The sequence below is a fragment of the Aythya fuligula genome, chromosome 7 (genome assembly GCF_009819795.1).
Source record: "Aythya fuligula isolate bAytFul2 chromosome 7, bAytFul2.pri, whole genome shotgun sequence".
NCBI lineage: Eukaryota > Metazoa > Chordata > Aves > Anseriformes > Anatidae > Aythya > Aythya fuligula.
Window position 1 is genome coordinate 31,431,570 of NC_045565.1, and position 144,179 is coordinate 31,575,748.

Sequence of the window (144,179 nt, forward strand, 5' to 3'; positions counted from 1 at the left end):
AAGACCAAAGGGACAGCCCATACCTTAAGGCATCGTGCTGAACAATAAATATGGGACAGGGCTGGGGGCCACTGCTCAAGGACTGTCTGTGGATCAGTCAGTGGGTGGTGAGCAATTACATTGTGCACCACTTGCTTTGTATATTCTTTTTTCATTATCATTGTCATTATTTTCCCTTCCTTTTCTGTCCTATTGGACTGCTTTCTTTCTCAGCCCACAAGTGTTTAGCCTTTATTTTTTAATTCTCTTCTCCATCCCTCTTGGGTGGGGAGAATGAGTGAGCAGCTGTGTGGTGCTTAGCTGTCTGCTGAGATAAACCAAAGCACTGGATTTCTGGTCATCCTTGTGTGCCTCTTCCAATCCTCAAATTTGTACATTTTCTGTTCTGATAGCTGACCACAGGGTTAATTAGAAACTTGGCCAAAATCAAGTCTGTCTCCTGCAGAATCCCATTCTCATTAGCAAATAGTCTGTGATATGAAGATTTCATAACAAAGTAGAAAAATAATATACTGAATTTGGGAAGAGTTATTCTGTCAATATTTGGCTGGTATGACAAGATTTCAAAGTTAAAAAAAAAAAAAAAAAAATGAAAAGTGAATTATCCTTCATTGTTTCAGCTTCAGTTCAATTCCATAAATCATTTGCAAAGAGACACCTGGGTCCATCCCATCACCTGGATTTCTGATCCGAGTGACAATTAAAAAATAAATCCTCAAGGTAATTTAAAAGCTGGTTAGAATATACCGGAGTTTTCCCAGATGATGACTGAAATAAATGCAGTGGAGAAGCTGCTCACCAGAAAAATTCTAACAGCTGGGTATATCTTGCTTTTGAATATATATCAGCCCTATTGGCCTTTGCCAGATAGACTGCAAAGGGTAAGCAGAGGCTGTTTTAAAATGTGCTTGTTTCCACTGGCAACCAATGGAACAAAAAGATAATCGATTCAAGAGATGAAAAGAGGGAGAGAAAAGTCAAGCAACAAAATGTAATAATTCTCATCAACTGCTATGAATTGACTGTTTCATAGCTTAATTTTGGCAAGGTCTGTGATTTTTTCATATTTTCATCAGAAGGGATCTTATTTCCAAGCAAAGGCACAAAACTTAAATCTAGATTCCAATCTTTTCATTTGGATGCTGATTTCAGAGTGGGGCCACTTTTAACTTAATTTCCCCCTTAATTGCAAATAATCAAAATAACTTTTTCAGTCTAAAATGTCATCTGCATTTCTTGTTAATAAATCTTGATACATGAATCATCTGTATTTTTATGCTTTTGCCAAAAGGACATAAAAACATTATACCCAAATTGGAAACTCCATGAAGCCAGATGACATTTGCAAAGAACGCCTTGTCAGAATAGTTTTCCACCTAACCTTTAATAAGTTTATTTTCCATATATTCATTACTGTCAATAGTAGAACATTGTGTCCCAGAATAAAATATTTATGGCCTTTCTATGTCTTTGTTGCCTAGGTCTCCTGGTTCAAAGAACTATTCAGAGGCTTTTAAACTGTTCACCATGTCATTCCTGTCAAGTAGTACTTTTGTGGGCTATCTGTCCTTTTTCTGGGGAAGTTTTTCCTTGAAACCTAAAGAGTTTTCTAAAACGCATTTAGTAAAGTATTTATTAATACACGTATTTGTAGTACTATTGCATTTCTTAATAATAGTGTGATTTCAAGTGGCTTGAAATGGCACCACAGGCTATATCCATCTTACAGAGCTTATGTTCCTGAGGCTTGATTTGATTTTTTTTTTCTTTCTCAATAGCTCTAAATATTTGTGTGCCTTATTCAGAATCCTCAGCTTCCAGTCCAGCCAGCACCTAAGCCTTTTTTTCTCCCCTGAGTGCTGCTTTCCTGTTTATATTTCTCCATCCAGTATGTACCTTATGTTCTTTGTGAATTTTGGCTATTCATTACTGAATAGTTTTGTGTGCATTGGTACCTTGTGGTATCTGCAATGTGTCCTGACACCCCCATGTCACAGCCTTGGCCACCCTGCCCTTACAGAAGCAGGTAGAGGCTTTGGAAAGAGGTATTTCTCCTGCAGTTATTTCATCATCATTGCCCAGGGAGTATGTTAACAGGAACCTGAGTAGAAAGCAAGATTCTTGAACATACCTCCTGCTTTTGTTTTACTCACTTTCCTCTAATTTTGCCTGTTCTTTTCCTAAGTTTTATTATTTCTATTTCCTTCCACGGTTCCTTTTAAGCTGATTCCCAGATGTACATTTCATGTATAGTCTAACAGCATATTCTTTTTATCTCTCAGGGGAAAGAACACGAAGCAAACAAGAGCAGAAAACACCTGCTCTTTGATGAGAAAAAAGCCTGTGTGATGTTTTCCAAGCCGCCACCTTGTTATGAGATTTCACTACCTGGGAATTTGACATGATAGCCTAAAGTGAGAATAGGATGTATGTTGCCAACCCACACTGTTCTCAGGGCCTGTAAACCAGTTCCAGTTTCTCTTTGAAACAGATCTGTTGTTTTAAGTGTTTGTCAATATTCATAGCCTTTTCTCGGGAGTTGCACAATTTCTCAAATTTAATGAGGAGGCTGAAAAGTTGGTAAACAAGTTGAGGAAGGTATAAGATAATAGGGAAAAGGTCAGACAGAATAAAGATTGCACTGCATCAAGGACCAGCATGTAGAAATCCTTTGTGATTTATTCAGTACACAATGAACCACTCTAGATTTCTGCACTCTCAGAGCAGACAGCAATTCTCCACAGGACTGAAGGTGAGAGGTGACACTGGTACACGTGAAAGGCAGGTCAGGAAAACATTAATTATATTGCAAAGTACTGGTAAAAAAACATCTTTTAAAACATTCATTGCTGGTAAGAGAGAAAGAACAGGAGATCAAAGTTCAAGGAGATTTTAATTACTGTTGTGTTCACTGTGTTCTATCAAATACATGCTAACAAGAAACTTGTTTCATCACATTAGAGAATGGCCACAGCCATGCATGGGGACGGAAAAAGGAGCAAAAGAATTATACCCATCAGCATAGCCTCAGAAAGTTTACTGCTCTTGAAGACCTAAAGTTAAACCAGGAGATAAACCATGTCAAAGAATTACTTAACAATCACAGCAAACCGATTTAATGTCTTTCTCTGACTGTATGACAAGCCTTAAAGATAGGCAGGAACAAAAACTATCACACATGCCAACTTTCAGTAGGACTTCTTGCTCTTGTATGAACAAACTAAAAAGCATGCTCTCTCTAGAGCAAAACATATTGACAAAAGTGCAAAATCCTTCTCAGACACATCCAGCAATACTCACTGTCAAAGATGCTCATCTTATATAGTAAGATTTCGAGGAGAAGGATCTTGCCCCATCCAGTACTTCTAGTGTGGACCTGGATAATAGATGAGAAAGGATGCCTATTAAAATGCATTCAACAACCATCTGGAGTTGGCTTCAGGCATGTTCAAGGGTAAGGCTGGAATACAAAAGGATCTTGTCAGACTGGAGAAGTGATCTGAGAAAAATAGCATGTGATATAAAAGTGGTAAACGTGAAGCATTATGCTGGAGAAGGGATAGCCTGCAGCATAGACATGGAGGGTAGAACTACACAGATCATGAAGACAGTCACTTCCAACACTTGACTACAGGAGAAAACCAGCTGGTGAATAGACAAGCTCCAGATAACTCACTCCTTACTTTACAATGTCATGCCACTGTATTTTGACAGAAATTCCCTAAGGAAGATATCCACTTGCCATGCCAGCCTTGGCCCCAGTGGTCCAATGCTGTAGAAAGCTCCTAGAAATGAGTGTGAAATCAGCCTCTCCTGTGGCTTACAGGTTCAGCCAGAGGAACCAAAAGCCTAATGTCCCACATCAAATGGCCTCCCTGGTGGTAAGGACATCATCCTATAAATGCTGTCTTTCCATTAATTCCTACCACCTGCCCTGTGATCACCAAGACAAGCAGTGCTACCTCAGACCCCTCAAAAGCAAGGTGCTGCTAATCAATCCCCTCCCAGTGTCCCAGAACCTGCACACAAGAACACACATTTCAATACAGGAAAGCCATTATTCTTCCCCAATTCTCCACACGTCAGAATTCAAGCCTTTCTTTCCTTTAAGGGTCTTGCTATTCCCAAAGCTAATCTACCAACAAAGAGCACACTTCAGGCAACAATTCAGATCTAAATGAATTATGGTTCCCTTTATCTGTCTTATTTTCATCTGATCCATTTTTCACTTTCTTATCTGTTATTCCAGTGGGCCATTGCTTGCTGTACATTCAGAAGCTGAAAGCATGCTTTTATTATCACAGATCAGAGTTAGTAAATCTTTTCAATCCTTAACCATCCCTTTTTTTCCATCCCCCCAACACCTACTCAACAATTCATCACACAATCTAAGAGTTTTTCACTTCTTTGTTTTCCTTACCAAGTGAAAAAATATCTCAGTTTAGAGGTTGTTTAAGTACTGAGAATTGAGATAAGGATTTTGTGTAGATTTTCTAATATATTCCATTCACCAGGGAAAGCAAGATGGAGATATCTCACGGCTTGGTTAAAACAGACCTACTGGCTATTTTTAAAAGATTTCAATACTTGTCCAAAGGAGTCCTGCAGGAAAATCCTCTATTTGACTCCAGTGACATACTGGGGTGCTCTGAGCAGACAGACACAAAGATGAGCCAGTTGTTTTATACTTGCAAAGTACCACTTGTGGAGAATCATCAATTTATGACTGAAACTGACCTTCAAAGGCTGGGCTGGCTCCATGATTCAGCATTTGTCCCTGTAAGGACTCTAAAGAGTCTCTTGATACACATGAGCTAGTGAGAAAATGCAAATATATAAACAACTAGTTGAAGAACCTTCCACTGGGAGCTTCCACTGAAATGTGATGGGTTGAAGGATGAATCAGATAAAAGAATCCATGATCAGATCACAAAAATTTCAATCTGGTAAACTATGATCTAATAGTTTCTTTTCAGTTTCTCCGACGTCCTTGCTGTACCAGTTTTACTACTCTGCTATGAAAAGTCCTTCAGTGCTAGCCTGTACATTTAGGTATTGATTTCCGAAGTAGAATATGCAATTCTCTTTTCTATATCATCACTTAATTTTTCCACTCTGAAGTGTCCTCAGGTTGGTAATTTCCTTTCAGGAACTACCTAAGAACTTTGTGATCAGCAAAGCTATGCCTCAGCTGCATCTTGCCCACCTCTCCAGAGCAGGCTGTGTGCCTGGGCAGGAGGCAGTCACCACCACCGGCTCTGTCCTGGAGCATGCCTGAGAAGTGGTGAGTGACACAAAGTGTGGTGAATATCTATCTCCTCTCCCAACCATAGTTAGAGATATTTCAGGACTGTTAGGTCACTGCAGTTTGAAGCAAACCAAACTAGTCTGAAGATGAAAATGTAAGTGTTAGAGCTTGGTTCTCAAGAGACAGAACCGAGTCATGCAAGTTCACATATCGGCACTATGCTGCTATACTTTCCAGCTATTTCCTGCTTTCTTCTCTAATACTTATTAATATTTCACTCTGTGAAAGAACAACTAATACTAATTTTATACGATTAAACTATTGATCAATAAGGGGCAACTGATTCATTCAATACTTGACTGCAGATTAGATAAAAACCATTGCTATGAGTCTATCCTAAAGAACAAAGCTAAAAGATAGAAGTAGATGTCTAGAGAAAGAGAAAAATCACAACACTTCTCTGACTTTTCCTCCTTCCCAGTCTCATTACAACAGAAATTACAAATGTTTTTATTATCCTGTCTTCAGCAGAAGAGCTTCTTGACAGTGAACAATAAAGTCATGTTCTTTTTATGAAATTCAGACAACTGTGAGAATAAAAATATATGATTGTAAAAGGGAAGAAAAAAACTTTTGGAGATTGATTGTTATATACTATATAAGCCTCAACAGATTGCTGTCTGAGTCACTAAGCCAAGATTTAGCAGATCAGGAGGCCAATCTCCACGAAGTATTTTATGGCTTTCTGTTTTGGAGCAACTGAAAACTATAAACCAGATTTGCTGTTGTTCTTGTGTTGGCATTCAACTATTCCTATTGCTAACTCTGCTAGATAACAGTTTCTCAAGGACTTGAAGTCACTGTGGCTTCTGTAAGCTCCTCTGATTGATTATTTAGATACTGTTTAAATTTTCATTAAAACAGTTAGGAGGGTATTTTCTTGAAAATTTTCATGATTTGGTCATTCTAAATACCATATCAAATAGAGTATCATACACTGGTCTGGAGATGAACTGTGTGACTGGAGGCAGTTAAGGATTTTCCATCTCAATCTTCAGGAGCATTGCTACACAACTATTCTTGGTCTTCTCTGCACTGTATAATATTTTCCCAAGACAGCAGTGTGCATATTGAAAGATAAATATGCCAGGGAATGTTTTAGAGTTATAATAATTTAACACAAGCTGTTTTCATTATCCTCTGATGAGAATTTTTAAAAAGTCAATTCTGAACATAATGAAAGACATTCTTTTCCTTCATGTCAGTGACTTTTAAAATGTATCTTGCAATGGTGTATAGAAACTTTTTTTTTTTTTAATGGCTTTTAAGTAAAGAGCCATGTATTGTGCAATATGATATTGCATTTCAGTAATTAATTATGTGCTGCCAAAGTTCAGCTATATAGCCTGTGGTTTTCCTGAAATGTTAGCAGTTGTTTCAGCTAGTCTTCATGGCTCTGTTTCAAAAACCATTGAAATGGATCACAATTTCTCCATTGATTTCAAGTGATCTTGACCCTAAATACTCAATGCTAAGGGCATTACTAAAACAAAACAAAACAAAAAGCTAAGACCAAGATTCTCATCTTATTCGCAGAAGAAGTGAGATCTCTGGAATATGACATTTATTAAAATGTCAGCATCCAAGCTCTGATTTTGCACATATTAAAAAAGTTAAGAACAGGAAAATCATGTCTACTAGACTTTAGTATCTGATTAGTGTGTATTAGAAGAACAGAAATAATTCTAGAATTCCAGATGTTACACAGAATATTCGTTTGTCTTCAAAAAGAACTTTTTTTTTTTTTTCTGTCAGTAGGCCCAAGTAGAATGTGCTATAACAAAACAAAACAGAAACAAAAAAAAAAAAAAAAAAAAAAAAAAACTGAAAACTGAACAGATCCATAACATCTAATGCTACAACACATGCTAAGGTACCTGTTGCTAAGGCTATAATATATGAACAGTCAGACAGAGCTCCATACATTCCTACTTTTGTGACCATGTATCAATGAATAGGTCATGCATTAAAGCATCTGAAAATTGGAGAAATTTAGCCAATATTAATCAATAGGAATTTTCCCTTCCATATGTGTTATCCACAGTATATCATGCACAGGTATCAAAAAGACAACCATACTTATCAGACTTAAATTCTTCATACAGCATGTGCTTTCTGTGCTTAGCCCTTTCATACATCTGTAAATTCTATGTGACTGGAGTCCAATAAAAAATTGTCTTCCACCTGTGTACTTTATGCAACATGTATTTCTTCCCTGGCACGTTCCACATGTAGGTCCATCCGATAGAACTTCCTGTAAAGCTGAATTGCCAAACATGAAATATTTCATGACCTCTTAGTAAATGTCCACCTCAAATATTCCTCAGGGAGTTTTGTAAAGCTGAGATATGGCCAGGACCTGAAGGCAAGGGAGTTTATTCAGGGCTTATTAATATCACTTTGCATGCTCTTAGATTTAGACATAAATGTTTAAACCAATCTTATACATATAGCAGGTTTTCTTGTTATTATTTTGGTGTGGTGACTGAAGCAAACTGTTAATATATGAAACCTTTTTAGGTCTACCACATAATGTAAAAATAGGATTTCCTCTCTGGCAGTCTTTTTATTAAATGCTCAGAGTAAACCATGGGCCCCAAAGGAATAATAAAACCAATTTCTCTGTGAGTGATCATTAGAATGCACTCTGGAATACCAGTTGGGCACTGACAATTATTTCAGCAGGCTATTCCCTTTTCTGCTTCAGATGTGCTGCACACTCACTCTCATTTCTGAGAAATTTCAATCCACTCCAATGAAATTTTATGCCATCTTCAGTGGCCAGAAGCACCAAAACAACCAGAGTAAAAAGAAATAAAAATCCTCTTGACTGAGACCTTCACATCAGATAGCACAAAGCAGGCAGCCAACTGTGTGTTGACCACGTACATGTCACTTATGTCTTTCTCAAGTTAATGTGGGACACACTGCTAAAACAATAAGCTTACTCTGTGTTATAATGTTCTTAAAAGGAATGGGTTTTAACTATAGATCATGGCTGGTCTTCATGAGGGATATCAGGGCATACAAACGGAGAAGACGCTGAACCTTCCCAGTTCTGAGTGACTGAGGCTGTGTGTCAGGAATGCTGCAAGGAAGTGATGTACCCTGCCATAACTCCTCTGAAGAGGCAAATCCCAACTGTTCAGGAATTGGATCCTTTTCTCTCTCCTATCTTCCTAAACTATGATGCAGCCCATGCAGGTATACAGAGCAGATGTCCCGAAGCAGCCACAGGGAAGGACACCCTTCTCCCAGAGGTGCTCATCAGCTTCACAGGTGGCCAAAAGTCCTTCCTGCCCACATTTGCATAATTGTTTTCATTTTCATTTTTCCACTAGGCCATGTGGCAGCGAGAGAGAAGGAGAGCCAGGACTGGTGGGGTGCTGTTACTGCCCACTGAATTCAGCTGGAGAGCAGCAAGTGTTGCTCCATCAGCACGTTGCCCTCATACAAGCAAAGATTGCAGCTCCGGTAATAGAGAATTTTCCTGTTTTACATCAGAGATCTTGGTTACTAAAAGAAAATCATTTGTTTCTAAGGACTGCAGATAACTTCCTAACAGCAGGCCAGAATGAGGTGATTTAAGCTAATCTCCTTTTCTTTGCACATAATCATTTCCTGCCTCACAGGACTGCAGACAGTAACATCTCAGAGCTGGCAAATGTGATTACCTAAGGGCTGTAAGATATAAGGATTAAAAAGCTAGTGCTATATGGCAGCAAGGGATCAATCCAGATGTCTAAACATAGGCTTCTAAGCATGTACGAGACATTTTAGAGCATTTAGGATATTCACATAAGGCTGGAAGATAGGATGCAAGACCAAGGATGTCCCACACCTTCTTGGAGCCACAGTTGGGTGTCAAGAAAGATACATGAAAGAGTATTAGATCCCTGTGTTTAGGCAACTAAATCAAGACTTAGTTGACACAATATGTAAAAAAATCTGCCTTATTATAAGAGACCCAAAAAAAACTGTTGTCAACAGGAAAATCATTAAATAGAAGCATTTATAGTCAGCATTTCCAGCAGTAAACTGGAAATATAAATTGACATAAGTGAGTGTCAATGACTGATGTGAAAAGGCCAGGCACACAACGTGTTCACAATCATATTGCAAATGGAGTTTATTCAAACTTATAAAAGAAAAAAGAAAAAAGAAAAAGTACAAGGAATTCTTATGTGTGTGAAATATATGCTGAATGCATCTTTTTCAAGCAGTGATAGGACCTATGACAGGAAACTAAAGCCAGACAAACTTATATGAAAGGAAAACAAAAAGAGTAAATTCATTGTAAATTCTCGAGTCTATTCCAAATGCTCAGCAGTCTCCATTCCTTCTGATCCTTTTAGCAAGTTGTGATGTGTCTTCCTGAAACATACACTTCAGCTCAAAACAAAAACTGTATTTCAGCTGAGCCCATCATGTTGGGTCCAGCATAGCATTCGCTACTGAAATTTAATGGCCCATGGCAAACTTAAGATCAAATGATCTCTTCTGGCTTTAAATACTGCATCATTGGGCACCAAGGGGGAGCAGTGTGAGGTATTATCACCTTTCACAGATTCTGGGATGGCTGAGTCAAATATGTCTCAAAAAACAGAGGCTGGGATTTGTCATCTTTAACTGCAGTTATCTAATCTTAGTAAGTTATCAAGTCTTCCTCTAATCAATGTAAGAAAGCTGATGATTCATTTCCAGCTGCAATAAGTGTAGGCACCCTTTGTGGCGGTGTTTTCTCTCTACGTCTCACTTTTCATAATGGGATCTTGCACTAAGATTAGACACCTACCTTCTATGTTGCTAAACTAGGTGCGATTTTTCAATTACTGCTGACCCAAATCATTCTCAGCTGTTTCATATCCAGCAGCTCCAGAAATACACATCCTCCTTACTTTCCTGTCATTCTGATAATGTTTCATTTACCAGAAACATTGTCCAGAGTGTCAGCACTTACCAAGTTTTACCCAACAGAACTTGCTAGTTCACAGGAGAGGTACATTTTCATATCATTGGCTTGAAACAGGAAAACTAAAATTCTAGTTTTTAAAAAATAATAGTAATAATAAAGCAAATCATAAGTACAATTCCCATTAAAAAGATAAAGAACAAACAGGAAAGATGCATGAATGAAGCAGGAAAGGCCCAAATACTTTTAAATAAAATTTTCTACGTATTTTAAATAAAATTTCTACCAAAATTCAGCATCAAAAATAAGTCACTCCTTCAACTTTTCACCACTCTTCATAGCATTAAATTTCATTCTAAATTGTACTCAGATTTTAGAGCTGCCATGGTTCAGTTTTGTAAAAACAAACACTCAAACAAGAAATGAACAATGATCTGGCATGAATGACAGTTAAGATACTGCAAGTCTTAGAGGATATGGTGTCAAATATTTAACAAATTCTGAAGTTGAGACACAAAGGACATCCACCAAAGCATTTTATTTCCCTTGCCTTCATTTGTTCATGCATTATTTTTTCAAACAGCCACTCACGAGTATCCAGACACCTAAAAATAAGTAAAGTGATCATCACAAACAGAGAAAAGCCAGACAAAAATGATCTCTGGACTTCTCTGGACCAGAAGATTGTGTGTTATTTTTGCTGTTCTTGGTTGTATTTCAGAAATGTAGAATCTCAAATGTTTTCACTTTTGTTTCTTTTCCCCAAACACTGAAGGAAAATAATGTCTAATCAAAATGTTCTCCAGGCATCTTTTAAACAGTCATTTCAAGAGAGAACAGAAATAGCTTAATTTAAAAAGTATATATTACTTTGTTTCTCTACGGGAATTGAACCTTGGCTTCTCAACACTTCCACTCTCCCCTCAGAAAAAGCAACTGCTTTACCTGGAACAACCCACAATCAAAGGAAGGTGATCATTGTGCTGATCCAGTCCCAGAGAAACAGGGAAAAAAATGAGAATAAGGGAAGAACATAAAAATTACCACACTTATATTATCATTAATCATTTAAAAAACTGAATTTTAAGAACACCAGAGCAGTTATTTTTGAGCTGAAGAAACCAAACCAACAGTCCTAATAACTGAAGGCGAATTCTGTCCCTGGAAATTAGGCTGTGGTGAACTACAGCAGAATGCACACCAGGAGCTCTCTCTTCTGCTAGATTTTCTCTTCCACCTCTTCCACCAGTTTTTCACAACACAAGGCAAAAACCTTAGAGCTGTCTCTTGTTTCACTTGAAATAGACTGCAAGATACCCTGGTTTGGAAAACCACTGCTGGATACTTTAAAGAAAGGCCAAACCCTTATTCAAATGAGCAACCTTGTGTAAAAGACATGCTAATTCACTTTTAATTGAAGTGTTGACATTAAATATAGAAGATGAATTACAATAATAGATATCAGAACAATCTAGTCCAAACTGCAGGATCCCTGCATTGTGATTAGCATGTACTGCTGTGTGACTCAGGAATTTACACACAGCTCATGAAGCTGTCTGCCTGTAAGGAATGCTAGTAGATAAATGAATCCTGCCTGGGAGAAAAACTTCATGCAGCTCATGTTTCATTCCCTTTTCTCTAACTTCTCTTCTATGGGAGTAAACTCTCCCTCATCTCACCTGCAATAGATAGGGTTGTTAAGAAGCACAGAACCATTGGCACTTGAGATGAATTCCCAGAGCAAAAGAGGAATTTAGAGAAAGGAAAAGCTCTTTTTCCTGTAGGAACAGCTGAGGAAAAAGAAGCTGACCACAAAATGAAGGGGACTCCTGGAGTTTGGGGAGAAGTCATGCAGACTGACATGCAGGTGATCTTTGATGACTTGGAGGCCTGTGACTTGCAGTCGAAAACGTTTCAGAATAATAAGTGCACTTGAGCAAGAAAAATACTTCATTTTATGGTTTTGTCTAAACCAGGGAAGGTTGGATTTTGAACACTTTGCAGAAAGCTCATGGGCTCAGTGCATCTACTGCCACAGATCTGTGATGAACATAGAGGGTTCAAGCTCTGAGACCAAGTGCTTCAGTTTCAGAGGTCTCTCCCAAGAGCAGGGTTAGTCCTTGTTTGGAAGGTGAAGGTCAGCTGGACCAGAAGATGCTGCTTACTGTAACAGGCATAAGATGCTACACCTGTGAGGAGGTGCTGCTGAAAGACTTGCAAACTATAAAAGACTGGTCTCAACTGTGCAGGGAGAATTGAACATCTATACTGTTATATCGAACTTCTGGATGAGAACTTCCCTCACTACTAATCTTACCCGTGCCTTTTACAAGAACATGGCCATGACTTTGAGAGCAGGAAGGACAGCCTGAAATTGGTTGTGCCTCCTGAATTGATTAAACTTCAAAGCACCTTAAAAAGTAACAAAGCAAAAAGTTTTAAAAATACATGGTATACACAACACCTGGGGTTTGGGGGATTGAATTGTCTCACCAGCACGCCTCGAAACAGATAAAACACACTGAGACTGTTAACCTCTATGTCTGCTGCTGGATGTGTTTAAACTGCAGTTGTGGATCAGGCAGTCAGTCAATCTGAGAGATCAAGGCTGCCAAGGGAACGACATAAATCTGTAAAATAATCCTTCTTGAGGTTAGAGTTTATCAATTTCAGGTTTGCCTGAACTAAGCCTAGCCTCTCGCATCGTCTGACAGCTCACTACAGACTGTGAAGCCTCAGAATACCAAGACCATAAATAACTCTTTCCAAAATCAATTGTAATCTACATATTTGAGCCAATCATGTACTCTCCCCCAAATTGGGAAAGGAAGGGATTAGCCATTCCTTATGCCAGGAGTTTGCCTTGCATTGAAGATGATAGCACAAGTCCAATAAATTATGTCTGGTGCAGCACCAGCCACATGGAAGTTCAGTGTCAACTGTATTGATATTCACTCAAGGGAGTAATTCATGTCAAAGTCCAGTGACCTGAGATGCAGAAAAAAAAAAAAAAAAAAAAAAAAAAAAAAAAAAAAAAAAGTTTGCCCTTCAGCTTGTGTATGCATTCATAACTCTTGCAGAAGTTTCCTTCTACATACTGGAGATGCATTTTAAGTTGACATTTGCAGCAGTTTCAACTTACTATGGTATATTGTAGCTAGGTTATTATAGCTTTTTGAATGGGGATATGGATGGATCATTAACAAAAACAGCACAAGCATAACCATTATGAGAGATCATTAGAAACCATCCAGGGTGGGCTAAGTACCTTTTACTGAAAGCAACAGCTTTCCAAAATAGCATTCCAGATTCTTCTGGGGGGAAGGCAAGGACTTATACAACAAACAGTTTTCTAATACCAACCTCAAGAGTCTGGGTTTGCTGTTGTTGTGCAATTGATTCCCAAACACTTCACTTAATATTTGTTCATGGGAAAAACATCATATTGCATTTTCCACCCTTAGGGTACCCATGCTGTCATCAAAATTTCATATATATATATATATATAAAACTCCCTCCTTCAAACATGAATTTCATAAAATCCTATCCCTGATGACCTGATGACACCAGTTTTTAGCAGTTTTTATTTTTTAACTAATTGCTCTATTCATGGCCTACAGCTGGTAGAATTGCAGCTTTGGGGGTAGGGGATGGGTTGGATCTATATTAAATATCAGCCAACATTCACTAGTATTCTATTTTATTTGAATTGACAGGGTAATTTATCTATTTCTACTTTAAAATCATACCTACCAGTCTTTGCCTACCTAATGCAGGATTTGGAGCTTGTTTGTTGCCTAAGTAAATCTTAGAAGCTCCAGGAGGTTTACAATCAAGCCCCCGCAGCACTGGGCATAGCTGAGGAACACTGCTTTATGCAGATGATTTCAGGCATCATTCTGATCTATTATATAATACAGTCTGGCAGGAGTGCAGAAATTAAATCAACAAGAAAAATCACTCAGACTTAAGTAGATTCTTAAAGTTAAGCCAATATATAAAAGATGTCATAGACGTGGACTTTTATGCACAATTTGAATCTTTTACATTGAAGAAACATTAAAAATCATTGGAACGCATTTATCTTTAGTGTTTTTATACACTGTAATAACTACAGATAAACAGCTATAATGACTGAGCAGTTTTATAACAACATCCAAACTACATAGGAGCAATATAATCAGATCAGATCAATATCTGCAGCTTCAGTTCTGCACTTTAGACCTCTCCCAGAACACAAACTTGAGCTTTAAGGGAGTGCATGTTTGTTTGGGACATCCTAGGAAATGATTTTCAGTATGCTGAAAATCCACATCTCACTATCATCTACACATCTACAGGGTGCACAATTCCTTGCAAAGGTTACCCTTTATTGTCTCTGCTAGTGCCCCCCACACATACACCAGTTTCCACTTGGCAATGGAGCCATCACCAAATTTAGAAGGGCAAGTCATGAAAAAAAGAGTAAGAAGCTGGAATACAAAAGTCTGCCATCTTCGGTGCCCCTTTCTCCAGTTTTTCATTCATTATATTCCTAATCCTGCTGCCCAAAGAAGAGAGACTACAAAAATAAATTATCAGTCAATATCTCTGTATGACTTCTGCAATAGCAAAGAGGCTACAGTCAGTAGGGGCTGCACCTCACCAGGTCCAAGATAAAGCTTACCAATGATTTTGTGGCCAGAGAGGGCTTGTGTTTCTGGAGATGAAGCTTCTTAGCTAAGAGCTGAAGCAGTGTCTTCTCACCATTGTTCACAATTCAGTTGTGTGAACAAGGACTTGGTTGCTGAGTTCTCTTTGCTTGATCCTTTAGCTGAACTCTCTTGGTCTCAGATTCCCTCCCACTATAAATCTCACCAAGCTCTCCCTCCCAGCAGGATAAAACCCCCGGGCTCCCAGCTTTCTAAATCCACCGTGCACATCAGGAGGAAAGCCTTTGAATTGGGCTTCTCTCAGTGCTGGTTCTGCAGTCAGCTCCACAAGAAATGTTCATGTAGCCTAGAACAAACTGAAAACCTGCTGAAAGCCAAAACAGATGAACAAATGAATTGGTTTGATTGCTATTTGATTTACAGCAGATTGTTTTGACACAAATAGTTAATCCCTCAGGCTACTTGTTACACCTTTTTAATGCTTTAGGAAAGGACTCCCAAAAGCACCTCAGTGGTTATCTCTAACAGGTCCATGGGCAGAATAAGTATAAACACTTCCAAAATCATCTAATAAAATACTATTGATGGGGAATTGTCTCTATTGAGAGCATGTATTATGACTTCTAGGGATATGTACTGAAATGGGAAGGGCAAGGGAGAATGGAATTGAAAGAAGATAATGAAGAATTATTGATTTCAAAAGCATATGAAATTGATTTTTATGTGTTCAGGATACAAAGAGCTATACAAATGCCAGAACAAAGCATGCACTTTCATTCTGCTGTGAATGGGATATGCTAAAGTTATAGACCATTAAATAAGCCCAAGAAGCACATTGAAACACCTAAAGGAACTGCTTAGAAACAGTTTGAGCACTTTCCTGTTAAATAATAACAATAATAGAAACCCTGCCATGTTTACAGCTCCCCAAATCATTCCTTACATATAACTAGTCTAACGTCATCATTTTCATTAAAAGCTCTAATCCTCCCAACAGGAACACGTCAAAGAAAATACAGCAGGGAATTCACTCCAACTTTATGAGAATGGAATGTTTTCCCCTGTAAAATGATAAACTGGTGGCATATTAAAGCTTGTTCGTGCATGTGTTCCATACTCAAAGATCCATAGCTCATCTTCAGCAATTGAATTTTATGGCAGATTCAGTTTACTAACAAGTAAAACAAAATGATGCCATGAAATATTTCCCCCTCGGAGAACATTTTTCTGAATTCTTTTTTTCTGAAAGTTTTTTCAACCGGAAATTTCCAAGAATTTTCCATCATTAAAAAAAAAAAAAAAAAAAAAAAAACTTCCACATTTATCAAAAAGTTTCAATTAATTTGAAATCTACTTTCAGATTACTTTCTGCTAGAAACTGTCGCATTTTGTCAAATTTGTGAGTTACCCATTAAAGAGAAAATCTGCTTTCCAACCTGTTCTATTAAGCAGCCCTTTTCTGCAGCATATAATTGAGTCCATACACCTACATTTTTCTTGTAAGTCCAAATTTGTCAGTTCAGTAACATAACAACTACTATGAGTATCAGTCATATCTGCTAGCTGGAGCACAGCCTTCTACAACATGTTGCACTATTTGTCAGACCTAAAGAACTCTCTTAACATCCACAAAATCTAGTTGGCATCTACATATTATTAAAAAATAATAATAAATTAAAAAAAAAAAAAAAAGATTAAAAGTCACACTGACACACATACAAGCAGAAGGACCATAAACCTCATCAGCTGTTAAATACATTGTCTTCCTAAGTGATTGGTAGCAGCCAACATTGACATTTTTGCCTTCCAAGAGAGATATTAATCAAAATAAATACTGAATAGTTGACCCAATACACTGATCACTTGCTGTTTGTAAGCAGCATTCATTGTCTTCCTTGTTCTATGCAAAGAGGACTGGAATATTTTTGGATGTTTTCATATATATATATAATATTCAAATTGAGCAGTCTAATCATCTTCCAGATATTGATATGTACCTAACAGGTCATAGATACAAGTCACTTGCATTTCTGAGCATCAGCAAGCCAAGAAGACTCTCAAGGGAAGTAATTAACACTCAGGAGCATCTCAGGTGGTAACAGCAGAGATCAGCAACTCTCGCTAAGAATGGTGATAATAGTAATAGCTTTGCAATAAACTTCTCTATCTGCAGAGAACAAAGGACAACCAGCAACATATAGTTTTGCTACTTTGAAAATAAGAACATGCAAACACTACTAATGTTGTGAGATGAGTTCTTTCACAAAACCACACAGAGGAGAATCAAAAAGGAAGCAGTCCTCACCTCTGAAGTGAAGCTTTCACATAGCAGAAAAGTCTAGTGGCATCACTGCCTCATTTTCTGTACTTCATCCCCAGACAGCTCCTTGAATTTGGGTTGGTCCAAGCTAAAACATTCTGTTGACACTTTCTGTTCATCTCCAGCCCCTAGATGCCTGTCCCTGTCCCATCAGGTGTCCTGGGCCACTAACAGGCTGAGACAGCCCAGCCATCTCAGCCGGTCATCCCTATGAGCTCTTTTGGCCAGCCCAAGAGAGGTGTCATCACTATCTGGCTGCCATCGCCAGAGGTCGGTGGACTGTCCCTGCTCCTCAGGGCCCCCACAAGTGTGTCATGCTGCAGAACTTCTGCTGGGAGACAACCAAAGGTTTAGGGCTCTCTTTCACTCATTTTACAGGAGAAATTCAGGACTTAGACTAACCAAGTGTAGGAACTGTGATTTCACGCCTCTCATAGCACTTTAGTTGAGCAGCCACAAGTCCTGTAATATCACAGCAGATCAAAAACATGCCTAAGACTGTCTCTGGCTTATCAGCATGAAGTTCCTGCGGAGCCCATGCATGCCGCAGCACTCTGTGTAAGAGTAAACACTGACTATTTTGAGAACAAAAGGAAGCTGATGGAGATGCTTATTTTCTCTCAATTAAGCAATAAGTTGTTCTTCTAGTTGCATTACATTTTGTTATGTACATTTTGTGCATGAGCACCGTCAGTAATTTGACTAATTTTTTGTGATAGAACCAAAGGGAGTTGCTGTGTTATTTTGTGCTGTTATCATTTTCCTCACAGGAATTAATCATATTCCTTTACAGACACCAAGACACATTTTTTGCTTGGTAGCATGCAGGAACTGCTGGTTTCTGAATGCTAAAAAGCAGAGAGCTGGCTGTGGAAGTATGTGGCTATGTAAATAAATATGGAGCTTTCCGTCTTTAAAGGACACTCAAGAGATGTGCATGGCACTCATAAAATATTTCAAGATGCGATAATTATCTGTTTTTCAGTTTGTTTACCTCAAGCTAAAAATCCACTAAGGTCTGCAAACCCTTTAAGTGAGGCTGAAATTAACTCAAATGACTGATTTGGTGTCATTTAGAAATACTTCTTTCTAAAATCACTAACAAATTCATAAGTATTAAAGAAAAATAAACGAAATGGAGTGTTGTTGTTTTATTTTTTTATTTTTTTCTTAAATCCCCAGAGCTCTCAAAGAGTTTGTATGAAATTTTCCACTGAATTTGTAAAAGCCAAATAACAGTGCACAAATGCAAATATCTTTCATTGAACAACAGGTAGCATTACCTGAAGCCAAGGCAGTGGTCACTCCATTGAGACTTCAGAGCACCCATCAGCCTGGATGTGAGCCTGACTTCTCCTGGAAACACTGGCATTGCTGCCCCCAAGGAAGGGGGACCAGCCCTCTAAAAATTAGCACAGCAGCAACAAACCTCTTCCCACAAATTTCTTAGTTTCGTTGTTTTGCAGTAAAACTGTTGAATAAAATATTTAAGGGAAAGATACTTGTACTTTATAATAATAATGGAAAATTAAGTATGATAACATTAATAATCAAATGCCACTACGTATGAGTAACAAATGAGCTTAGCATATAGCCTGGGATTTCTGAAGAAGACTATCACCCATAGGCATGCAGCTCTCCCATCTTTGATTAGCTTCCCTAGGGAGTTTAAAGTGGATAGATCAGTTTCTCAATCACATGGCTTTTAGTACACATGACTTTTTTTTTTTTTTTAAATAGAAATTAAACCTAAATGAAATGCAAACCAAAGTATGTTTATGGGATAAGCTAAAAGGTCTTTTTTTTTTCTTTTTTCCCCTCTTACAACCATATCCACAACTCCATCACTACCAGAAGTGCAAAGCTACCTTCCTTTATTGAGCAAGTACAAGGGGTGACTGCCAGAGTGGATCAGAACTGCTGTACTACAGAGGACATTCATTCTATAGAAAAAAAGAAAGAAAACAAAAAAAAAAAAAAAAAGAAAAAAAAATCAGCAAAATCTGATATGATTGCAAGCGATTCATTCACCTTCAGCACCCTGAATAGCTGCTTTCTCTCTGTTGAGGGAAAAGAGCATGGCAGGTAGAAGTACCACTTTGCTTTCTGATCTATCGGTCTTGCTTGATCCAGTGCTTATGGGGACTCCTAGAAGTGAAGTCTTTAACAGGAAACACTGTACAAGAAAATATCTATTTTTACCTTCATCCTTTTATAGACCAATACATTTTTATGGAAAGAGGAAAGAGAAATTATTGGAGATATCCATAGATTAGCCTTTTGATTTAGGAAGTCCAGATTTGGGGATTTGGGGAAGTAGCTAGGAAACACTTCAGCAGGACTGTCACACCTTTGTGTTCAGAGTGACCCTAGTAATAGAGAAGGTCATTGGATGCATCTGCCTGCAGTATGATGTTTCTTTTTTATGCCTTGTTGGTACAGACAGCACTCACTGACAGTAACACTCAGCCAGGAAAACCAATGTCTGAGCATTGGCAGGTGCAACAGAAGAGCTACTGAAGTTTGAAACCAGTGCCTCATCCAATCACTGGAGCCCCGAGAGAGCTCTGAATTTATGAGCTTCTGTTTTCATGAGTCTGTTAATTAAAATTAAGATCACATAGTTTGGAAATTGCTCTGTAATAAACAGATCAGGAGTTATTACATGGTATCTAATTTGCAGCTACATAATTGCCAAAATGGTGGAAGTTTAACGCTGACCAAAGGGAATGATTTCTCTTTGCAATCACGGTCTGTAAGGCACAACACACTGCTCCTCATCTCCTCTACCTCCAGCCAGAAGACAAATTTAAGCCCTGCAATAGTGTATGTTTTCAGAGCTGTGTGCACAGCACTGACACCACTTGAGGATCTGACCTTTACCATTTCATTCAGCAGGCTTCCCCACATCACAGCATGGTAATAAAGGATCCTGGTCAGGCCAATTTACAGCATTTGCTAAATCATTAACAGACAAAAACATCCTTAGGTCCAGGCTTAGCACTGCAAGCTCCTCTTTCTCCTATTAGTCAGAATTTTCTATAGTTAGGCTTTCCTCACATTTCACGGTATTTTTTTTTTTAATTTTAAAATTAATCCAGGGGGTGTAATGAAAATAATTGAATAGCATATGTCTTCATTCAGCCATGCCATTTGGTTGACAAGAAACAAACATTGATCTCTATAGAAAGTTCTCTGTGCCTCCTGCAACACAGAGACAGTAACTGAATAAATAGCCTTGACAACAATGTCCTTGGTGCATAGCAAGATGGGAATCCACAAATAGGACTGAGTATCACGGCGTATTGTTCAGAAGCTATTACAGAGTAAAAAATCAGAAGCAGAAACTCAGCAGACTCTCCTCAAATTAAGGGTGGACACCTAAACAATCCCAGCAAGTCTGCCAGGAAGCCAGCTTGTCACACGTGGCATCCCACTGCCTCTTTTCACTTTCACCTCAACTAGAGCTGCAGGTTCATTTAATTACCTAAGTGAATAACTTAATGATAAATTCTGCTCCATATCTGACAGCCGAGCAATTCAAGAGAATTTTAATAGGGAATAATAAACCAGACATTTTTTAAATTCACTTTGGTTCCATCCCATCTTTAATTAAGTCAGTTCTGGAAAGCTTCAAGTCATAAAGGTCACTGAAAGACATTGGCAAATGAATCAATTAGCATTAAAGTCTTTAAACAAACAAGCAAACAAACAAATAAACAGAAAAGGTCCAATTTTGACATACGTATTAAAGTAACCTTAAAGAAAATTGCATGTCTTTACCAAAATATCACTGTATATTGGTTTGAATGTAAAAAATACTTATGGTTAATTGCAAAATAAATACTTTTTTTTTTTTTTAATTGCACTTCCAATATATTTGCTTTAGCCAAAGTAAAATAATGTTACTCTCCAAACAATTATAAAATTTGATAAATAATGAATTTTGAAAATTGTGAGGTGAACTTTGGAAAATGGTTTGTCTCCAAATAAATCAAACTTGAGAGTTTTCTTTTCAAGCTGTCACTGAGACAATCAAACAAGAGCAGTCCACTTGGAGTCAGCCTACAAAATTGTTTGACTTGAAAGGTCATTTTAATCTGTTACTAACATTTGCTCTTGGATCAATTTTTAAATAAGGGAAGCTGTTTGGAAACAAAAAAATATCAAAGTTTCCAATAAAAAGACAGTCAGTGCTTCCAACTAAGGGACCAAGTAAGGAAGAGGTTATTTTTCCCCTCAGCTGAAGCAATTCACTAATGTTTCTCTGAAGTCACAGCTCTCATCCATTTTCTTGGATCGGTTCACTCTGTTGAAAACTTCACCCAGATCTAGCTGGAACACCTTTCAAGGAGTTTTCTCACCAGTTGTCTGTTTTTTTTTCCTTGAACACCATCCAAATTGAATGGACCAGATGTGTTTGGCTATAGATGTCCATTAAAATGCAACACACCTCTCATTTGATAATGGTACCCTGTGTTTGGCCAAGCATTGCCTGGGACATTCCCTGCAGCAGGGGTGAGGGAACTGAAGGCAGAAGGAAGAGCCAAGAGCCGCAGGGCTGTAACCTGCCCACAGCCCCCAGGCTTGTCTCCACCTTTGCAGCTCTAAGAAACCAGTGGAGTCTCCTGCAGCCCTTAATCAGGCTATAAATGCATTAGGCTGCCGACTGCTCGGGAGGTTGCTACAGAGATAGTCTAGCAGGGACACTGCTGCCTGTCAATACTTTATGTGATGACAAGCGCTTGTAAAAATAAATGCACATATTTGGAATGATTTTGCAAATACGTATGGAAAATATAGACTGCAACTGCTCTCATGGAATAGGACTGCACTTAACAAATATCTTCTGGAATTGTATTTTGGGTCTAAATGGATTAGTACAGAAATTTATTATCTTCTTAGTCCAGACTGGACAGACACGGAGCTGAGGTCCCTTGGGGAAATGAACTTGTCATCCCCAATCATCTCCTCAGCCAAGAACAAGACAGAGAGCAGGCCTCAGACCAAATGCAGCTGTATGGCTACCAAAGGACCAGTTTGTGCCTGAGTGCAGGCCTGACACTCCGCGGTGCTCCTCTCTGCCCATGAATCAGGCTTCCAGCAGCTCGACAAGCCCCAACCAGTTTCCTGCTGTCGTGAAAATTGACTCCATATCCACAAGCCTGGTGAAAATTTATTCTGTCCTTGTGGCACCCCGAGGTCGAAGAAGGTCATTTACAAATAGTGATGAAAAATATAAAAATTAAAGTAAACCTTGCACTGAATTTGCGTAAGTCTGGGGTCTGGGGATTTTCAGCTTGTTCCATGAAGAAAAGTTCCTTGTAAATTCCTGTTCAGACAAGATCCCTCATTGTCAGTGACGTCCAAAAGCTGCACAGGATTAAAAGCAGAATGGTAGCTGGAAAGCCGTGTTACTCATCAACATTCTCTGATGGTCTGGCTATTTCCAAATCACAAGCCTTATCTGCCTCCCCAGCAGAAGCCAGTCACAGCAAGCTGTGAGCTGTTCATCTGCCTCGTGTTGTACATCTGCCTTCCTCCCCTGAGTAGGGACATGCCAAGGTAGAGCAAGGAGGGTGTGCACAGGTCCACAGAGGAGGAATTCTTCCTTCTTGAGCTCCCCGCAGCTCAGTGCCACCATCAGATGCTCCCAGCACAGGCACAGCACCCACAGACAAGCACTGTGCTGGGGCAGCGTAAGATTGTCCACCTGCAGAGCAGAGGGAAAACCTTGGTGATTAATCATGCACCATTGCACAACCTAATTTGCATAGATTTGTCATGGCTGTAGGGTTAAATCAGGGAAAACAGCTCTTTGCATACAATGTTCCCCAGGCTGCGTGTGCAAGCAAGAATGAAGAGAGCACCCAGAGCAGACAAGCAATGGGACAAACCTCAGTCCTCACAGCCTCCACGTAAGACCCCGTCCAGGTTCCTCCATGGGCACATCTCGTGGGGTACGGAGAGTCAGCTGCTGGCTTCTCAGCCCAGGGTGCAGTTCATTGGAAATGCAGAAGGAATGAGGGACTGAAATGAGATGAAAAGCCAATGAATAAACCCACACAAGTGTTTCTCATTGTGAGATTCACAGAAATACCAAGTTTGTCTCCCTGCTTTCCCCAAAACTCTGAAAAAATCATTTCTGCTAAAAGCTGTGTCCTTTAGTGTGCTTGTTTTTAAATAAGACTAGTTTTCCCAGTGTTCACACATCCAGGCACGTGTTTGTGTAAAGTGCTTAACTTCCAAGTGAGCTATTTTTGCCAGATTTGTGAGCTTGGCCTGTCACCTTGGATGCAGGGAGCAGCACAGCACCCAGTGTCTCCCTGCTTGAGAACATCCCCCCTCGCATGTGAAGGGCACCAGTCAAATCCCCTGCCTGGATCTGACACCTCGGGAGCCCTCCAGTTCCTCCTGGCATCCCTTGCTGGCAAGAAGCATGTGATATTGATATTGGGCTGCTCTTTGATTTCTGAAGTGTGACATTCATTTGGCTCAAAGCGATGTTTTCACATTAACGGCAACTGAGTAGATTATCTGCCCAAGCACAAAGCCCAGCCTGATGGAAGGTGGGGGCTAGCTGGGACCCTGGCTGGCAGCGTGGTCGAATCCCCAGCCTGGCAAGCAGCACGCCTTGTGCATGCTCTCTGCAGCTCCTCCAGAGCTCACTGGAGTGGCCTGGGTTCGCTGCCAGAGCTAGGTGGTAGGAGGCAGAGATGCAGGCAGACACAGTCATTGCCCATCTGTTTTCCCCTTGTAGCTTATGCTGGATGCCTCAAAGGTAAACATAAGGCAAGCAGCCATCAGACTTGACATCCTTCCTTCTTCTCCTCGCCCTGACTGTCGCCGTTTGTCTCCCTGAGAATTACCCCCTCTCTTCAAGGAATCCCCTCTAAAATGGGAGTGAATAAATCCACTCCCACGGCAGAGCCAAGGACACGCTGGCTTTGGGCCTGTTCCCATCCCCTGCTGAAGCCACTGAGCCCAAACAGACAGAAACTCCTCAAGGCAGGAGACAGATCTTTGCCCAGGGCACAGGACTCTTCACATCTACTCCATTCCCAGCACAGCTGTCACACCATTACTGACTTCATTCCTAAAGCTATTCACTTAGAAGTCCATTTTACCCAAGCTGGACTTCACCAGCACCACCGTCCTGGTTGTGTGTGCCCACAGACTGAGCGCTGCCAACTTAGCTACCTGCACAACCCCTCGCCCCTCAGCACAGCCTTCATTCCCAGAGACAGCCAGCAGCAACAGGCTGAGATCACACTTGTCTCCTCCACCTTCAGACATCATCAGCATCAACATCAGTACCAGAGAAGTCATCTGAAAGCATCACCAGTCTGGTTCAGTACCTGTCTTGGACACCTCACCTGTGTGGCACAGCTCAACAGGCAGAGCAGTCAGGGTTACTAAAGGGATTTCACTACAAATCAAACCATGTACCTGTAGCTTGCCCTATGCTTTAAAGCTTGTGAAAGGAGTGTCACGGGATTTTTTTTTTTTTTCCACGAGAACAATTCCTTCTGGAGCTATCTTTATTCTCCAGGCTTTGTGGGCAGAACAAAAATCAGCCATGGGTGATTTCTGCCTGACCTGGCTTTAGCCCACTGCGACGAGAGGATCTTTTTTTAAGGGGTGCTTAAAAGCATGAGGGGCTGAAGTACAGAACGTATTTGGCAAAAGATTAATATTTCCAAAGATATGGAGAGGTTTGGCTACAGAGAACTCAGCACTTCTCAGCGGCTTGTTCCAGCAGTTTTTACCTTATAAAGAAACTGTTCCTAATTTCTCCAGCTTCCCCTCTCACCAGCCTCTCTTACCACTACTGTCGCTGCATAAAAGAGCCCTGTTAATACCAGGAATCATCTCCAGGATTCTGAAGGCACTGACACGCTCTAATCAAGTGTCCCTGTAGTATTTTCACTAGCTAAACAAGCATGCCTGCTCAGCTCTCCTACTTCCAGGCTGTTTTTGTGCCTGTGCTGATTTTCTGCTCTCTATTCTTCACTTTAAGCCCACAGATGGCACAACTGTCCCCACTGGCCTCAGCAGCCCCATGCACAGGCACCAAACCCCTGGCTCCCACGGCTGCTCAGCCACCCAGGCTGGCCCAGCTGGTTTGCCAATAGTTTGCTTCATGATTACCAAGGGGAATAGGAAAGACACTGTCAAAAAATAAGCCCTGTGTGAAAGATTCCCATTCATTTGAGCAGATTACACTTTGCAATTCGTACATCCTTATCACAATTTTAAAATAAAAATCATGTAGGAAATAAGTGTCATAAGCTTTTAAAACATGACACTGCCAAACTCTTTGCCTTCCACAGAGCAAGAAAGCATTTCCAGTTCTCCTGTTCCTTCACCCTTTCCCTTTTCTGGATACTCATCGGGGAAGAGGGAAGAACCTGCGTGATCCTGTTTATACACAATTACAATTTTTAAAAATTTTAAGGTTCCAAACTAAAATGCTAACTTCTAAAAGCTAAATATTTGCAGAAGTCAAAATACTCCCACTTATATAATACCATGCTTGCAAACCAAGCTGGACTGCAAGATGTGAGCTGTATTCTGACCATTAATGATGCAACTTTTAGGTAACAGACTTCTGATGGGCTGCCCATACATGCACAATTCTTTAGGTTTACATGGTGATTTTTTTTTTTTTTTAATTAAGCACGTCTCATCTTCAATAACTTTCAGAAGAATTATCAGACAAATACTACTGACAGTCAACAAGGATAATGTCTCAACCAGGACATGAGGACTGATAATGTCGAACACATAATGTAATTTTCTAAGGGCATTAAAGAGAACATTTAAGGTAATAAAACATACCCTTTTTGTAAAAAAAAAAAAAAAAAAAAAAAATTGCACAAATGACAATCAGTAACTGCCTTAATGACATCAGTAACTGCCTTAATCCATCTGACCAAAACTCCTGCAGTTATCAGTCATTACAAGTTCTCATTACCCTTTCCTCTTTCTGACCTGCCATGCCAAAAGCACCCCCACCACCAACATGCAAAATTCTCCTGTATTTGGAGCCTGACCAAGACCTGGGTAACAGAGCTGCCTATTTACCAGCCACAGAGCAAGATCATGCGTATTCATGGATGCTGAATCAGTCATCTCAGAGCACTTCCAGTGAAAAATTCAGCCCCACAGTTTATGTGCAATATAGTAAATGTTATTGTTTTCCACTTTAATAGATGCACAAAGACATGTGAAAGGTAAGAACATGCCATTCATATAGCAACAGATATATCTAAGGACTCCTGACCCCAGTTCATGGCTCAAACATCTTTGCTACTCTCCTGTGCAGGAAGAAATGTGTTACTTGGAGAGTTCTTGCAGTCAAATTGCTGGAAAACTGGAAAAGTTTAGGAGTATTTATTTTGGTGAACTGCATCTCTGAACAGTGTAACATGCCAGAATGCAAATATGCTTCTTCCAAGCAACAAGTGGATTATTTTACGAATTTAGGACCATGGTAAAGGTGTGGCTTGCAGCGTGTGTTGTTTGCAGAGCAAATAAAAAAGGATGCACACACTCAGGCACCAGTTCAGTGCCTTGCCTGGGACTCCAGGAGTCTCCCTCTGCATAGAAACTCTTTCAGATAAAACCAAACCCACAGATTTTCCTGAAGCACATCCTGGACAGCATCAGCTCATGCATGATTTTAAATGGTTTTACCTTGGCTGCAGCAACAAGCCCAAGGGCACGGATGAAGGTGTGACAACAGAGACCTGGAGGAAATTAATAAGTACAAAGGAACTGCACACAACACAAAATCTAAATATGAGAGAGACAATGGAAATGACCCATCCCAGACAGCCCGGAAGGTGAATTCCCACCATCAAAAGGCATCCTTAATCTCTTAAAGCATTAAGCAGATTCAGCAATCATTGCAACTCTCTAAGCATTTAAAGGTTAATTGCAACCAAGATCTTTCAACATACTGATGCTAGAGCATAAAGGTTTCAGGAAATGAAACAACCATATTTAAGGAGCTAATATCACAGATTCATGTCTCCCAGAGCTTTGTCCAGTGTCTAGCACTGACTCTTCTGTTTGTTTGTTTGTTTTGTTTTGTTTTGTTTTTTTATCTGAGACTCCAAACAATACAAGTAAATGTACTTTGCTGTCAGGCTGAAGGCTTGAAAATCCAACAGATCGTTTCTGCTGGGCCTAATTATTAAATCCAGAGCTAGATGTGGAAAATTGAACCCACATCTTTAAAATGCTTGCTTGGATGAATAATAGCACCCCAGATACACGTATTTGAATTTCCTTTCCTGTGGCTACATTTTTAAGTGTTTTTCTTTTACTTCCCCTGCAGACTATTCCGGACACAGTCCCGCAGTGACCCACAGAGGGGCACACTATTAAAAGCTAAGCTGTTAGGGCGTTGCTTCTTTCTAAGGCAGACAGGAGGCTGGTTTGGTCACTAGCGATAGACTTTATCACCCTGCACCCTTGTGTTTCCGTCTCGGGCTGGGTGCTGACGAAGTTCTCACCCAAGATTAAGATAACCAGGAAAGACGTAGAAAACTGGTTGTGACATGAGAAACCTCTGGATGTGATAGATAAGAGTGCAAGAACCTGACGAGCATTTCGTGGTTGAGTGGTCTAGTCTCTCTCCAATCAAGCAGCTTCCTTCAAACCCAAGAACATTTTATTACCAAAAGAGATGTCCAAAAGCAGACAGACAAAGCTATAAGATCCTAGACAAACACTCAGGACAATTTGGGCTAAGTGCCCAGTATTTTCCCCTTCTGTCTTTACACAAGTGCCAAGTAAGATCAGATCTTTGCTAATTCAAAATAGTAGAAAAAAAAATGTAAGTGAAGGAGAAACAAAGCAGCATTGCTATCCTATAAAACGTATAACTATTGGTTCAGCAACATGAGATCTCTGCTCTCTTTTCAAAAGGAAATGTGAAAGCAGAGCTGGTGTCATGCCAAGAACACCTTTATTTACAAAGCAAGTCAGGGAATAAGCTGGATTTCCTTAGGAATATTCACGGCTCAGAACCTCTCCTCTGACATCCAGCCTGCCAGTGCTTTAGGACTCCAGGTATTCAAAAGGCTCTAAAGCCTGGTTATCATGGTAACAGCTAAGTGCATTGTTCACATTTCACATTGTGGGGGAAGAAACTAAACAGACAAGACCTTTTGCATTACTGAATAGCTGAGAAACCAGCTCTTGCATCTGCCTCTTCAGACAGGGATTTCTACCTGCCTTGCACACTTTTGCATCACTGTTGTGTTCAGGGAGCAGATTAAGTGAAGGTACAAATGCACACTTGCAACATATTCCCATAACAGAAGCCAGATGGTCTCCTCCAGGTCTGGTAAGAGCCCAGACCTGCCATGCACACAGACCTCCCAAGTGGAACAAAACCCAAGTACTGCTTTTGTTGTTTCCTGCAAGGAGTTTTGGTCAATTTGTTGTCCCCAGGGGGGAAAATGTTTACTTAGTCTTGATGTCGTTTCTCATTAGCAAGGCTGCTAAGTGAAATATTGGGCCGTCCAACTTTAGATCCAGCAGGACCAGCTGCAAAGGGGAAGGCCAATAAACAGCCAGCAGGAAGAGTTCTCAGCCTCTAAAGATCACAAAGTTACGCAAAGGCAATGCCAATAACCATGTGGACTGATAAAAGTTGCAGAATCTCTAAATCTAGGAAGCAGCAATTACCTCTTACATTTAACATTTGATTCATCACTCCCATAACACAGAAAAGACATCATTCCTCCAATTAACATAGCAAGCAAAGAACTGGGGATTAATACCAAGTAGTTCAATGCTCTATTATCCTGTGCTAACAACCCTCCACAAGTCAGAATTGGCTCCAGGCACCTTGGGCACTCAAGAGCACTTCTTCAGAGCCACAGAGATATCAAGATCAAACCCAGGAAATTAGCTTTCATCTGTAACACAATAGCAATGCAAAAATTTATGACTGCAACTAAGCCTGTAAAATAAGCTCAGTTCCTTTTCACTAACGCTCGGAAAGTGATTAGGGCAGCATTATGGGGCAACGGGCTGGTGGAAGCCCCATCTGAGCTCACTTTTACTGGTGCAGGTGTTCACGCTGAGAAGGCAGAGCACTGAAATTTAAGGGTATCTAACTTAAAAGACAGCTGTGGTGAAATCAGCCCAAGTTCAAATGGAAGAGGACTGGGTTTTATGCTGCTGCTTGAAGAATGGGAGACATCTGGTGCACGTTCACTGAGCATCGCTGGGAATAGCGCTGCTTCTACCCACCAGGCAGAGCAGCAGGCTGCTTCGGCAGGGGGTGCTGGGAGGTAAATGGGAACAGCAGGGCGTAAAGAAGGATGTGGGAATGGCTCAACAGGACTGCTGTCATGTTAACATGACTTAGCCTCCACAGGGAAGTCACAGCCTCACACCAACACGCAGGAGGCCTGGCGGCTCAGGGGAACAGGAGGGCCCTGTGGTGCAGAGGCCCTGCCCCAGGCAGGGATGCATGCTTGCAGGTGTAGACAGAATTGATTCACGAAATGGAGCCCTTTCTCTGCACAGATCCATCCCTGGGGGCTCCCTGAGCTCAGCTGTGGGAGGCAATGGCCAACCATTGTTGGAGCTGGGGCCTATAAAGGCAGGCTTGTCTCTGCTGCCACAAACAGCACAGCTCCTTGGGCTAGCAAGGTGAGCTTAAAAGCTCATCTCCACAGGAAGATCAAGAAGACTTCAGATATCTTCCCGTTACAGAAACAAGAGTGAAAGCACCAGCCTGTGGCAGGGAGGAGAGATTCTCCTTCAGGAAAGTGCCCCTTCTCAGCTCAGCACCTTGGGCAGCACAGAACACAGGCAGTGCTAAGGTCACTTGGAAATTCAATTCTAAAAGAGATACTCCACAGTTAACATTTTCCAGCCTCGGGAGGACAGAATTGAGTTGTTTATTCAGAATGAAGCACATCTGGCTAATGTAAAGTTTGCTTGTAATTGGCCCCGATGAACAATAAAGTTGCAAACTCATTTCACCAGTGCCTGAACGTGCAGAAAGCAATCTGCCACGGGATGTTTTATAGGAAGCGCTGTGCTCCAGCATCATGCAGTCTGGTGCTGTGTGAATCACAGCCCATTTAACAGTGACATTGATGCTAGGCTGCTCCAGAGAAGGAAAGGCAGCTCTGCCCATTACATACCAGCCAACATCATTAGGGTCAATTACCCCATTAGTGCTGAAACAGACCACAGATTCCTTACATGTGAGCAGAGAGCTTCAATCCTCTCCAAGTATCACTTTCAACTAGCAATCACAAAACAGGCACATGGAGATATTCAGCTACTTACAAACAGCACTGAGCACCTAGCAGAATTAGGTCCTTAATTAGGATTTAATAAGCAGCTAATTGTAATGGCAGTGGTCTCATTAGCTTGATGCCTCATTACTGTGAACACAGATCAAGTTGAGAAAGCCAGTCAGCCTTGCAAGCCTCTCCAAACAATGCAACTGGGGTTGATTAAAGCAAGCACTGCTTTTGTGGCAGCTACTAATGAAAAGCAATTTCATAGCCAATGGGAAACTAACAGTAATTTGTGTCACTCTTTTTCAGAATGTCTTTAGTAAGAAGCATGGGACCAGGAAGTTTGTTAATACTAAATAAATGCCAAAAATGAAGAGGAAGAATTCATAGTCAGCACTGCAAAATCGGGAACACTGGACTGGAACGATGTTTGCACCAAAGACAGCACATGGAAATTACTAATGACAGTTAATTGTAAAACCTCTAAAGCAAACCAATGTATTTCTGAATCATGAAGAACTTAACAGTCTTTGGTTACCTGTTATGTCTATTTAAGCTGTAAGTTCCAGTATAAGTTCAGGTACTGCCCCACAGGAGCTGAAATCACGTTGAATTTTGACTGCAGTGTTCAACTTGCCTTTGATCAAACAAAAATGTCTGTTTAGTGATTCTCATCTGCCTCCATTTGTAGATGATCATAGCTACAGGTCCAAAATCAAGTTCTGCATTTATTAGGAATAGTATTTATTGCTATGTGTTTCATATATCTTTTTTCTTGTGATTCCAGAAATTTAGAGAAAAAGACAGAGTGCTCCTTCGTGAAAATTAACGATCAATTACTTATTTCTGAATGCAAATCAAGAAGGAGTAGCCTCTATGCTCTGCTGCTCACCTGCTTTCAATCAAGAACATGAAGTTTTCTAAGGCTAGGAGTTTGCAGCAAGCCATTCTACATCATCTTTGCACCACACAGAACCAATGTGACAGCTGGTAAAACAAATTCAAAAGACATGGCTCATTTAAAAATAAATATTCTGGTCTTGATCTCCATGTATCAAAGTTTCTGCAAGTCATATATGAAAAGTCTTGTACAGAAGGGAATTGAAACTTTTTGAAGTTGATAGTGATATGGAAAATTACCAATCTGTGTGCATGTGTTTGTGTGTTGAAAAGATGCCTGCAAAACAAATCTTTACCTAGAATGCCCTTCAGGTGAAAAATACAGAGATATACCTACCACAGAGAGCACACCATGCTGATACCATTGTGAATCACTTTACTCTGGCACAGGCAGCATTTGCAGCATAGCAGCAAGCAGCTACACCCCTTGTGGACCGTCACAGCTCTTGGTTAGCAACTGTTATGAAAAGAAACAATGCTCACAGCCACCAAAGCCAGAGAAATCCCTCAGAAGCCTGAGGATGTGATTTCTCAGTAGTTAAGAGGCATTACTTATTACGCTGTGATGTTGCCATTGCCTTTGTCCTGCACAGGTGCCAGTATCTGCAGGCAACAGGCTGAGGGAGAGGGAGGACAACCAGCAGAAAAACCCTTATCATTTTTTTTTTTTTTTTTTTTTCCTGGTCTGTTTCTTTATTGGTTTAGATCTCTGAACTTGCTCACCCTGAAATCAAAAAAAAAAACAAAAACAAAGCATCAATATCTTCACTTGGAGCATCAGTTGTGTGCTTACAGAGTCCATGGTGAACAAAGAGCACCACTCAAAGATGTTAACACACACAGAGAGGTTCTCAAGGATAGCCCAGCACCATTACAAGAGAGCAAACATGGATTTCACTCAGCCAGTTAATACAAAACAATAACAAAGAGCCACGATGCTAGGAAGTCCGGCTGCCTGCTATTGATTTTATACCACAAAAATCCAATGAGAAAGTCTTTGTGAAAGGCTCAGGCAGCCTTCAGAGAGCTTGTTTCACACCAAAGTGCTGTGGCAAGCACAAGATTTGGGGCTGACCCAGGGATTTCTCCCAGCAGGCTGTCCCTGAGAGCTGCTCTGCACCTGCCAGGCGGGCTGCAAGAAGAGCAGCGGGTGCCCTGGTGGGCCCCACTCTCAGCTCTCCTGTGCTTTATCCAGGAAAGTGCTCATTGTCAAGGAGCTGGGTGGGACAGGAGGTCAGTGGATGGTGCTTTTCTCCAGCTACAGAACAAGAGGCTACACTTGCCTGGCCCACGAGCTGACCAGGAACATGCAGCGTGCCCGTCAGGCAACCCCAGCCTCCTGTAGCCCCGTCCACATGTGGCAGCATTTTACCAGTGAAAATTACACCCGATCCTCCTCATCTCCAGTGCTGCACAGAAGGATGAAGCAGCTTATAGAGGCTTCATGCCTCCTGCTGTCAGTTTTGATCGCGTTGCTATGAAGCCTCCTGTAAGCAGCCAGCTCAGCTGGGCAGGAGTGAGGAGAGGAACGGAGGCAGGTCAGGATCTGTTCAGCTGGCAGTGGTTGTCACCTCTGCTTCCCTCCTTGAGGCAGAAACACAGAGAAAACAGGATCTGAGAAAGGCAATTCCAGTAACGGAACACGCTGCACTGAACGCAGCCAGCTGTGCTATGCAACCGCTCTCTGGAAGGAAAGAGCTACCTAATTACCAAAAGTGCCATTTCTAGAGACTGAGCAGCACCAGTCCCGGCTGTGTATGCTGCAGGATTTAGGAGCAATCTACATCAAAACGCTGCTGTGCGTCAGAGAGCGTACAGTCCAAACCAGACAATGTGGTGGACAGCAAGAAGGAGGACGTCAAAGGCAGACCAAGACTTTAAGCTTGAAAATTACTTAATGAGGCAAGGAGAGACAGGATTTATCATCATCTGTGCAGCATCATCTAAGGGGAAACAGAGCTGGGAGGGCTGAACTAGAGAGACAGACAGACAGGTGCCCTGATCTGTGAAATATCCAAAACAGAAATGAGAAAAAAGCAATAATGGCCTCTTCATGGGTGAGGAATGGAGGCTTAGCATGGCTATATGACATTTTTAAAGTTAAGTACCCCAGTACTTGGAAAAGCATCGAGAGTACTGGACAGAAGAGGGCTAAAAATATGTGATACCAAGCTCGGCAGCATTTCCATACCTGGCTGCTATTTCCAAAGTTGAAGCAGGTACTTAAGTGATCAGGTACAGCTGAAGTACAGCAAGAAGTGAAATACAAATTTCCAAAATCACTGGCATTCTCCCTCTCACCCCCCCCCTTACCTTGTACTGTAATTGCTTTCCAAAAATTACATTCAAATCTCCATAGTCAGTGCAGTTTCAACAGTACAGAGTGTGCAAAACTCTTAAATCCCCAGGCTCTCTCAATGGCCACAGAGATGGAGAACAGCAGGTAAGTAATCATTTCAAAAACAGGGTATTTGCCTTATTCTGGAAAGATTTGTGGACTTGTTGTGCAAGGGACTGTCACACTAGCAATCTGTGTGAGGAAAAGCAAAGCTAGATGTTTTTTAAACTTATAATTTTGTTGTAAATGTAAGTGCTGAATACTTTTTAAAATTGTTCATAAATTGCATTACTCTAGCATTAACATTAATTTTGATGTTAGTGACTACTTGTACTTTATGGAGCTCTAAGAAATACACCAAGCAAAATCTGATTTTAGCAAAGAAAAAGATCTTGCAACTGGAACAAAAAGTCTCTCTCCCTCATGCCAAAGCCATAAAATTATTTCTCAGAAGTCAGTGGGGATTTTCCCACAAAGGTATGCATTTCCTGATAGCGAAGGTAACAACCAGCATTAAATCTTGGTGGCTCACCAGGCCCACAAGCAATTTGTGTTAGTTAATTGTGTAACCACCCCCTACAACAGGCCCTCCAGCAGGAGCAGAGCCACGGGGGACATGCAGGGACCAGAGACATCTTCTAGCTGAGCCTGTGACTGCAGGAGCCCAGAGTCACTTTGAGGGGCAGGAAGCTGTGCCCACCCAATTAATAGCTTCAGTCATTTTAGGAACCTTGTCACCGTACCTGCAAAGATGGGGTGGGGAAGGGACAGGCGATGGTTATGTTCAGTCTTGGAATACCAACCACAGTAATTCAGCAGCATGAGGTAGGGCCTAAGAGCATAGAGGAGTAGGAGACCTGCGAAGAAGAAAGGAGCTTCAAGGCACAAGCTTCACCCTCTGGAGATGGGGTTCAGATGCCCACCTGCCAGCAGACGTCCTTCATGAGCCCGCTAAGTCAGGAGCGCCTGCTTCCCCCCAGGAGAAACTATCTATCACCTCCCAGGTTAAGGGATGTGTTGTGGAGAAAATTACCTGAAATGCTGAGAACTACAGGAAGATCTCAGGGACAAGAACCCATGTGAGAACACCTAACTATTTGTCACAAGCTGCATGGCCAAAGCCCTCCTGAGAGCTGCTCCAAGACCACAGCGCACAGTCAGGCGCCACACCTACACAGGACTTCCAAGCAGCACTGCTCTCCTTCCCCAAGCTCCATCACAGTTTATGAACACACAGAGCAGAAATTTGACAAGAGGGAAGACAACTGGGGTCAAAGTGACCTCAACCTCCCTTCTCACCTCCTGCTATAAAAGCAATATAGTCAGAAACACTACTGGTGCTTCCTTCCCCCCTCTATGCTTCCATTTTGCTACTGCCAGTCCCCAAGAGCTGTGCCATTTATTTGGGGCAAGACAAGATACTCGCTACAAGCTCCTGCTCTCTAAAGACAGCTTTGTGAAGCGGCTACTGAGAAAGCAGGCTCATATCTACGAAGGGTCACGTACCTTTGTCAGGATCCCCAGCCATACCTTCATCACCAGTTGTTCTCTCCCTTGGCAAAGGCAACCCAGTTCTGATGAAATCCTCATTAAAAGCTTCCTAAGTAGGAAAAACTATCTTCTACCTCCCATATTGCCAATATACATGTAGCTGCCGGCCTCTTCCCCTGTGTGCCCACGAGGTGCACACGCAGAGGGGCTGGAGGCAGGAATCTGCCAGCTGCTCGCCCTCGACCCCAGCCAGCTCTGGTGCCCCTGGGACATGTGTGGGGATGTGTGGTCTGAGGAAACGTCCAGCAGCCTGTGCTAAACCTGAACAGCACCTCATGAGGTTGCATGAGGGCTTCAGGCAAAGGGAGCCAAGCGATGCGACAGCCAATTCAGCCAGTCTGCCCCCATCACATGAAGCCTTTCCACTCGCTCCTCCACCAAAACTCAGAAAACATCCCTTAGGGAGCCCACAAACTCCTCAAGAGCCAGGCACATCTTCTCACTCACTTTGCTAACTTCCAGCCACCCCATTCACCTCCACACCATGGAGGTCAATCTTCCGTGTCCCCCCAACTACTCCACCTGACTGGCACAGCTGAAGGATGGAGACCGAGGAGATCTGTAACAGCCACAGCTGGAACAGAGCTCCATTTCCCCTACATTACACCCATTTTCAGTGACAAACTGAACTCAAGTCACCTCTGTTACCATTTCTTGCTAGTGATCTGCCATGAACTCTTTGAGGTCAACAACCTCAGCAGAGCCCAGTGTCTGGCCTAGCTTATTGTCTGACCAGTTTCTGTATGTCTGGGCCATTTGTTTAACCCACAGCCTCACACAACATCCCCATTTGGCTTGTGCGTAATTTAGGGAACAGATGAATGCCATTTCCGTTGTTGCCCAAGAGTGGATGTAGCCACGTGTCTGAGCGCTTGCTGAACAAACACCCCAGGTCAAAACCACACACAGCCTTCAGTATTTCGTAGAGAAACTCCTGCTGGTGTCAACGGAGGCAGAACTTCCATCGGTCTTCATAACACCAGCATCACCCATCTTGTGCCCTACCTTGTCTTTACAGCTGCTGCTTCACTTTGTGGTGTGGGTTTTGTTTGCAGCCCCATGATTTAAAAATCCTGAACTATATTTTCAGACAAGAAAAATGTTAGTTTGCAGTGAAACAACCCTCTAACACTGAAGTAACTGCTGGCACCACCCTATGGCTAGATACATGCAACCCCTTTTTGAGCACAGAGCTGTCCCCAAGGAACCCCTCTTACTATCACCTAGTTTGTAAGAGAACAGCCAATACTGCTACCAAAGGCAGATTACTGAAGGTTACTTTTTCATATCCTCAACTTCTAGGAATTCTCCACAAAATGGGAATAAGCCTTTCCGACAGCTCTGACTCAGAGTGATAGGCAGAAGTGACAGGTTTGGACAGCTTGAGAATAAAAGCAGAGAGAACACACCTGCAAACAGCATCAGCTTCATGCATACTGACAGAGACTATAAAAAGGTGAGAGCAGAAGAGAATTGTAAATCATAGGAGTGATGAGGAGTAAATCAGGAGTACTTGATTAGCGGCATATTAACACCTACAGAAGAACAGGCTAGAATTGCTGGTAGAAATTTTAAATATATTTAAATTAATTCCCCCATTCCTGAGGAAGCCATTATGTTGACACTGGTGGTACCTAATATTTCAATCTGTTTTGGAACATCAAGCTACCAGCATTTTAATCTTTTCTGCAACATGACTATTAAGGAAAATTAAAATGCAGCTCTGCTAAATGATTGCCAGTACATCATCCATGCAGAAGTGGGAGCAATAAGACCTAATTTGACAACTGCAACCTCACCCAGGGTAATTAACACAAGCAGGGTTATTAAGCCTAGAGGAATTCAGGTCATGCTATTTCTCTTCAGAAAAAGACAGAAACCTCCTATTTGCATCGTTGTCCTTCCTTAACTGAATATTCCCATCCTGTTGGAGTGGCCCACTTGTGAGCATGCTAGCCACACAGGGAGCCTAGCAGGGCAGTCAGGGGGATACAAAGGAATTCAGCTTCTGCAAATCAGGAGACTCTGGAGAGCTGAAATAGAGACTTGGCATTTAACTTTATGTGGAAAACTACAAGTTTCAATACAGACATTGCTTTGGAGAAGCTAAAGGATGCTGAAATTGTGCCTATGAAGGTACACACCTTTTGCAGAATCTTACTGTGCAATCAAAGACAAGATCTTCTGAACAAAGTGCTGCCTCCTCTTTGTTCATGACTTGTCATATTCCACATGATCTGGCAGTTTTATTGTTAGCTCTCTGTGATTCCAAAAAATGCTCAAAGATTAGTATCATTAGTATCAGTTCATTAGCCTTAATTTGACTGATATAAAACTGAAGTCAAAATGGCTCTATTAAAAGCAGCCAGATCTGCTTTTTTTCCCCTCTGTATAGGTAGCTCATGGAAGAAGTAAAGAGAATAATTTAATAATTGCTAAAGCATTTCCTTGTATATGACACAAGAGGAATTCGCCAGATTATACTAAGCTTGAAATAAGTCATTCTGAGGATGCACACACACCCAAAGCTAAATTAGCTCCAGTGGGAACTAACTTCACAAGCATTATCTTTCAGGATGCTTTTAAAAATCAATAAAGCTCTTGAAATACTTTAAATACAACCAAAGATTTGCTGCAAAGTAGCTAAATCTACTAGTGGAGGTTTGTTCAGTCCTGGGGATTGCTAAATGGAAACCTAAGCACCATTTGGTAGTACAAATAATAATGTCCTCTGTTGCCCAGTGCTCACCTCCAGCCTACTTACTTCACTTCAGTAAATCCAGGGACAAAGGATAATCTCTTGTTTCCCTGTCTGTTAGGCAAAGCAAGTTCTAACCCCAAAGGTTAGCTATGGGGCACATGCACACCCTTCATTACACCTTTAATTAAAAATGTAGCATCAGGGCCTTGGGTACCCCTGCTGTGATGGGATGCTCAGAGAAACCGTGCCAATCTCTCAGAGGTTTTGCAAATTTTGATTTTTTACAGAAGAGCCCAGAGATGACATGCTTTTGCAATCATGCCTCAAAGATGACTCCTGAAGTGTAGGTGAAAGTTTGTTCTGCAGCAACAATCGCAGATGTTAAACCTCAGCCACAGCAGACGAGTTGCTGCTGAACTGCTCTGCTCAGTCTGCTTCGCCCATTTTGGATCTTCAGAGGCAAGTAGATGCTTTGAAGATGAGTAGTTGTGCTGGCAAGCTGACAAGAGGACTTGGCAAACTGTAAGCTGCTTGCTGTCCTGTAATGGCAGATCCTGAAGTTGCAGAGGATCAGTTCGTCCAGCCTCAGAGGATTCACAGCAAAAAGTCAGTGCACTTTGCACTGCAGAAACACCTTGCTAAAAAAAATGAATATTCTCTTGCTAAAAGTTTTTCTTGTTTACTTTTACCCAAGAAAATCAACTTGGCAATTCCCATTTCATCAGCAGGATCAGAGTCAGATATCAAATTCCTGCCTGAAGTCGTCATCTGTGATGTCAAAGTTTGGACACTGTACCAGCAACACCTGTGTGCTAAAACAGGGCACTCTAAAGCGTGAATAATGATGGCTCATTTTGGTAGTTTATAGCATGGATATGTGCATTCACATGGCAATACAGTAGGGCAAATAATTCAGCAAGCCTGTGGCAAGTGAGAACATCTAATGGTGATTTCCACAAAGTGCTTGGTGACATTCCTCACAAAAAGCTCTCTTAAAGATATATATATATATATTATAATAATAATACAAAGCACCAATAAATAATGGATAAGCTTTTCGTTGTGAATAAACTGCCACTTGAAAGCTACAGAGTAGAAGCTGACAGCTCCCTCAGCAGAGAGGTGCCCAGCAGACCACCACAGTGCCTGGTGGACCGCGTCAACCGCTGTATTCACAAAAACCTGAAAAAGAGGTAAACAGTGAAAGTAGCTTCCAGGGGAGTAGAAAAGAGGGTGGCTACAAAGAGCTACAGGACATCATTACACCAAGCAACACAGTAAGTGACACAGCTTACTCAATGTTGCATCAAATGTCAACGTGATGCATTAGAAAAACACAATCCGAATTCTCCTCTCCCAAGAGGAGGTCCGAGTTACTGCTACCCACAAACGAGGTCTTTAGACTGGAACAAAAGCTCTAAAAAGCATCGGTTCCATATGTACTGGTTATCAAGATAAGGCAAATGTTATGCCAGAGAATTATAATAAAGAATTTTTATACCAAACCATGAATCGGGTGAGGGATTTATATCAACAGTTATGGGTGCAGTTTTTCAGTTCATGACACGTCCCCTGAGGGAGACATGGAGCACAAGCATGCAGGAAGGATTTTGTTTTAATTCATGGGTGTCTCGTTCCTGCATATCTGTATTTAATAAGTACAGTGCTCTCTGAAACAGAAGATTGGAGCCACAACCAGAAAGCATACAATCACTTGAACATGCTTGTAGAAGTTGTAACTGAGGGAACAAATAGGCTAATGAGTTTATTTATATTATAAGCAGATAATCACCAGGTATGATGCATCTCTGTACTTGGATGAAATTCTGCCTAGCGTTCACTGGAACAGACTAAAATGTGGTCAGCACAAAAGCACAGCTGAAGCTGTGGCCATTACCAGGATACAACAGTGAACCCCCTTGGGATGACGATGGATACACACTCTTTCCATTACATAATTTTAAGGGAACTTCAAGGGGACTGCAGGCATGCAGCAGTCAAAATCCTGTACCTTGAACAATGTGGGCTATGCAAGGAACTGGGAGCAGCAGGTGCCTACTCAAGACCAAACACAAAATTCATCTAAGAACCAAGCAGGCCTGTTTCCCTGCTGCTCTTGCACAGGTAGGGCAGGTCTTGCCTGTCAAGTTCTGCTCCCAGCTCCTTTGATGAGAAAGCTTCAAGTATCAGCAGGCCACGGCTGGCAACACAGAGAGCCAAAATGGAAATCTTAAAGTATTCACACTCTGTGCTATGTGGCACCTGCTCATGAAAGGTTTTGCTTTATCTTATCCATACAGGGAACCTAAGTCAGGCATCTTAAAAAATGGGCAATTTAACATCGCATGCCCTAACCTGCCTCATGTGTGAGGCACATGGCACTGCTCAGCTGTGTCTGCCACAGGAACAAGTCACCCTGAAGATAAGATGTGAATTTGCAGTACATCAGCTATTCCATGGGAATATCCCTGGAGATTCTTTTTGGGCATATGCTCACAGATAACTTACTTCAGAGTCACAAGGTGCTTCTATGGGACAGCAACATGGACCTAATCAGATGCACCACGTCACCTCATCAGCAGCAAGCTCATGGCTCTGCATACCTTGTATTTCAAAGAGGTGCTCTCGTCCTGACACAGGGTAACACCTTCTGCCCATCCCGGGATGGACATTTACGGATTGCTCTCTGTACAAAACCTTTCAGCTTGCTGACAGATGGCAGCCAACAAGTAACTTACCTGCTGCCCACAAGAGGAACTGGCGATAACCCAGGTCAGCTCGGAAAGTTTGTCTTAAGGAATGATTAGCTGAAACACAACTCTAAAGAGACAGTAAGTGCTTTTATTAAATTTGTTTTGATGCCATCATTAGGAGACTCAACTTTCCTGTTCTGTGCTAATTAGACCAGCCGGCAGAAGCCCAGAAAGAGGAACATCAATCAAGGGCATCTGGAGCACTGCAGGAACAGACAGACAGAGACTGCCAGAAGGGATTTCTGAGTGCTCATTGCCTATGAAGTTTTGGAATCCCCTTCAACCAGTCATTCAAGTTAGGTCAAGACACATGGATTTAATCCTTCCAGCCCCTCTAGCAAAGTGCAAAGTCAGGGAGCTTTCAGCTGAGGCCAAATCAGCAGGTCTGTCTCTAACACAGGAACACCAACCTCCTGCACCTCCTGACAGACGCTGAGACTTCCCCTCACACGTGATTCTGCTCCGCATCCAAAGGCAGCATATTTAACTACTAATAAAGAAGAATTGACATTCTCCAACCTTTTTCCTGTAACCACTGGTACAAAAATACCTTGTCAGGCTAGTATCACACCAACTTGTGGTATAAAAAGTAATGTCCTATTGGGCAACATACCTTCCTCTGTGCTGTAATTACTAAGAAAATGACACTTCCCAAAGCCTACCCTGGTACACGCCTTCCACAGCTGCCATTTTATCTGAAGCTTGAAAGGCTACTAAAAAGATCCTTTATCCAAGATGAAATCCAGAATTCAAACACTGCAGTGCTACAAGCACAGCACCCTCAATGCGACTGATTGTCCTGGACCAAGTTATGGTGGAGACCAGCAAGTGAGATCAGTGACAGACACCCAAAACCCATCCCTGGAGGAAAAAACCTTCTCTTCCAGCTAAAGACCCTTTCAAGAGAAAGCTATGGAAGGCAAGATCCCGGACTCTGCCTACAAAGCCTCTGCTACCTTACCTAGCGATAAAGATTCAGTAGGACTCAGCATTTCCTGTCACAAAAGGCATACTAGCTATGGGCTGGGATCAGAGATTGTGCTGAGGCTGTGTGACAGGACACGGCTACATGCTGTAGTGCTGGCCTGATCTGCGTGCATCTGCCTCCACAGCCACTCCACCCCCACTGCTTGCATGTGGCCAAAGGCAGAGCAGGGACGGCTGCGCCTCATGGCAGCGAGGCACCGTGTCCGCTCCTGCCTCTTCATGACACTGTTTTATTCATAAAAGCACTTTCTTAGCTTTTTCCACACTTAGAACAGTTCTGGAACATCATGGTTAAGATCTCAGAGAATCAGAATAGCCTGAGTTGGGAGGGACCCACAAGGATCATCGAGTCTAACTCCTGGCCCACCCAAAAATCAGACCACACGCCTGAGAGCATTGTCCAAATCCTTCTTGAACTCTGGCAGGCTCAGTGCCATGACCCCTGCCCTGGGGAGCCTGTCCCAGTGCCCAACCACCCTGTCAGTACAGAACCTTTTCCTGATACCCAGCATGAGCTGCCCCTGCTGCAGCTCCATGCCCTTCCCCCAGGTCCCATCACCATCACCCTTCCCTTGGGGTTGTCATCACAGACATGAAAAGCAGTGATCTGCCACTCAGAACTTGGCTCTGTGGTGTTTTTTTGTTGTTGTTTGGTTTGTGGGTTTTTTTTGTTCAGTTGGGTTTTGCTTGTAAACACACAGAAAGGAAATGATCATGTCAGAGAAAAATTAAAAGGCACGAATGGGACCGAGCAAAGAAGAGGAGTCAAACTTTTGCTTGAATGCAGTCAGTTCACAAACACTCAACTGCAGGAAGGCGTCAAGGAAATCCAACCGTAGAAGAGCTGAGCACTTATCTGCACGGACCATTCTTCATTGTTTGTGTCAAAGACCGTCTTGCCCATATCTTGGCAATATCCCTACCACCACAGCAGTCAGCAGCGTGAACTTAAGTACTACAGCCTTCAAAATCAACAACTGAAATTTGTCTAAAAATAGTTTAATGTAGCAAGTTTGGCTATAGAACCAGTGCAACATAAAGAGGACACCCATCATATAACCAACTTTACTGCTTAATCTTAACAGAGTAAGCTACAGATGCAATGGATTTACCACAAGTTATTTGGTTAAATTAAATACTGCAGTTAGGATCATGCTGTTCATAATTGTGGCTTTACAGTACCAATGCGTAAGTTGGCTGAGTTAGTTTTACTGTAAAATGCAAGTTTACAGAGAAACAAATAATTTAGTATAGTATGTTGTATTCCGTTTCATGCTCCGTCACAATGATAAAGTCTTAGACAAACAATATTTCAGCATTATGTGGATAATGCCAAAACATACAGAAAATTTAATGCCAGATTTACAACATAATACAGTGCTTAACAAACAGATTTCTTGTGTATGTTGGCCAAGTGAGAAGGCTACACAGGACTGAGAAGCATCCAAACGCTACTCGTAGTGCGTACGAAGTGAACATGCCGCCAGGAATGCTTTACCTTCTGAAGGAAGTGTTGTCCTAAAGTTTGTGTCCCGAGCATAACGCAACAAAATGAATGTAAAACCCTTGCCTCAGCCATGAAGCAAGAGCACTCACTGTATACTTTCAAACTTAACCCAGAAAAACACTTCAAAAAGAGGAAGAAGAGTTGTAATCTCTTGACAATGACGATAGAACTTGATTACTGTACTATGGGAACAGCCATGATGCTGTAAACAAACTTCAACCGAATTTGGTTAATGCATCTACTCTTAACCCAAGAACACTGTCATTTCAGCACAGACTGGTTTTTAAAGCTAAAGACACTACCAGAGGTTTTATTTTTGTTTAAAGCCAAAGCTGGTAAAAATCTGGAAGCCGGCAGATCATTTTTTGTTCCCTACTAGTTTTCATCAACTTCTCCACTGTGTACTGCAGGAAAATTTTTCAAAATACCTGTTTCTGTCTAATGCTACTTCAACTGAAGTAGCTGGTAGCAAAGTTGAAAGAGATGCTCTGAGCATTTGAAAATCCCTACTCAGAGTGGTTTGCTTTTTCTACTGTTAGGTACGGGGTCAGACTGCTGGCATTGCTCTTCAAGGAAAACAAGACACGTATTCATTTTTACTTTTAAAAGAAAAACTTCCTCAAAATTAAATCAGCTTTGCAAACATACAAAGAAATATATAGGTAAACCAGACTGGAATCGCAATCAGACTGTCAAATCACAACAATGTCCTTTTCCTTCTCTTTTTTTTTCCTCCAAATTAAATGTGTTGCCAGAGTAGTTGGTGTGAAACTGATGGAATTAAATTCATTTACACAAAGTCTGGTTACAAAGCAGAAAGAAAATGAAACTTCATCCCTGCCGCTTCTGGTTTTTTATTATTAATATTTTTCCTGCATTTTATAATGTAACACATGCAAGCATAAAGGGGTTTCTGGTGTCTGTGTTGTGTTTTTTCCCCCCATCAGGCTTAAGAGTTGTGCAAGACAAAACTGAATAAACTTTTGCTTCATTTCAGAAAGACTTTATATTAGCAACTTATTTCTTTTTCATAACTAAAAGATGATAAAAATAAATCCATACTAATAGAAAAACAGTCAAACTGCTCTTTCAAGTACATTTCTCCCCTCATAAAGGAATTGCATTAGCCATATACGGATTAAAACCCATGTCACAATCATTAGCATTCAGACCTTAGGTCCAGATCTCCCAGCACTGGACTCAGCTGGACTTGCAGCTGAGTTTACACAAGCCTGGAAGCAGGAGGCTGGTAGGTACACGTGCATGCATTACACCACTCTCGAATTCCCTGATTCTGACTACATCCACTATCACACTCCCATCGTGTCCCTGAAGCAAGAGAAGTGGCGCAGGAGCCACAAAGTGATCTTGGACAGATGGCATCATTCCCTGATCAGGTGCAAAGCTGGTTTCTGCTGACAGAGATGCACTTTGCAGACCTATTAGACTGGAGAATTTTGTCCACAATCCACCCTAAAAAAAAAATTAGCCTTGGCAGCTTATGTTTCTACATAACACAGCATAAAATACAATTTAGTATTTCCTTTAGTCTCGAATTCACATCTCAAACTGTTGCAATTATGGAAGCCAATGAAAAGTTAGAGAGGGGTTTTTACAAGAGTTGGTCCCAGCATTAGACACTAATACATATGAAAAATGAAAAGGGACAAACTTCCAAGCCACTATTAGTGATGGTAATAGGTTCAACTTTTCTTCCTTCCTTCTTAAATTCACCTCCTATCCATACAAGAGAAAAAGTGCAACTTTGCAGCATGTTTGTTCACATGAAGTTTTTCCTCAAGAACACATTTTGCAGTAACAAAGTATGGTCTATAAAGTTGCAAAGTGCACAAGCTGAAGGCACAGAGTACAAACACATAGGAAAACAGAGTTCAAAAGTAACAAATAAAGAAAAAAGAAAAACCTGGAATTTAAAACTCCCTGACAGAAGATACATTTATATGGGACCAACTCTTAAAAGGTGACAATTTTTACACTAATGAACAAATACTGCAAAATAATGAAACTTTATTCTTATTATTTAAGTAAAAGATCCAGAAAATACCTTGAAGTTTAAAAACTAATACACTGACGTGTTAACTAGTTTTAAGAATGTCCTTAATATTAAGAAAAGAGTGCAAAAAAGGTTCTTCCATTCTAACGCTTTTGGAAGCTGCTGATTTCGGCTGCCCATTCCCACTTTGAAAGGATTATTTTTCAAGGTGCGTTCCTCACAATAATCGCAGAGCATGAACTTGTTGAGAGACTAGACCAAGGAAACATGTCTTTCAAAGTCATCCCAATTATAGCAGCAACTGACATTTTATCATATAAAGAAGAAAGTCCAAAACTCTTCTTCGAGGCATAGTTCGTGTCAGAGCTTGAGTATCAGCAGTTGCCAAAGGAGGCTCCAGTTACCTCCTGTGCTCCTCCAGTGTCTGTTCTGGCTAGGAATAGAAGCTGACCCAGTATATTCACTATCTGTACCCCCTGGAGCTTGCACAAGTTGATGAGCCATCTGAAATAAAAAAAAAAGTTCAAGATATTCTCTCATTAAAAAAAACACCCTCTGTCCTTTGCCCCCTTACCCAAACAATCCTAAAAACAGCATTGCCTGCAAAACACCAACAGTGTAGCCTGAAGATGATATACCAAGCAAACAGCCATTCATTCATTTCAGGTTATAATAAGTATTCACAATAGAACCGTATGACATTTATGGCAGGAAATAAAGCAAACACACTCTGTTGAAAGGACAGGAAGAAACTTGGTGGAAAGTGTACAATAAAATGAACTGAAGTTAACAGCGCCAGAATAGATACTATTATCCAAACCTGAAGGCTATTTAAGGACAAGCAATCAAATGCTAGAGGCCACACAGCCAGCTAGCTGCATGCAGAGGTGCAGCCCCCAAGTTCTCACCATCCCCAGGAGCCCAGAGGTCTGCCCATACGCTCAAGCTGAGGGGGGGAGTGCAATACGCTGGAGGGCAGGGTTAGAAGCCACATTCAGTGCAGGTCTACATTGTTCTACTCCCAGTTTGTTCGGAAATACTGAACTTCACTGCACCCAGAACAGACCTCTGCAGAGCCACATCTGGCACACGTCCACAGAACATCCCTCGATTTCATCTTACCGCTCTGAGAATACGCCCGAGCACTGCATCTTTCTTGTTCCAGGTTTCCTTGAGATGCTTGACTCTGGGCAAGACTTTCCTCGACTGTCGGGCAAGACAGTCACAACCCTCACTGACGCCAAGAAATAAAGCCACAACTACCACTTCTAAAGTGCCTACAAAACCTATTATTCTAGCATAAAAGGAAACTAGATTTGTTATAGAGTACAAGCAGCACAGTTAAAAAGGAATACTTAGTAGAGAAACACACAGACAGACAAATATCCTCTCTTCTTGCTTATTGAAAAGAACTTTAACCAGAGCTGGTACAGTATCAGAGTAGAAGATTCATACTTACTGTAAGTTAACTCTTCTCCAGCTCTCTTGCGTGACTGGTCACCTCTAGGAAAGAGGAAGAAGAGAGAGACGTTCACTTGAAAAAAGGAAAATGGTAGCAAAATACTTCAGCACAACCATCAACTTCTCATGGACTTTTAGAAACAAAAAATAAACACGGTAGCAATAATACATCACTGCAGGATTCTCAATTTGCTGAGCAGGAGTACTAGATAATTTTATTTACTTAATTAGTAAAGTCTGAAAGTTCATCTTTGTAGAACGGTATTTTTACAAAATGAAGATGAGAAAGTGCCCATGCACACTGTGGTCTTGTCATGCATAAAGTTGTTTCCTTTAGTTCTATAAGGTTTGGTTGAGAAATTTGAATTATATTTAAAATTCTGCGTCTATCAGCCTAAAACAGTAAGATATGCCTGGAAACCCAGTAGTCTAAATAAGTCCAAGCTGACAGCATTCCCTCTCCAAGCAGAATATTTCAATAACCAGATTTGTATAAACACATGTTGACAGCATTCCTCCTGAAAACCCAGAGCAAAATTCCTATCCATTTCGGAAAAAAATTTTTATTCTTATGCACACAAACTCTTAAGGCTGGAAAATCTTGCTCCTTCACAAGTTTCTTATGACAACAGATACACTGTTGAAACTGTTGTATGAAGAAGAGAGGCTCCGATATATTTTCATCACAGTAGTTATAATTTCACGTTTATCTGCTGGAAACTGGTTGAAATTGGGGATTCTAATAATATGAAGTGTTTTTCCTCTAAAACCACTCTTAAGGTGATAGACCTGCTGTGTATGCCTTGATTAAGCTCTTTCACAGGAGAAATACCACTGGGAGACTGGCTTGCATTCCCATTTTTTGCAGCAATCGTTTATAATAGTGCTGATCAGCTGACTATTTCAACTAGAGCCTGACAGGCCATTAATGCTGAAGACACCTCACTGTGCTGTATTCCTCATGGTTATTGTTGTAGGAAATGCTGCAGCGAAGACATCACCATTTTTGACACAATTATGGAAGAGTGAATGATATTTCTTGCTAACCCAACAGAGTACAAAGGAGCGTGCCAAGTCTGTTAAAAAAGAAAAACAACCCTTTTATACATATGTACATATAAATCTATATGTAGAAATATAACCTTATCATTTATAACCTTTCAGAATTGTTCTGTATTTCTGAACATGGAGAGAGGCTTATTACATCCTGAAATACATTTCAAGGCAAAATGCATTTCAAATATCACTGCAAAATGCCACACAACAAATATATTAACTGTACACACTGTACTTTAACTCTTTGAATACCCTCCAGGCTTACAAGAATGCACCAACTCCCTGACATACAGAATATTGGGCAAAAACACATTCACCTCAGACTAAAAGCAGTCAGTTATTCCACTGCAATGTCGTATTTTGCATTGGTTATTTAGTAAATTGAAAGCAAGCCACACAGAAAGAGCAGTTGCACCACTAGGGTGGGCCAGTTTTCTAAACCTACAAGCCATATCAACGCTCTCCAGGTGGCCAATAACTGGAAGGTCACATAACTGCAGAAAGCCAAAAAGACAGGAACTCAGAAATCAGCCTGCAAACATGTCACACAGAAACCTTTACTTAGTTCTTCCCTGTATGACCATCCTCAAGCCTTAATATCTTCTTTGTCCCCCCCCGCTGTACATGACACAAGGCAGAAACAGTTTCCTATGGATTTGCAATGGTTCCAGTGCAAGAAAAGGTTGAAAATTAGAGAAAATTAAGTGTCCCTTTTTTGTTTTGTTCTGTGCATTATGTTTATTGTCAGCATTATATGTCTACTCAGTTTCAAACCATCTCCAACTTCTGCTTCCTGGGCCAAATGCAGTGCATTTCACAGCTCTTATGGCTTTGTTTTCAATATCTTATCTCTCGCACATCCATACAAAAACAACTTCTCTCAATAAAAAGCCAGCAAACAAAAGCAGTTTTCTGTCTTCTTCTTTATAAAGAGTGCAGCGATAACACTATTTTGGTCAGTAGCGCAGTTTAGAAGCTCACTGATTCACTACATTTTGAAGAGAGAGAGCCTGAGATGACCTTAGAGGAAAACTACACAAGAGTATGAAATCCAGGACTACATCTAACAGGAGACATACCACATCAGGTAGGCGTTCAAACTACAAGACCAGGTTCTCAGCGTTCCACAGGTAAAGTAAAGAAAGTTGTGTGGTTTTCACACAAAAATGAAACTACCAGGAACTGAGCATGATAGCTTTCCCAGCCTGATCTTGGTTTGTCAGACTAGTGCCAAAGCAGTACACAAACGTGGTAAATGTGCTCTGCTCTCACCAAGCCAGACTGATAAAAGAGCACACAGTAACTGGCAGAGCCCACGCTGAACAAGATAGGTAAGGAAAATTTTCTCCTATCTCTTAGTGTTTGTTCATTCCCCAATTTAAAGCTCAGTCAGAAGAGAAATTCTCATTTAAACTAAATACCTGGCCTGCATAAATAGCTATGAAGGTAGAATAAGAAATCATCAACTTAATAACATTCAGAAACATCGTAAAAAAGGCAGCTCAGAAAATAAACGGCCAACATAAAAGGCTGAATGAGACCATGACCATGCATTAGAAATGCAATCAAAGCACAAGGAAGCATGAACTGTTTAGTAATCTGTTTCATGAAAATATTTTAAGACTTCTGGTCTTCTGACTACAGGTTCTATCTGCAGGGTTGGTAGTGCTCAAAACACTTTTAGGCCATACTTTAGATATTGAGCTTTGAAGGTTCTTTATAAACTCTTAAAGTAATTCTTCAATATTTTTATGTGTATCCGTTTTTACTATTTCAGCACTGACCATCACAATTGTTACAGAAGACTTTTAATAATTAATAATTATTATTACCTAGCAAATCCATTCTGCATAAGTTCTCTTTGAAGTTTCTGGTCTTGAGCAGCATATTCTTGAAGCTCAGATTCCACTGCAGGGGGTAGAATGTTTGGGATGAATTTAGAAAATAAAGCTGGTGCCATCTGTACCCATTCTGTAAGGAAAACCAACCAAAAAAAAAAAATGGAAGGAGATTTGTGAAAATTTTGCCATTTGGAAAAAAATTAGTAGCAAATTTATTATATACCTTTGTTCTATCTTAAATAACTTCTAGGATTTTGAATTAAAAACCAATAGAGCAAATATTCAGAAAGCAGAACAAATATTCAGACTGTTAAACTCAGATATTTACATGTAGATAAAGGAATTTCTTTGTGTCAACCTCACTATCAAACTGAAATTCACTTCTTGCTGTGTCTCTCGAGGCCTGCTGAATCTTTGGATGCTCTCAGAGATGTATTGCAGATGCAAACCCACCTTGAAAAAAAGATTATTTGCAGCATTTTACTCTGGGAAGGAGATTCTCAGAACTTGCACCACTCCTCCCTGAGCCTTACCTTCTAGGAAGCACAGTAATAACACCACACAACCCTGCCTCTCCATCCCCCACTTCAGATGAACTGACACAATTCTTACACTGATCTTCCAAAGCTTAGATGAACATTTGTTAATATTCATCATACAATTTTAACTTGTATGGGTTCAGCTTCAGGATAGGAAGTGTGATTTAATTTCACTACAGCAAACATTGCCTTCCAGGAGCAAGATGCGTTTAACTTAAAGCCTCTTCAATGCAGGTAAGAAACACGGGAGACTGAACAAAGGATGAAAACAGTGTTTATAGCAACCGTGTAAGAAGTTCTGAGAAAAAGTACATACACTTCAAACATTTCTAAACCTAAATTTTCCAGAGGTTGTAGCAGTTACCTTAAACTGCATCTTCACATGGTAAAAAAGGAGTGCTTTATGTTCACTAAGGCACATTTTAAGTTTTTATCCAATTCCCACACATGGTTGCTTGGTTAATGCCAAGCTTCAACAGTCTGTCATCAGCAACCCCACAAAGTAATGATTACTGGTGTATAGGTGGTTTAAACAACAGCAAAAAAAAAAAAAAAAAAAAACAACGCATTAACCTCCCTCATCATGACAGCAGTGCTTGATAACAAAATAACCACACAGACTTGAAACAGCACTTCTCATCTTATACAATGCAGTAAAAAATAAATAAATAAAATAAATAAATAAATAGAATGCTTAACAACTCCTTCAACAGCTGTGTTCCTACAGAAAAAGGAAAAATTACAGAGCAATTCCTGAAGAGATGATTGTGCACGTCTCTGTAGGCCCGCTGAGAAGCGTTGCTTTGTGCAACTGAATTCAGCCGAGAGAGAAGACTTGCTAAGAGTGGGTGAATTTCTCCATTTCCATTACCATTTTTGTTCTTCCCAGAATGATATGGATGGGTACTTAAAAACCATCTAGTTCCAAGCTCCCTGCTACGGGAAGGGATGTCACCCACTAGGTCAGGTTGCCCAGGGCCCCATCCAACCTGGTCAGGGATGAGGCATCCACAGCTTCTCTGGATAACCCGTTCCAGTGCCTCTCTACCCTCAGTGTAAAGAATTTCTTCCTAATACCTAATCTACTCTCCTTCAGTTTAAAGCTGTCACCACTTGCCCTATCACTGCACCTCCTGACAAAGAGACCCTCCTCAGCTTTCTTCCTGTAGGCCCCTTTTGGTACTGGAAGGCCTCTGAAGACCTCTCCAGAGCCTTCCCTTCTCCAGGCTGAACAACACCAACTCTCATCCTGGCTTCACAGGAGAGGTGCTCCAGCCCTTTGATCATCTTTCCCAGAGGTTGAAGAATTTAAGGAGCAGGTAATTAGAGTAAATGTGTACCTGTTTAAGCAATAAAGTCAATTACCTGGGTCTTCCTACCCAGCTGTTGAAAGCAGATTTCACAAGCTGTTGGAACAACCTTTATACTCAAAGACCTTACAGACATAAGGCAACTATTCAAAATCTGATTAGCCCCATGACACCAAATCAAACTAGTACCTGCCTGTGGAGTAAACAGACCAGACAGGGATCATCTGAAATGGATAAGACCACCACCCATAACATTAAATGCAGTACAACACAACCCCATGGGACTGCTTTCAAAAGAAACCATGCTTTCTTAATAACTTATATACCCTTCCTTTGTTTGACATTGAACAGTTCATAAAAATGAAAGAAATACCATGATAAAAATAGTAGGATGTTAATTTTGTTGTGGAAAATAACCTGGCTTAGTAAAAGTGATTTATCCATGCATTTTGTAAATGGAGGGTCCACTGCATTCCTGTGTTGCATAAATGCTAGAGATTGCTCTACAAAAAAAGAGTTTTTTGTGAAGCTTTACCATCCCCTTTTCTATTTCTATAAATGGGGACTCCCAAACAAAAATAGACTGAAGCTGGGACACTGCAGTACTCAAAACAAAACAAGAAAATAGAAAGAAAGGGAAGGAGATCTAATCTGCTTTATTTTTTTTTTGATTGATTTTTGCTTTTTAAAGATGTAAAAAAGTAAGAGAACCATTTTGATTCTGAAGTTTCAGAAGATGACCAAACCATTTCCTTTCCAATTCTCAGAGGCAGATAGGGATTGACAGCAAGACTGCATTACATCATTAGAGAATGAAAAATCATTTCAACATTGTTAGAACGATACATTTTACTTTTACAAGCTGAACTGCCATTTCAGCATGGAAATCAAATTCACAGCAAGCTTCAGGTACCATTTATTTATGGATATTTTGAATACTTCCTGTGTTGCTAAACTCTTTCCAAGTGTAGGGTAGAGCTCTGCTCTCTTCTCCAAGTATTACAGAATGAAGGATTTCTGCACAAAATTGATTAAAATCTGCAACACGTCTTTGCTATCAATCGAATTGTTGCACAAGACATCCATGATGGATGTCCAGGAGTTAAATTAAGCTCTTGCATGAAATAATACCAAAGAAATAATGGCTTTACAGAAGAAACTGTCATTCATCTTACATCAAAGATCTAGACTTTTGAAGGAGCAGCTCACAACTCTCACCATTTCAATACATCAGCTTCTAAATTTCTGCCATAATTGACCCATTACGAAGCCTTCCTTATCTCTACAGAGCACAAGAAATAGGTCTTCCCATTACCTTCAGAACAGAGGATTTTTGTTGTTGTTGTTTCCCCAGCAATGCCCACCACAAGTGATTTCAGTACCCACATGGTTCGTTATCTTGTCACCTTGTGCAGGTCACAGAGATGGGCAGCAAGAATTGGGACCCCTTTACATAGTACAATTATGCATCACAATGGACAAAAATCAACACACATTTGCATGTTAAATATATATTAGATAATTAACAGCTGCATTTTTAGTGAAACATATATGAACAACAGTATTGACAGACAAACAGTTTTCTTTTTTACCTGGTCTTAGTGTATACAGGCCTTTCACAATGTTTGCCATGGTTGACGGAGTTATTTGAAACGGTGTTGACTGAGCTTCCAAAAGTAAAGCTGAAATAAAATTAAGAGAAGTATAATTAGCCATCTTTCTAATAAATACTAGGGTCTTACTCATATTAAAAAAAAAAATATACAGTAATTGTGCTTTTTGTTGTTGCTGTTGTTGTTATCAGATGTCCTTAAAGGAAAGTGCCAGGTATCTGATTGACAACTTAATGCTCAAAGGTAATAAAACAATCACCTATGTACAGAAGTATTCTGTTCATATAAAGTAAGGAATGAAAAAATAAGTTATTCCACATTTTCACATTTTGAGAGAGAGCAGGAGGTGTGAGGAAAAACCAAGCAAGCAATGGCTGTAAGTATTCAGATACAGAACAGAAGTAAACAATTTATTTTTAGAAGCACTCTTATACTGAGAGATTCACACAAATCCCTGCGTTGTATCATTTACCATCTTGCCTTTAAACTAAGGCTGGATTGAAAGCTTATGAATGAAGTACAAGCAACATAGAAAATATGCAGAAATAACAAAGTTGTTTGTTCTTTTAAATAAAAGTGATAATTTCTGTTTCATTCTTGGTATCCCCTGTAGTAAACACTGCATTAATTCCATCTTCCGCTAGTGTAAAACACTGTCAGTAGCACGTTTGGTGTTTATATGATGCTATTCAAACATTTATACTGCACTGTATTTGTTTGAAGTATGTACTTACATCTGAATTATAAAAACACATAAGAAATAAAAATCAATACGGTTTGAACCAACTGCTGCCTCTCAATGTTTATGCCTCTCTGAAGCATCTGAGCAGTATATAAACCCTTTTGTACCCAGTATGGAAAGAAGAAAAGACTGTTACAAATCTTCCTAAAGGGCATCTCTCTTGTGCTTACACACTAGAGACTGGTTTTCAAACCACAGAGCTTCTCCAGTTCTATCTTCTGTACCTGCCAGTACTTAGCACAAAAAGAAAAATCGTCGATATTGTTCTTCTCCTCCTGAAACTGTGCAAGTGGCTCAGTTTAGAGATTACCAAAGAAAGTATTTTTTCTAAGCTCTCATCCCAAGTAATCAAAGTAGTTATATTTAACCGCTATAGATTAATTTATTTTACACAGAACTATCTTAGAAGTGCTTGCTCCTTTCAGCTGGAGCCTTGATGGGTGAGGGTCTGTGATTTGTTTTATAATGATGTATTTACAGCCTATTTCCCACAGATTCTCCAAACAGCCTCCTGGCAGCCAAGAAAGTTACATTAAAAATGTGCTAATGTTTTGTAAGGAAGGTATGTAGATGGTCATGCACAATCCATACAGTGCATATACACAAGCACACATATATTTGATTAACTTCACTACAAGCCGTGAAGTATCCAGAGAACTGTACATTTGTTCTTCACGTACAGACTCCAAATTATGTTCTAAAACAGTATCAACTTACTTAAAATAAGCCTCAGAATTAATACTGACTCTGGACCACAAAGTCAGTTAAACAACACTTGAATTTTTTAAAAGATATTAAAAACCAATTAAACTAACATAGCCTCTTGCCTTTCTTTCTGTTAAGCTGAGAACTGCGCTTTCCAGTAGCATCCAAGTTCTAACTAGCAAAAGCAATCGAAAAATACTTCAAAAGCTGTAATTGTTTATGTACAAGACATACTGTGGGAGAGAAAAAAGCTATTCAGAATTGCTCTGGGCACAAGCCCAAGCATTAAAGGAAGCTTTACAACCACATAACCAACTGGAGGGCACCTGACTGCTTCGATACCCCCCAGCAAAAGGAAAATTGCAGGCCATACATATTCCATGTATGGATGAAACCATAGCTATGGTGCCTGTACCACGACCACGCTTTCACATGTACTAGCATCTTTCAAATTTATTTTTATTTTGTTTTAAATACTACTGGGAAAAAAAAAAATCTGACATATCAAAGACAGGAAACAACGATCACACCAGACTGAGTGCCCCCCTCTTTCCTCTCAGCCTGCAGTCCTGGGGTCACACTAGGGCTGCAGGATGCTCCCTGTTCTTCCTCCCTTCCAGAAGACAAACGCTCCCTCAGCCACCTGTACACACACTCTCACATGTGATCCTTTAACATGCTCAGCTTCTGACCAACAGATTTAATCGTGCAATAGTTTAAGAGGACAGTCTGCACTGTACAAATAGCTCACCATTATAAACATGCAATAGTACTTACCAATTTATTTTAAGTTGGTATTCACCCACAAAACTAATTTCGATTGCAGTCCTATCAGATAACCTGAACAGCCGTATTTGCAAAATAAAGCAAGGGAAATGAGCAGCCACTTGTTTCTATTCTAGATTACTGACCACGTCACCCAGCAGTAGGAAGGGATTTCATGAACAAAAACATCAGTGGATGAATTTACCTGGAGATCACTCCTACAGGAAGATCTTCATCACTTTGTTGCAGCTTTGAAAATCAAGATTTCTCATCTTTGTTTCTGGCAACTGCTTACACCACATGCCACAATGCAAGTTTAAATTGCTCCCTCCTTCCTGATTTACGGTCATAAATACATCATGATAGCATCACACTCAGCAAAAGCACAAAGTACTGGCATATATTTAATATTTCCCAATAGAAAAAGGAAAGCTAAAAGAATATGCTGCTCATTACACCGTACAGCATAACCTGCCACAGAATCACAGGCTGGCTGAGGTGGGCAGGGACATTTGGGTCCCTCTGGTCCCACCCTGTCCCAGCAGGGCCACGTCCAGGCAGCTTTGGGGGATCTCCAAGGAGACCCCACGGCCTCTCTCACAACCTGTGCCAGGGCTCAGCCACCCGCACAGCACGGACAGGCTTCCTGATGTCCTGACGGAACCTCCTGGGCTCCAGTCGGTGCCACAGCCTCTTGCCCTGGCACTGGGCAGCACCGAAAACAGCCTGGCTCCATCTCGCTGAATCCTCTCAAACAGGGGGGGGAAGGCTGTAGCCCAGCTGACACTTTTTCCAAAAGCTTGATACCAGTACCTGAAGGATGAGTTAACAGTACTGCAAGGACAGGTATTTTCAGTGATTTCTGTAGGAATGATCCAAATCTTTCTGGATAGATCTGAAAACTGCAGGTTGATGGAGTGGAGTGTAAATACACAGATGAAAGTGAAACTTCCTTGCACAGATATTTGTTTTCAGCTTTGCAAGGACACCTAACCACTTCCTACCCAAACTTTCAATCCTGTATTACTTCTTAAGTGTCACTTAACCTCAGCTGTGCCAGTCACGCTGAAGTTAGCTGTTATTTTGCACTCTTCTGCTTACAAAAAGACCTTCAGATGTGAAGACTCCTGCAGACTCCTTCAACCTCCTGCCAGGAGCTCCACCTGCGGCACCCAAAGACATTTGTACCAAAGACAGAGCAGGGTGAGGCAGAATCACACCAAACCTCAGATGAATGACAGCGGTAATGACACCGCGATACGATCTGACCACCTCCGCAGTGTTTGTGAACTAAGATTGCATTTTACAGACTAAGTAACCAGTATGTAAAGAAGCTAATTACCCTGCAAATAGTCTTGAAAATTACTCACGGCAGAATCAAAGAAGAGAAGTGTGGGTTCCCATGATGAAATGCTTTGAGTGCAGGAAGATACAAGATGCTTTGAAACACCGTTATGCTGAGGGAAGACAATAGCCTTAATGGCCTCAGGATTTTTTTTGAGGAACAGTGGAGGAACTATATGGGAGTAAGCAAGGTGTGAGCCTGCAGCACTTCAGGTACCCTGCAATGACTGAGTTACTCCCCCACTCCATAGTAATGCTGATGTAGCCTGTCCCTTAATGAAGGTTTAAGCTACTTCATAATTACAGTGGGGTACCTGGGGCAAGACCAAGGACCCCAATAATTATAGGAGTAGCAGATGGTACATTACAAGTTCAAACTTACTTGTTCATAATTCAAGTTTTACTTGAAAAAAAAAAAAAAAAAAGAGTTAACTATTTAAAAAAAGAAAAAAAAAACTTTCCACATTCCTTTTAAAACAGCTATTTTGTTTGGCAAACATACTTTTTCCTGGGAGAACGTTAGCTGTGTGTTAGCTCACAAGATCTTTCCTCCCTTTGCAATAATCTAACAGAACTTCAAAAAAAGATACTCAAATAAATCATACCTAAGTATGGTTTAGGCAGACATGTTCCAAAAGTGTAATTATTTAACCGTGCTCTTAAAATTATGAAGTCTTCAGAAGCAGAACTGATTGCTTAACAAAGCTGTGAAAGAAAATAAATTCATTAAGGAGGTTTTTATCCTATTGCACAAAGTGTGCTCTAGTACCTCTAGTCACTCTAATAGGTATATAGCATTTACGTTATTTTTGCAGAATAACAGCTCTGATATTCCCACAGAACTTGAGCCCTTACAAAAATGTGTGTGAGAAATACAGGGAGGCAGAGCAGTAGCAAGGGAGTTATTGCCAGTGCTCAGTTTAAACAAGGCTTACCTGGCATTTTTGCCCTTCAGAATACCATCAAAACACACACAGTCAAATCAATAGCATAACAGCTCACCTTCCTGTCAGCCAAAAAACATCAGGTCCATCTGACCACATCTACTTCCCCTGGGTGATGTCATTCACCTAGGTTTCTGAATCCCAGTCTTTAATCCCAAGCCCCATCCATGCAAAGCATTTGGCTTCACCTCTCCCACGCCAAACGCAATGAAACGGGAAGGGCAGTGCTGTGATTGGAGTCCCCAGCGTGTGGATGGGGGTGGCTGGTTTGTGTTTGGTTTGTTGTTGGTTGGCTTGTGCTTTGTCTCATAGACCTGCTGCCTGGTTTCCTACTAAATTAATTAATGAAGCTTGATCACGTATTGCATTAACCCCAGCACAATTTAATAGCATAGTTCAGTTGGCAGGGACCTACAAAGATCATCAAGTCCAACTGCCTGACCTCCTCAGGGCTAACCAAAAGTTAGCCCTTCTGATCCTATTAAGGTCATTATCATATCATCAGTATTATTGCGCATGTTAACCACTGATCTAGAACTTTAAAAGCCTTCTGCATGAACGTGACCTTCCCCCTGGCTTAATGCTCACATTTGTAGTTACATCAAATCCCTCCTGATGCTGCATCTGTATTCTCTTTTAAAAGGAACTAAAAGAAGTTCTTACCAACTTAAATGCTTCATAAGTCTGAAATACATTAAAATGTAGGAGAGAAAAACATAAAAAAATAGATTTATAACTAAGCATTTGCCACTAGGCATTTTAATGAAGCCACAGAATACTTTTAAAATATTCATTATACAGCCCAAAAGCTTTATTAAATATCTAATAAAAATGCTACAAACTGAAACTTTCAAGTCTTAATCACATGGAAAATATTCAGCGTTGTAACAAGAATAAATATGAAAAACAAAAGCTATAAATGGAGAAATGTAGACCTTTGGTTTTCTGTAAGTGGAGAGGTGATATTTTCCATGTTTACAGTTTTATGCAGGCTTGTTGAAATGCAAACATTATTCCTTTACTGAGGAGCTGGGTTAAACACGACAGCCATTTCTTGAGAATAAAATTTTTGATTAAAAAATTTCCTTGCTTTGTGGCGCTGCAACTTAATCATGGTGAAACAAGTAAAATGAGAAACTGCAACTTTCTAAAATAACTTGGTACTTCAAGTGTGAATTTAGTTCAGTGACAAAATTTGTGTTTAGATTAAGCATTATTTAAAGAATCTGAGTGTATTTTATAATATTTGGTAACAGTACCATTGCCAGCGTGGTTACACTACAATTACTTAGGCCTGTCCAATCCCCATACCACTTCACTCTCACCAGTTTAAGGGTGGTAACACCTGTGTTGTTGTTCTCATTTACTCCATCGGGTCTGTAGAGCACAGCGGGTATAAAAAAAAAGATTAGTAGCTACATAACAATCTATATTGCCCTTGAGAATTCAGAGATACCCTCTGTGGTCAAAGAATGGGCTGACATTAACCTGTCAATTCCATGTTTTCATGGAGGAATGACTGGTTATCCCACAACAGCAGAGCCACAGCACACTGGAAAAGAAATAAAACATACCTGCAGGTAGTTTTCACTGTCAACCACCTGTGTCTACCAGTATTTGGAAGGAAGAGTATGGGAGCTTTTCATGAAGAATTGCAAAATAAATTGTCTCTGGAAATGTATTTAAATACACATACTGTTTTAGGGTTTAGAATGGAAATTTGAAATGGAGGTGATGTGATTACACTGTTTGCCTACATAGAATAAACCAGGAATTAAACATTGTGAACCAAATCACAATCCTGTAGATGCATAAAAAAGTAAAGTGACTTCCAGCAAATAATGCAACAATAAATGCGTCCCTTCACCACGTCTCAAGAAGGACCTTTGGTTTTACGTTACAGAAAAACCCCAAATCTCATAGAATCTACTGTCAAAAGCTGATGGATCAACAGCCTTATAGCTGAGGAAAAAGAAGTGAATTCATTTTTTGTTGGAGAGAAATTCTAACAGACATCACCCCATTTGAGTCTGGTAGAAATACACTGGAATGGATCAGTATTTTCAGCTAGTGCTCCGATACCTTCCTTCATTTCCTTCATTTTTAAGGCCCTCAGGAAGGAATTTTCGCGTCTCATTTCACCTATTGAGACACCCAGGCTGACTCTTCAGCAAGTCACTCAACAGGCAAGTGTTTCTCCTTTTTTTCTTTTCTGTTTTAAAAAAAAAAAAACGACCATTTTATTTTCCCTTATCAAACTTAAAAAGCAAATACCATTTTATGAAGGTGGCAGACTAAGGTTGTGCAGATCCTCTTCTTGTATTGATTTCTGCACACAGAAAAAAAGTAAAGCAGCATCTAGGGGCAGAGCAACATCTGGTATATTACAGAAGGAAAGAGCCTTAGCAATGAAGTGGGGTTTTTGTGTTTTATTTTTTTTATGAATATATCATACTGCTTCTGCCATCACAGTAGTCAATCCATGTCTCTGGGAGCAAAATAACAGTGAATTCAAATGCTTGAGGGCACACTCCACATTAATGCTTTAGGGCAGGTTAGAAATGTACTTCTGAAGCAAACTCACTCATTGTCCCCACTTACTGCTCCTCGGTTTGTATGACAGAGTTGCCTCGGAGCACAGTAATTTAATTCTTTTTTGTGTAAGATTAACCAGATGTGCTCAAACTGCCAAATGGCATTCTGTCCACAGGAACAGATATAAGGCAAGCCTGAGATAATGCTCTCCAAAATGCACATCAATGTGAACAACGGGTCCTCAACACCAAAGTATTGGTGTTTCACACTCTAGATCTCCTTTTATACCATGCCACCTGTTAATTAATATTGATATTGCCTAAATTGTGCAAAGAAACTTTCAGTTCTTCCTACAGTGTAGAAATACTGACAAAAAAGGGTTTAGGCAATGGTTTCCATAAGAACCAGAAAAATAGTTTGTTCCCCCTATTTTCAGGGGATTTTCTGTGCTGTTTGTGGGTGAAGGTGATGAAAGGCTGTTTCTTTCATACAGCCCATTTGAGATCGATATCAAAGTGGTGAAAAAAAAAAAAGTCAGCTAAAGGAGGGGAAAGGTCAACTAATCCATCTTGTTCTTGTCTAACTGCCAAAGGGTGAAGCACAGGGAATAAATAAAAAAAACCCAACACCAACCCAAGCCCCGTGTTATCTGTTGTAGCTGCACAGGCTACAAACCTGGCATCAGCCCCGGCCCGTCTCTCAGCCTTCTGCACTGCTGCTCTCCTGGGGAATTCACAAACAAGGCTAGAGATGGAATGTAATGGCGCAAGGAGTTATGCCACAGAGAGGTGGTAAACAGCCAAAGAGATAAGGGTCCCTTGCTTCACTGATGCTAACACGTTTCTGGAGGTCAACAATATACATCTGTTAACAACCTAGGTTTACGTGTGCTGGCACACCCTCCCTGCGCACCCACAGCATAATCACACGCGTCTCTGCCAGGGAAACACCTTCCCTGCTACATTCATCAATGTCCAGTAGTTGCAGCCCCATTAATTGTCTGCAATTCTGTACCAAGTTTGTACCTGTTGCAACCAAACAGGACGACTGCACAACTTCCTCAGAAAGCTGTTAGCAGCCTTTTTTCAACTTTCAGGTCAACTCTTCTGGTACCTCTCAGAAAGCAACAACAAACATCTACCCTACCAACTTGTTAAAAGCAAAACTTTTTGCAACATAAATGGCCCCTCTCTTGTACCACACCTCCACCAACAACGAATAAAAAAATTAAGAAAACGGACCAGCAGTTTTCCCTTCATTTTAGCTGAATCTCGGTGACATAAATTATTCTTTACAGAACTAAGAGAGGCCTCGAGATTAACTCCCCTTGTCCTTATGGGGGACTTCAACTTGCCGGACGTTAACTGGGAGTGCCACACGGCTGACACGAGCAAGTCCAGGAGGTTCATGAAGCACCTAGATGATAACTTCTTGGTACAGGTGCTAACGGAGCCAACTAGGAAAGGTGCCCTCCTAGACCTGTTGCTAGAAAACAGAGAGGGTCTGGTGGGAGATGTGGTGATTGGTGGCCGCCTCGGTCATAGCGACCATGAAGTGGTTGAGTTCAAAATTTATGGTGACAGAAGGAAAAGTGCCACCAAAACCTCATCCCTAGATATGGGGAAAGCGGACTTCAGGCTGCTCAGGGAACTAGTCAGTAAGGTCCCCTGGGAAACTGCTCTTGAAGGCCTCGATGTCCACCAGTGCTGGTCACTCTTTAAGCGATGCCTCCTAGAAGCACAAGATAAGGCAATTCCAAAATATCGCAAGTCAGGCAGGCGGGGCAGGAGGCCGGCGTGGCTGACCAGGAATGTTCTAATGGAGATTAGGCGGAAACAGAGAGTGTTTCGCTACTGGAAGGAGGGCCAGGCGTCATGGAAAGAATACAGGGATGCTGTTCGTGTTTGTAGGGAGAAAGTTCGAGTGGCCAAAGCACAGCTAGAGTTGAAGCTGGCTGTGTCTGTGAGAGAAAATAAAAAGGGTTTTTTTAGATATGTAAATGGAAAAAGGAGAACTAAAGAAAACATAGGGCCGCTCCTTGATAGGGAAGGTCTCCTCACAGACGATGACGTAGGCAAAGCAGAGACGCTTAACGCCTTCTTTGCCTCTGTCTTCAATGCCGATGATGGGCTTCGGGACCCAGGGTGCCCTGAGCTGGAGGACCGGGACGGTGGGGATGACAAACTCCCAACTGACCCTGAACGTGTGCGGGATTTGCTACTCCACCTGGATCCCTACAAGTCCATGGGTCCGGATGGGATTCATCCCCGGGTGCTGAAAGAGCTGGCGGATGTCATTGCGGAACCTCTATCAATTATTTTTCAACGATCCTGGGAATTTGGAGAGGTCCCAGTAGACTGGAAGCTGGCAAATGTTGTGCCAATTTTCAAGAAGGGTCAGAAAGAAGACCCTAGCAATTACAGGCCTGTCAGTCTCACGTCAGTGCCTGGTAAAATCATGGAGAAGTTGGTTCTTGGACTCATTGAGGCGCACCTGGGGGACAAAGCAGTTATTGGTCCCAGCCAGCATGGGTTTGTGAAGGGTAGGTCCTGCCTAACTAACCTGATTTCCTTTTATGATAAGATCACCCGTATGGTGGACCAAGGGAAACCAGCTGATGTGATTTTTTTGGACTTCAGCAAGGCTTTTGACACGGTTTCCCATAGGATCCTACTGGACAAAATGTCCACCATAGAGCTAAATAAAAACATCATACGATGGGTGAGCAATTGGCTAACGGGCAGGGCCCAAAGGGTTATGGTAAATGGAGCTGCGTCAGGCTGGCGGGCGGTCACCAGTGGGGTCCCTCAAGGCTCCATTTTAGGGCCGGTACTTTTCAATATTTTTATAAATGATCTGGATGTAGGAATAGAGGGTATTTTGAGCAAGTTTGCTGATGACACCAAACTTGGAGGAGTTGTGGACTCAAGTGAGGGCGTAAAGGCCTTACAGAGGGATCTGGACAGGTTGGAGAGCTGGGCGATCACCAACCGCATGAAGTTCAATAAGAGCAAGTGCCGGGTCCTGCACCTGGGACGGGGAAACCCTGGCTGCACGTACAGACTGGGCGATGAGACGCTGGAGAGCAGCCTAGAAGAGAGGGATCTGGGGGTCGTGGTAGACAGCAAGTTGAATATGAGCCAGCAGTGTGCCCTGGCAGCCAGGAGGGCCAATCGTATCCTGGGGTGCATCAAGCACGGCATCGCTAGTAGGTCAAGGGAGGTGATTGTCCCGCTCTACTCTGCGCTGGTGCGGCCTCACCTCGAGTACTGTGTGCAGTTCTGGGCACCACAGTATAAAAAGGACATGAAACTGTTGGAAAGTGTCCAGAGGAGGGCTACGAAGATGGTGAAAGGCCTTGAGGGGAAGACGTACGAGGAACGGCTGAGGTCACTGGGCCTGTTCAGCCTGGAGAAGAGGAGGCTGAGGGGAGACCTCATCGCAGTCTACAACTTCCTCGTAAGGGGTTGTCAAGAGGCAGGAGACCTTTTCTCCATTAACACTAGTGACAGGACCCGCGGGAACGGGGTTAAGCTGAGGCAGGGGAAATTTAGGCTGGACGTCAGGAGGGGGTTCTTCACAGAGAGGGTGGTTGCACACTGGAACAGGCTCCCCAGGGAAGTGGTCACTGCACCGAGCCTGTCTGAATTTAAGAAGAGATTGGACTGTGAACTTAGGCACATGGTCTGAACTTTTGGGTAGACCTGTGCGGTGTCGAGAGTTGGACTTGATGATCCTTAAGGGTCCCTTCCAACTCAGGATATTCTATGATTCTATGATTCTATGATAACTGTGTGTGTGCCTCTTTAGTTTCTGGAAAAGGAGCAGGGGCAATTCACACTCTTATAAGTGGGAACCAACTCATCTATCCACCAAGCAGAAACTACAGCGCACTGTTAATAGCTGCTTTCATTTGTTAAGGAACAAGCTTGTTTTGGGCACCCACCTCGAGGTCTCCAAAAAGAGAAGAACAGCAGTTACTTACAAGCACCCTCTGTCACTGGATTTTACCTGTTGCAAGTACTAGAAACAGAGAGTTTCAGGAGCCGTTAACTATGTTCACCACATTTAAAATTTGCAATAATTCCAGATACAAGACCAACCAGGCAGGGTGTTTTCAGGGCACTGAGATCACAGTTCAGGAAACCCACTTCTGTCGTCAGTGACATAAGGACACAGACAGTGGCCTGACGACAGGAACACACTTACTGCTCGAATTTTGCTGCTTACTGCAATCTGATGCAGGATCTAGAAGAGCACAGACAACATCCTCCTCCACTCCTTCCTCACAGACAAGTAGGCATTATCTGTTTTCTTTATTTTTTAAAGATTTTAAGCATTCTTGTAAATAAGATGCTGTATCTTTGCTTGTTACATTCACTTGAGTGGTTCTGCACATAAGAATGTCTCCCAAGCCATTTCATACAGCAGTCTTATCAGCCAGAGCCAGCTTCAGACTTCATAAGGAAAATCAGGTTATTTTCATTTAGTTCCTATGTAACCACTTTAATTTGAAGAGCACTGACCTGATAAACATGTGCAAGTGCAGAATTATTTTGTAAAAGCACAGCTGTGTTCATGGATCTGTGCATTAGGTAATTGTTCGTATATTTGCTTTAGCTGCTCAGAAGTGCTCTATTTTTTTTTCTTAGTATTTCCTCCAGCCACACAGCACAAGGACTAGAACCTACCAAGAGCCTGAGCACTATCAAGCACTAAGAACAGATCTGTGATATGCTTCTTTCCTGACACTTTTAAGAATTTGAAGTAGGAAGAAATTTTACTGATATAAAATGAAGCTGAAATTAACTTAAAGTCCTTCCTGAACAACTTCACGTGGAAATACCAGCTTCCAGGCTGACAGAGTGATAAGACATTACAAACAAAAACCCCCATCTATGAAAAACCCAGCAACAGTTTCAAGAGGAAGAGCAGATATTCTTTTCTCTGAGTCTAATCACAAACTGATAAGTTTTTCCTAAGAAAGAAGAGGAAGGCAAGCTTCTTCATGCTGAAGTGGCAGTCGCATCATCTCTAGGAAACCCCCACAGAATTCCACGTTTGGATATGGATCTCAAATTCCTAGATTTTAATTTCCTAAACATAGCGTATTCTGAAGGAAAAAAAAAATAAGGTTGTGAATAGGTAACACTTTTCTGTTGACGCAAATCTACATCTGATTTCGAAAGATCCTATTACACATATTGAAAATTACGTCTGAAAGTAAAGTCACAAAACCCTGACACATCTCTTATTTTCAGAGCTCTCTCACTTCTGGAAACGAAGGTAATATTCATCTCTCTTCTAGTAGGAATTTCATGCTAGAAGAGCTGAGAAAATAATAACTAGAATTTGTCAGCACCTCAAAAGTACGATACGATGTGCTGTGTACCTTCAGTTATTTCGTTGGAGTCTGCTAACAAGTTTGGAATTGCATTTAGGCATACTTTAACTCAATTTAAAGAGCCTATTATTCAATATTTAACCAAGGCAGATCACAATTAAGAGTTTATACAAGTCATAAGAGTAAAACCAATAACTAAATAACTTAGCTTTAATAAGTTGAAAGACTAAAATGAAATCCAAGCACAGTGCTTATTAAATAATACTCTGCACATAGAGCAACACAGCAGGTGAGAGTTTGTTTTCACTTTTCAATTTCTCCTTTAATTTTACTTCTGTAACAAAGAGCTGGGAACGGTATATCATTTTCCCCCCCCCTCCATAATCACAGGTCTTTTCCTTTCCTTGCAGCAGATTATCTGCAATTTCTACTGGATTCTCATATTACAATTCCCAGAAAACTAACTACGTAGCAACACACATCTGACATTACTTAGTCAAATATTCAGAATATAAAAGCGTAACCTTTGCTTTCCTCATTGAAAAATCGCATTCATATTTTCATTGCCTGGAACACTGAAATTAAACCTCGCAACATCAGCTGCATTTTCCATGATCCCACTGGAGGAATCGTCTCACCAGGTTTCACGATACTGCTGAACATCTTTGGCCCAAAATAAAGCATCAGGTGATAGGTGGGCATTCCTCATCGATCTGCCATTACCTAGCTGATCTGATCATGCCTCACAGATTTTTGCAGGAGACTTTTCCAGATGGCAAGAAGAAGATGGCACTCAACTGCTCATCCATCATTCTAGTGTACCAGGTTCCCTAACCTTGTTCACCCATCCCTCTCCCAGAACAGCAAGTCACACCGGCCCTAAAAAACACAAAGATGTTTTCCCCAGGCCCTTCACTGGAAGAAAGACGTTACTGTTCAAATAAAGGGGAAGATAAAATAAAACTTGACTCTCATCACCCATCGTTTGGTATTTTCTACTTGCATTAACCCATTGTCTCAACTGAGAAGCTACTCTCATCATTATACCATTCACCAACTAGCTGGGAGCACACCATGGCAATAACCCCAGTGATAGCACAGTTCTTGGGACAAACATTTCTTAATTAACTCTGTCATTTCGATAATGAAATTAAGAAGTAACAGCATAAGCAGCAAGACAGTAAAATACTAGTTATGTCATAACCACAGGACACATGGAAAACCATACTGGTCTCCCCCAAATACTCAAGCAACCCTGACTTCACATAAAATATTTTAAAAATATTACAGTACCTGCCATACTCTTTCACGTGGTATATCAGCAGTTACTAATTTGGTAATGAAGGCTTAATTTTAATACACTTATTTTTCAACTCATAATGAGAAACAATACAGAAGAAACAGCCTTCCTATGACTTCAAAAGGAATTCGTATTTAAGCCCTCTAACGGTTTGCCATTTTCTCTCTATTTGCTAGAGATTTCTGCAATATGTGAAACCACTGCAGTTTTCCAGATTCCCATTATAAGAAAAATTCAATAAGCTTACTTACGCATTAGGTTGTAAATGTGCTTTTCTGCAACATGTTCCGTAAACAGCTTTATAAGGTCATCTTTTAAGTCTCTGTTAAGCTTGGTTTCTATGTAAAATTTATTCTGGAAAATAAGACAGAAGTTTTCAAGATTGTTTCTCATAACACAAAATAAAATTAAACTTTTCCCCCCTGCAGAAAATAGCTCAAAATTTAAAATTGTTGAACATTTGACCTGCAAAGTGCTTCCTTGGTGCCTGCATTTATATTGCATAGAACAGTCCTGTACAATGAAAGCCATGTATTGAAAATTAACAATGCATGCGGTACTACTGACATTAATAATTACCTATGGATGTGCTTTTAAAAATATATATATATAGATATAGATATATAGATATATATATAGATATATATAGATATATATATATCTACTGATACACCTCCATATTAAGTCAGAAGAATCTGTAGAAAAACACATCGTTTTAGAACATTATAGAAGCTCTAATACCGAAATAGGGCTAGGTATGTTTATAACAACAAAAACCCTTTTTACCAACGTCTAAAAGTGATTAAGCCATTAAAACAGGTATTAACATACCTGTTAATAAATCATGAATACCAGTAATAAATCATCAGTAGAGCTATCCACATCTGTGGTTCACTGATAATCTCAGAGGACATAAAAGGATCGAACTGCAGAAATAAGCGATATATACAAACCTATAAAAAACTAACCTACGTAAAAAATTTGGGGATTCAATTTTCTTGGCCCACCCATCATTAATAAATTCATCTCCTTAGCCCTCAGAGGAGATTCTATTCATGAGTTCCTTGAGGGGCTTCAAATCTAATGTACTACTTGGTGCTACTCCTCAACTCCAAGCCTGCAATTAATAGAAAGATTTATTGTGTGTATTTTATTTATAAGTGAATTTTAAATAACTAAAAAAAGTAGTTGTTTAAAGATAGATGTCCTATCAGTTTAATACTGACATGGAAATAGACCAACTGATTTCATCTGGACAACTTTCATTATAAAGAGGTGCATAGAGATATTCACAGAAAACCAACTTAATCAGAAATTCTGTTATGGAACACTTAAATTAATAGATTTATTGGGAGAGAGAGTATCTTAACCCTCAGAGCAATCATTATATTTTCTATGAAATCCATACTCGTAGGCATTAATAAAACTATATACATAGCACAATAAACTTTGCCTGCAGAAACCACTCACATTTTCAAGGCAAGCATTCAGCCTCAGTTTTTGGTTTTGGATTGGTTTGGGTTTGTTTTTGTTTATTTTGTGGGTTTTTTGTTTGGGTGGTTAGTGGCTTGTCTGTTTGTTTTTTAACCTTTCATGAAAACTGAACCTGTTAGAAGAAAGGCAGTCCTAACAGCCTAACTTTATCTGTTTTTGTTTATTTGTTGGTCAATGGTTAATTGTCATTGCAACTGAAATTCACAGTAACTGAAGTTCTCCTCTACGTTTTCTAGAAAGTATTAGGCTTACTTTCAGTCCTTCACCAGACCTGACTTCCATTTCTACCTCCAGCTTCCTGACTTTGTGCCACCAGGCACCCACCAGCTACCAATCTCAACCAGAATGGGACAGCAGCGAACTAATTCATCCTATGAGGTGCACTGATGGACAAGATGCACCCAGCTAAGGAAATAACTTCTTTCCTTCTCTTCACTTCTAATCCAGAGTGCTGAAAGGAGAAGAGCAGAAGAGCTGTCATCTTCCCCCTTTTTGCCATCGGAAAGACAGGAACGTTTTTCATGTAATATTTCACTAGCTAGGTTATATCAGTATTTCTTGAAAAGTGTGCCAATGTCACCTAAAGATTTAGCAGACAGGTAAAAAGTATAAAGATATCAATACCTGAGAAACTCAGGTATTACAATCATTTCTTTTAGAAACCGCCACACAGCGATTTGTGATGCTGCTAATACTTTTAAAAGGAAAGCAAAAAAAACTCTTCAGAGCCAACTAACCTACAAGAATGCTCATTACCTCACCCATACACAGACACACGCACACACCATGCCCTCTAGCTAATAAGCAAAGCACAGTGCCACCCACTAAGAACAGTAACATTTTGGAGGTAATGAAAAAAGTTCTAATCTCAACTATCCAAAAACTACAGGGCTCACAAGTATTAGGCTCATTTCAGACCACAACATAACAGATTTTCAACTACCTCTCTATATTTAATTAGTGATTAAGAACCTATTACCTTCTAAAGGCTGATTTTAATTTTTCTTGAAGTAGAAATGATTTTTATTCTTTCATGTGTGCAGTATACTGTCATATTTACAGTCTAAGCATATAATAACATCGTTTAGGTTTATAAAAATACAGAACAGAGCAGTTATTTACTAGGAATCGTTCTGTGGAATAAAGCATTATGTGCAGACTTCGAGTTTTGTTTGCTTTATCTGTGGCTCTATCCAAGAAGTTTTGAAGAGGCTTAAACCCACTAAATCTTGGAGGGAAAAAGTATTTTGGATCTCCAGCCTTCCTTAAAATGCCCCATATAGCAGCAGCAGATGGAAAAATCCATCACCATATGAAAAACATTCCTGCTCCTAACAAAAGAAGGAAAAAGAGAAATCTCCCAGCAAGTCAGCCCCCTCAACCATCACTCCAGAGCTTGGCCAGCACATACAAGCTGGTTAAGAGCCCCCCTTCCCTGTATTTCCAGCATACAAACAGCAATATGGTTTGGTAAGTATCAGTGGAGAGAAGAGAATTGCTGCTGCTTGTTTCAAACACACAGGACTGAGCCTAAAGCAAATTGCAAAGCCTCTTGCTGAGAGACAACGACATGTCCCAGTTGCATTACAAACCTTTAAGTTTTCTTTGGTTTCCTAGATTTTTAAATATATAAATGCATATTTGAACTTCTCCTAAGCAGTAATATAAGCATCCTCTCAGAAGAAGCATCAGTGCAGCTGATAAAGGCATCCCTGCCCATGGCAGGGGTTGGAACCAGATGCTCTTTAAGGTCCCTTCCAACCCCAGCCAGTCCACGGCTCTGGGATTCCATTCTACGAACTCCACAACCTTGGAAACTCCCAACTAAAACAGCTACATCACTGCCAAAAAAGGGAAAGCTCGCAATTCCTGATAAAAAGGCAGAGTCCAACAACTTGGTCCACTGCATCTAAAAATACTTTGAAAGAACCTATGGGAGCAACTGCAAAGCTGTAATTTGTATTATAGAATAATTAGCCTTTCACCTCTTGTAATCAGTTTGTTACTGTACTTTCTTGTCTAAATAAAGGAAACTGCTGCTGCATGAGAGAAAACTCAATGAGATACAACAATGTAAGGCTGCAAGTGACTGTGCATACAAGGACTTCCAAACGCATACAGAAAAACTTAGAAAGGAAAACATTTTTTGTCCTTTCTTTTCTAAAGGTATCTTCCACATCCCGTGCAGTCACTAACGCTCAAGCCTATGTTGAATTAAGTCACTTGAATGAGAAAGTGTGTGCAGGAATTGGGTTTTACTGCGTTAAAAACATTCAATTTAAAATAACAAAAACAGAGCACTTGCACTTCTTTTGGATCTCACAGAAAACAAGCAACCAAAATTACTACCCAACTCTTCATCGTACAGATCTGTTTATTACTCACCAACCATTCAACGCGCACATATCACTTAGACTCAAGCTCTAAAAATTAAAAAGTGAGGGAATATCACACACTCCTCATTAGAGGAAACCACAGTTGTGTACAAAGAAGGATGTGGAAATCTATTAAGCAATTATACCTTGTCTAGCCATATAGGCAAGGCTTATAATGATACATAGCCTTGTTTACGACCATCATTAACATTTCTTTTTGATGTGACAGTTTCTGCAGTCATAATTGTTAAAGATTTGTTGACCTCTGTGATGGAAGAACCTCTGTGACAGAGCTGAGCATTCAATAAAAGCACACCTAGAACAGCTTATCTCCATTTGTAAACAGATATTAAATTCTGAGATCGCTTAAACACCTGCCTGCAACAAGTCAAGTACACGCTGGCAGAAAAATGGCCAGCACCTAAAAATGCCAAATGCAAGAGGGAAAGAGTCTCTCCCTTGTTATTTTATGATAGGAACTGGAAGAAAAATAAAAATCGTCACCATGAACAAACCCCTTGCTTACAAGTGAGGCAACTGGATTTTGTTTTGGATAAACTAGATAAAGACTACATTAGAAGAAACCCAGCTCAAGAAAGACAGCTTTCTGTTGTAAAGCAACAAATTTGGGTGACGCTGTGCTGAAAGACTAACAAACTTCTTCATTTCAAGTACAGCCACAAAAAATACAAATTTTCCTACCAATGAGAATAACTTTTTGAAGAGTTTGAGGTTAGGTTATTTAGCCTATTTTATTTTTTTTTCTAAGATGATTCTTTACTAAAAGACAATTTTACTTATTTATTTTTATTTCTAAGCAATGTCCATGCAAGGACCATTTCTGGGAGAAGGGCAAATTCCAAGCTTGAGTTATACATTACCCTAAAAAAAGCAATAAAAGTCTTGGCATTTTGACAAAAGTCAAGCAGATGCTAGACTTCTTCAGAGGTACAGAAGACTTCATAAAGTACATAATCCACACGACAAACAGTTATAGTCAATGGGTTCTGAATCTCTGCAAGTGTGCTTGACATAGCTATGAAAATAAGTTTGCCTTCGTCCCATCAACACTCTAAATTGCTTTGTCAACTGACAAAGACATCTACAAAAAAAAAAAAAAAAAAATCTTTCAGGCAGAAGTCCTTGGCTGTCTAGTCTGAATTTGTTCAATTTAAAGCAAGAAAATCATCTTTGTAATCTGCCCAAACTACGAAGCCAATGTATAACTAGCCAATAAAGTATCTCAAAAAGATATAAACAACAGCCTACTTGGTAAGGCTTTTTTCCAACCCAAATAAAAATCATTCCCAAGAAAGAAATATCAGGGTAGAAAACCAGTTGTGAAGCTCTGCATTTAAAAGCACGACCTCCCTTTCTTCTCCCCACACAACTTGACCAGAACTCTAGGCAAAAGCAGGCATGATTCCCAAGTTCTGTACGAAAAACCATTATAGCTGCATTTTATTCTTTTCCCTTTCAGTCAGCATTATGCACATGGACATACGTTATTTGAAAAGAATTTTCTAAAACTTACCATATATATGAAAAGAGGCACAATGCTCTGCAATGCTCCCATATACTGTCCAAGAGCTACGTTAAATCTTTCAATATAGAGATCTGGAGGGCTGGCCTGCAAGAAACCATAAAAGTCAGGTTGTCATTTGAACACGGGAAAGATCTGGAACAGCACAGGCTATGCTTTCATGGCGAACTCCAAGATCTACCAAGTATTTGATACACTAAACCTACACAAAGCAAACCACGCATCACTCCAGAGTTTCCGCTATCGCTCCCTCCAGCAAAAAAGAAGTTCTCACCAGTAAGAGGTTTCTGCCTAGGACTCTGTGTCAGTGCCTAGCAAAAGGTGCATTGGATAAGCACTACAGCATGCCTAAGACAAACCTGTACTTAGCATATGCAAATACAAACAGTTATTAAAAGGGCAAACATTCTTTTTGAAAAAGCTGCCTGTCAGGTCTGGGGTCTGTAATGAGATTTCATCGAGTGTTGTGGTGTGTGCACTGATCCCCCCGTGGGCTCCTGCTCCAAGGCAGCAGGGTGACGTGAAGCAGCTGCCTGGCACCCAGGCTGGCACGCAGCACATCCCCCAGCTCCAGGGAGCACTGCCCTGCACAGAAAACGTTTCTGAGTTTCAGCTGGGTCACCTAAGGCAAGGCAAATATGCAGGGTGTCGAGCAGTCCTCCAACACACAGCACCGCCGTGCAGCCCCAGGCAAAACACTGCCACACAAAAGCTGAAGGTGCCAACTTTACAGCAGGCACCACAGTGACAGCGCTGCTATTTGCTGTGCAGGGTGCCATCGGTCTCAAAGAAAAAAATAAAATAAGGAAGCTATAAAGATTTATTCCACAGCAAGCTAAGTTAAATTGAGAGGGGAAGCAGGAAAATGGGAAGCAGTAACCACAGCTTGTTTCATAACTGCCTGGTTCACAGCGCCGGGGAGCCACATTAGAGCATTCAGGAGTGCACTTACACAGCCAGGGATGGAAGTGGATGGGGCAAAGTGCTCCTCCACTTCTCCCTGCTCTGTCCCAAGCTGCCCACATAGAGCGCTCGGCTGCTGCCCACCTCCTGCCATCCTCATCCCTCCGGAGGCAGGGGATGAGCTGCCGGAGCTTCTGCTGCTCAGGGCCCTGCACACACCCCAGCACAAAGTGCTGCCTGCTTACAAGCTGCCTTCCCTTCTCTTGCACTGTTTTTCCTTTCCTACAGCACTGGGCAAGAAAGGATGAAAAATGCAGCAGCAACACAAACCTTGCGAGGAAACAAGCTGAAAGATTTTTCTCAAGCCAAAGCATCTGCAGTGCAAGGAGTGCTCCGGGCTGGCTGCACCTTATGGGAACTTCCAGCTCTGATCTTTTAGAAGCAGATTTTTCAACCTTTGCATGGACATTCAAGCAGGGGCCCCAATAACACGGTTAAGAGTTCACACTGACTTTTTGCTCCATTAAGTGCTCTCAACCCATGAAACATTTTTCCTTCGTATTAGCTTCTTTAGCTTCCCTGCTTAACATGCTTGATGAACATGTGGGTAATTTTCACAGCAAACGCAGATACAGAGCAGACATTTCAGAAAGGAAAGCAAAACTGGCAAAGGAATAAAGAACGTTATTCCATGTGTTGTTGCCAAAGGTTGTATCTGGTTATTCCTCATTTTGATCATCAGTTTTTAATCTTTTTGCAGATGCAGTTCTCAGGGGCGGTCAAACAAATTTTAGTTCAAAATTCCAACAACGTACAGCAGCGAGCTCCAGGTTCTCCTTTTCATATGTAATTACATATACAATTTGTTGCAAATCACATGCAGTGAAATCTGCATTTCTAAGCAACGTGTATGCTTGCTTCCCTCCTTTCTAACCTCACTTTTAAATATGGTTATACTCTCTGATTTGTAACGACTCGGTACACAACTTCGAAGATTAAAGAAAAAAGAAAGTTCTGTTTCAAAGAGCACATCAAACAAAAGGAGACAATAGCCTGACACAGGGTGCTGCTCTTCTCACACCAAGTTTGCACTCTTCGTTTTAAAGAAAAAGACTGGAGTTGTCTGGACAGTAAAGCATTTAGTCGCATGTGCAGCCTTTATCCTGCAGAAAGCATCCAGCTTGCCGTTCCTTTTTACAGGGGACATTAAGGTTCGATACCTTTTTCCTCCACAGAAACCTGTTTGCTCACTTCACAAAGCCTGTGTCACATTGAGAGAGCAGTTTTAAGAGAGGAAAAACAAATTCACACCCAACCACCTTCTGGGAACAACCTCAAGCCTTCAGAGAATACCTGAAGTTGTTGACTTGTTGGCTCCCTCCACCCTACAGGCGAGCAGAAAACAACTGCGCTGGGTGAAGACGAGGGAGTGGGAGAGTCCTAAAGCCCCAGGGGAAGCACTCACTAGCATCAGGCAAAATGCTCAGCCTTGGTCTTAACCTGTGGAAAGCAGTCAGGACCTTAACATAGCTCACACTGACAGAGCAGTTATCTGGGAGCTTTATTTTTGTGATACTGTTTTGTGGCAACCCTCACAACCCCGCAGTGAAGGCACTAGCAAGAAGGCCCTGACTGCTCCATTCTCCTTGTTCCCAAAGAAAGAGCTTGACAATCAAACACTCCTCAATTATTGTTTGATATGTAAACTTAAGGAGGAAAAAAATAACACATAGGCCAAAGAGAGCTCAGTAACGGTGCTTTCACGGGTCATCTGTGAATTTCTGTACTCAGTGTGGGGAAAACAAACATCTCGCTGTTTTCTGTTCATTAGGGTGTTATTGTACGGCTGCTCCAAACTGCCAGCCTGATCTCAATTACTTGTTTCACCAGCAGAACTTCCTCCACATACTTACATTCACATTATTAAGACAATAACTAGAGTGGGACTAGCTTTATATAAACTACATTAATTTTACAAACAACCAGGAGTGCATGGCACCAAGCTGAACGTGTGCTGTCACAAGTAAATAGATGTTGCTAAGATTATTCCATTAAATCGGCACCATTAGAGTAGACGTGCATCTAAAATCTATATACATTCTGCCATAGCCATTATTAAAAGAAAAAAAAAAAAAAAAAGAAAAAAAAGGAGAGAAAAAACTGACTATACTAAGGTTTATTTATTTATTTTTTTTAAACTCTTGGTCTTATTAGTCCAGAAACAACAACACATCCATTCAGCTACTTTAATTACAGATGGGGGGAAAAAAATTAAAGATATTGACTCCTTACTACCCCCCAGAAAACACTAAGTCTTTAAAAACTACTCCTATTGTACCTGAGGGACATATGAAAGCAGCTCTTCAAACAGAAAGACAAATGTGCTGCTAGTCTTGAAAGGAAGAAGAACCTTCATTCCTCCACACCCCACTCTGAATCCCATCAATCTGGCAATTCAGTCCCTCTGTCAAGAGCCTCTATATGGGGAAACAGCTTAAATCCTCTCCTACAATTGCTCTCATCTAACACTCACAGGGTTAAGAATGGTTTTCTAGTAGCAACCATTTAACGTGCCTGTTCACAGGAGCAGTGAAAGCACGGTTGGACTTCTCAATTCATGGTGGGGCTGCATTTGTTTTACAACTTCAGCTTGCTTTTGAGAAGCCTTTCCTAGCAGAAAATGCTATGGCTGCTGTGAAATGCTGATGTTAAGGACATCGTTTACACATCTCCTTGCATATCACAGTGGACATCTCAGCACCAAGAGACATGAGAATTAACAAAAAAAGACATTTGAGAAAGGATGACACAAGATGTAGATGTCTTCAAAGAAAACAAGCATTAAGAGACCTGGTACACAACGTTACCCTTGCCCCATCTGAAATCTACCATCAAGTCATTTCAATGAACTTGTGTATACATGAAAAATATGCTTTTTGTTTTTGTTTTCCAATTTGAATATCACACTTTGACAGAACATATGAAAGAACAAACATCAGAAGAGAGGCTGCTGGCTCAAGACAACTCAGAAATGGCTCACAAGAGAGAAACGATGACAACAGGTCTTTGTTTGAGAACACAAAGCTAATCTGTTTATGAACACTCATCTGGCACGATCAGCAATATACTTGGTAAAGCTTGCATTCTTACACTGAATGGGCAGCTCCATTTTCCTGGGAACACACTCACTGCCAAAAAGCCAGCACACACGCTGCAGAGTCTCTCCCACGCCTGCCAAGTGAAAAGGGAGAACAGCTCTAACTACACAAACCAACTTGTTCTTCATGTAAGAGGTCTGCGTCTTTTAAGGCAGCTTTTGTTCTTCCTCAGTAAAGCATCGTTTATTTACTTTGTCCTGTGGACAAGATATGCGATCCCCGGGTCTGTGTCACTAGACAAACGTGCTATCGAAACTTTTTATGAAAAACAGGTATCAAGCCAAAGTACAATTCATTCAAAGACTGACTGTGTCATCCTTTTCAAGTCTGCCCTCGAGCTCTACAGCATCATTAAAGACTCCTAATTGTCTTAGAGCATGATCCTTCAAAGGTACACGTACACGCCGTTTCCATTTCCATTCAATACGTCTGGGAAACAAAACTACATGATATCGAAGCACTGTCAAAACTGTTTAGTCCTAAGAAATCTGCAGAACCTTCTCTATCCAGTAAATCCATACGCATTCGCTTGTGCTGCATTTGCTTAGACCCTTCTGCAACTACACCAGGGTCTGCTGCCCTTGGTTTAGTGGGACAAGAAAGCAAGAGCGAATGCAGGTATCTCAGCCTTTTTGAAAAGCTGCAGGCAAGGATGCTTTCCTTAGGTTAGCTTGCTTGGAACAATGGGATTGCTGCTGGCAACACGGTGATCCCTACCTCTGTCTCAAGTCAACAGCCTTCTTTCTGTTATCTACATCAAGATGCATGTGTTTCTACCACATCTGGCTTTGGATAACAAAAGTTCTACTACCGTTCATTTGATCTGATTCAATTGGGTGTGATCGCAGCATTAAAAGCTTGTTTCACAGATGGTTAAGCAATGTTCCTTGGAAAAACTGATGGATGGATGCCCATGGCACTAGAATGGTATTTTTCTCCCTTGGAAATATTATAGACCAGATAATTGGCCACTTTGAGTTTCCTCTTTTAAAAATGTACTGTAGAGTAACCAGCCGTACACTTGATGCTAAAGAACTTCAAGAAGCAGTAATAGTTAACATACCTAGTAAGAAAACAGTTAGAAAATGCAAGTTTTCGCTTCCGTTTTTCCCCATCTATTTATGCTCTTTTCCTATAGGCAGGGCATAGCGGTGGCAGATTTGTTTCCTACAGAAATGCTCAAGAAACTACGACGAGTAAAGCAAAACATATCTGCAGAACTCTTTGGGGTAAATTACCTTAAGGTATAAATATGAAGAAGTGCTGTGAGGTACCGAACACTGCCCACAGTTCAGTTTCACCACTCACTCAAGGCTCTGCTTGGCTGCATTTTATAGCACCTGACTACACGGTAAGGCTCGCAAGGTAAACATGACAAGCACTTGAAGCTTCACGCTTTACTCCTGTAATCAGGAAAAACATTGAAAGTTACACAACTGTTTCTAAAGAAATGAACAAAGAAGTTCAGAACCTAATCTGAAGTTCAGAAGCTGGCCTCTGACAGCCTCTCCGTGTTTATCAGCGTAGTAACTGTCAGATTAATGTTTCACTTATTAACTTCACCGAACATAGGAATTACAGTTGGTGAACTGAACTGTTTCTGGTCAGGATTTAAAATCAATAGATCCCTTTTTCTCTTTTACTCTGACATAAAAGCCATGCATAACATGACAGAGTTGTTTTTCAGCTCTCAGTCATTTCCTAAAGGAATTATCGATATTTCTAACTAAAACAAAAATACTTAACTACACTTGCACAAAAAAAGCACTTTTATCATGGGCCATCCATGGGTCAATTCTTAAAATAGTTCCCAGTGTCATTTGATGAAGAGATACGTGATGGACACTGTAATTAGTTTTAAATGACTATCAGAGCACAGGAGAATATGTTTAGGCCAAGCACTCATCATTAATGCAAATATAGTTTTACTGTTTTAAAAAAAACAAACGCATTTAGTTTGAAAGTATGTCTGTGTATCCACCCTATCTCATACCTCTGAATGACTCAGCACTTACCCACGAAAACAGCTGCCATTATTTTAAACCGCAACATAATGGGCTATGTCCATTACCAATAAAATGTTTCCAAATAAAGCACCTTGAAAAAAAAAATCATCAATATGCGGACAGGCGTCATAAGCCTCAAGACACCAGGAAATATGTTCATTTGTGTGTTCTGCAGCCAACCAATTTTCTTTTTCCTCCTAAACACAAATAGTCAAAAATTCTGACCAACTCAAGGGTTAGGGAAACTTCGTTCTCTTAATTACTGGAAGCTTCATGTGGCAACACATCCTTACTCATGCAGAGAAACCTGTCAGACATCCACTGCAGGAAAGGAAGGCAATCCTCGCTCAGATATGGTCTCTCCATGAAGCAGCCTGAAGAGGGATCATTTCCTTGTGTAGCCAGGAGGGAGCTAGAAATGTCCTGAGATACAGGAGGCCCCGTCTCAAAGGGCTGCTGATACAACACCTGGTAACTCATCTCATTTAAACGCCCCTCCCGGCAGGTAATGCTCACTGCTTTTCACCCAATGCCTCGCACGCAGAGCATTCATCAGCACACCCACATTTTCATAATGCTTCCCCCAGCACAGCTAATTAATTTCTCGGGCTGAAAACCCAGGGGGCAGACCTTGGGGAGTGCAGTCACCACGAGCAAAGTCAGCAGGGGATGGACGACCAGGGGGACACCCAGCCCAACCTCACCCATTGCCACCCACCTGCTTTCAGCCAGAGGCAAACTCGCCAGGCAAAAAAAAAAAAGGAACTTCTGCAGTGAATGCCACAAAGAAAGAGGATGAACTCCAGCACAGCAAGAAACAAGCAAGAGCAAGTCTGACCGGTGCACTTGGATGCTTCCACAATTTGGTACCTGACAGTTTTACTGCTTTTGCTGCTGATGAGTTGTTCTTGTAGGAAACAGCTTGCTCTGGCATGTTGGTTACACAGATATTCTGCAATCCACCTGCCATAAAACTGTTGCATTTTTATGCAAATAAGTTGTTTGGCTCATCCAAAATCACTTTGCATTTGCCTGCCATTTCAGTTTACATGGCATCTGCTTTCTGACATAAAATCAATATTCTGGTATCAGGCTATTTGTGCCTCTCTGCATGCAAAAATATTTATGTATCTTGCATTAAGTTGCACATTGACAACTAAACAGAACTCCACAATTTGGTTAAATATTGTTGGCAGGTGGAGTGAGTTTCTCAGAGTTAGCAAACCACCACTTATTGCACATTAAATACACACTATGTATGTATTTATTGCTTGCCCGTGTGAACCAGAAACTTCCACGGGACCAACATTTACAAGATAAATTTTTTGTTGGTGGTGGCTGGGTAAAGACCTAGCACCATGTTTCATCATTAAACCCAATAAAGGAACTAACCGTCACCAAAACCTATTAAGATCATAGAGATAAGAATATTAAAATATAATGCAGTAATTTCTTAAGAGACTATTTGACAGTCTCTAGTTAGAACAGCTTCTTTATGGAACAGATTTTAAGGCATACAAGTTTTTCTTCCAGCAGCTCAAAAAAGCTGGATTTACCATCCAAAAACAAAGTCACTCAAAGATGATATCGTGCCATATTGACAGCAGTCTTGCCACCCGCCATAAGGCGTGTCTAACCTACATAAGAAACCTTTTGCAAGACAAAGATTGCATTCAATAGTTGTCTCAAGTATTCTTCTAACAACAGATGTTCCGAAGACAACCTTGGTTTTAGGCAGAAAAAGTTAATGCATGTATATAGCGACCTTTAAACCCAGCTGCTCAGTTAGTTTCAGAACTTAAGAAAAATCAATCAAGGACTACCACCCAGAAAAGAATTTGAGGTATTCCCAAATTCAAAGCAAAGCAGCATACCACACTACTATGGGATGTATCATAAGCACTAGCCAAACCCATGCAACTGCAATGATTCCTCATTCTCACAATCAGAGAAAAAATGTACAGGCTGCACCAGTTCAGCAGGACCAAGGGAAGACTTTATTCTAAATGTATTATGTCTGCTTTAGCAGATTTTTTACAGAACAGAGGAGAATGTCATTGTGTGAGAAATGAGAAATAGTAAAACAGAAAAGAAGCAGCAAAGAACCTAGCTCAAGATGACCTAAATATTTCCTAGTCAAAGACTGTCCCAAATACCGTATCCGTCAAATTCAGGTTGTTGCTTTGCTGGCTTTTTATTATTTTTATAAGGAAAGCAACAGTAGAGTGACAAGGGAGAAGAACATCAGAATGATCACAGGGATGTGTATTTTGACAGACACGCATGTTTAGACAGAAGTACCTGCTGCAGTTAACAGCAGTAAGACTGCTTTTGACTGACTGAAATTAGCTCTCAGTTATTAGAAGCACTAAAGAAGCTGCCGTAGCTTAGGGTTCCTGCTCATTTGATGCATCTATTTGACTCAACACAAGTCAGTACAGAACTCAAACATCAGTTTTGAAAGTGACAAAGCTGTAAGGAAATAAAACAGTGTTGTTGCTAGAGTGATAACAACATCAAGAATGTGTCTGGAAATTCTAGTCCCAAAGTAATTTTCAACAAGGAACACACATGAAAACAAACATGGATGCACGAATAAGATGTAGAGAGCATAGGGACATACAAGTTCTCTTAGGACTGCTGTAAACCACTGACATCTACAGATAGGCAAGAAAAATGCAGAATAAATTGAGCACGCGATTTTCATATGCAGTTATTCATATTATTCATGGTATTTCACAATTCATATTAAATTCACTTTAACTTCTTCCTTTAGATTTTCATTTCTGTGCTGCTTTTGAGGCACAAAGGCCACAAACAGTTTATATAGACTAGCACAGCAATGGCAGACATCAATGTCACACGCTCGGATCATGTTTGACTGAAGTATTTACACACTAGATTACACAATAGATTTCCCATTCTCCAGTCTTTGATTCTACATGATATTAAATGTTAGGCATTGCTCTCCATCCACATGGAGCATCTCTCTAAGGCTAAGCCGTGCTATACAACCAGACCTAGCAGTTGCTGTTCTGTCAGGCAGTGAATTAAGTAGTCCTCAATTTAGTAAGCTAGTGTAAATTAGTCTTAATGGCAATCCCCTCCACAGGCCATCTACATGCTGCAATATAGTCACAGATCCCAGGAAAGATAGAATTAGATTGTGCAGCTTCTTACCTGCAGCTCCTTTGAGACTCTCTCTAAGTGGTTAGTTATCTTTTTTATTAGGTCACTATACATCTGTTCCGAATGCTGCTGGCATACACACTTATACACACAACTGCAGAAACAAATATAGGAACAAACGATGAACTCACAACAGTTTGCAATGAGGGATAACAGACTTCAAAATATTTTGTTCAAGTCTCAACTTAGAGGCTAACAGGTTTAAGTGAATGATTGCTGAACTTTTTAATACAGCCCTAAGCTTGGAATGAGCTCCAGCAGACTCTTTGGTCTTGCCTGAAGGCCCCAGTGTCCATCACCACTTGCCCCCACCCAACTTGGCTTTAACTTACAATGAATTCTCTCAAGAGTGCACTTCTGAACAGGCAGGGTAATGCTGTCAACAGCACACTCCTAGTCCTGGCTTTTCTCCCCCCACAAATAATAATGTGAATAAAGTCCCCAAAAAATTAAGCAGGTTTAAGGATTATTATACATATACGTCCTAGGGCAAAACCCCTGTTAAAAAGCAGCAAAAAGTCCTAAAAATAAAGACCTATGCAGGTTATTCCATCTATCATGACTTAAATCCTAAATTATATATATATATATATATATATATATATATTTCCATAATAAGCAAAGACACAGAGAAAGAGCAACAAAACTTTCATTCTGCATTCCATGAAGGCTTGGCTGTATTAACTCTGTTGTTCTTCAGTGCCACTTTTGCTTTATTAGAACATTTCATTGTTTTCATACTGCAATAACAGCATATCTGCACTGAGTCCATGTACTGAAAGCACATTTACAGCAGTTGTTGAACTGTTTGTATATATTTATACACACATATAACGGTGTGCATATCCATACGTGCAGGTATGGATATACACATGAACACACACACACTATTTTCAGCCCCAAGTTACGTTACAGTATTCATCATTGGGCATTAGCAGCACCAAGCAGCTTTATTTTACTTCAGTGCTTTCATTCTTTCAAGTCAGCACTTTGAAAGCCAGCTGCCAAAAATCAAGAGGCAAAGAGAGACCTCACCTGATATCTTAGGCAAGCCAAACCTTCTCCCCTCCCCACTACTGCGGCAGCAAGCAGTTTAGCCCAGAGACTGCTCTTAGAACATGCACAGACCAACTTATTTCCAGCCAGGTCCAGATCCCAGACTTTAATACTTTATACTTATAGTAGTACCTAAAGGCTAAAGACATGGTACAGCAGCATCACATCCCTCTATGGGAATAATTACATTCCCATTCCCTACTGAGCAGGTGTTACAAAGGAAAATGAACTGAAAAAATAAAAAAGGGATTAAAACAACTAAGGGCTACCATAATTTTGTAATGCAAGGGAGAGGTTAGGTACCAGCTCCAAGACTTCAGGGGCCTATCCAACATTCTCGTTCAGTAACTGCCACTCTGAGTCTTCTGGAAGGTTTTACTAGCAGATAATCCTTAACAGATTGAACATTCCTTTACCTTTCAGAAGTTTTTATTTAATACCTTTGACAACTTCAAAGGCACCAAAATTACTTTATTCATCCTTATGCAAAGTCTTTTCATTTGGCAAGCCACACCACTTCTTAGAAAACACACCCTGCACCATCCCACCTATTATATTGGGAAAATAAATGTGTATCTGTAGTTTAATGTTATTTAAATAATAGTAGAAGTCCTGTTTCTTTCACATGAAGTCTATCAATGGCAGATCCTAGTTTGGAACAAGCTAGTAACAGCATAAACATAAATTTAATTTTGATCAAAGAAAGAAACACGGGTAAGGAAAGCCAGAAAGACTTTTGTGATCTCTTGTAAACCACCCAGCAAGTCAACAACAACAAATGACCTTAAGCTTGCTCAGTAACTAGCCAGTGCATAGCCCTGGCTATAACTTCATTTATAACTCTGCAACTAAACTGAATTTTAGGGTGCATCTGCTTATCGTTACATGCGCTATCACTACACTTACTTCAGCAAGGTTCTTGTAGCCAAACACTAGATTTCATAGGTACATGCAGGGCATTTGTACTTTTTTATCTCAACACTTCTATTTAGAGGTTACTTCCCCATTTTCAGATCCTGTTTTCAGTTCCTGATTGCAGGCTGACTCTGTGATTCATCCTTGCCCTGCTATTACCCCAAAAGAAGTCACCAGCTTGTCAGTCTTTTAACATAACCAAGCACCTTAACAAAGAGGGAAGACTCAAGCAGGACATTAGGAGATCAACGTTTAATGAGAGGTATGGAGATTTGAGACTTGCAAGTTGTCTTGAAGAACACTGATCTAACTGCATTACCTTCAGAAAGGACTGAGAGAATAAAACTTAACTGCTCACATTTCCTTATCTCAGTTTTCATTACAACTTTCCATCAATATTAAACCCTTTTGATAGGAAGCAACTATACTCGGAGATGAAAACAGTCAAAAAGCACACTTTGATAACTTATGTGTAAGCTGATCCACGGTAAGTATCTGTATACACACCTTGAAAGTTCTCTCCCAACTTTCACTGCTGTGGAGTAGACACCTACAGTTACCACCTATCATATCAAATATACTACCTAGTGTGTGTCTATTAATGTATTTCACATTTGCGTTATAGAAACCTCGATTCCTTTATTCAGCACAATTATGATCAAAAAGGCCACTGTATTTTCAGCTCAATTTCATTGTAAAAAAATAAGATATGTAGCTGTTTGAACCACTTGAGATAAAAAACAGCCTATTTTTCAGAGTAAAAACTAGCCTACAGAAACAGAGGATCTAAATCCTAAGTCTGATACATATTTTCTATAATACTCCAAGCAAGCATCATCAATAAATTCAATGAAAAGGAACTCTTTTTCTTCCATCTTCAATCTAGCTTGTCTAGACTGTAAGTCAAGCAAAAGGACACTCTAAAATTAAGTAAATAAATCTCTCAGCTGGAAGAGGCTGTGTCAGAGTAGCTACACCCACAGACATAATTTCAAAAGAAAACTTTAGAACTGACACGCTAGCTTTATGAGTAACACTAAATTATAACCTATTGTTTTGATAATAGTAAAAATTAATGCAATAGACATCTATGCATCACTACAGTACTGCATTAAGTGTCACCCTGACGTATAAGGGTTAAATAGGAGGAACTTAAAACCTATTACTCCTTTAATATGTGTTTTTTTGTTTTTTTTTTTTTTTTTTTTAAAGCACACCTACTCTTAATTACAGACAAGTATTAGTAGATGTTAACTGTTTTTGATGCCTGTTTGCACATAGCCGATTTCAAGCTGGGGAGAGGATTTTCATTGCTTACACTCAAGCTGCAAAACGCATCTCAAACCAAACTGACCGCCCTTATTGTCTATACAGATGCTGATGTCTAAGTCCTGACAACCGCAGTTCCAGAAGTCTGAAGAAAAAAGAGGAATTTTACTGAAGTTTTTAATTGGAGATAAAAGGGAAGACTGAACACCTGCCAGTCTTGTATCTGGTTCCCTAACCCAAACAAGAGACAAAGTGGCTACGAGCAAGTGGGCAGAAGACAGTTATGCTGAAAGGCTCCAGAACTGCCTGCCTTATTCCTTAGGGTGCAACACTAGGCTACTAGCTGTGCTGCTGGCAAGGGCCCGTAAACACAGCAGCAGCTCCCCATTTTCTATCCTGTTCACCTACAAAACAAAAATACCTGTTTCTATCGCTCTCAGAAGAAACTGTCAGGTCTCAAAAGCATTTAGTATGTTTGTCTAGAGCGCTAGCATGGCTTTGAAGCACATCCCCCTGCCATTCCCAACTGTGCACTAGCTCAGTCTGCAGGGCAGTTCTGGTGAATGAATAGATTCCTTTCAAAGCAAAGTAAAGCAAAGCTCCAGGCCAGGCACAAATCAAGTGTTCTCCAGGCAGGAAAGCAGATGTAAGGCACTGAACTGCATGCCAGTCCTTCACACAGCTCTACCACACATGCATGCAGCAGGATGGTTGGTCAGAGGGGAATCAGACCCAATGTACTGATTCAAAGCACACAAATGACAATTGATACGGAAATATCAGTTGCTTTATCTTACTCTCCCACTTCTACTGCACCAAGCTGAATCCTACTGAATGTTTCAAAAGTTGTTTTGCCATGTCAAGTCAAACACCTATCATGCCATTCTCTTCTTCCCCTCTGAGGAAAGGGATGTTGAAACTTCAATGCATTTCTTAATATATGATGCTAAGCAGCTGTGGTAGAGCTTACTTTAATGTTAACATTTTACACATTTTCTTCTTCAGCATTTATTCCTATTAACATGGGATATCAAGGCATTTATTTGTTACCCATTCCAACTATTTAAAAAAATATCGTACTTTACATAACCTTCCCTCATCCCTCCCCATAAATACAAAAACAACATATGCATAGGCTGCAAGACAGAACATTTACTTCTTTTTTTTTTTTAAATAAAAAAAAAAAAGGTCATGAAACACTTGTAAGATTTCCTTACCTGTATATTTGTTCATAGGAGATAGGGATGTAGTCACCAGGACTCTGAGTTAAAAGCTGATCTATGGCACTGTCCAACTTTGGCCAATATGTGCTCTTATAGTCTTCAATCGTTATAACATTCATTACTACAAGGAAAAGACAAAGCTACAATTAGTGGTTCTTTTAGTACAGCTTCAGCCAAAAGATCATAACCAAGTGAACTAGCTGCAATTCTGATCGCACTGATAAGCTGGCCTTAAAAAAAAAAAAAAAAATAGGAACAGCTCGCTTCTGCTAAGATAACCTCACCTAAAAGTAAAGCCCACACTTGACTCTGCATCCTTTTATTTAGAAAATAATAAGAAATCAGAAAAGCTGCCAAATCAGTGCTTGGATAAATTTTAGGGGCCCAAGAGGCAGGGGAAGGGAAAATTAACAAACAAAATCAACTCCTAGGAATTTTAGCATGACAGAATTTATTAAACACAGTACATTTAAGTCACTTGACTACTAAGTTAGAGAACTCTGTGAGAGCCCAGAAACAACAATTCCACTGAGTCCTCGCAGGCAGAAGAGCAAGCTTTGGCCAAGACTGACGAGTTTTCAGACTGGTCCTTCCAAGCAGCTGTATGAATTTTACAAGCCTCAGATGACACCAACAGCTTCCTTGGCCTAAAAGCTTACACAATTCCCTCTGCCTTCAATTGCAGTTAAGCTCCTGGGAGACTCTTCTGGATCCGCGTTTCAGTTCCCCCTCTATCTTCCTTTTCCCCACAGGAGGCATTTACGTTAGCACCATCACTCCCTGATTTTACTCCAGCGCTTCCCAACTGCACCCTCTTGCGCAAGCCACAGGCACAGGAGAGTTTTATGCTCTCTTTTTTCAGAGAAGATTTCTGAACTACCTTCGTATATGCAGCTCAGTGCCAGCAGCAGCCACGTTAGAAGGGGCAGCACCTTTCCCTTCAGAGACCTACCTGCTGGCCTGTCACACCACCACTGCTTCACAGCAGCCACTCAAGAAGAAAAACCTCAGTAACTAACAGCACAACCTGTACTTAACCTCAAAACTATCTACTCCAGGAAATCTGAGGGCATTTCTTCATTTCAACACCACGTGTGGGCCAGCATTACATGGAACAGAGACTACAGCTAATTTCCACCCCAAACTGCCGGGTTTAGGCACTGCACAGAAGAACTACATTGAATAGGGACTCACTGTAAATACGGGTCTCAATGTACATCCACTGCTGGGTTTGGATAGCAAGATTTACAAAATGTTATCTCCATGAGGGCTTGAAGAGAGCTTGGTAGGTCACTGTTGGCAGCATTACTAAGAACAATTTCAAAGAAGTTGGACAAAACAGTTAACAGCATTGTGATGAGAAGAAGAGTGTGAAGAGGACGTAGACTAAAGAGAGGTGAAAGCCAAGAGAAGTGTGCAATCACTACCTGTAAGAGCAGGCACTACTCCTACCACGAGCCTTTTGAGGGCATCCCAGCCAGAACCCGTGCTGAGCAAGGCATCGAAGTGCAAATTCACACCTTGTCCATCTGTGTGCCAAGGATCTGCTCCAGTTCTCAGCCCTTGCAGGGTGCCAGCCTGGGGCAGCTCCCACCCGGGGGCCTTACTACTCCCACTTGCACTCAGTAGCAGACTTTGAGGATTTGCATTTCCCCTGGTTACCCAGAAAAGGTGGATCTCTGCAGAAGCGCTGCTCCGCAGAAAACACTGAACTGCAGTCAGCAGAAATCTCAGTCCAAATCTTGGTTGCGGATTTGGATGTGTAACACCCACATCTGGTTTAACGTATTAAGTTCTATTCGTTTAAGAGAAAAGGAGCAAGGAAGAACAGAGAACACTGCACAAGGTAAGTATTTCTTTTAACAATGTGGAAATAGAAGGAGGCGGCAGGTAGGAAGGCCTGCCCAGTAGAAGCACTCCACAGATAAAGGTCACAACACTTGTGACAAGCCCCAGCAGGTCTGCAGGGAAAACACTCATGGGTTCCAAGTAACTTCCTAGAAAAGCTTCGATTTTATTCAAAAGACTCTTACAAGTATTATTTCATTTGATTTCCACACTCCATTTCTGAAAATAAGCCAACCGCAATGTTTACAAAGTTAAGAGTCCAAGGACTACCCATTGAACAATCACTATTTTTATTCTCCTAATCCAGAAAACAAGCTCCTTTCAAGTTTCACCAGCTGCCACAAGCCAGCAGTACCCTTTTATTTTTACAAACACACACACAAAGAGCAAAGGATGGCTCAAAGCAGTATCCTACAGTTACAAACTCCGCAAGAACAACCTCAAGGCCAGGAAGGAAAGGAGCCACAAACAGAAGGAAAGAATGAAAAAATATGGACCCTCTAAAAACATCTTTCTTTTTTTTTCTTCACATCTTTTTAGGATGACATCCTTAATGTTTTCCCTACACTAGGTACTCAAGATTTAAAAGAAATTTGTCCAACAGCCTCCATTTCCATTTTGCAAGGCAAGGGTGATTCTAAAAGATGAGCTTCATTTCCCTGAGACTTACATTTCTGGGAAGTGACACAGGCATTTTGTAACACGGCATGCTAGAATGCATGATTTTATCCAACTGCAGCAAGTTTGATTTCTCTCCCTGCCCCACCCGAGTCTGATTCAATGGAAAGGAAGCCAATATTCTCCAGTGATTTATGTTTCACAAGTAAAGCTAGAGAAGCAACTGATGCTTTTCCACACACTAAAAGGTTCAAAAGAAAACCTGTGCAAGTCAAATGCAGCAGTGAAACCACTTAGGTGAAAAAGAATATGCATGAGCTTCATGATAGCCTAGATATTTCAGCATCACAGCTGTAACTGAAATACAGCCTGCTCCAAGATATCAAGCAAAATGGCAAAAACACTAAGTTAAAAAAAATCCCAGAGTAGGCATACATTGCCCAGAAAAGCATTAAGAAATACTTACAAACTCACGTTTTTTGCATAGCTCAAAAAAAGGTGCTAGGAAGGTAAGAGGCACAGAACATGAAGAACGGCATAATAGTATAAATCAGTGATACCACTGATTCTGTTATTTATGTGAGGCAACTTTACCTGAACACATACCCCAAAAGTTTACTATAGTCACATAGAAAACCTGTCCTTTTAAAGCTATGGCTAAAAAAGCAAGGGATGAAGGCGTAGGTGTAAGGGAATCCAACCTACTGCCAACAAAGCAGGCATTGGTCCGTCAATTTTCCGTCATTTACTCAGTCAATAAAAACAGAAGAAAGACATCTCTCAGAAGTTTTGATTATTTCACCTCAAGAGTGAAATATACAAAGCTTTATTGCTTAATTAGCAATGCTCACTACAATCCGAAAGTATTTCGTGCAAGAGTAGAAACTGCAGACACGTGCCTGACACTAATTTACAATCTCATGGCCACCGCTGGAGCTCCACGCTTCTCTTCTCCTCACTTCTCACACACACTTGCCAAGGAGACTCCCTGTACACCCTGCCCAAAACATCCTAGCAAACCTTAGCAAGTCCATGAATCCGTGGCCTTCAATTCTTTCCTGGGTTTAGTGATACTTTCCTTTGTCTGCACTACGGCTGGTTAGCAAAAGAAGCGTTAAACTCCTTGTTTTTTCCTGACACAATCTGTCTATGCTGTGTTAAACTACATTACATAACAGGGTAGGCAGAGATTTAAGGGATATGCTGACACTCACAGCCTCACGTGCCCATCCGAAATGAGACTGGCATTAAATACATTCATAATCACCCTTGCTTGAAAAGGATGAAAAACGGAAAGCTGCATTTCCCCCAATTAGGGTATGCTGCCATTGCTAGCAAAAAGTGGTTTCCCTTAGAGTACTAAAGGCTCTTGCTCTGATTTCCTCCCTTATGACCTTTATTTTTCTTAATAGCATCACTTTATAAATCCTTGGCTATGATTGAATCAAATCAATGTAAATAGATTTAGTTATAAGTTTACTACAACATGGAAAATTGTCTTACATTGCTCTAACCAGAACAAAAGCTATTAAATGAGCTATGCATTATGATACCTGATTTCTGATTTTACTTCTCCGTCTCACCCAAATCTCAAGGGAGGAGAAATGCATTTGCCTCCCCTAGAAAGATTTTGAAGTGTCCATCTAATCTTCTTCCTCCTTTAATGTGCAAGCTGAATTAGACCAAAAAAGGGCCCACTTGACTGCTGTAGTCTGCGACCAACAACATGAACAAAAGCAGTAAGCTGCAAGTAGTTATATACTAAGATATAGCAATGTATTTATTTTGTTTTGGAGGAAAAAATCTGGATGGGGAGACCAACTTGAACATCACTGGAGCTCCAGTTTACCACAGACAGCACCGCAGGAAGCTGTCAGCCATCTGTGCTCTTACAGCTCACCTGCAGGACAACCTAACCGAGCTGCATACTGCTTCGTGCTCTGCTTCGTGACACAGGCAGGGAAGGAGCCCTTTTTCTGACGGGCCTCTTCCTGCAGGAAAGACCAGACAAACTTTCTTAACCAAGCTCAAGCCTGACAAGCAGCTTCTGCAGGCACGCTCTGTCACTGGGAAGACACAGCAGGCAGAACTCACACACTGCCTCCCTCCTCACTGCACATTTACCTCTGAAGTGACCTCTCGCTCTTTTTCCATATGTGGAAATTAAAAAGAGAAGATTGAGGGGTCAGTCTCCAGGAGCATCAGGATTAGAGCATGCGGGATCCCTGCCCAGCACCTGTACATCACCGGACTCGTGTCCTTCACGTACGCACACCAACGCTACCAACAACGGGCAAACGTGTACAAATAAAGCTCTACTGACCGTATTACCTTGCCGAGTTTTGTATTTTACAAGGCTTAACAAATGCTGAATATCACTGAGACAGCTGTCGCGTTGGGAATATCAAGGCCGGAGAAGTGAAAACGAGAACCCAGAAGCCACACACGCAGCAAAATCACGCAGAGCTTTCTCCTCTGCCCCGATGATAGGCGGAAACTCACCTTCCCATCCGGGGAAGGTCCAAAGTTCGCAAACACTTTCATTCAGGAAAGTGAAAGGAAGGAGGGAAAGCTCAATCTCTAAATTTCTGAACTGGGAGTTCGGCAGCTCGCTTCAGCGAGGCCAAGTGACATTTCGTTTCAACCTCCTCGAGTGTTGACGAGCCACCCTCAGGTACCTGGGGCCCTGACGGCAAGGCCGGCAGCGAGCCAGGCAGCTGCAGGAATCTGGGAGCCTCGGCTTCAAAGCAGCCGGGCTTGGCAGAGAGCCTGGAGCCACGAAACCCGGGCGGGCAGGGAGCCACGAGCCCCAACCTCTGCCTCCTGGTCGGCTCCGAAGCTGAGGAACTACGGGGGTCAGCTGGCGGGGAGGGGAAAAAAAATAGGAAAGAAAGAAGGAAGGCGCGATTCCCACCAAACTTTCAGCATGGCAATCGCTAGTTAAAGGAATGTATGAGCCAAATCCGTGCTTTTTGAGAGCCATGAGACAACAGGGCCCACTTTGCCTGGAGAAACACCTCGTGTAAACGCGAGCTGAATCTGAAGGAGCAGCAGCGAGACCTCCCCTGCCCTTCCCAAGCTACAAGAAGCCCTCACATCCCCACCACCCACCCCCCACCCCTCACCCGCCTCCCCACAGCCCCTCAGCCCCCCGACCCCCTCCCCATGCCGGCGGGGGCAGCCCCACTCACGGAACTTGGAGGTGGAGGCGTTGATGTTGATGGCGGCGGCGATGGCCCCGGCGCCGGGCGCGGCCGCCCCCCTGTGCGCTGCCTCGGCCGGCCCGGCCAGCGGCGGGGACCCCCTCAGCAGCCTGTCCCCGAGCAGGTGCCGCTCGTAGCCGCCGCCGGAGCCCCAGTTGTTGTGGTTCTGGTCGTCCATCGCGGCTTCTCCTCCTCCTCCTCCTCCGCCGCCGCCGCCTTCCTCCTCCATGCTCTCCTCCTCCTCCTCCATTTGGCCGCGCTCAGCGCCCGCCGCCCATGGGGGCCGCTCTCGGCTCCGGGCACGGCCCGCGGGGGCCCGGCCGCGTAGTGAGGAGAGGAGAGGAGAGGAGCTGAGCAGGGCAGGGCGACAATTTGCGACAGACCAGGCTCCAGCGGGCAGGCTGGGAAGTGTAGTTCCTATGGAGGGGTGGCCCCGCCGCCATCAGAGGGTGGGGAAGGGGAGGAGGCGGCCTCAGCGCTGGGGGCGGTCCCGGCCGCCCCTCAGCCGGGACGAGGCCTGGCCGAGGGTGGTTGTGTTGTCCCGAGCTCGCTTATATTTATAATAACGAATAAATTGTCTCCTTTCCTTCAAGTGTAAATGTTCCAGGGCTTGTTTATGCTCGCAGTCGAAGGTTCTGGCTGCTTTCGTGGATGAAACGACACCAGGAGATGTGGTTATTTTACTGAAAACGGACTGCTACTGTGTGGGTTTTCGCTTTTCCCTGCAAAGCAACACGAATAAAGTTGTTAAAAGCAGAGGTGTCCACTCTATTTTACCATGTCACAAAGTTTTCCTATTTCATGACAGCAGGTGCCATTGATTTCACTGCGCATCGGAACAGTGCTCTTTTTGAGTTGAATTTGAACCCAATTTGTCCCCACTGCATTCTTTACATTTACGTTTCACCTAACAGTATTTTCCTCAGTTATAAAGATCTACCTCTGTGACCACCAGAGCTTTGTTCACACCAATACGCAGTGCTCGGGGACCGAAGGCTGCCTTGGTGCACCACACACAGCCCAGGTGAGGGATTCACACTCCTGTTGTGGTGCTTGACCTGTTGCTGCCTGCAACTTAAACACAACTGGAAAAAGGACGGGATTTTGTTGTTTCTGTTCGTCACTTTTGCTGCATCTTTTGCTGAGGAGGATGTGTGATAGCGTGCAAATATCAGTGGAGTCACTTACAGTGAATATTAAACTTTGAAAGCTAAAGCAGCAAACCATTTTTAGCTTAGCTACGTGTTGTAATTTTCTGATAATTACAAAGAAACACGAGTAAGGTTTGCATATCTTCACTGCGTCAAGAAAGACGTGTTTGTGCTCTCAACCTGCAAAGCAACTCCATTGTAGCCTCCTACTCATCCACTTCCACTGATCTCAGCAGCTGCACTCAGGTTGGCAGTATTTAGGAACACTGTGACCTGAGGAGAAACCAGGAACTTATCAGTAGGTTTTATCTTGATTAATTTCAGAAACTCTCATGTTAACATCTAAGAGCAGTAAGAAAAGGCAAGACAAACACAGTATTTTTCAATTCTACTATTTTTTATATTCTGTTTCATAGCCTCGTGTTGCACACACCAGTTATTGTTGCTGTCTCTGTAACTTACTGGCCAGCTTGGGTCTTTTAATTTTCTTTGCCATGATCTTTAAAGGTACATTCCCTTTGTAATCCATTTCACAATGTTCCTTGCACCATGACTACACTCACTGCACTTCCTTGTGGCAGAAGTCCAAAAAAGCTTGGGGAGTACTTCACTATGGCGTTCTCTGTGTAGCCTCCTCTGTTGCCTTATGCAACGAGCTGTCTCATCTTACAAATTAAACAAGGAGCTCTTTCTTTCCTCCCATACAGCAAGTGGCAAGCTGAAACAGTAATCTGTGGCTCATGCTATTTAAACACGACTGCATGCCGATAAAGGCACTGTCAAATATTTCATCATTAACGAAGCACCTGGTTTTGCATGCGCTTCAGACTTGTCCGTATGGTTTCCTTTTTTCCTCGTCAGTGTGTGAAAGTTTGACTTAGGCTTAAATATGATCTTTGCAAAATTATATTTTGCAATACCACAACTATAATTATTAAGTATATAAGTATAATTATTCAGTATTAATTGAGAACACCACATACAAATGCAGTTTTGATAAGAGCTTCCAGAGCATCTTCACATCTCCACAAAATCCCTGGAGATGTGTGACTTGTATTTATTGTAATTAGCTCATTGGTAGACTGTTAGTACTTTAGCACACAAAGCAACATGCTGATGTCAGATTTGCAACAACACTTTTATTTCAAACTCCTGAATCCATATTTAATTATCTAGATGAGTATCTGCTTCAGCTTCTCTTCTTTCCTTCTCTTGTTTGTTTTCTTTTTTCTTTCCTCTCGTGGAGGTAGCAGGTAAATGTTATATGAAGCCTATTAATAAAGGATATACACAATGCTTCCTGCTATTAATGATTAACAGTATAAGATGAATACAATTTTTATTTTAAAATAACCCATTTTTTTCCTTATTTCCCAAGTGCACAGCCCACTAAAGTCAATAGGAAAATTTTCATTGATTTAAATGGGATTTCAATCAAGTCCTAACACAGCAGGTAAAATGCTTTCCAGATTTATAGCTCTGGCTCTAAACACCATAGGAAAAAGGAAGATAATTCTGAAAAGAAGTAAATACAAATGCTAAGCAGATCCTTAAACAGTGCTCTGTCAAGAGAAGCATGAAATGTTGTTCTTTCCATGGCAAATAAGATAGCCCTGTGCAGAATACTGATGGAGGATGGACAAGGGAGGTTCAAGTGCCTGTTATTTTTGAGACGTATTTTGGCAGTGTCCAGGAGGTGACGTGCTCAGGCTCAGTGAACCACTCGTCCCTCTGAAGCCTGGCAGTCTGTGGCAGTCCCCTTCCAGCAGTGACTAGCACTTAGGGCAAGCTGATCAGTGTACAGTTTTCGAGCAAGTGCAGGCTACATAAGGCAGGCTATGGAGAGATGACCCTTAGCATTTCTTTGACTATATACAGACTGCAAACACATCCGTCTCATTATATTACAGTCTCGTAGCTTGTGGGATAAGGCCTTGAGAACTAAAGGCATTTTATGATTTAATGACACATTTTATCAGCAGTATTGATTTCTGAGCAGGAAGGAAACACGGCACAAGCTGAAATCAACTGCACAAAGAGAAATCATCCTTGCCATCTCCCACAGGCAGAAGAAATCTAAAGAAGCAGCATATTTTAGAAGTAAAGAAATCCCAGCTGTGCACTCCCCATAGAGCAGGGGCGTGCTGATGCCCAGTACCAGCCGTGGTGGGGGAGAGATGCACCTGCCCTCCATGTAGCCAGGGAACAGCAGTGTGCAAGCTGCTGGTCACAGCCAGACACAGTGCTTCAGGGCATTTATTTGTCCTTTCTACCCCTGTGATGTATAAGAAACATACATAGGTATGTTCCTGTTGCACAGAGCAAAACAGAAATTCATAGAGGAAAATATTTGCACGTCACATTAAGTATTAGTGGAAGATGCTAATTCAAGAGAAATTAAATGAAACTTCAGATTATCGGGGACAAACAGGAAGAGACAAGTGGTTTCATCCCTGTGTTGTGCCAGAGTCAAAAAATATCCCCCTGAAACTCCAAAAAAGTCATAGAGGACACACTGTGCTCTGCTTGTGGCTACCCTGGGGGTATATGCAAAACCTCCGTGGGATAATTTGTACAAGGGTAAATGGAAAACTTATGTATTAGGTTTATGTGTGTACCTGCTTATGTCCTTCAGCACATAAGGCTGTGTTCCTCCTCTCCAGACACAATGAGATCAGGATCCAGAACTGCGTGAAGCTGTTTATAATGCAGATATACCTCCCAGCCAGCTCCCTTTTCTCTGCCCAGCCGCCAGTGTCAGCAACATATTTAAAGCACAGTGACTGCTGAGATTTTTCCTACTTCTCCACTAGTGGTCACCTTCCCTGCATGATATGTTCTTGATGGCCGGGCCCTGCATGCACTAATAGGCCTTAATTACCCTGACCAGCCTCACCTTGCACCCTCACCCCACAGACTCTCTGCCCTTTTGTCCAGGAGCTCAGGACTGATGGTTCAGCCCTTCCCTGTGCCGTTTTGTGTCCTGTTACCTCTCACTGCCAGGTCTCCCTGTGTTACCTTCCCTCCAAAACTATTAGACAGAATTATTTGAAGGTCTGTGTTGCTCAACTCCTGGATGTGAGGACAGCTCTGGGTTCAGCCCATGGGAACAGGCAGGAAAAAAACTGAAGAAAGGCAGAAAGATGGATGCCGAATGTATCCTGTAATTTTACAGCCCATGTATTTTGCCCATTGCATTCAGTTTTACAGCACTGATACAAAGCACAATTCTTTTAGCATAATCACACTGAAAGCATTTTTGTGGCATGTGATACAAGTTAATCCTTCTTACTGTGGACATGCCTAGACTATTCGGCCCCATAAGTCAATATCAAAAGGAACGCACACTTAAAAAATAAAGCCTATTGGCTATTATTGATTTGGTTGTTTCTTGAGTCTTTCATCAGCCAGTCCAAAAAGTGTGGTTAAAACCCTTGGACCAAGGGACTGTGTGTCTCTGGGCCATTGCCATCCAGAGCTCCCAGGACAGCACAGCACATCATTTTCCCATGTAACAGGCTTAGGCTCTTCATCAGCACTGGTGAATTCAACACAGCAAAAGAGGGCAGAGGACATTTCACTGAGGCTGTTTTTTATGGCGTTAGATGTCAGCACGCTCCCCCGGGGCAGGCGGCGCTGTGCAGGTCATTACCCACACAAGTGCATCCAGTGGCACATACTTATAGGGTATCATTTGGCGATAAACACGACAGCCCCAGTTTTATTAAGGCAAAAGGAAGAAGCAAAACAGCATGTAAATTTTCTGCCGTTTCATCATGTTTTCTCATTTGACTTGCTCCATTATCTCCTGGTAATCTTCTGCCATCCTACGTCTCTGCGCATGTGTGCAGGCTATTGTAAGCCCTCTAAAAGCACACCATTTATCAAACAAGTGCTCCTTGACTAAAAGCAAAATGAAACTCAAGGCTTCTCAGAGCAATTTGTTTATTGTGTCATTAAGTATTTCATTTCTTTTCTCCAATGTATTCAGAGAATATGCATGAGTCTGTGAAAACTTCAGCTCCAGTTAAACAAAGCTAAATAATAGAATACATCACATAATGGTTTCTGAGAATCTGACGACGCTTTTTTTTTTTTTTATTGCACTAATTTCTTTATGATTTAAATCTTGATCCAGGTATCCAGGTTCCCCTTTCCACTTCGTAACCTGAGAATTCAAATACAAAGATGTGTTGGGTATAAAAGCACAACAATTTTAGTAATTTTTTTTTTTTTTTAAAAAAAAAAAAAAGGATTTTCTTAATAGTGAGCAACTTGTTTTTTAAAGGGACATTACCAATACAGGTAGGCATAAATATATGTATGGGAGTTTTATAGACTGTCCCCAGTTATGTGTAACAGCAGCATTGTGCTGGTTACAAAGAACCATCCATGTAACAAAACATTCTGGTTTGATTTTTTTGCAAAATAATAATTAATAATAATAATCATAACAACAACAACAATAATAATAACAATTTAAAAATAATAATAATAGGAAAAAAAAAAAAAAAACAGTATAAACATTGATGGGCAGATCATCCTGCAAAGTGAACTGTCATTCGCCTAGAGGTGGAGCCAGTCATCTGCAGGGCTGAAGCACGGAGGAATGATGTTTTGTGAGAAAAAAGCAGGAAAACTGAAATACTCGAAGTCAGATATTTTCTCGAGTAACGGCTGTATGTGTGTGATCACTAGTAGTGAGTGGCAGATTACTGGGGGTTTAGGATACCTTGTGATAGCCACAAGACAATTTTTGGGAAAGGAGACTGAGGGAGTGGAAGGAGGATGGAACAAGAATTGCACAAGAAAAGCAGTGCATAAAGGGGAGGAGAACAACTATGAGCTCCACTACAGAGTAATGCTTTGCTGCCTTCTGATGATTAGTCCTGCAAAATGCTTTTAAGCTTCAGGCAGCGCTTCTCTTGCTGTTTCAAAAATAAGTCTTTCTAGGAGATTTCAATCAGATAGTAGGAAAGCTTTCCCCATCACAGTTTTTTTGTTTGCTGTCACATCTAAGACATTCTTGGAAATAATTTGGGCACTGCGTATCCAGCTGGCCTGAACCATCAGCATGCAGCAACAGAGCTGGCGCCTAGTCTTTGTTTTGTATTAGATAGGGGATATCAACTTCCTCATTCTTTGTATTTTCTCTGGAAACAGAAAAACAGCATCCATAGTTCCCCCTGCTGGAAAATAATGCATTCACCAGGTCTAAGTTTTAAGCCGGATCGCCGTCTTTCCATAAATATGAGAAGCAGGGAAATATCAGTCCATTAAAACTTTCAATTTCAATAAGCTGACATGCTGGGGAAGGCTTTAATGAGTCTCTTTTTGGTTATCGCAGTTACTGCCTGGTTTCTTGCTTTGCTTTTAATCGAGTACTTAAAGGAAGATCTACCCACGTACCCTGTGGATCTGGTGCTGCTTCCCACTTTCCATTCTGCATTGGTCAGGGTCAGATCCCTTCCAAGATCTCAGCAGGCCAAATTGTCCCCTTTTGGAAATACTTCAGGGAGAAAGGAATAATACAAATGCAAGAGGTTTTACAGACAAACTTAAATCAGAAATAAGAAGTGTGAGAGATTTTTTGTGTTCTTAGCAAAGGAACAAAGCCACAGGCAGACACCAGCCTCTAGCCCACATGATTACTGTTATTACCAGAGCAGCAAGAGGCCCTGTCTTAATCAAACTTCACAGTCACTGCTCCATCCTCATTCCCCCAAATCAACCCAGTGCTTTGGCATCATTCACCAATTAAAATCTCGTCCTGCCTGGTTTCCTTGCTCAGTCCTCTCTAATCTTCTCCTTACTTCAGCCATTTCTTCCCTTCAGCCTGACTTTACCCACCCAAGTTCTGTTTGTGTCCCAAGCCTAACTTGCGCTCCTCCCACCTCCATTCCTGTCAGTCATATAAGCTCAGCACAGCAAACCAGAAGGTCAACTTCAAAGAGAGTCTTTGATTTCTCTCCCAGCTCACTACGTTATATCCTTCCTTTACCTGTTTTCTGGGGCACAGTGCCATCCCCCTGCAATGAGAACCGAAGGAGAAGGAGGCTTTTAAAGGATTCCTAAAACTCCAGTACCCTTCAAATGTCATCTTCTGGTGCTACAAAAAATATCTGATCCATTCATGTTGTGGTTGTGCCATGGTAATAAGCAACATTAACAGATTACCCTTCAGGACAAGTAGTTTCTCTGCTCCTGTCCTTCCTCCAAGCTGCTCCTGACATTTTATTTCTAAGTCAGAGCCCTATTCACTTGGTTTTGTAGAGATGTTCTTTGAAGTCAAAGCAGAATTCAAAGACAATACTCTTTCATCTTAATACAGTAAAAGAAAAAAAAAATGTGTTTTTCTGTTAAACAGCAATTTCTAAGTCATATTTCCTTCTAGGGCAACTTTTGTTGGCAGAATTATAGTGGCAGCAGAGCTATCATAGCATTCCTGATGCTTTACATTGCAAACTCTACAAGTTTTACATATGCTTAAGCCTAGAACAGAGGGACTTAGCTCTTAAACAGCTTAATTCATTGGTGCAATTTCTTTGATATACACCAGCTAAAAATGCTGGATCCAAAGATCAAAGTCAAAAAGAAGATGCTACAAAACAACAAAGTGAATGGAAAACAATGCAGGAGCAAAGATAAACAAAACAAGCTTTATTTACAGAGAATAATAGGGCATGGGAAAATAAACAAATCACTTCTCCTTATGTGTATTCATTACTGAGGCTTCAGGCATGTGAAAATTTTACTACAACACTCACTGCTGTAATGCATAATTAAGAAAAGCACAAGGAAGGCTTCTTATTACAGGAAGAAATCTCAGCTGAATTTAACCAATTTTTCATATAACTTTCTTCAATACTTCTCTGTTGAGGTGTAATGAGAATTACCATATTGTAGGTGAGCTTTTATGTGTTTTCTTATCAAAGAAGTTAATTTCCATTTAAAAAAAAAAAAAAAAAAGTAAATAAATCACTAAGGAGGAATTGGCAGAATTACACCAAATTATATATTTAGCAATCTGTTACTTAAAAGTAAATAAAAATTTAAATAAAATAAAATAAAATAAAATAAAATAAAATAAAATAAAATAAAATAAAATAAAATAAAATAAAATAAAAAGTCAGTAAGTAGCTTCTCTAGTTGGGTAGCTTCAGAGACAGAAAATGACTCTAAGTTCCCTTTAAATGCTTCTTCTGTAAGCAAAATAGGTAAAGAAAAGCCTGTGTGACAAAAATCAGGGGAATTAGGTCAGCTTCTGGACACACCCGACAGTGCAAATGCAGCACATCTCTAACCTATACAATACCAAAATCATTTAACATGGTTGTTTTCAGGTCAATTTTCCATCACCCACCTTTTTTTTTTCCCACCAGAGGCCAGAAATAGCACCTCATAATTTATCTTCTATGTCAGGCTTTGTAGCAGCTTTCCCCTCTTGAGCCACTGAACGCAGTTTACTGCATCTGCTTTCCATATACACACTAGGATCATATTTTGTCTATTGCATTCACCTGTCAAATATTGTTTAAGAGAACATGCTTCAGATAATGCTAGGAAAGGCTACATCCACAAGACTATCCTCCCTTGTGCTTATAATCCAGTGTGTTCACGAACTGCTGGGAAAAGCTCACAGAACTTCATCAACCTGCAACATGTTGCGATGGGCTGATGCTGCTAATTTGCATTGATGAGTTGGATGTCAGAAACTGGTTGGCTGGTAAATTTATAAGTTCAAAATAGACAGTTCCCTTGGACCCAAACATTCCAAATTTCTTCAGATAAATAAATAAAGGTGGTATCGTGACCTCTCTGGGAAATCTCTAGTGTGTCCCCAGAGCCTTCCTCAGTTCCCAGGTCGGGGGATTCCCTCCATGTTCTGGCTCTTCAGAGGTGAGACTCAGGCGTGACAAGCCTGTGTCCCTCCCTGTCGTGACCTTGGTGCCCTGCTTTATCCAGGAACAAAAATTGGTTTCACAAGTCAAAAGAGAATGGCTTTTGGGCAGGTGCATGTTGTGGGCAGTCAGGAGCAGGCCCAGGGCCCAGGGCTCTAGATGAGGCCATGCTCTAGCAACGTGGCTTCTCTGTGCTATTTCCTCAGTAGCTGTGGACAAGATAAAAAGAACAGCTCAGGTGATAGGAGCGTTCTCCTGAAGTTGAATCACACTGAACCAGGTTATTTATCTGTTTCCACACCCTCACGGTTCGGAAGCAACAGACTGACAATTCCCATATCAATGCGTGCAGTGAGACTCAAGTCAATGGCGACTGGCGCCCGGCGGTTTGTATACTTTTATGTCAGTATCTGCCTCTTCATCTTTCAAAAAGCAGAAAGAGCAGCCAGTCCGAGCAGGAATTCAGCTGTCTTCATGATAAAAAGAGAAGAGTTCCCTTGAAGAGGTAAGTATTCAGCCTCTGCTTTGTTCAGCACCACCTCCTGAATAGCAGGAATTAGATTTGAAAGGTATGCTCTTTCGAGCAGCTCTTGAATAGGAAAAAACTATAGAAGACTGCACGTTTTTACAAAGAAAGAATGTGCTCTTCTCCACTTACTGATCCCTTGCTCAAAGAGCACAGAAATCACCTGCTGCAGGTGCCAGAGTAGGAGAACAAAACAAAACATAAAAAGAAAAATGGATATTCTGGTAGCTATGGAGAGGCTACGAGAAAAAAATCTAGGTCACTGAAAACAGGCAAAGCACAGGAAATGTTTTCTATTTCCACTCCCCTCCCCTCTCTACTCCCCCCAAAGCATAAATAGTTCTGTGCTGTGATTCACTGGAAAGCTTCTCCTTCCCTGCTGAATATTGAAAGAGAATATAATTGCTTTTTCCACATACCAATGATGATGAGAGAGACCAAGGTACATTTTCTACATAAATGTAAAAGCATATTTACAAAAAGCAATATTTCATTCATTAAAATCACTCCTGCAGGAGCTGGAGAGCTTCTAGCAGAAGTGACATCATCTCAGAACAAGTAATGAAAGGAAGACAGGAAAATAGAAATCACCTCCTCTTACTTTTTTACAACAAAGCCTACTTTGCAGCTTAACAAAATCTGCCTTTTATTTTCTCATAGTAGTTGCAGATTTGTTGAAATACCAGCCTACAGCTTGTATGTACCTATACCTATATATAATATTAATATATTTCTATATATACCCTACATATATAATCATAATAAAATTATTTTTCCATTATTCCAGCTGTGACCATATCAGTTCCTACTGAAATATTTCATCTTTTATAATCCTTTGCATTTTGAGGGTTTAGATTTAAACAATATTGGACTAAATTTATACTTGTTGGACTGATGCACACTTGTTACACCACTGCAATCAACAAACAGAAAAAGATTAGGCTTCAGGGATAATTTTTCAACAATGAACGTATGTAATTAGGGGTTGTGGCCAGTGAAGGGAGCAGTGGACTCTCTGTTACAAGCTTCTTCACTTAGTAAACCTGTCAGCGGGTGATGCATGCTGGCTCACAACACAGAGGTCCTTTCCAGCTCTGAAAACCTGTAGAAGTGCTCTCTGCTGATAACGTCCTCTCCACATGCACTCTTGCACACAGGATCAGCAGCAGACCTCCTAGACCTCCCAGGCGTTCATTCCAGGAGACCTTGCATCACGTTAAATCCCAGAACTCTCATGCAACTAAAATAATGGTGTGCCCTTGGTCAACAGCCATTTGCTCATTGTCAGCTCACTCCCTGTGAGAAAGGCACCACCCAGCAGCAGAACTATTGCACAGGGATACACAGCTGGAAGAGGAAAGTGATAAAAGTCAACCTGTACTTGGTTTTTTAAAACACCAAACACTCACGGAGCCAGAGAGATGTCCCTTTGCCTAGGATACACCTAGCTGTACAGCAAATGCAACACATCAATTGCTGATGTTATCAAAGGAAATAGCATTTCCAGCCACATGGGAAATATGTCAGCAAAACAAATGGATTCAAATAAACAGCAGCAGAAGGCACATAGAAATATTGATTCATGGCTTTTCATCCGCTGTCCTTTTCAAATGGTCCCTTTCCAGCACTCAAGCTGCTGTGATAAATGCCTCCTCCCCTTCCTGTATTCTTCACTATTGAGAATACACTTTGTGTGATTTTTTTTTTGAGCAGGGAGAAAATAATAGAGGAGGAAAAAAAAAAAATAGAAAAAATAGAGGGACCTATACTCCTTAGTGATTCTGGTTTTGAGCCATTAGTTTGCCCTGCTGTATCAGTCACTGCTTTGCACATCTCCCTAATACAACAATGGTTGATTTGTATCAAGGAGCTTCTCTGTAAAGGCAAGGTGTTTAAGAAAAATACTGAATAAGCGTCATTAAGAGAAGAATATCAGTAGGAATGCATCAAAGGAAACAAGATCAAAATCACTCTAAAGTGAGCAACTGCAGCAACTGGAAAAGTCCTTCCCATGCAGACAGGTCACTTATTCAAGCCCAGCCTAAATCAAAAGTGAAAATTAGTCCTCTGTAGCTGTGGAGAAAAGAGATGAGAGGTCTCTTTACTGCTTGACAGACAGCCCCACCATGAAAACAATTACTGTCAGTTCTAGCAAAGGACAACACAAGGTTGTAGTTTCAGCTAATTCGTTCAAAACATCTGTGAGAAAAAAAAAATGTTATGTTCATTTTTTGATTTAAACCCACTTCCACAAGCACATTTGTGGCACCTAACACCAGAAGCACAGAAAGGATGTACAAATGGCTTTTGTGAGCTGCTGCTCTGTGAATGGACAAACTGAGCAATAGCAGAGACCTAGGGCAGCCTCAGAAACTTGTGCTCGGGGCAGCTGCGGGGCTACCAGCAGAAGTGCCCTCTCCTGCTGTCCCATCCAGCCACCCCCAGGGAGCACAGCTTTCTTTGGCATTTGCAAGCAGACAGGGTTTTAGCAATGCCACCGATATCAGCTCTTCACAGAAACATTACCTGAGGCTTAAATTAGCGTAAGCGTTTGAGGAGTGCCATCAAAACCTTACAGCTCCCCTTCAGCACACCTCATGGCCTGGCTTCTTGAAGCAGAGCCCTGCTGCCCATGTGAGTCTTCCCAGGCAAGACAATTCATCTTCAAAACAGAGGCAGCAAAGAGACATTGCTGGGCTAGTCCCTGCACCCAGCTCAACAACTTGACAGTCGATACAGGAAGGCAATCCTATAGCAGGGAAGGAACGCACTGCTTATCCACACACACTCTAGTTGCCCTTTTTTACAGCCATAAAAATGTCACTGTGATGGCATGAATAACCGCCCTGATGAATTTCAGGAGTTTCAACACATCCTTTAAAAGCAGAAATCATTAGCAAGTATCTGTCTGGCCACTGACAGCTGAAACAGTGAGAAGACCGATCATTTAATAACAGTTAAGGTTAAATATATTCCTGCAGTTTATCATCATTCACTCTCCCTAAATGTGTGACATGAAGAAGTAAACGCTGAGAAGGACGCTGTGAATTACCCGGCGTGGCAGATACAGCCATCAGCAGTGAGCTTTAACATCAAATCAATTTAACACAGGAATGTGACAAACAACACCAGGGGATCATCATATGGCATTAAAGTTCCCATAATATCAGCCTCTCATGTATGCAATATATTGGAGGCAGCTCTTCAGTAGGCTGTAATGACCCACCCGCCACTGCAGTGATATATGCACTGTATATTAAAGAAATAAAACAGGAATTATGCATACTTTTTTTTTTTTTTTTTTTTTTTTTTTTTTTCCTTATTCAGACACGGCTTCCTGCAGGCTGAGGAGGATTTTGTGTGAGGACAGACAGACAGCTCGGTCCTGCTCCTGGCTTTGTATAGACACATCCTAGGCAGCTCATAGCCTTGTCCGCCATTTCTTCTACAACCGATCTGATATTTCCTGGTGGAAACACTAGCTGTGCTTTATTCAATTCCCCATCCAAAGCTTTAGAGGGCTTTCAGCAGAAGGGGAAAAAGGACTGATCTAGGTTAAACACCATTTGTCATACAATGTTTTTAAGCCTGTTTCTCTTCAGTATGTTTCCTGACAGTTCAGCCCAGCCAGCCTGGAAGCCCTGCCCAAGCAAGTGTACTTCTAAGGCCAAGCTGAATCAGCTTCCAAGAAAACACCTCGGTGAGCCTAGCCCAGCTACGCGGAGAGGCACTGTGGCATCGTACCACAGATGGGTGGCCCCATCTCATCTCACTACAAATACATGCAAGGTTTGGGTCTCCAGAAGGCTGCCTGGTCTTTTTGTGTGGTTATAGGTGATTCCATGTACTCACCAGCTTTTCAAGAAAAGAAAATAGCAATACCCGTGGCCCGTTTTGGTGCTTACTCCATTCTACCTGCAAACTAGGGAGTAAAGGCCCAGTGGAGCAGAAATCCCCACAGTGTGAGGACCTTGTGTCACTTCATGCAGAAGGATGATGAAGGAAAGGAGAGGACACAAATCCAGAAAGACGAGATGTGTTTAGAAAACTGCTCTATTGTCATGAAATAACTGGCTGTTCCTTTCCCAGTTCTCTATTCCAAGGTTAACTTTGGCTTGGAAGGGGAGATTTAGGCCTGAAAAGGTTATGACTGTCTCTTTAACTGCCACCCACCAAAACACACGCTTTTTTCCCTGATCCATGCCCCATTCCTAATTGGGGGGGTGAAGCTGGAAGAGTGAAGTTTGCCACAGCTCCCAGGTCAGAGCCTTGCACACCCCCTGCTGGTTACAGCAGCTGGTGGGTGCTCTCCCTCATCTACGAGCTACCTCGTTCAAGCAAAGAATCAGGGAAATTAAACTCTAACTTGCAACTCAACACGGCTTTTACATTGGAATGCCAGTGCACAATAACAAGGCAAAAATAACAGCTATGTCTGTCACCTCTGCAACAGCAGGCAGCTTCTTGGTCCAAGTTTCCTGTGCAGCCATTTATAGCAGCACAGAGCAGGTGGAAGCCGTTGCCATTCTGATCTGGCAGCGTTTTACACCCACTCTGAATCAGTGTAAATCTCTATAAAGAGGTACAGTGTAGGAGAGCCAAACATATAGCACAGTTTCCTTGTGATGAGCATTTGGGATCAGCTAGTTTCCTTGCTTACCACTGCATACCTGTAAATAAAATGAGTCTGAGTGGCCAAATGCAATTTGGAAATGCTCTGGAGTGCTGACAGAACAGAGGTATCGGTTTCGGTATGAACAGGTGGCCAGCTGCAGCACAGGGCCGGAGCAGGTGAAAATCCCAGCTCTGGGCTGCACATCACCTTCCAGTCAGCTCACCTTTCCGAGGTTGTCTCCCACGCCGGGGAGGGAGAGAGGCAAATTCACTCTTCTCGTTCCCACCAAATTTGCATCTGCCATTCAGAATCTATGTTTTCTTATTACAGAGCTGACAAAGTGACAGCGATAATTAATCTTACTGTGTACGGAGCTGATTGATATCAAGCAGAATTAAACTACTGTAATCAGGTTAGGCAGCTGCAGATGTGTGAAGTGCTACACTTTATCAAATTCTGCAGGCATGCAATTTGATTCTGCGTAACAAGAAAGAACAAAACTATCAAGATAGTGGATAGCCAATAACATAGAATTTCATAAATGCATTTTTTTTTTAGCTCTTAAAAAGTGCCACACTTGCCAGCTATACACAAGGTGCCACGACATGTTAATACTGGTATATCAGTATTGTCGAAGTAGGCTTCACTGGATGTGCTCTGAGTTCAAATCAACATGGGCACACACAGACTGGTCGTGAGACAGCAGATCTTCAGAGCTGAAGGCTCCTTGACTTAGATAACAGGAGTAAACGTGCAGATCTATAAGGATGTGAAGTGGTGCTGCTGAGGGGGACGCTGAAATAGAAGCCAGACTCAACAAGGACAATCTCTCTGTCAAAGCCTTTCAGTGATCGATGTCAGCTGCCATCGCAGGGAGAGGAGGGAAAGCCACAACATGAATATTTGATTAAATTAGGCCGACCTGAAGCCTCTGCCAGAGCATGTGATGCAACGTGTTTTCTCTGGGACACAGGGGTTTTTTTTCACAATGGATTACATCTTTGTCTTGCTTCACCGGTTTCTGTTTCTTCCTGAGCTGGAAGCTTTTGGCTCTCGTAACAAAAGGCAGGGCTTGTCAGTGCTGGAGACTCCTGGCCTCCCCTGCCAGCTCCCCAGCAGTCCCGGCCCTCCTCAGCGTGCTTCCCACCAAGCCCTCGTGGCAATGCTGAGCAACGAGCTGAGCTCTCAACAGCCAGCAGAGCTGCTGCATCCTACAGGACTACGTGCTCACAGGTTGTTGTTTGATACACCTTGTGTAGCTGAGGCAGACAGCCTAGGGACTGTCTATACAAAATTTACTAACCCCTTGGCATTCATTCCCTTTTTACTCAAGATGCTTTACATTTAACCCAGATAATAAATCTCCTGTACTGGATCTTGTTCTTCTTTCCCTGTAGAGAACTACAGGGCTACACTCTTCCAGGCACTACATGCTCTTAACACATCACTCCCAGCATGGCTGCTTGTTTGCAGAGGCTCACCTGTAGAGAATAGCTTATTTTCATTAGCATCCTGGCCTAGGGTTCAGTACAGATCCTGAACCTGAGAGGCATACCCCAACCTGCCTGCTTCATCTCCCGTTTCAAAGATTTTTTCCAGACTAGCCAGTCCTTTATGGCAGGTGCCACCAGAATTGGAGGGCTCTGGTGCTGAAACTCCACCGACCGTGCTGCCAAGCACATCGCCTTGCCCCAAACATGCAACCACAAAGCAGGATGTGCCCACCTGTCCTCCTGACCCTCTTCCCTCACAGCACGGAAGCAGACATTTCTAATTCACTGAGGCAACAAAAAATTGTGAGTAGAAGTGGGTCAGACATGAAACTCCTGTCCTCCCTAAGGATAATTTCCTCCCTAAGCTCCCTAAACTGTGCCTGGCAACATTACTGCATGTGTTTCTACCTGTGAGAGAAATATGCTAGTGCTGGAAGAGGCCTTCTAGGTTGCTGGGACTCACTCCTGCTCTCAGAAATAGCTCTTCCATGTAAAATTGCTCATAAATTGATCAAACTCTCTCCTTAAATTAATTAAGCCTGTAGCATCTGTTGCAGTGCCTTACTCCTCTAATGCCTAAAAGCTCTCTGCCAGTTTCCAGCCGCTGTTCATTTTGCAGCTGGTTTATACTCATTTGCTCTGTTTACCTCCTATCAATTCCATTGAGTGACTCCTTGACCTCATATTATTTAGTGTTTCATTGTGCTCCTCCATGCTGCAACACCAACAAGAGTAAATGCAAAAACAGTAGAACACATTCAGAGAAAAAGGAAGAATCACACAGCTCTAACCAATTATGCAGGGATGGGGCAAATGTAGGTAACAGCCCACAGCTCTTGCTTGATGGAAGGTCATTTGTCATTCATGCTTCTCCCTTCTCTCCAATTAATAGCATCTCCCTTCCGAAGACTACCAGACTGGACAGCACACAAAAGCAGGTAAAAGAGAGACAACGCTCTTAAAATCAAGCAGCTTCATCCTTGTGAAACATTCCAGGTTTGACTTTCTTGGCTTTCAGAGCACTTGTTTTCAACACCTCCTCTTTCAATAACCAAGAATCAAACTTTCCAAAGTCTTTCATGGAAAAGCTCCTAAAATATATCGCATAATGGCCTTTCATATAAATAGAATCGAGGCAATGGAAAACATCTTCTGGGGCAACAAGCAAAGAGGTAGCTTAACACAGAGCCATTGCAGGCCCAGGCTTTCTGTTGCTAACAACAGAAAGTTTATTTAACTGACATAGGACTGGAAAATTGACCAGAAAATGTTATAAAATATTCCAGCTTATCTGAGAGCAAACGTAACAGCCTCATATACAGTTGTACCACCCTTTCTAAGCTAAAAACAAATAGAAGTATAATGATGAAATCCACAAGCACAAAACCATGAGGAAGTCCTGACTATGACCATGAGGCATTTAAGTATCTACAGATACCTAACTTGGTTTCAGATGAATTCTTGCGAACAGGTCAAACCCCTTTTCTTCCTATGTTTAAAAATGTTTGAGAATTTTTGAGGTTACACTGAAAAACTCAAAAATTGATTTTTTAATTTTTTTAAAGAACAACCAGCTAGCAGTCTCTTTATTGGACCAGATTCTAGCCTCTTGTGTTTGAAGCTACTGCTGGTTTGCACCAACACAAGGTGTTCAGGAGCAAAGTGAACAGGGACAAGGCCACTGTGACTGCTCACTTACCTTGAGGACAAGGGGGTGCCAGGGCTCTGGGAGCCCAGCAGAACTGCGTACTGGTTCTGCACACATTGTCCCAGTTTCTCGATGAGCTGGCACTACTGATGAGCTGCTGGAGTGCAGGATCAGACCTTACGTATTCCCAAAAGTACAGGGAATAAAACAGTGCAGGCTTGGTCAACTGACCTAGTTCACAGATTCCACTGTTTACACTGGAAAACACAGTGTTGCTGGTGGAGGTTTTTTGTTTGGTTGGTTGTGGTTGTTGTTGTTTCTTCCTGATAAAAACATACCAGACCATTCATTTTCACATTTTCAGAACGTATTTTTTTCTATATCAAAGAAATGTTTGGGCCAACACAATCTTTTTTGGCTTTTTATTTTATGTATCTGAGGGAAAATTAAAAACTTGGGGAGGGGGTTGAGAGGGAGATCAATCCACAAACATTTTCCTCACACATTCTTAGCTTGGTCAGCAAACCAAAAAATCAATTCTTCACTCATTTCTAATGCTCAGGGTCACTAAACGTGAAACACATTCTTTTCCAGTTAGTCATTCCTCATAAAAGGCATGAAACTCCATGGACAAATGGCTTTAGTGTAGATTTGAAGACGCACAAATTAAAATTAAACCAGTGTCCATCAGCTCCTTTTCCCCACAAAAGGTGAGTATTGAAGGGGAATGATTTTCTAGAAGCTAGTGCACATGTGGGTTAAATTGTTCCATGGGTGTTATGATGACTATGTTATGTTCAGCATAAATAGCATTTTACTATAGTGGCTTCTACACAGAGAAAGGAATTGGACATATTTCAGTGAAACATTTTGTTAATCACCACTATTTTCGGGTTAGTTTAATCGATAGAAAAATGAATGCTCTCAATGTACAATTTTCTTTCATCCCTCCCTTCACAGAAGGGGCACTTACATTCTCGTAGAGAGGAAGGCAGCAGTGTGAGCAGATCCCCTGTGTGCCCGCCACTCTGGAAAGCCAGCAGATGCTGGGGGGATGGAGAGGTAGCGCCAGACACAGCCCCTGGGCCTCCTGACCACCAGCTCTCAGACCCAGCTCATTCATGAGCTCCTTCTGCTCATTGTCAGGGTCAGCCCAGCTCTTTGTGTGGGACTTGGACAGGTCAATATTGCCAACATGGGTAGGGATGCAAACCCATCAATGAGCAATGCTGGTCCTGAGGCTATGGCATGGCTAGTCCACAGCAGATCCACAGACTTCTGCCCTGCAAAGTGCCAGAGGCATCATCCAAGGACATCAAGGACAAGGAAAGGGTCAGGGATGTCATCCAGGGACGTCATCCAGGGACTTCATGCCTCCCTCCATTTGAGTGTCTCATGTATTCTAGGAGTAATTCCCATGCCTCCTAATACTAGGAGGTATGGGGCAGGCATTACTCCTGGGAGTTTAAGAGGGGCAGGGAGCCTGGCTCTACTTCTTGCTTTAGCCCAGCCCGCAGAGCACTCACCCTGCAGCTCGTTCCCTCTGGGGCATCCTGCAGCTGAGCAGTGATTTTTCCTTACCCACAGGCACGCACACATACTCAGAACAAAGCTGGAGTTGTAACTCCATTGTCCAGCTTTGTCGCAGCTGTCACTAGTTTGGGAAAAAGTCATGAAACTCCTCTTCCATTTTGAGCTAACCACCGAGCAGCGTGTTAATTTTCTGGGTCAGCATCCTAGGATTTTCCTTTTCCTAGCATGCTGTTCAGCACTCTCCACTCTTTGACATCATGTACAACTTCTATAGCAAGAGCGAGCTTAATCCTCTCTGAAGTAATTTCTTTCTTCTTTTACGACTGGAGCCCTGGACAGTCTGTTATGCTTCAGCCCCAGCGCTATATTTAACTCAGCCATCTTGTTCATTCTTCATCTCAACTACAGCTTGGCTAAAAGGAAAAAAATGCAGTCATGAATAAAATACCAGGAAGAAAGTCAAATTGTTCAACATGCTTTTAGGCAAATCGCAGCATCCTGGAAAGAAAGTGGTTTTCTGCTATGTTCTTCATGCTGCTTAGGAAGGATTTCCATACAGCTTACTGCTCAGGGGTGAAGTACAAAAGAGTTAAAAAGATACATCCTGAAGAACATAAGAAATGGGACAGAACTGGAAACAGATTTCACTACGCTGTACATAGCTCAATGCTCTTCATGTTAATTCTGACAGCCTTTTCAGAAGTGCATGCTCATTTTCTTATATCCACAGGATGCAGCCACAACACGATGAAGAAAAGACCGTGAATTAGGGCTGCCTTATTCTGACATTGATCATATGGTTGTCCTGTCTCATCTAGATCATGTGCATACAGCCTTCACCATCGCAAGGAATGACCCCAGTACACAATATTCACAGCCCTGAAACGTCTTAAGAGCAAGAATGAGGTGTGCTAGGTTTTTGTCTCAGCACCAACCTTCAGCGTCTCTATAGTTTTTTAATAATGTTTTGCTTATCTTCAACATAGGCACATTTTCCTGAGGCATGTAGTGCTTGCAATGGGGGAAAAGAGGACAGCTTTTTCAGGTGTCTGTGCATAAAAGGAGGCTCCTGCCTACAAACAAAGGTACATGAATGTAAATAGTTAGTAAGATGGTAGATTCAGATAACTTTTTAATGATCTGGGGGCAAAAGTTGCCAATTCTGCCTCCCTTCAGCTGGCTTTCTAAAGATGACATTTTTATTTTCTGTTTAGCCTGAGCGCTCACAACTGAGAAGCTTCAGGGTTTAGCCTTTAAAACGTTGGTGTGATTGACAACCCACAGAGCAGACACCTGCAGGCACACATGCTTACAACATAAATGTTCGGAGAAGTCTACATGAGCACAAATGTAATGTGCTGAAAAAGTTCATCAGCAGCGATAATTTGGTAACAATCTGCTCCGTTTCATACTTTTCTCTTGGTGACAGCACAAACTCATGCAAATCTGCGACGTGTTCCCAGCAATAGAAGGGGCTCATGTACACATTGGCAGTAAATGAGGAATTTGTCTTTCAGACCTAGAAACAAGTGAACTTCAAACCCACCCACAAAAGCATGGCACATGCATTAACAAAGTTTCTACTCCCCGTGTACCAAGCAAGAACTGCTTTTCCCTGAACCTTTCTGCCTGTTCCCCAAACCTGGAATCGATGCCAAAGCCACTGATCAGAGAAAAGCACTAATGCATTTGTTTACTGGCCAGTTAAAGGAAGAGCAAACTCCTTTCACATTTTACACTTCAGATCGGTCTGCCAAATGAACCAGGAAAAAGATGAGCTGGGAGAAATTGAAGCCTTTAGCCTGTGACATCCTGCTCTCAGCAGGGATTTCTGTCGCAGACAGATGCTCCATATCCCCAAGCCCTCTTCATGGCCATGCTTCCAACCACCGCAGAGCGGCTGTTCTCCCCTGCACCCGTGGCTGCAGAGGGACCTGCCAGGAGAGGATGCTGCCAGCCACCACCCAGTGGCCAGGGAAGTCTTGCCTGTTTCCAGACCCCGTGATAAATAAGGGAGGTGTGGGAAGGCCAGTTGCTTTGCACCAGCCGGCCAGGAGGTTGGAGGAAGGCCAACCTCCTCATTGTTCCATGAGGCTGCTCACAAAGACTCTTTTTTTCATTGTTTTGCATCCTTTTTGTTCCACCAGACCCACTCTAAATAGGCATTTCCTTCGCTATTAATGAAATCTGCTTCAATTTCAAAAGTTCTGTTTGCAGGCTGTAATCTCAGTCCCAGTCCAATTTAAATATCTGTTGTTTTGGTGGTGGACTTCTGGACTACATCCCTCCAGCTCAATGCCAGAAACATAACGGAGGAAATTTCCCCCACCGTTAGAAGCCATCTGGTTACGCCGCTCTGAAAAGTGAGACAGATAAGGAGCTGTATGATACCCGTGTAAGGCAATTTGCTGGCCTGTTTATCATACCTGACTCTGGGGTGCACAGCTTTATTTTGATTTGATAAAAAGCAAAGCGGTACAGCTGCAGCACGCTGCTGCTTCACTAAGCCGACAGATGGGCATCACTGCAAGGAAGCCACATGGCATTTTTTTGTTAAACTCAGCTCATTAGGTTTTATCTGCAATATGTTGCTGTATTGGCAGAAAACCTTTCGGCAAGCAGAAACATTAGCCAAAGTTTGTCAACAGATATCGGAAAGATGCGATCGTGTCAGGATGTGTGCTGGGGCAGGGCTGTGGTCTGGTTACTTTGAAGTGCTCGGCAGTCTGCACTTCAAACTTCCTTCAGTTCGCCCCATAATTTGTGCCGTAATGGTAGTCCTGACTAGCATATTAATAGCACTGCTATTCACAGCTTGCAATTGTCAGTGTGTCTCAAGACAATTCACAAATCGCGTCATCTGAATAGGTGCAGAAAGTTTGCCAGCAAAACCTGGAGAGTGGGAAGTTTTCCTTGCAGATAACAAAAACCTAGATACCCAAATGTCTTTAGAACTGAAAAGTGCCTTTCAGAGTTGAGAACCATGTCTGCTTTTACAGGCTGTGTTACTCGGCAATGTTTTGAGTTGTAAGCAATCCTTTCCTGTCTTAGGTCACTGGTTCAATTCCAGCAGGGCAGCTTAACTTTCTCCGAGAGGAAAGAAGTTAAGTTCCATGTGTTAATAGGAGCTTCAGCAACAGATGGGTAAATTTACTATTTGGAAAGCTAACTGAAGTATTTTCAATCCACAGAAGAAATACCAGACACTTTGGAAGGCCTCTCCTCAAGGCAGGGAACTGCTCAGGGTGATGGCAGGCATCTCCATTCTGCTGGCATGGGAGACCCAGCCCAGGTCAGAGTCAGGGGCTAGGAGCAATCCCTGCCTCTTGGACAAACCAACGTGCACCAAGTTACTGAAGGCCATTCAGTCAGCCAGGAAGCCACCATGTCAGCATTTTAGCCCAGATCCCAAGTGGGTTTTTGAAGCAATTGCCCTGCCTATCCTCGCCCTCCGTGACATCCATTGGATGAAATTAAACCTCAAGATCAGCTGCAGTAATACCTCCCCCAAAATCATACCGTATGGACATCAGGGCCTCAGTACATTTCAGCCTCCACACCTGCAGCACTGAACTACTTGCTAATGCAAATGCATTGAAGAATCTCTCTTATTTCAACTCACCGGTGGTTTCATTTATTTCAAACTCAAATCAAATCAACCTCAACTAAAATCTAATAACTCCAGCTTAAACCAAAGTGGGAATATCCACACACTTTTCTTGTTACTCTGCATGTGCCATTCAAATATGATGCCTTGAATTAACCCGACCAACTCTGCCTCTAACTGTAACCGTAGTATCTGTAAAAGAAAATATTTTTCAGCAAGGCAGAGGGTTGAGTTATGTTTTCCATTAGTGGAAAATGTGATCACATTCAGAGATACTCGGTATTTTTATACTGGCTCTTATTTTTAGCTGTTGCTGTATTACAGCAGTGCCCATTATCTTGCTATAATTAAAGGTCACTGTTCCTGTTACTATCTATAGCTATAAAACTTCGTGGTAGGCTGTCACATCTTGACCCTAAATTAATAGATGTGTCTTAGATCACATATTTCGCCTTGCTTCAGTAGCCTAGCCAGCACGCATGTAATACCCTCCAGCTCTCAGCCTTTTTAGGAGCATGTCTGAAAGGTGTTGCCAAGGGGTGAGATCGCCCTGCCTGTGGGGGATGCAGCCCTGCCATCACTGGTGTCAGCCACTGGGGAGCAAGGAGCACACAAGCTCCCACTTCAGAGAACGTGCCACTGCTTTGCTTGAGTCATGAGCCCGTGGTCTCCCTCTCTGCATGCCCACAGCCTGGCAGCAGCAGTGGTTGTCTTTATTTTCACTTGAGAGCACAAAGCACACCATCCATCTCCAGGAGACACTGCTGGGGGTGGCCCGGGGAGCTGCTGCCTACCCACAGCAGCGGTACCTGAGCAAAATAAGTTCAGGGAACCACTGGCTTACACCAAAATCCCTTTTGGGTAGATTTGCCTTTTTGGTTAATTTCTACAGAGCATCAAGCAAAGTCAAATGCTAACCCGTAAGTAAAGTTCACTGGCATTTTTGTAGTTCAAATAAAGAATACCTTGGATGTATTGCCAGCTTGCTGTGCCCTTACTTCTGCTGCTGTGCAGCCAGAGATTATTTTACAAAGGGTAAAATGGAGTCCGTGAAAGCAAAAGGTGGTTTCATGTGTAGAAATGAATAGATATAAAGTTTGCTATACGCTTTTCGGCCTTTTTGTGGTCATAATGATCTGAACCTCATAACTGGCACTGCACAGAGACTACAAAACAAGAGAAACATTTTTCTCTCTGAAATAGTCCTGTTTCCCAGCAGTCCATAACTTCTGCCAGTTTCAACACCAGATGCTGTCCTCCATCTCAAGCACTGGATGTTTTTCTGTCCTTTTAAACTTCAATCTTTCTGTTAAAAATATATATATATCTAGTCACACATGAAAGAGCTAAGCTCCATGGTAATTGAACAGCAGAGATTCTGTACTCCAAATTCTGCCTGAGAGCTTGTGTGGATATTGCCTTTCAAGGGCAGAAAGGGGAATGGCTTCTCCTGATAACCATTGTATCCAGAGACACAACAGGAAAAAAGCAAAGGGCTATCAGCGTGGTGGGAGGCAATGGGAAGAAGAGATGGCAGGCTCAGATTTGGAGCAACACCCCCAGGTTTTAGCTGAGACAGGGTCTGTGTAAAGCATTAAGTCTCAACTCTGCTGAAAGTAAGAAAAATCTCCTGGAATCGAAGTGGCAATTGATATTCATGAAAATGTATGAGATTAATGTACTCACTTGGCACTGCCCTTCAACCTTATAATGAAAGCAGTCAGGTCTGCGAAGAGATGGCAGAGAACGAAGAGGAGCAGGCAAGGAGAGAATGGGGCAGACAGACACATTTCCATTATATAGATTTTATACATTTGCTGGCCAAATGCTGGCCTCATTTACGCCAGGTAACACTGAGGTTACAGACAATTGACCCTGCTGACCTGAGCCACTAACTTACCCCAAATCTCTGCTGTTACAAAGCATGCACCTGTAACAAGCCACTCCACAGGACGTTTTCCTGATCCTAGGAGAACTGCCCTGGTGGTTTGCTGCTTGGCTTTAGGGAAGGGGCACAAGACAAAAAGGACTGAGCCCTCTGTCAGATTTCGTGCAGCCATGCTCAGTGCTGCAGTGCAAACACCAGGCAGAAGGGGCTCTGGAGCTTGGGTGTTTTGGTACAACTTTAGGGCACACTGCATTGTGCCACAGGAGATAAAGGCCCCCCAGGCTGCAGCTTTTGACAGTTTTGTTCCCATTACTTCCTCCCTCAGTCCTACCACCTAGCAGCCCTAGGTGCTAAATCCTCATCAGGCTGCACCTTGCGGAGAACATCCTTCAGACCCTGAAAGTCTGCCTTTGGGGCTGCCTTCCTCTATGCATCCAAAGGCCAAGGCCTTTAGCAAGCAGTTGGGATGGGTTCACTCAGCAGGAGCTCCCTCTTTCTTAGCCAGGAGTGTCTTCTTCACACTAATCCTTCTCCTGACCATCTCCTTTTCTGAAATACTTCATCAGTTAACCATAAGATCCCATCTGTGGCATTTTATTTCAAGGAGCAGCAGGTTTTGTGTGCTGGTGCTGTTACTGCCGCAGAAAGCAGGATCAGAAACAAGCATTTCTCAAGCAACTTCCCAGGAGACTCCCCGTCTCCCTGTTTACTTCTAGATATCAGAACTGCATGTACCAGACATATTCTTCACAGCCTCTTGAAAGCAATCATCATCCCCCGTGATGAAATTTCTCAGAAGATGAAGGAGTCCAATACTCTGACGTGCTGCCATTTACTTTTTGTTTGTACTTTTCCCTTCATCCCACAGAGGGTATCATCATTGCCTCGTCCTTCATCCTGCAGAAAACACAGGTGTGTCCTAAACACACTCAGCCACTCTTTGGACACCCTTGCCTTATCCCTGAACACTCTCCAGTGCAACATTTTCAGATCTTTGCATTTTCCTGATTATCTCAACAAGACTTTCAGATCCCTGTGCTTGCAAGGTAGAGCAGAAGGAGGGGCACTGAGAGAAAACAGGTCATTCTGTCTTCTGCCAGTCGTCGTCTTAGAGGAAATATTTAGTCCAGGATTGATCATGTCTCTCCTGCCTTTTCATTAATATCTTCACAGAAGAGTTAGACCTCCATACGGTACTAAGTCACGTAATTTTGGAGCCAAAAAAAACCTTCATGTTGCCCTCTTTGACCTCTTTGTCTAACCATAGCAACAGAATTTGCAGTCTCACTCATATACCCTTCCAGACATGATGCTGTTCCTCTGGTGTACCAGAATAAAAAACACAAAGTGTAGCCAAAAGAACAGTAGTTCAGATGGTGTGCAGCACATAACCCCTTCTCCCCTGCTCCACTTTGCCAATATACCAACAGCAAATATATGTGCAGGACATTCAACATAAGACTAGACTACAGTAAAAAGAATCTTGAAACACTGGAAAAAAAAATATATATATATTTCTATCAAAGTACTAACTGACGTGGAACCTCCTCAGAGTAATATTTCAATACTTCAAGTTTCTCCAAAAGTCACATGCCTTGTCATATCACATCCCCGTCACACACTACAAACTGTTCTCCAGGGCAAGGAGGGAACAGGTAGCCCATCTGGGAAACAAATTTCCCACAAGACATCCTTTTGATATTTCTAAATAACACATGATATTCTCAGTTATCTGACTTAAAGAGGTGGGGGGAGGAAGGAAAGGACAAAGCAGGGACTTTTCTCGGAAATTTCAATTTAATTAAAAGTTCAGTTTGCTGATGACAAGCTGTTTCAGAGGAATTTTTCAGTCCAACCTACCCCATTCCCTACCCCGTTTCTTACTGCTCACAGCTGTGTGTTGGAGCACACGTGGGCCCACAGGCTGCTCAGATGAGTGAGGCCCAAGCATGTTTGGGGATGAGATGCTGCCGAGAAAGGGGAACAGCTCCACAAACTGTGGTGTCTGCTGAAATCAGCCTAATGGGAATTTTTCTTTCTCACCAAGAAAGTCCCACTTTAAATATCAAATCCCACTTCCTTTCTTAAGGATGATGACAGGATACGCCAGCCCAAAAGGTGTCGGTACTCAGGTGTGGTGCACATTTGATTCAAATCAGATAGACAATTGCTTGGGGTCCCTCTCACCCTTCCTGCATAGTAAACCACATGCACGGTACTGTGCTTTGCTCTCCAATGCAAGGAATATGCGGTGGGTTGAGCACAGTCTCTCTGAAAGGTGTAGTGATAGCTGCCAAGGTGCTGAAGGTTTTCAGCTCCTACTTACCCTGGTGGGAAGGGAGGAAATGCAGAATCTCATCTGAGACCCTTGCTTTGCTATTGTTTCTTGTTTAAAAGGGCTGTTTTTAGCACTACGAAAGAAGTAGGTCAAAGATAACCCTTGCCAGTTCCTTCCTACCCTCTTTGCCACTAATGTGGATTAGCACAAAAAGAAAAAAGCAACGTTATTCTTTTCTCACATAAGGATGATGCAAATTGCCTTCTCATGTTTAATTCCATCACATGCGAAAGGCTGGCTGAGCTGCCCACATCTCCACTGGATTTTATTCTGTGCGGCTTTGCTGGGTCACTAGGGCTTCCTCTCACCCCTTCCCTACCAGAGCAGAGAGGACATTGTTAGATCTCCTCTTTGTATTTAGGAAACCAGATCTACCCCCCTGCTGGGGCTGAAAACCCCAGGGGAAAAAAAGAATACTTTCTGACCTCCAAAGTATTTTCTGAACAAAGCAGATCCTTTATTTTTCACCAGAACAAAGCTGGTAGTGATCAGTCTCCATGAACCAAAAGGATTTGGGAACCGATGCAACTCAGCATTCAATGTGTTGTTCCCCCAGAGATCCGTTCCCTCTGTTTTACTTTCCTGGTTTTGTTTTCCTCTTCTGTGGCTGTATTGTCCTCCCTCTGTACTCATCCCAGCACTGAACAGGGAGAGCATCGAGGTCCAGGCTGATAAACAGCAGCTGCCTTCCCCTGCCGTACCCAGCTGCTCTTTTTGTGCTTTAATTGACTCAGGTCAACAAGGACTTTATAGGCCGCTTTTTCCTTATCTCAAGAGTAACAGCACACACATGGAATGAAGACATTTATATCCAGCCCCAGGAGCAGTGTGCTAGCTATATTTATCTTTCCAGACATTTCTGCCAGACTCATCACCATGGTACCTGCAGAGGAAGGACTTTTAACCACGGCCTTTTGGTAGGGAAGCCATTTGGTGGCCATCATCCAGCTACAGGGAGCTGGGAAGTGCAGGGGACCTCTGATGTTGCTCTTAATGTTATTTGGGAAGGAGGGGAAATGTTAGTCTTGTGAAACATTTCTTACTTGTTGCACCGTAGTGTGCTCAGGAATGCTTAGTGCTTTAACTGCTTGCAGGCTGAAGGTTTGTGGATTATTAATCATCCCTACAAATCATGATAACTGTAAAGATAAAGAGGTGAAGTAGCAGTGCTGTTATCCCTTCCAGGCCAGAGGCTGCTGTCTGTCCTGCCCCATAGATTTCCCTCAACAAGGGTCCTGGGCTGTCCCCATGCCAGTCAGCTCTCCAAGAGGAGAGCACTCATGCAGTCATCTCACATCCACCAGTTCAGGGTTGCAGGCCAGCTCCAGAATATGAATGGGAGAGCCCAGGTGCCAGGCAGGTATAAGGAGGGAAAGCAGTTGGATGGACAGTGGGCCCCACATCATCATTTGTATGAGGGCCTGGAACAAAAGCACTGCAGCACTGCTGCAGACACAGATAGCAGAGAGAAAGGCAGAGGAATTGGTCATTGGAAAAACAAAAACAAAACAAAGCACAGGGAAAATGTGCTTGCTGGGATTTTCAGACCCATAGAAACTGGGCTAAATTAACAAAGATTCACAGATTATTGAAGTTAATATAATTCTCAGATTAAAAAGAAACAATCTCTCCTGCTCTCCTGAATTATTCTAGACTTCTCCCAGGCTAAAACTGTGTTTTTGAACTGGACAAGATCTTCAGCTGGACTCAATATTCTGGGATAGCTCAAACTTCTGCTAGGCTAAATGCCCAGGTTGGACTAGCCTCCTAAGGCTGGAGTGGGGCTGTTTGTAAGCCAAGCCCACAGGCTAGACAGTCCCCTAGTCTGCAGGAAATCTTGCAAACTGTACAGACTCTGTGCCAGAAGTCTAGGCTGACTTCAGTCCCAACTACTAAAGTTTGAGAAAGCCAGAGCAAACCACTTCTCAGGCTGGACTCTCCTACAAAGCTGCAACAAGCTCTGTTAACACAGGAATTACATCTCCCATTAAGCTCCAGACTGCATAACTGTGCAAGTGTGTGAACTATCACTACACTCCTCCAGCTTGTCACAATTAGGAAACAACTTAAAAATATGTAAGTTTATTCTTAACAAATTTGCAATAAACAAATAGATTCAAAATGAGGTTATTTTCAAACTTACCATTTTTTAAGTGACATTTTTACAAAACGCTGATAATTCAGGTTAGGAAAGAAAAAGAAATGGCTAGGAAAGGTTTTGGAAAAGTGCTTCAAGAAGACTAAGATTTAGTATTTTTGTGACTGGAAAGACAAAATTTGTATACCAAGAACAGCTGAAGTGGTTTATCTCAAGACAGCATCATGGAGCTAGCAGCTCTGATTCCTCCACAGTTCAGTACAGGGGACTCCCCCCAGCCAAGGAGGAGGAGGATGCTCACTTCAGCTCTGGGAGCAGCCTTGCTGTATGACAGAGGTGCTCTCCCCAGGTCTTCAGGGGGCAGGCAGGGGGCTGGCTAAATCATTAGGAGAGATCTATAGCAGATTTTTTCTGCCAATATGAGGTTTTTATTTCAGGGAGACCTTACCTTCCCCAGATCTGTGCATAGGTAGGTTTGTTCATGGTGACAGCCCCACCTAGGCTGGCCATGAGGAGAGGAGGAGGTGGCGCTGCTCAGAGCAGAAGACAGCTATTGTAGCAGAACAACCATAGTGTATGTTCTAACACTGTGTAGTCCAACAGTTTGATCATTTTGAAATTAAATGTAGCACAAAATGACTCATTATTGCTACTTGTCATGATTTGTTTGCATGTTTTACGTCATGGCACAGATTAATGTGTGTGTTTTGTTTTGTTTTCCTGTTGTGCTACAAGGTTTACAACTAATAACAATAAATCTGCTCTTCATATCCCTAGTCATCCCTAATGCTCTAAAGGCCTTGCAGCAAAGCAAAACAGATGAAGCCCTAATTACAGCGATGATGACCAAGAGCTGCAGATAGATTTTTTCCTAAGTGCTGGTTTGGTTTCAGCTTTAACTGTATCCTAACTAGGCATGTTTATAGGAGATCACAGAAGGCAGGTTTGTAAGTGTAGTCAGCCAGGTCTTCATGCAAATCAGCTCAGTCCCATTTCAATCTGCTGGGCTCCAGCCCCAGAGAACAACTAGATGTCAATGGAGTTACATCACTTTACAGCAGCAGAGCCCATCACTTTTAAGAGCTTGCAGCACCGGAGTGGATCTTAAATATTGAAGGTTTTATCCTGAAATGGGCTAAAAGGGTTCCCATGTCCTCGGAGCAGCAGGCATTTAGTGCATCTCAGGAGAAACACAGTCCTCTGCATAGTCGTTTTCAGTTATCATCTGAGCAAGGCTATGACGGTACTGTCACGGTGGGCAAAACTCATCCCTGTGAAGACAGCCTGCATAGAGCATACCTTGGTTTGAAGCTCACTTTGGTCTTTGAAGTGAATACGAATGAATTTGTACAAGGGAAAAACTCCATCCTCTCTAAATTATCCTTCTCACAGCCTGGAGCAAATGCACAGAAGTGTAACGTGAATGTGCATTCAAAATCTTTGCAGCTTTTATAGGGTCAGTGCAATACTCCTGCTAAAAATTTGACTGAAATTAGAGAAAGCAGCTCTAACATTTCTGAAAAGAAAGGTATAACTGATTCTCTTCTGTACTAAGGCTCAGTAAGTCCAGCATAAAGTGTAAAACCACCAGTATCTCAAGGAACACAATAACCAATCATATCTGCATAACTGATCCCGGTTATTTATACGTGGCTAGTAAAATTTAGAAACTTGAAAGTGTATGAACCTGGAACAAAAAGACGTGAAGACTTAAATAAACATGAGGTGCTACAAAAAAAGGTATTCCAGACTACCTGTGGTGCTGTAGCTGTTGCAGAGTAACTCAGGCGATCACTTTGCCCACAAAAACACAATGCCAGTGATTCATCTTGAAGAACAGGAATGCTTTTTCCTGGAAAAAAAAAAAAAAAAAAAAAAAAAAAAAAAGGAACAGTTAAAAGTGTGCGGCCTAGCCGAAGGTCAGGCTGCATCTCCTGTGTCCTCTTCGTACAATGAGCTTCTCAAGGGCTCTTCTGAAACCCTGTCACAGGCAGAGGGGGGCATATTTACCTTTCTGCTGCATCGGTATCAGTGGATTTACCCTCATGTAATGAGAAGATATCAGCCTATTTTGTTTTTCATCTTTTCCCTCAGATGTCAGCTCTTATTTTTTTCTAATCTACCTAAGAGTAAATATTGCCAGGAGCAAGACTCGCCTTAGAACAGCTCCTGAATCATCTATTGCCTGTTTTCTGAGAGCATTTGAATTAGACTGAGAAAGCCACCCTGTAGTCATATAAGCTATATATCGAGCATACTCATTTGATTACAATCTCTTTGGTTTTCTGGACTAACATTTAAATTGAAAAAGACATTTAAAATGAACTAATATTAGATACAGGCCTAGCAGGCAAAACACTTGTGCAGAAAACTTAGCATACTGCAGTATGACAGAGGGGGAAAAAAAATCCTAAGTGTTTTATGCAAATTGTAAGAAAGAAAGAAGAAAAAAAAATAAAGATTACTGAATCCACCACTTGGCTGTTGCTTTATAGACGAGTTCATAGACAGAAAGCAGTAGTAACTTATATTCTCCACATTGAAATTCAGAATACACTTGTAATATAGTGGATTATGGCTTTCTGGAATATTAGTTTTCTTTATTTGCTTTTGCAGGTAGTTAAATTTAAGCACGAGTTACATTCCCTCTCATCCCCAAATTTAAAAGGTAATCAATTGTTTTAGCACTTTCAATTTCTTTCCCTGCCCTCTTCCCTTCAAGAGATTTAAATTGCTTGCCTGTATCCCTCCATGAGCCTTACTCTCACGAACAGAGGAGAGCCAATTCACAAGGCCATTTGCTCCTGTAAGTGCCCTCTGCTGTGTCCTGTTTGTCTCCAGCTGCTTCCAGGCACCTTCAGGCTCACAAGACCTCAGTGGTGGCTCAGCAGGACTACGTACCTGCCCCTGGCCTCCTTCCTTGTGCACCTCTACAGAGGAACAAACCTGCAATAAGATCCACAACCTGTATCTAAAGAGGCTTTCCATCACATTGCAGCCAGAAAGTTGCCTCTACAGCTAAGACTCCTGAGAGCATCATGGTTTTTTTTTTGAAGGAGTTCTTCTAGGGGTTGTGTCAGGCTGTATTCTGCTCCTGTGCAGCTGCAGCACAGGGGGGATCCAAGCCATGGCCTTAGCCTTACCAAAAAGACCTACTTGTACAAAGACCAGAGCAAGCATGATGCTTCTGTTGATGCAGTTTCACAATCTTTTTGGTCTTTAGAGGACTAGCAGTCATTCCATAAGCAGGGGCTGACTGCCACTCACTGCACACATTCCTTACAGCCTCGTCAGCTGCCCCACGTGCAGTGCTCAGTGTAAGCGTGCTCGCTGTCAGGCGGCAGGAGGAAAAATGCTGCCACCAGGCCAGCGCCTGCCGCGGCGGACTTGCAAAGTGGAAACCTGCAAAGCCTTAAAGGGTAAGGGCTGGCAGCGTGGCTAATTCTGCAAATAACTTGCACGCCTCCAAAGGGAGGCACATCTCTTGGGAGAGATATGGAGATAAGACAGACAACCAGGCAGCTGAAGCTGACGTGCACAAGCAGCAGGGGAGCACGGCTGGGAAGCGGCAGCCAGCAGAAAGCACGTCCTCCTCAAAGCCCTTGCTGCATCCTTCCTGCACTGCTTGCTAAGGACGTGGCACTTCCTGGCTCCCTCACTTAGAAAGCTCCCTAAAAGGTGAAGGAAGCTGTGAGAGAAGTGAAGCACTCTGCAAAAATTTAGCCACTTGAATACATTACGTGCACAGCAAGCCTGTAATCCCATCCCCATCCTCACCTAATGTCTAGTGACAGCCCATCAAGTGCTTCCTCTTTATTAAATTCAACTGTGAACAATATTAGCAAAGAAATATGGGTTTTAATTAATGCTTGCCTTGACCATAAATGAAAGAGATCTTTAATTTTTTTTTTACTGTATTTTACTAATCAGAGACATTCAATATCTTGGATGCTAGTGAATTAATTCTGGACTAATGAAGTTAAAGGAGGTCATTTGTTAGAGAAAACTGATTACATATCGGGATCTCCTGGGGACCTAAATGAGAAAATCACTATAATGAAAAAATATTTTAAATGATGCAGGTCAACCAAGTAGATCATTAAGGATACAGGGGGGTTGGAAATACTAATGACAGTAAGACAGGGAAATGCTGAAAAGGAAGTGGGCTAACATAAGTAAAAGAGAGGCACTTACATTGCTAGGTTGGTTTGGGTTTTTTGTTAACAACCCCCACACACACACACACTTCAATAACTGAAAGGCACAAATTTCATAGCTTGCCTCAAATTAGTCACCTGTGCCCAGCTATTTCAATGACAGCATAACAACAGCGCATTAATGTGTGTTATGTGCATTATTTGTGGAGAGCTCAAACTCCCTTCATAGTATTAAGCACAGTGGCGCCTAAGGACCCAAGCCAAAGTATGGGCTGCATTGTGTGAGACATAGGAAAAATATGAAAGGGGAAGGGAGGGATCCCTGCATCCCAGAGGTTTAATTTCAACAAGCAAACAGCAGCCAGGGGAGAGAGGCTTACAAGGTACAACACAGCATCAGGTACAGCTTAAAACACTGCTAGCCAGAGCGATGGGAGCAGTGCAGCCTGGATGAGTGAGAAATGCCCTCAGGGGCTGGAGCACAGCAAGGCCTCACTCAGCAGTAAAATGATGCCCAAAGCTTTGCTCTCAGTGTCCTCCCCAAAGACACCCAACGCCCTGCTGGCTTTTGTGGCTGCCACTGCACGTGGAGCTCATGGTTTCCAAGAGCTCTTCCCTAACTTCCAGTGAGCAGGATTTAGATTGTTCTTTCTCCTGACACATCAAGTACTCTCCTGAGAATCCCTGGAATATTCCTCTTGCCACATTCGTGTCACCGTGGAGGATGTGACTTAGCCTAATCCCCCATGGCAAAGCACATAAGCACTCAACACAATGAGAGCCTCTACACAGCATTATACAGCTCAGGTTTGCTGAGTTTTACTGAGCCATTTTACAAAGCTTCACAGAAAAAAATAAAGTCAAAAAGGTGGTTGAAAGTAGAAACCAAACAAGGCAGGAGGTACAAGCAATATTATCCCATGGGGAGTGGCAAACGTAGCACAGCAAGGGAAGTCGCGTGGAAAAAAATAGGATCTCTTCAATAGTGCAAGGATGGGAAGACCATGAATTCAGGAAGCCAAACGTAATTTAGGGAATATTAGAGGAGAAATTAATATACTACTGGAAGAAAAACATGGAAACACCAATAAAATTGGATGAAAAAATCTTTTCTGAAAGGGGAAGAAAGGCAGATAATGCACTGGCACATCTGCTTATAAAACATACCAGAAAGCAGTTAATTCAAAGGAAAGAAATACCAAAAGTGTTCCTAGATTCACTATATCCACTTTTCAGGATTTCTTCACCAAATTAGACAGAGAAATACGCTAGACATACACATCAGATGCAAACTACAGAAATGACTACGACAGGCAGCACCATCTCAACACGACATAATTAGATTTGAGGAGCCAATACCTCAGGCAGAGCCTGGAAGGGTGATCAACAGATTACAGTTTGGAAAACTCCCAGAATTGTAAGGCTACAAAGCCAAATTCTTCAGGGCATTTAGACAAAACTCATCCCCTCATTAAATGGAGCATTTGCTGACATTCCAGGAAAGAAGACTAGAATGAAGCTACCACACTATTCCCATGTGGAAGAAGGAAACTTTATTAATTACTGAGGGTTCTTATGATTTATTTCTTTTATAAATGCAGGTATTAAAATTAGTGTTAACAGGCTGATGATGAGATGGAGATTGCTTTTTTCAATGTAAGCATTTCAGACCTTTTAGTTTAATTGCAGTCTCCAGATGAGCAGTGACGGCAACTGATTTGTGTTCGTTAAATTCTGTCATAGAACCAAGAACTAATCTGGAAGTAACAATGTAAAGACAGCATTAGACTGAGTTAATAACTACAACAGTTATATTACGATGATTTGACTTCAAAGCAAGCAGCCTCTTACCGAGCTGAAAACCAGAATTTCTGTAAGAGCTCCTTCATTAAGTATTCCTCAGGAATGGAATTAGCCAAGACTGTTTTTCTCTTTTTAACTGCCCTTTCAATCAAAGTATTCTGACAATCCTCGAATGAGAAACTCAGACAGTTACAATGCAAACAATGTAGAACCCAACTTTCATTTCAGAGTAAGCATGTTATATTGAAATATTACAATATCAGGTGTTCATTCAAAAAGCCTGGAGTCATCAATTATCTGACACATAAATCAAAGAGACCTCAATACCCTGCATGCATATATATATATATATATATATATATATTAGAAAAGGCTGGAATAATCACCTGAAGATATTGGTCCAGTGCAAATGAACATCAGGGGGGAAAAAATGATAGCTCTACTGGTCTGAAGTGGAACAGATCATTGACACAATGTGCTCACTCTGAGGAAAAAGATGCCCTTAAAATTCCAGGAGAAAAAACAGACTGAAGAAAAATGCATTAACTAGTTAGGCTTGCACAAGATCTTGGACCATTTGAAAAAAAAAACATTCCAATAAAAATTCCCAACATTTTTAAAAATAAATCTGCCACAAGGCTGCTGTGAGCCTTTAGACACTGCTCACCCACAGGGAGCACTCTACAATATCCGTCAGAAGGATGCAGAAAGCTTCCTGACATGAAACAGTGCTATCTTACAGCTCAGGGCAGCCTGGGATAACGAAAATAGGAGAACCTGTAACACCACACTGGAAATAAAGATGGAGCAAACTCCTTGGCAATAATTGAATTTCATTGCAGGAACAGAGCTTTCAACAACTCAACTTCACGTATGACATAAAAGCATTGGAATGCCACTTAAAGTATTCTGTAATTATAGCAGCACTGGACACATGAACTTGGCTCTCCTGCACATGCTCATATTGTTGTAAATCTGTGTTACACAATGGAGATGTTAACCAAGTGGTAACCTTGTGCAAAGGTAGAAAGCAACACCTTTGGACTTGCAAGAGGAAAAATGCACCAGCAAGCAGACAGCACACCTTGCTCCAGCTATTGGAGCTCCACTTACAGCTACAGAATAGTTCATTCATTCATCCAACAGCCACTTAAAGATGATATAAATTGTTATAACAGAAAACTAATTGCACAGAATACAATACCCACAAGGACAACGTCCTTTACCTTTATGTTTACAATAACAGAAAGCTCTCAGAAGGCATATGAGCTCCAAAGGGTTACCAGACACTCAATAGCTGGTTCTCACAGGCAGAAAATGCAAAACCGTCCACTATTGTTGCAAACTAACTAAATATGAGCAAATACTTTGGGTGGTGGAGAGGAGCTTTTATTCCTACATGAAAGTGCAAGGCAGGTATAAGTCAATACTATGCCAACCAATGTGTTTTTCACCTCATTGGAACATGAGAAGTAATCGCTGCCTTACCCCATTTGTGCTGCTGTGTGCATGCAGCCTGTGAAATTTCTGTCCCACAGACTGTGTGAGGGGAAAAAAGAAAAAGAAAAAAAAAAAAAGTAGATAGAAGCCTGCAATTTTTTTGATGTTATCACAATAGAAGAGAAGGTAGTATAACCAGAAGTATCAGTGAAGAACTTCTCACTCCACTACTCCTGTGCAGAGGACTAGCTTTATAAAACAACTAGTTACAGCCTGAATCATAGGTAAGCACTGAAATGGAGCTTCATTTTACTCAGGTGAATATGTTTTCTCACCTATAAAACCGAGAGCAGAAGTACAGCAGGGCATGACTGATGCTATTATTCGGCGTGGATGACCCAGGTAGAAAATAAGCAATGATTTTGCTCACCAGCATGCAGATTTTGAAAGCAGTATATTACCCATGCAATGATGAGTAATAGATTTTCCATTACTAACCATGGAAGAACCTTATATTTAAGGGTGTATACATATATGCATATTTAATTTAAAGCACAGATTGACCTAAGCTACAACAGGGCAAAATAATGCATTTCTCCTCTCCAGAGATCAGTTCTGTTTGCCGATGGAAATTCAGCATGCATGCCTCAAGATGTGCACACATCCAGACTGGAAGAGGACATCTGTGAAACCTGTTCTGATTATTATAACTTGAAAAGAGCATGGGTTTTGTCTGTTTGTAGTTTTTTTGTTTGTTTGTTTGTTTGTTTAAAATCAGTGAAGCATGGACATTAAAAGGAAAAAAAAAAAAAAAAAAAAAACTCTTCTTATCTCTGTTGAAAAATACAATGGAAACATTATTAAAGTTTAGCAAAAGTACGAGTTCAATAATAAAAGGAAATCATAACCAGCAAGCATGTTTCTGAAGAAGCCAATTGACACTGGTTGTTGAGGGATCCCTCATCCCCACTTAACACAAGACCTTCTTACAAAGTTTATTTTTCATTTTTAAGACAAGAGTGAACTTCAAGAGATTTATTACTACGACACAGCCAATAAATCCCTTCTTTTATTTACCATTCAGGCATGCTTACAGGGTTTCAGACCATTGAGATTTGGCAGTATATCTTTGTTCTCTGTTACTACTACGATGGAGTAGACTGCAAGCGAGTTGAAGCACTGTTTCAAAATCAACATCTTTTCCTCATGGCCAAACGTTGCATGACATCATATCAAAGAGCCTAAAGTAAGCCTGGTAGGAAACCAATTTGTTATTCTAACCCCTATTTTCTACAGCTGCTAACTGTAACACAGCAACTAATGCACAGGGTTTTGCACAATCCTAAAATATTGCGTTCTCATCGCTGTGAAAGAAGAGCATGGCCCCGGCTGAAGCAGTGTACTTCACACCACTCTAATCTTGGTGTAATTAGAGAATCGCTGACACATATAAAACATATGCTTTGTCCAATATCTCAGTGCAAATTTATGTGTATTTACGTGGATGGAATTACTAGATTTGGAAACCCACAGCAACATCCAGACTAATATATATTGCTGCTATTATTATATACAAGAAGCTCTAACACCACTTTTAATCAAAAGAGATCTTTTAAAATCTATACCTGGTTTTAGTGACGTTACTGTTAATGCAGCTGATGAAATATTAAGCATGCAATTACTGTACATGCTCTATAAATGGCTTTCCTGACATTCAGGCTACATAGAAGGCTATACCAAAATGAGAGGGAAGATATTTTTCTCAAAAGTATCTTTTTCCCAGAGAGAGATTCAAGATTAAGTTGAAATCATTTCACTAGATGAGAGCCCCAAACAAATGACATATTTATTAGGAAAAATAAAAAATAAAGAATAAAAAAGACTGGAAGAGAAAAAACAGCCGAGCTCCCAGTTACTGTCTTGAAAGAACATGGGGCAGCCACGCTCCACACCTGGGGCTCCCATCTGGTACACAGAGAGTTGCTCACAAAAGGAAGAAAGATAGAGGCAATCTGAGGCAATCTTCTTAAGAAAGCTTGTTACAGCCTTGCAAGCACAAAGCATATATGAAGAGCACAGGAGAAAGGTCACTTCATAATCGTTTTTCCAGGAAAACAGAGTATTCAGAAATGAGAGGCAGCCGCAGCCTAATCCCCAACACAGCCCAGGCTACTCGCAGTGTAAAAAGGTCCCTTTTGCAGGCATCCTGCTTCCACCCCACCCCTGAAACTGCAGCCATCACCAGTATTGAGCGATAGTGCCTAATGGTCTGCGCGGATGTGCTAGCGTAATTGTATCCACACGGGCAGGTATCAACTAGGCTCTGACATGAGCATTTGCAGAGCTATATGATCAGTCAGGTGCATGAGCTCCTAGTAAAACCAATTTCCCAATATAACTGAAATACAATTCCTCGTGTAAGCAGTGTGCTGCATCCTCCCCCTGCTCACACACTCGAGCTCGCTGTAGCGTACACACTGATGTGATGGTCATTGGCATAAATAGGTAGGAGCCCTACTGAAACTGTTTCACTGCAGGACATTTATAACCGGTGAAATTCCCTTTGTGATTAGCCCATTAGAAACCTGTCACGTCATTGCTGATTGCCGTGGTTATGGGCAATCTGCTCATTATTGAGGCAACGTGCAGAAGAAAAAACAACAATGTAGGTCCTTTTACTGTCAGATGGACAAATGTAGCTTCTTTGCATGTAGCATCCTTACTCCTGGACACTGCCAGAGGCTGCTGCAGATGGAGGGAGAAGTCTCCTGTTCCGAGGCATTTCTCTCTGCTCTCTCCATGATTCTTCCCTTAGAAAATGTAAGAAATTTGCTGACAGACTGGGGAATCCTTTCTGCTCACCACTCACCCTTACTACTTTCAGAGTGGTGCCAGAAACCCTCATTGTCCCTGGACCCGAAGCTCCTACATTCCTGGCTCCTGTAGCACAATTTTGTTTCAAAAAGAGCATCATCAGTCCCATTCTATTATACAGAAGCCTCTTCAGGAAAAAGCATAGCTGGAAGGATCCCAACAGCTGGTATTTATCCAGGAGACTGATAATTGTATGCAACATGGGCCTCAAAAAATGATTAGTGCAGTAGAGACAGCTCCTGCTGTATAAAGATGTGATATAAAGGAGGTCAGGCTAAATGCAACAATCCCTTCTGGACCTAAATACTATAAATCTACAACATCATTTATTTTATTCATCATCTCATAGCTAAATGATTATGTTCACCCTTTCTCCTAGCACATCACTATCAGTGACAGATTCACAAAATAATACTGCTCCAGACAGAATGAAAGATAATGTATTAAATAATAATAATAATAATAATAATAATAATAATAATAGAGATGATATTTACATATTACTACTAGAAGGCATTAAAACATTCACTTTGGGCTTGCATTGGGCTGCAACACCTGCATCAAAACAGACGTGTTTTTAAAAATAAATAAATAAAATCCAGTTAAAATTACCCATGTGACAGCATCTGACATTTCTGGCATATTGTATAGTTTTCATGCAGCTGGATTTCTGCATTCAGTATCCTAGTCTTCTGGATAAAAAATGGTATTTCCCTTGGCTCACTTATGAGCTTGGATCTGGGATTGCAGATGATAATCTAAATATTTATAGTATCATTTAGGACTTTAACCAAATCTATTAAAGAGTCTTTCTGGACTTATTCTGATGCAAAATAAAATGCTTTATGCTCTAATGGAAGAATTACTGATATTAAAAGTTCTGATCCTAAATGTACCACAGAGCACTTCTTTGTATATCTAACAGAGCCTGAAAGGCTGCTATTTTTATCGGGTTTGCAGTTTACAGATAAGCATTAACTGCAGCTTATCGGACTGGTTGACACCAGGTTTCCCCATGCTACAAAGTTTTGTCTTTGCAGAACCAGCAAAGCCAGGCAGTTCTTAGCTGGAAGTGCCGCAGGTTTAAATATCATTAACGTATTTCTGTGCTCATCTCTCTGATTAGCTTTTTCACAGTGGCAACTTTCCCTGTTGCTAGGACAGGCTCGCTGGCAACCAGAGATGATGTCTGTAACAGCTGGAGAGACAAAAGGCAATCACAGAGGATGGGCATGAATGTGCTGGACTTGGCAATGTTGTATGCAGCCTGCAAGAGCCACCCGAGGACCTGCTGCCCCACGGGACCCCGCAGAGCCCTGAGCATCTGAGCAGGGACAGCAGGAAGGGTCCAGCTGGTGCGATGCTGCCCAACACATGCCTGGTGACAGCGGTGACACCGGTGTTGGCAGAGCCGTGTATTGTGTTAAGATACTGGAAAAAATAATCCACCCATCAGAATATCTGCTCTAAAATAGAGTTAGCACTTCTCCTGGCAGGGTTCTGGAGGGAAGCACAGCAGCAAATGCACCATGTGAAAATTAAAGCTGAGAGAAAGGGGAGAATTTTCCTCCAGAGAGAAGGTGTTGAGGGGCAGAAAGTGGGGTTATTCACAGCCTTTATTCATCTTGATGGCTGCCCAGGATAAAAAGAGAAGGGGCATAATATCGGAAGCTATGAACAATGAATAAAGTAATTTGAAAATATTTTCATGAATCTTTCACTCTTGACAGGAAACAGCTGTTGTGGCAGTTTGGAGCTGTTCAGGAACAAACTACATTTATGTGAAAGAGAAGAAAAACAATGTTCACAAAGGTATCTAAGGATTCAGGTAAGACCCATTGACCTGTGTAGAGAACAGGCATCAGAAAGTGAATAAAGAAACGATGGGAAGAGAAGGCACTGTGGAAAATAATAATCCAAAACCTCACTAAAACATTGGGAGGCAGGAATCTGGTTTTATGAAGGAGGCTTTGAAGGAGAAAATTAAGCCCAGAGGAAGCCACTGCCAAATATTTAAGAACAGAGAATGATGGATTGAAGGAGATCCCTGATTGATGGAAGAGGAAGGAAGGACTTCAGGTGCTACTTCTGAAGCAAATACACAGCTGAAAGCTTGTACCTGTACTGCAGAGGAGGGGAGAGGACTGCTGTATTCTGCGTTTTTCAGGTAGCAGTGCAGTACTTGGCTGTAAACAAGATGTCTCACGAGCTCAACACCAACAGGCTTGTGTTTACAGTGATCCTCCTCAGGAAATCTCCCTTTGATGCCAGCAGCTTACCTCCTGTCAGAAGCAGCAGGAGTGCTAGCCCACGGAGGCAGCCACAGACATTTTTATTACCCTCCCAGCAGGTCTGCTGGATAACGTGCAGCAGAAGCAATGACCATGCTCCCTGCCCTGGAAGCATCACCTGCACTGGTGGCACTGGGCTGGGGCTGGTTTGCTGGAGAAAACACCGTGGACAGGGAGCTGGCAGGCTACACCGATGACAAATTAAAAGGGAATTATTCTAAGCTACTTCTTCAAAGAGGGAGGATGAAATTGTCCACCACCCTGAACTCAAAAAGCATGTGACTCACTAGAGGAGATGAGCGTTTAGCTGATTTGCAATCTTTCACATTCCTGAGGTTATTTCTCTCCAGATGAGAGGAACGGGCTTGTGCTGAAGCACCAGCTCATAACCCTGACACAGGGGTTCAAATCCTGGCATTGCTGCATCCTTCCCCCGCAGCACTGAACATAAACCAACTCATTGGCTTGTGCCTCAACCTCCACGTGCAAAAATAAAACACACATAGTAAATCCAAAGAGATTGGCACAAGCATAGAACAGTGTATAACAGGGCCATAACAGGGATCAGACAACTGAAATCAGGTTTGGATGAGTTTGTTTTTTTTTCTCCCAAACAAGTAACTTAAAAAAAAAAAAAAAAAAAAAAAAAAAAAAAAAGAAAGCTTTCTTACAATTGTGAGATCTCAGCTGGAATATTGTAACCAGATTTATGCATCACACTAAGAAAAATGTGGAGGATTTGCAGTTAATTGAGAAGATATCAACAAGAATCATAAGTGCAGAAAAACATGATTTACAGGGGAAGCTGGAAACAACTGGGTTTGTCTACACTGTGGAACAGAGTATTGTCTGACTATAAGGCAGTGTTTCAGTCACTAAATCGGTAAATGCAAAAATAATTGATAATAAAACTAAGTAAACAGCTGCCCAGGCTAGACAGACTAATTTTTGCCATGCAGCAGGGGGAGGGACTAACTCCTGACCTCTTAAGTCTATTCCAAACTTAACTATAGCAACGTGTATTATACAACATACTAGTGAAATAAAACATATTTTTGTTAAATACCATAAGGCAGAGTGAATCTCAAAGCTATTAATACATTAATAAAATAAAAATAAAAATGCCAAGACCATCTCTACACAACGGATATACATATTAGGACATGCAGATACATGACTTGGGCAAACATCAAAATCAATTACATCCAAAGGACTGCTTGTCTCAGCAATTTGCATTTCTTGTAAAACACTTGAGAGCTGATTCAACAGTCAATCCTCAACTGCCCAACGATTCATCCCATTAAGTCATAGCCAGGAACATGCACGTTGACCACAAGGAAACTTTCTTAGCCCCATGCAGCTAATTGTTTTCTTGCTTGAAGCCTGGTGTCTTTAAATAATTCTGGCTAGCAGAGTGGCAGATGATATTCCCATTTTCCATGCAAACACATAATCCTTTTCTGAAGGCTGCTAAGCTCTTTGCCACCAAAATCAGTGGAACTCCAGCTGTTTACATCGGATCTGTGAAAGGCTTTGAAGATGAAAAGAACTGTGCAAGTGCTAAGTGTAGCTATTTTGGCAAGGAATCTAGACCAGAAACACAGGCTGTTACACACAGACCCTATTGTTTCCTGTCAAAAGTCATCTTTATCAGCATAAAGGCAGAAGCCAGCAAAACCCAGGCAGCCACATTAAACAAAAAAAGTAGTTTGAGAGCCAACAGGATACTTTCAGAGGCACTCTCAGCAGAAGGGCACAGTAAAATTTTACTTTGTGTCCATTACTAATCCTTTCTGGTATCAGCTCTAACATTTTTTAATCATAATTATTTATTCTGACACAGCTTTTGAGCAATCTTTAGGCCAGACTAGTGTTTGGAGGACTTCCCAGCAATGTGCCATATGAAGGGCACAGAAGCTGAGGTGAAAAGGCTGTGTGTGAGGAGCAGCCCAAGGTGAGGAGGAAGTTTCCTGGGGCAAATACAAGAGAACAGGTACAAAGGGATTTTTTTTTGTTTGTTTGTTTTCCTTTTTTTTTTTTTTGAGGGTGGGAGTGTTTTGTTTGTTCATTGCTTCATTTGACTGCTTTGTCTGGAGAGGAAACAGAAGTGTCCAGGTCTGGAAAGAAGGTCTGAAAGAGAAACAGGTAGAAAAAATGGCATTGGAAACGTGCTACAAGCAGGAAGGGAATCCAAAGCTAAGGTGCTGTACAAATTCATTCATCAATAAATGTAAATAAAAGCAGAGTAAACAATGGAAAGAAGAGCACTGGAGAAAAGATTGAAGAAATATCTCCAGATGAATGGACTGTGTTTAGGGCAGCACCCCAGGGAAACATACCAACATATTGTTTCAAGACAGAACCTAGAAAAGTCTGTGAGGACTCAGCTGAACCTGCAGTAATAATTTCACAAAATCTGAGCAGACTCTGACAGCATCCCCCAAAGCGTTAGGGTGAATTCTGCAGACAGGTGACATCCCCAGAGACTGATCAAGCTGACAGAAAACATCTACAGCAAGTCACTGCATGTGGCAACAGCAGACAAGGTGGTGATGGAATGGTTCAGGATGACCACTGAGGTCACACGAGGATACATGTTCTGCCCAAATTTATTTCTCCTCATAGCTGATGCTACTAGGTTCTAGCCTAATGATGGCCATAGGCCATAGCTTGGACAGAAGAAACTGAAAATGCTGAGCTGGATGAAAAGTCTGTTGATACATCAGTAAAATTGACCTCACCCTGAACCACAGGGACTCAACAGAGCGTAACTGAAAAAGTGGATAAAAAGAACATAAAACTCAACCCAGGAATTTTTGGAAGACTACAGAAATAAGGCTGCAGGTCCAGGTATTCCAAAACCCTGCAGACTTTGAGGATTCCAGGCAGAGAATGGGTATTGAAAAGATGCAGGAAAGAAATCATACCTGTTGCTAGTGACTGCAGATAAATCAAAAATATTATAAGATTTATAAGGTTATGGTTATTTTTTTTTTTAATAAAATTTACAGTTAAAGGAACCCAGCAAGCAAGAGAAGAAAATTCAGCAGCTGCAGAAATGACTTCAGCTAATGAATTACATGGAAAGGTCTAATGACACAGATGTCTTATTTCACTTCCCTTGTTGCTGTTAACTGGCACACTTCACATGCAACTCTGCGGATCACAGAGGTACACAAACTAGCCAAGCAGCATTTAGCCTAAGCTTTCCAGTGTACAAAATAAAATGCAGTGTCACGGAGATGTGGATCCGAGCCAAAGCACCCTGGGGCCAGGAAGGCTCAGCTCACTCCTGCAGGTCTTTGCAAACCCCAGGCTCCAAAGAGCAGTACAGAGGATCTGCTGTTCTGCAAGAACTGAACACATTAATCATTCATGGATTCAGACTATTGCCCAGAAAAAGACAGCCACTGTGCGTTTACAAGTCTTTTCATCATTTCCCATCTTGTAATTGATCACCATATGCAGTGGGTCAGGAGAATTTCAGTAAATTCCCTTGACAGCAGAAGGCTGAGGCTCTCAGGGTAGATCTCTACAACAGCTAGAAGCATGGATCCAAGTTTTTTTTTTTTGCTGTTGTTGTTTGGGGTTTTTAAGACCAGCTTCCTATTCTCCACGTGTCTTTGCAGTCTTCACAGAAAGTATTTAAAAGGGTCAGATCTGCTTCCTAGGGAAACAATCAGCAGACTAGACCAGCACAGTTTCCTCAACCCCTACATCCCACCCTGTATTTGCAGGCTGCATGATATGGAAAGAGGGACCTAACGTCATCCTGCTATATCTTTGTCATCCTCACCTCACAAAGAAGCAAAGGGCTGCACTGCATCCCCACATTGTCTAGGCTGGACCAAGTCCAACCCATCAAACTGACCTCCCAAGTCCCAGCACTAAACCACGTCCCCTAGTGAAATTCTTCCTAATGTCCAATCTAAACCTCCCCTGGCACAATCTGAGGCCATTTCCTCGTGTCCTGTCACTTGTCACCTGAGAAAGGAGACCAACACCCTTAACACAGCAACCTTCTTTCTAACAGCTCTTGATAAAAATAAAATAAAATAAAAATATAGAGATAAAACATGGAGGGAGAGGGGGAAAGAGTGAACTTCAAAGCAAAAGCTCGCTGCTATGGTGAATTTCCAAACATTATGTGAGTCACTTACAGAGGAAGTTTCTACATGCTTATGTTTTCCAGCTCAAATACTGTAATTAAACTACCTTAGCTACTGATTGGGAAAAGCTTTATTATCGCAATAGCTAAGCCTGAAGATGAATCACATCGCCTTTGTACACTGCAGGTGGTTTATCACAGAAGCCACCCAATTGCCTTTTAGGACAGGTGGCATTTACTGAGAGAAAAAACACGTTTTGTCATGTTTGTCTAAGCAGAAGATACAATCCCAACCATTGTCTGCTGTTAAAAAAAATACCCTGAGAAGGCAACATTTAAAGGGGAGAGAGAGACTGCAAAGCTGTTCTGACACTAGTGATTAAGTCCTAGGAATTTATGAGCAGGAGATGAAAAACCCAGCAGCCCATTACTGATACCCTTTGCAGACAGAATGGGTTGTTCACAGAAGGGCGTTCCTTGAGCAGGAAACTACAAAATGGGCCATGTACGATCAAAGATGCGGCCATACTGCTGTCATGTAACAAGCCCAAATAAAGATAAAATTAAGGGCACGATCCACAACTACGCATTCCATTTCATCAAATATTTCTGGGTGAGGTTTTGAAGAGGGCTCTGCTTCCAGGTCATCAGCTGAAGCAACATGATTTTCTAAATAGTTCAGTGACCAGAGCATTGAGATCTTTTGTTATTCCAGCCAAATCAACCTGAAAGAAGTTGCTGGGTATCAAGCATGTTATAAAATGCCACTGAAGGTTCAGAATGCTTCTATCATATGTCTTTAACAAAGAAACACTGCTCCTTCCATGTTTACAAGGGGCCAGACACAGCAATCCCTACAGAGGGTATGAGTTTTGTGGGAAACAGAACTGAAATTGGGACTAGACAACTGAACCCTCAACCTGTGTGATGGGTCAGACTTGAGTTTCTTTTTCTTCTTCCTGCACTCAGGAAGCCACAGGAAAAAGACAGCCATTGGTGTTCTGATCTCTTACCCACATTTTATCTCATGTAACAGTACTTAAAACGGTTCTTCTTTTTCTGTAGAGAACTGATATGATTAAACCAGGGCAAGAACAAGTCATGTCCAAAAAAATTCCTTAAAAAGGCAAAAATTAACCACCCTTGGAAAAACAAGAGAGGAATGTGAGTAACACAGCATTTCCTGTGGCTTGTATACTTATCTCATACTGTAATGACCAAGTGGCTTATTTGTCTCTACCCGTTACAAAAGGGATTCTTTGCATTTTCACGTGGTTCAGCTCTACAACCAACCACGCAGTTTTACTACTTTGTCTTGGCTATTTTGGTGCTTAGATACTCAAATCCTTTTCCCTTCCCCCAGTAAGTAAATTTTCCAGGCTAAAGTTCAAAGTAAATTCCAATGTGATTATATAAACACATGCATACTGTAGATTGACATCACACAATGCCATTCTTTGTTGCTGGATTTTTTTTCTTTTTAATTTGCAACAACTTCTGTATGCCTGGCTTGCTTCCCTAAAATAGTAGCTTATTACACCCTACTGAATAAGACAGGGCTGTATTTATTCCTCTGGCAGTTTGGATTTTGCAGGAAAAAAACACTCACGATTTAATTCATAAAAATAGACCTACAAAGAAAAAATAAGAGTAACAGACCTTATGAATCTCCCTGTTTATTAATGCATGTGATTAGTGGAGTGGAGAGAAAGCAGGTTTATGTGTTTCAGTCCATCATGACTGTGAAATTGAACTGTAAATGGTACCTAGTGCAGTCAAGTGAAACAGACACCATGCAGCGAGTTAATGGAAATGTGGAGAGCTTTTCTTTTTAACAAAGTACTCGAGCAATTATCCCAGCACACCCACAGTGAAATGAGATAAAGTTAGTCTGTGCATTACAAAGGCTGTTAACTGCAAAATAAATTTACTGACAGCCATTTGGAACCCTTAGTTCATTGTTCCTTTTTCTGCACCTATTAGCTAAAAATGACAAACAGCTAAAAATGAGCAGCCCGTGCTTTGTGGGGTGGGAGAGCAGCAGCCTGGGATGTTTGTTATGGGCACGTGCTAGCCAATGGGGAACTGCTCTGGGTTATAGATACTGCTTGCCCCAGAACATAAATAAATAGTCCAAGAAAGTAATGCACTTCATAATCATACTCACTTGAAAACGAGGTGGGGTTTTCAGAGAGATCTGCAGCAGCTTTGTTCTGCCACTCAGCCTATGCAAGCGTTATGCGCTTCTGACAACCCCACTACTCTTACTGCGAGTGCCTTTGTACTGTACACCAACCTTTTACAGCAATAGCAAAGATATCTGAGCTTCCCCATGGGCTCAGCTTTCCCATCTCTTCCCTGGCTGCTCACAGCACTGAGGAACAGAGCTTGTGTTTGAGGCGTTAGCTGCTCCAGCACAGGACCCAGGAGCTTACCCTCTGAAACCTACCCTTGGATGCGTGTTTAGTAAGGATCTCCTGCCCTCTCAGCAGCTGTGCAATGATACCAGCACATAAGATGGTAAAAATTGGTGCCTTGGGGCAGAATTCACCCCCTGGGCATGGCCAGACAAGAAGCTCTGCCCTGCCGTGCACAGCGCAGGGGTCTCACAACTGACCCAAGGGGGGCTTTAATGGGAGCAAAAGGAGCTTCACTTCCCAAACAGAAAACCTGAAGAAAACACAGGGAAAAAAGCTACCCATACAGAATGTATTCATTAATGTTCACTATGTTTTTCTATAGGTTTTTCACTTCAGGGAAAACCCTTCCCTCCCAAGCCTTCACTAGCCAGCACGATGGTTTGTTACCTGTGCACCAAAGGCCAACCTATTTTATGATACACCCTGTGGAGAAGCTGATATGGCAGCGATGTCAAAAATGTTTTGAAAAAGCAACCAATTCTATATATCAATTGTAACTTCTGTTTTACAAAGTTATTTATTGCCAGTGAGAACTGTCTTTGGCCTCTTTGATATACTTCCTTGTGGCACCAAATGTCGAGGCACGCTGTTTGTTTTTTATTGTACTATTCTGAGAGCAGCTCAAATGCAAACCAGTATCAAATGTAGTACATTGACCCAAAGTCAATCCCTGTTTTATGTAATACCGACGACGTCTCTTACTCCCACGGCAATACAATCTAGTTCCCATTTGCATTTCCAGTGCAGATGAAAGGAGAGGGCTGTTTACTCACTCTTCCGTTACTATTCCTGGTCTCTGTGCTGCAGCATCACTATTCAGCAGGTATATTGACTTCCCTAATTCTCTATTCTGGAGCACATCACCATGGTTTGTTGCTATTAGCCTTAGTTACCCAACCTCCAAGAGCACCCCTCCCTTCTTTTCAGGGAGGTATGATTTGAAGATCTGTATCTTTTGGCCTCACAGCTATTATTTATGGCTGTCAGTTAGACAACAGAAACTGAAAACTAAATAACCAATGCTCTCCCCCATTACTGTCACTTCTCCCTGGTTTTTATTCAATATGATCACAACTTTTATTTCCCCTAGTTGTGTATATTATGTAAGCATCCTGTGCAGCTCTGGCACAGCTGCATCACAAACAAACACACTCTCCATCCCCTCCACAACCTTAATCCCAGCCCCAGCAAATAAAACTCCGTTTATTCTGGGAACTGCTCTGATTTCCACCCTCCTGAGCCATACACAGGCAGAGCCATCCTCATATAGACCCTCACTGCAGACGAGGGATATTGTAGCTTGCAACAACAGTTTGACATGGGACCAGTCTGGACCCTGGGGAAGTTGCTGTTTTGTCCTGCCCAGAGCTGCTAATGCATGTGCACTGGCTCCTCTCTCTGCCTTGCAGCACTTCCATCTCTTTGCATGTCTGTCAGATTCTTTCCATGTTGCTTTTCCTTTGCTGTGCACTGTAGCAAGATTTCTCCAGCTTTCTATTTTTCGCACTGTGTGCACTCATGATCTAGCGTTACGCTTGAGATGCTATCGAGTAGCCAAATGTGACACGTTTTCAAGGTTGGCCTCAAGGTAACTAACTAGGGGAGTGAGCCTTTCAATCACAATCAGATACCAATCAAATAAAAATAGATGAGTGCTGACAGTGGACTTGCATTATTATACTGTCTATTTCCAGCTGGTTTAGGTCAGGATGTTTTTATCAACCGAGTCTCCAGCTCACCTCACTAGTATGCAAGGAAGGCAGGAGGGAAAGTGGTTGTTCAAGAATGGAATAGTTTGTGATTGACAGCTGAAGGAAAACAAAGACAGTAGTTATCCTGATTTATTAGATGTAATTGTGCTTCTAGCATCGTTATAAGACAAAGCAAATCCCAGAGATAAAATCAATCTGGGGAAGGAGCGAGGACCCACAGCTGTGAAGGCATCATTTCAAGAAGCAGCTTCCTTCCCTCCCTTACATAAACATGACGTCAAAATACTGTAAACCTGCCCCTACCCAAACTGCATTCATTGTGTCCTAGTGCATGGCACAAAGTTCACTACTGACTTCAAAGGAACAGAAAGATACAGAGAAATTTTACCTTTAATTTGCCGTGCTGATATAGATCAGGGAGATTTGTACGCTTTGATCTTCCCTTATTTAATTAAACTCAGATGAAACCCGGTTGAAACGCGAAGTTTCAGCTTCAGCAGGGGACTCTATGGCCCAGCAGAGTTTTCACCAGTCTTTCATCTCCTCCGATCAAAGCACCTTATCCTGACCCAGCTGATGTCAAATTATTCTGATTCAATCCCAGGGAAGAACTGTCTCTTATTTGCAACTGGGGCTTCCTGTGAATATCACAAAGGCATCTCACATGGAGGAGATGCACTGTTGTTTACCATGTTTGCTCCAAAATGCATATAAAAGAAAACAGAGCTTGACTGCTCTGCAAGTAAGCACCGCAGCCAGAGTCCTTTAAATGCAGGGAGAATTACATACATCTTGAATTAAGGTCTAATATAGGGTTCTATTTTTCACAGATTTTGTTGCTAATTTTTGCACCTGTAAGGAATTGAAACAATGATTTTGAGCATAGCTGGCCTGAGGGTAAGTGGTCTGATTTAGCTTCTTATTAAACAATTGAGCTCAGCTTTCGCAAATTCATCATTTCACCTGAACATGTTAAAGATGATTCTAAAACTGCCTGTTCTCCAAAAATGTCATCTCTGCAAGTTACATCTTCTTTCTTGTTGTGTTTTTTTTTTTTGTTTGTTTGTTTTTTAACCTCATTTTCATCAGAGGGAAATTTTGGTGTCACAGTGACAGAACTGCTGTAACCCACAAAAACCTCACACCTGATTACAACATAATATTCACACCTTTGAAAAGAAGTACCACCAATCCATAGGTCCCAAGCAAAACCCTGAGCCTATTAAGAGCTCTGCAGGAGCAGCCCCCTTATTCTGTCTGCTGGTGCAAAGTCCCATCGATTCAGAAGGACTTTCTCATGCAATGTTCCTTCAGGGCACATAGATGAAGGCTATGTCTCATCCATAGCCCCCTCATCCTTCAGTGGAGGTGCATAGAGCTATTGTAGACCATCCAAAACCACCAAACATCATGGCTGTAGCCATCCATGACTGCCTTTATGATCCAAACTGATTTACCTTCCCTCTTGAGAGTGTGGTGGGGTGGTCTCAGAAAGCTTATAACCACCCACGAGGGCATGAGGAAAGCAGGACACACATCAAGTCTGGTTTTCTACCAACATCAAAACTGTTATTGCACTTGCACTGCAGTATTGACGAGTCGAATAATGTTCAGGTGCTTTTAGAGGTCAGGTTCATGGTTCTTCACCTCATTTTAGAGGTTTAGATCAGGTTCTTCACCTGTTTGAAGACTGATCATTACCAGTAAGGGTCTGTGTAAATGTTGCTCTAACTAATGGGATTTAGACCCATGCTTGCTAACACTATCACAAACACTTTTTTTTTTTTTTTTTTCAAGGGGAGGATCTTGGTGTTTCCTGAAAGCAGATGTATCAATGGGAGTTAAATGTCACCAACTACCTTTGGCTGATTAAACTACGTTTTGCTACATCTGATACAATTGTAAGAGTGCACCACACTGATAAGGCACAAGTTTTGCACAAAATGTCATGCATGTTTATTATGAGATTAAGCTGCAGCAGGTTTAATTTTAGATCTTTTGATTCAAGTGGTGCAATGAAGATTAAATGTTAGGCATTATTAAAGATGCAGATGTGGTTATATTGAATTATAAACCTCATTAAGTGCAATGTCCTAGACAGGCTTGTGAGATAAGCTACAAAGGACTTCCTTACCTCATACTAAAGTTATTAAAATATTAAAAGGTAAATTCAATCATAAAAATATTATGATAGAATGAAACTGATACTTTAAAAACCTTATTACAAAAGGCTACATTCCTTTCATGTATAATTACTTCCCTTTCAACTTAGATTGTTGGATTTGATATTAAAATGCAAGTATTTTTCCTCTTTTGAACACACATAAAAAGCAAATACAATGGAGCCAAATTTTTTTCACTCCTTTCAGCACCTGAGTCTTGAAAGGTCCTGCTCCTCATTGTCAAGTATTGAATTCTCATCGACATTAAAGTTCTCCACCAACAATTGTATCGGGTAGCACAGGCATCCCCGCTTGCATGGATGAGTGGCTGAGACGCAGCTATCAAAGGAAATTTATGAAGAGATTTTGGAACATCTGAGGTGGCTACATTCAGAGAAGGGACCAACAACATAGAATTTGGCAGAGATTCACACAGAAATAAATGAGGATTTTTCAGATCTTCTCATCAACTTCTTTAACATCAGACAATTGCTATAGCCGTCATTTTGTAGAACGGCAGGGGCTACACAGTGAAATTTGAAAGGTCAAAAAGAGAAAAGTTTAGAGTTAACAAAACAAATTATTTTATGAGGTATATAATGAAGCTGGGGGGGCTCACTGCTATGAGATATGGAGGTTCCATGTCATCCCACTTCAAAAGATTGTATCCTATTGGCATGGATAATGAGAAAGAATACCGCTATGTTGCTGCTGAGGATGAATGATCTATAAGAAATAAAAGCATTGCTGGCCCAGAGCATCAGCCAACCACTGACTACTTGTGGGGGTAGAGAAAACCCTCTCATGGGAATTCCTTAATTGCTCAGCTTTCCCTTGCAAGGGTTTGCTCTGGCTCTTACCATCAAGACAAAGGTATTGCTTTGACCAAGC

General features: G+C 41.6%; 1 protein-coding gene across 1 annotated transcript; it reads right to left on the bottom strand.

The window, feature by feature from the left end:
• Positions 1-43,369: 43,369 nt before the first annotated feature.
• CACUL1 (CDK2 associated cullin domain 1) lies at positions 43,370-91,834 on the bottom strand. Its single transcript, XM_032191103.1, has 9 exons — positions 91,512-91,834; positions 85,849-85,975; positions 81,383-81,485; positions 72,127-72,222; positions 66,975-67,077; positions 53,024-53,113; positions 49,574-49,712; positions 46,684-46,727; positions 43,370-45,728 (listed from the first exon to the last, which is right to left on the bottom strand). The coding sequence occupies exons 1-9, from the start codon at positions 91,771-91,773 to the stop codon at positions 45,688-45,690; spliced, it is 1,005 nt and encodes a 334-aa protein (XP_032046994.1). The 5' UTR covers positions 91,774-91,834; the 3' UTR covers positions 43,370-45,687.
• Between the last annotated feature and the right edge of the window lie 52,345 nt (positions 91,835-144,179).

Bases quoted from the DNA above. Each gene is read 5' to 3' on its own strand.
- CACUL1 (XM_032191103.1), bottom strand. From the start codon at position 91,773: ATGGAGGAGGAGGAGGAGAGCATGGAGGAGGAAGGCGGCGGCGGCGGA. The intron at 72,223-81,382 runs GTAAGAAGCTGC...GGTTTCTTGCAG, and splicing joins GAGTCTCAAAGGAGCTGCAG to GCCAGCCCTCCAGATCTCTA. The intron at 49,713-53,023 runs GTAAAAAAGAAA...TTTTCCTTACAG, and splicing joins CCTGTATACACTAAGACCAG to AATGGGTACAGATGGCACCA.